Here is a 119,149-nt window from a genome sequence, read left to right as displayed (position 1 = left end):
TAAAAAACAAAGACACTAGAGTCTTTTGTCACTTAATGAATAAGGTGTTTTTGAAAATATCCCTTTAGTGATGGTAAAAATGAAAAGTGGTATCTTGAATGTGATAAACATAAAATTTCCCCATAAGTCATTGCAATTTTGTGATTGTATAATTTGGAAGACAATGAAATTGATCCGTGCTTAGCACGGGAGGTTATACTAGTATTTATATAAATCAGAAACCATCATTAATAAAATTTTAATTGGATAAGATGAAGAAGCATGGTTGTTTATATAATTTTCAATTTGTAATAATATTTCAAAAAATTATTTTAGTTTAGTGGTTAGTGTGCCACGAGATATGGGTTCAAGTTACGGAAATAATTTATTTTTTTAAAAAAATGACATTATTTTATGGAAAATTGCCACAAATAGCACATTCATAGTACCACTTTTCATGTTTACACTAACCACTTTTACCCTCATTTTTAATTAAGAGTAAAATACAATTATACCCTTAGGGTTAACTAATCTAGACTTAGGTTTTATAGTTGAGGGTGGGGTAGGGTTTTTGGAATTTGAAATTTAGATTCTAATAAATATATATATATATATATAAATATGTAAATAAATACTTAAAAAATATATAAAAATTTTAAAAAATAGTTTCAAACATAATTTTCGTTTTTCAAAAATAAATTTCAAAAAAAATAAAAAAAAATTTCAAAATTTTTTTTTTAAAAAATTTCGAATTTGAAAAAGTATAATTCGAAAACATAAATTTTTTTTTTTTTTTTATTTTATTTTTATTATTTTTTATTTTATTTTATCTTTTATTATTTTTTTATTTTTTTATTTGTTTTATTTTTTATTTAAATTATAATTTATTATATATATAAATAACAAGGGCATAAGAGTCTTTTGCCACTTAATGAAGAATGTATTTTTGAAAATGTTTCTTAGTGGTGGTAAAAATGAAAAGTGGTACCATGAAAGTGGTAAACATGTAATTCCCCTTATTTTATCTTGTTAACAGTTGATTAACTTCTGTTAGAGTTAATATTGTTTTAGGCACGTTTTAAGAAGTTTGGATATTTTTTTGGGAAAATTGCTAAAAGAGAACAAAAAAAACAAGGTTGTTGTTCCCTTGGTATAAAACCAACATGAAGTTGTCTCAATAGTATATTTTTTCTCATAATTCCAAAACTATCCATATATTTAATCTAATTAAACACAATTTAAAAGTTAATTTGAATTTAAAAAAAAAGGTAATGGAAAAAAGGAAAAAAAATTGAAAGGCAATCGAAAACAAAAAAAGAAAAAGGGTATAGATATGCATCATAGAGAACAAGAGTTCTTGAGAAGAATCAAAAGAAAAACTATGGAAAAACCATAGATTGATGAAGAAGAGAAGGGATAATCGTTTTTTCTTTAATTTTTTCAAGTAAAATCGACCATAACACGTTTTAGGAAGTTAGAATATTTTTAGGAGATTTTTAGAATATTTCCTTAACTGAAATTTCATTAATTTTCGCAAAAAATCAGGTATTCTTATCCATAGAAGATGACTTCTAAAAGTTTAGAAGAATGATAAAAGTTCTGAATACACTTTCTACTTTGAGTAGACGTAACAGTATATTATAGAAAACACATTCCCCGAAATGTAGAGTACTTTATAAACGTAGAAGATGCATTCGGAAGGAAAGTGGATACCTTTACGACTAGTAGAATGCGCATTCCTCTTTTTTAGAAATTTAGTAAATAGTAAAATGGGCGTTCTAAAAGAAGTAAATGAACGTGTTTATTTTAGTAATTGTTTACTACTATACAATTTTTCGTTGAAGACGCATTTTACTTTTAGTAGAACGTATTTTAAAAATCTTATTTACCAAGTTTTGAACAAAAGAAAATTACAAGCTTGTGTATATAGATGTTTTATTAATTGTTTATATTTTTAGTAATTTTTTTGATTCTCAAAATTAGTTATTTTATTAGTTTTCAGAAATACAAAGAGTAAAAAGGAGAAAAAATGGACAAAATTAGTTTATACCAAAGAGACAACAATCTGTTTTTTTGTTCTATTTTGGCAATTTTCTCTATTTTGTTTTTAATTATAATTGAGCTAAAATTGTAATTTGGGATGACTGAAATCGTAGGGGTTGAAATTGACACTTTTTTCGTTCTTCCTAGTGCTTCAAGAAAATAAAAAGGAATCATTTCCCCATATAGCGACGTCTCACAGCAAAGGGAACATTGAACTGACTGAAAAGAAATATGTAGGTCCTACATTTTGAATTATTATAGATTATATTTGATGTAAAAAAAAAATCAAATAAAATAAGAAAAGGCCACCGCGAGGAGCGACGATGATTATCAATCATTAATCATATCTTCTTTTGAAAATTCTTCGCGGAACAGAACTTGACGACCATTCGCCGCTTCGCTTTTCAAATCCATTTCTCTCTCACTCACCACTTTTCTGCGAAAATCTCCGAATCGGGTTTCGTGTATTGTTGAATCTTGGTTGGGGGGAGGGAGAACATGGAGAAGTACGAGCTGGTTAAAGACATAGGTTCAGGGAACTTTGGAGTGGCGAGGCTGATGAGGGTCAAAGACTCCAAGGAACTTGTTGCCATGAAGTACATCGAACGTGGCCCTAAGGTTTCTCCTTTTTGATTTTTTTTTTGTTTCTGAGCTGTGATTTCAGAGATGGGCAAAATAGCAATTTTGAATATTCTAACTTTTGTATCTGCTTAGTTCAGAATTGTTATATGTGTTTTGTCTTCCAAGTTCAAATATTGAATCTTTTTCTGTTTTTTTTTTTTTTTGGTACGTAGATCGATGAGAACGTGGCAAGGGAGATTATTAACCACAGATCACTTCGCCATCCCAATATAATCCGGTTTAAGGAGGTATGTGCATTTCCTACACTTGTTGAAAATTGAAAAGTCTCAGCTAACTGAAGTGTGTATCTTCACATCTCTCGCAAGTGCACTATGTGGTGGGTTAAACTTAAACCTTTTGGGTTTTTACAGGTGGTTTTGACTCCAACGCATATAGCTATTGTCATGGAATATGCTGCTGGAGGCGAGCTATTTGAGCGTATATGCAGCGCTGGAAGATTCAGTGAAGATGAGGTGAGCTTGCCATTTTAGAGATTTAAAAATTAAAAAAGTCCATTTTGTAAGAGATCAATTTGAGAGTTCTGTATTGTCTTAAAATAGATGGACCAGGAAGAAATGGGAAAATATGTAGATGTTCTGTCTGTACTATGTACGTTGAGCATGGGAAACTAATGTGATCTGTTTTAAAGATCATTTCTTGTAGCTTCTTTGATTATGACATTCGAGCTGTTTGTGCCCATCTTTTTTTTTTCTCAGGCAAGATACTTTTTCCAGCAGCTTATATCAGGAGTCAGCTACTGCCATGCTATGGTAATGAAGTTTTTTTCTTTTCAACTTTCAGAAATTGTTCTTTATCAATCCTGTAGTCATATTATTTTTCCTTATTGCCACAGCAAATATGCCACAGAGATCTGAAGCTCGAAAATACTCTCTTGGATGGAAGTCCTGCACCACGTCTGAAAATCTGTGATTTTGGTTATTCCAAGGTATGTCATATATCTGCGCTAGTGGTTCTTGTGTCATAACAAGCTCATTTTTGTTATTTACCTTCCATTTGCTAGGGTCTTGTCATTTTCATGTGATGTGGTTTTCTTCTTTTGTAGTCCTCACTTCTGCATTCTAGGCCCAAATCAACTGTTGGAACTCCAGCATACATTGCACCCGAGGTTCTTTCTCGTAGAGAATATGATGGCAAGGTAATCTTATGTATTCAAGTGTGCTTAGCCCCTTAATAGAGACAAAACAGTCTGAACATCTTCCTTTGTAGTTTTGTACGTCTTTCAGTTTTGCTCATGCATTATATACTGATACATTGTGACCCGTGCATGTTATGGTAGATTTGGGCAATCATTTGATAAGGGATCGAGAGAGACTTGTTTTTATAATTATCCAGGACCATATGTTTTCCCATGCTTATCATCTAATCCATCTGCCATCACCTTTTGCTTGCACTTTCTGACTCTTGTTTGTTATTGATAGTTGTAAGCTTTCTTACTTTGAACCATGCATAAAAAAATGGATCCCAAATATTTACCTTGACCTATGCAAAGGATCTATGAAATTTTGTTATGATGTGTTTTTTTGATCATCTTCACAGAATCATCAACGGTTTTTTTCTTATATTTTTCTACTCAGATGGCTGATGTATGGTCATGTGGCGTGACTCTTTATGTCATGCTTGTTGGAGCATACCCATTTGAAGACCCAGAGGATCCCAAAAACTTTAGAAAAACAATGCAAGTAAGTTTATCTTTTTTATTTACAGCCTTTCCTTTAAGAAACAATGTGACCCACTAGCTGTTGCACTACATTGTTTCAGAGAATATTGGCTGTTCAGTACAAGATCCCTGACTATGTCCATATCTCACAAGATTGCAAACATATCCTCTCCCGTATATTTGTCGCTAATCCACTCAAGGTATCATATCTCTCTCGAAAATGCTTAATCCATCCTTTGTGAGATTATAACTTGTTGTTCTTTGCAGAGGATTACAATAGCTGAAATCAAGAAACATCCATGGTTCCTAAAGAACCTGCCACGGGAGCTTACTGAGATAGCTCAAGCTGCTTACTACAGGAAAGAGAATCCGACGTTTTCTCTACAGAGCGTTGAAGAGATCATGAAGATTGTGGAAGAGGCAAAAACACCTCCTCCTGTTTCTCGATCTATAGGAGCATTTGGTTGGGGAGGAGAAGAAGACGCAGAGGAAGTATCTGAGGAAGTTGTAGAAGAAGACGAAGAAGATGAGTATGATAAGACGGTGAAGCAGGTGCATGCTAGTGGAGAAATCCGAATCAGTTAAAGAAAAAAAAGATTGGTTGTTTTGTTTTTGTAAAAGGAAAAGAAAAGGTTTTTTCGTTGGTCTGTCAAATTTATCTTTGGTGTTTTTTTTGTTTGGTTCTTAAATTTGAAGGTTTCTCTTCTGGTTTTTGCATTTGGAAGTCCTGTAAAATCTGCAGTAGAAGAGACAGTTTGGTGATGAGTTATGTTTGGGCATTGTGACCTTATATACAATATAGTCTCTTTGTTCCTCTGTTTATACAGAAAGGGGATACGTTAAACTGGAGATTTGGGTGGCGTAATCGTCCATAGAGTTTATGAAATAGGTTGCAACAGAAGAAACAATAAACTCCAACGATCACCACTTGCGATAGCAAAGGTGACTTATAATCAAGTATGCCCTTGTTCGTTTGTCAATCTAAATGTGCCATATCTGGATGAACTATGAGAATTGACATTTGTTTTGTGCTAAAATGGGCACCATTCAAATGATTTATGGGAAATTGGCACACATATACATAACCAACAACAAAATTAATTTTCTACACATAACAACTCTTAAGCTATGATATTTGTGTAATAACTGTCATATTACCCTTTACCACATTTACTTGAACATTTTTTTTTTTTGATTTTTCTTCTTCTTACAAATATGTTTATCCCTTCTCTTTTTAATTGATTTCAACTTCTGATATAACACTTATTAAACTTTGTATTTTTTATATTAAAAACATAGTTTTTTCACATAAAATGTTTTGAAACTTTCAAAACAGATTTATATTTTATAAATTTTATAAGATATTTCATTAATGCGGTTTTAATTCTATACTATCATAAACATATAGTATAGATTCATCTATCTCTCTCTATATCTCTCTCTCTCTCTCCGTCTCCCTCTCTCTGACTCTCTCTCTCTCTCTCTCCCTCTCCCCTCTCCATCTCTCTCCTTTCCTCTCTCCCTCCCTCCCTCCACTACACTACACTTTGTGTGAACATTGTTTATCTATTCTATATACACATCATAATAGATATACCTTCTCAGTCCTGGAATAGAGACCGTGTTCGTCAGTTTATTCATGAAGATGATGTTGAGATGGTGCTACAAACGAAGCTCTCTTTTTCCAGAGAGGACGTTATGGTCTGGAGCTTCTCAGCTAATGGAAGTTACAATACCCGGAGTGGCTACAAATTGCTGGAAACTCTCCAAGATAGACAATCTAATCAGAACACTCAGATACCTCCTCTGGAAAGGCAACTGTGGAATAGTCTTTGGAAAACTAAAGCTCCCCCAAAGCTCAAGCACTTTATGTGGAGAGCGTTATCTGGAGCATTAGCTGTCCGTCAACGACTTAGCACCCGAGGTATCGCTTTGGATAAGACGTGCACGAGATGTGGTTTGCAGGAGGAGAGTATTTGCCACGTCCTTTTCCATTGTAAACCGGCGCGAGAGACTTGGCAAAGATCTGGATTTCCACTCCCCTCTGCGGGTTTCTCCCATGATTCTGTTTTCCTTAACTTTCATCATTTGATTGCAGAAAGTCGAAAGCAGAACGTTTCTAACGATACTAAAAGAAGATTTCCGTGGATCTTATGGCAAATATGGAAAGCTAGAAATGCATTTTGCTTTGAGCGTACGAGCACGACGGCAGAGTCGATTGTCGGTAAAGCTGAAGAAGACTCGACTAGCTGGTTCGACGCTCAGACAGAACAGTCAGAAGATCAGACTGGCCTGCGACAAGGTCTGATATCGGTGGAAAGATGGAGACCTCCTCCCTGGAACATGATAAAGATCAATGTAGGTGCCTCTTGGGATGGAGATTCTAGGATTTAGGCCTGGGCATTTTACCCGGACCCGAAGACCCGACCCGAAACCGATCCAAAAAAACCCGGTTCGGGTAGGAACCGACCCGATCAAATTACCCTATCGGGTCTTGTTGTAGAGGACCCGCGGGTCTTGGACCCGACCCGACCCGAACCCGAAACCCGATGGGTACCCGAATTAATAATGTAAATTAAATAAAATGCATCAAGGGGGAATCGAAGACGGGTTATTTATCTAGAGAATATAAGGGTCAACCACTAGGAGACAACGAATTGTTGTTGTATTTCGCATAGTTTAGTATATATACACATTTTAATATAATAAAAACACAAATTTTGAATAAAATTTTGAATATTTTCGGATATATAAATATTTTCAGATATTTTTTTGTATTTTTAGGTCTTTTTTAGATCGAACCCGAACCGAACCCGACCCGAAACCGAACCGAATCCGAACCGATAAATTCTAATTACCCGAATGGGTCTAACTATCTAAGACCCGACCCGACCCGGACCCGGCACGACCCGAACCGACCCGGAACCGAAAATTTGAAATTACCCTATCGGGTCCTAAACTCTTAGACCCGAAAGATCCGGACCCGAAAGGACCCGATCCGAATCCGACCCGAAGACCCGAATGCCCAGGCCTACTAGGATTAGTGGAGCTGCATGGATTAATCGTAATGCCCAAGGCCAGGTCTTGTCTCACAGTAGGCGTTCGTACTCAGGAGTTCGATCCTTTCTAAAGGCTGAGCTTTTGGCAATGTCCTGGGCAGTGGAAGCGGTGAAAAATCTACGCTTGAATTGTGTGATTTTTGAGGTGTCCTCTAAAGAAGTTTATGAGCTGATCACTAAATCACTGAGAGGTCCTCGCGATTGCTTGGTTCTCAATAACTTACGTGCCCTCCTGCACACTGCAGGTAATTATCACATCACGTATGTTCATCATTCACTGAACAGAGTTGCCTCTGAAATAGCAGCTAGTGTAACACGCGATCTTCGTCTTCAATCCTATGTGGCGTCTGGTGGCCCCTGCTGGCTTATGGCACTTATCAATTTGGAGGCTGCAGCAAATGGCCTGTCCTCAGCTACTGACTAAGCCTCTGTTGCTTTCGTCTTCGCTTACTGTGGAATGACTCTCCGGAGTTTCAAATCCCTTCGAATGCTTTGTCCACTGTTTCTGGGGTTTTTTTTTTTAGCTCACCTACTGGTGCTTGCCTTTTTTATTGTTGTTTTTTAAATTTCCTTGACCGTTTTGGTCTAACGCTGGTGGTTTGTACCCTTTGATTAATCATTTGACAAAAAAAAAAATACAATAGTTTTTTTTATCCGGTATGTTGTGTTCATGTTCACGCGCTGGAAAGGAGAAAAATGTCTACTTATGTAATCAATTGACACAATTACCAAGAGATGGCTATATTCTTAATTCTTTTTTTTATTATGGTTATCTCACAAATTCACCCATGATTTATCCAAATGATTTTTAAAAATTTAGAATAAAATGACTCATCCAAATGACTCATTAAGTTTAATCAGTGCATTTGGATGCACATGAACAGATGAACTTGCCCAAAATAACAAATGACACGTTTATTCAGATTTTAATATATATTTAGGTACAAGTTTATACAAAAAAATAATTCCGATATACCAAAACCACAAAATTATGTTTTCTCGTCAAAACCGCAAAATCACATTTTGTCACCAAAACCGCAAAAAAAAATTATTCTGCCAAAACTATAAAATTATATATCCCTGCGAAAATCATATTTAAAAAAGCTATATTTAGATAATTAATAATAATACGACTAAATCAAAACAAAGGTAATTAGTCATTTGTTTACTAAGCTCATCCTGGAAAAATTGAGATAAGCAAACCATCTGAGAGTTATTATATAATCAAAAGTGTCAATATGTGATAGCGGGTTCAGTGTCGTCCTCAAGAATGTCAATATCCATATCAACAGTTTCGACCGTGACAGGAGCGATGATTTCTGCTTTCTCAAAAGCTAATACAATGCTTGGTTTCTCGATATTTTGGATCATACATATTTTTCCCGAGGAACCTTTGTGAGTTCGAAGAATTTGAAAATCCTTTGCAAATTCTTGGAGGCCTTTGAGGTAAACATTCGTCCATTTATTTTTAGCATAATGTCCAATATACTGGTTACAAGGAGTTATAAATCACAATAGGTTTGGATGTGTTTTTCCTTTACCACCTTTGCTAATCGAAGTCCGGCGATAAGAGATTCATATTCTGCCTCATTATTGGATGCTGCAAACCCCAAACGGAAGCACTATTGAATAAGTTTGCATGTAGGGTATTGAAGATGAACTCCAACTTCGGACGCTTTATTGGATGAAGACCCGTCGACATGTAGGATCCAGTGCTCGCTAGGAAAGATCATGTCCTTTTTGAGTTCAAGAGCCAATTCGATAATGAAGTCGACAAGGACTTGCAAATTTTCTACTGACAGGATTTTGTAGCTAATATCATGTTCGCCGAGTTTCGCCAATTTGCCGGACTGGTTAGTATTCTGAATTACAGTATGAAGATGTTGATAAGTAATAATGACATTAGAGTGAGATTGGAAATACGGCCTGAGTTTCTTCTCCGAGGTAACGACAAATAGAGCCATTTTTTGATCGTCGAATAGTGTGTTTTGGTATCAATCAATTGTTTACAGATGTAATAAATGGGGGTTTTTACTCCCCTTGGTCTTCCTTGATTAGTATACTGCTGACTACAAGAGAGGAAACCGCGATGTAGAGAGAGTGTATCCCTTTCATCGAGTTCGGCTAGCACTGATAGTGATAGAGTTGTCAGATACTGCTCGAGCTGTCATAATGCTTTCTCACATTTCTCGTCCTATATAAACTTCTTGTTTTCTCGAAGGGGTTGTAGAAAGGTAGGCATTTATCCATGGAATGCGAGATGAATTGGTTAAGGGTTGCTACTCGTCTCATCAAACATTGTACTTCATGGTTGGTCTTTGGGTTTGGAAGGTCGAGGATTTCTGATATATGTTTTGTATTTGCGCTAATATCTCTTTGCGTGACAATGTACCTTAAGAATTCCCTGAAGATGACTCCAAAATCACATTTCGTCGGGCTAAGCTTCATGCTGTAATCTTTCAGAATGTGGAAGCACGCTTTCAGGAGAGTGATGTGATCGGCAGTGATCAATGATTTCACAAGCATTTCATCAATATACTTCCATTGTGATGCCGAGTTTATCAACAAATATCTTGTTGACTAATCTTTGGTAAGTTATTCTTGCATTCTTCAGTCCAAAAGGCATGACCTTATATCAATAGGTCCGTAATTGGTGATGAATGCAATATTTTCTCTATCATTGGGATGTATCATGAAATGTCCATAAACGTCAACAGTTTGTTGCATGATGTTGATTTGACCATTCGATCGATGTGTGGGAGAAATCTATCTTTAATACATGCTTGTTGATGTTAAGTGATGCAAATTTTCCATTTGACGTTCTTATTTTTTACGACGACCGGACTGGCTAATCAGTCATGACATCTGGCTTCCATTATCGATTATGTTACCAGTAGTATGTCTATGATCCCAACTTTTTTTGACTGCCTTTGCTCTATATGATCCCAACTTTTTTTTCTTTTTGGTTGGCTTGAAAGTTAAGTCAGCATTCATTTCATGAGTTATAATTGAAGGATTGGTTCCTTTTATCTTGGCAGTAGACCAAGCGAAGGTTGAGACGTTGTCTTTGAATTTTTATGAACTTCTCCTTAATATCTTTGGCAAAGTGTGTGCCAACTTTGACAACTCAATATGGATTGTCTTTGTCGATGCTGATCTCCATGAGTTCTTTCTTTTGTGGATAAACTATCTCGACTGGATAACAAGTTTTTTGACAACGAAAGCTGCTTTCCGTAACTTCAACTTGGAAATCAGGAAGTTTCTAGCAACTTTCTGGTCTCCTTTGAGGGAGAATATTATTTTGTTTGCTTTTGGGAACTTAAAGCATCTATAGTAGTTTGAGAACGGCTCACATTGAGTGGATCCATAGCGTGTTCAGGGTCGCATTGTAGGGAGTTGGTGTAAAAATGACGAGAATTTGACGATCTTGGTTATCTCACCGACGAATACGCTGAATCGGATTGTTATGAGCATTTACTCGAAAGATACGTTTAACCCAGTGAGAGACCGGGTTGAAGGTTTCATCTCTCGAGAACCGATTCCCACTTTTCCCAAAGTTTCCTTGAAAATAAGGTCGACTCAACTTCCTATGTCGATGAGGACTTTGTGACTTTGTTGTTGCCGATAGTAAGTTCTGCTAGCAGAGGGTCATTATGAGGTGCAGCAACATCAACGACGTCCTCCTCCGAGAAAGTAAGATGAACGTCATTCTCCGGTTTGGCGGGCCCCAATTTTGCTCTTGTCAATTTTTGGAACTCTTTCACATACCAAACATAGTCTTTGCATGGCGATGATCCTCCAATAATGACATTTATACGGCATGGGGTCCAGCTGGTCATTGCGTTGATCGAGTCGTTGTTTCAAATCCCTTGACTTCGACTGATCATTCTTGCCAATTTCTGGCGAAACTCAGTTGTATTAAGGTGAGACAGATCATCGCCTTGAATCTTTGCGCCAATCTTCCGGCAAAGATCGAACGTGCTGGGTTGAAAAATTGTTGTATTCTGATCGTTCGTGCCAAGTTTTTGGCAAACATTAGCATCATCTAATCGTTTTAATTTGATGTTTTCAGTTCGTTGATTGGTAGATGTTGCTGAGCTACTGTGAATCTGATTTGGCTTTTTCTTGAGCGTGTCATGCATATCTTGGGTCTGTAAACTAACTTCGGCGAAGAAGACGGTCTTGCTATGATTGCGATGATATATATGTTAATGTGTGGCATTTCTTCCCCATAGATATCTGGACCATTACCATGCTGTGGTGCGACTTGTTCGTCTTCTACAAGCAATTCCTCTTGTTCTTCAGATTTTTGTAGTTTTTTATCTTTGTTTTCGCTCCAGTTTTTTTATTCTTGGCATGTTTTTCCTTTAGAAATTCAAGATTTACTTGTCCATTGGAGAATGCTACCATCAGTGCTTATTGAAGCTGTTTGCATTATTTGGTGTCGTATTCCTTTGCTTTGAGGTAAGATTAGAACTTACACCATCAAACGCGTGAGAAGAAAATCCTTGCAAAGTTGCACCATGGAAAATGCTGAATGTTTGAGGATCTTACCTTTAGAAAATCTTTCCATGAGGAATGTTGAATGCTTGAGGAGCTGATTTTTCTATCTCATTCTTCCAAACATTCCATGGTATGTTCGGTGCTATAGTGGCTAAATCAATTTTCTCATTTTCGACCATAGAATAGACTACATTTTTGTTATTATCGAGTTTGGAGTAAGATGTTGCCTCGGTTCTTGGTAAGTGTCCACCGATTTTTTTTCGCAAGTTGTTTCATCGCGTTGTGTTTGAGTAGTAGGGCCTTCCTATCCTCTTCCATCGTGATGAAACTGTTAGCACGATGGAGGATGTCTTGAAGGGTTATGTTTTTTTCACATAAAGGTCATCTCAAAAAAAAAAATTATCTTGAGTGTGTCCCCTAGAGATTACCACTGATGTGTCGTCTAGAACGTGCACTCTGGAGGTCAATCCCTTGAATATTTCTATGAATTCTCTGAGTCCTTCTCTAGGACCTTGAGACATCTTCCAAAGATTTGATACTGACGCTCTTTTCAGAGTAAACTTTATGTAATGGTTCAAGAACCGTGTAGAAAAGATCACATAAACTATCAATGAAATCTATTGTTAGTCTAGAGAACCAGGTTAGGGCATGTCCATTGAGGTTTTCCACAAACATCTGCCAATATTCGGTATCCTTCTCTTCATCGTTAAAGTGTGCTCGTCCATGACTATTGAAAGCGGTTATGTGATCCGTAAGATTGTATTCGCCTGAGAAAGATGAGACATGTAGCTTTTCTGTCTGATGAAATTTGATGTTGGTAATCATCTTTGTGAACGTGTTTGATCTCAGGAGTCGAACTCGTTACTTTATGGATCTTTGAGTTGATATCATGCATCCAACTCTGCAGGTCGACGAATTTTGGGGTTGTTTCTCGATCGGCTACTTATGGGGTTGTTTCTTGATCAGCTCCTTAAGCCGTATGTTTTCAGTACAAAAGATATGCCTTCTTGCTGTTGTGGGATGCTTGTCATCGGCGGCTAGTATCGTGATGATGGCAGTTATTTCAGCGAGACCCTTATTGGTTATTTTGTTAGCCTCGTTTTGTCGAGTGATAGGATCTATTATGTTTTTCATTATTTGCATCATGGGTGTGACGTTTGCAGCTTGCGGATTTGTATATGTGACAGATATTGTTGATGGTCTTTCTGATCTTTTCTTGGCGCTGCTTTCTAATTCTCCACAGACAATACCAATTGTTTAATCGAATTTTGCGCGTAATGGAAGTATGAACGAATTTGATGGTGAGCTATTTGAAAGAAGTTTATTGAATTAGATCAACAAATGATTACAAGGAGATTTGATCGAGTTTGTGTGAAAAGATGAAGAAAGAGAATAATGTAAACCCTATTTCTTTTACCGAATGTGTATGTTTGTGGATGTCCATCTCGGCTTTGATCCTTTCTTTATATACATGTCCTCTTTTCATTATGTTTCTAAGTCAATCTAACTTTATACTAATTTAATTTCTATCTCGGCTCTAGACTTTAGTTTGTAGTTTATTAGAATTAAAATTGTATTGACTAAAATATAATATATAAACATATATATATATATATATATATATATATAAATATGTTCGTCTCACTCCTGCTTTGCCACTTCATAAAGTCGGTTCTTGACAGGCCGACACGTGTCCGGGTTGGATGATACTCACCGTTTCACTTAATCACAATTATTAATGGGCTTTTTCTCTTTTTGTTAATAAATATTTCAGATCAGTGTTTTGGACTTAACATAATTGGGTTTCTAGGCTGTAAGGTAACACATGAGGGGGTCCCACATGAGACGGCTTCCTCTCCAAAAATAATGTCGACGAACGAAAGAAAGATCTGCTGCGTTTTAACAACTCCGGTTCAAACCTACGGCCAATGAAGATTTGCTGCACCGGCTACGCTGAATTCCGATCAAGGTCAGTTGGAAGGCGTCGTATTTGGCTGTTTGATTCCACTTCTTCTACCTTTGGTTGAATTTTGGAACCGTTTTGGAAGTCGGTTGGATTCATGCTTCCTCATTGACTATCACATTAAATCATTCAATGAACCCCCTTGTTAAAACATTTTAACTCAAATATAACTAATCTTAACATAAATAATCATTCGACACCCTAAAATTTTCAAAACTCATAAATCTTATTATATGCTTCTCTTAACAAAATTTTATAAAATATATATACAAAGGGAATGTACAATTACATCACAAAAAAAAACATGAATAATTTTAGGAATGACTTCAAGTTTTGAGTCTTATTCGCAAAAAAAACACCTTAAATAAGTTAGTTTAATTAAAAATATTATAAAACAAAAATTTTGAATTAAAATAAATATTAAAAATATAATGTTATTTATCAGAGAATAGTAAAATTTACAGTCATTATAATTCAAAACAAAAAAAATAATTATAATGATTCCATAAGTCTTTCATTATTTGTTCGTTTATTATATTTTTTAATCTATCATAATTTTAAATTACTTCATAAATTATTATAAAATCACTTTTATTATAACTTCCCGTCCGTAGGGCTGACCGGCCCTAGTATACATATACTAGGACCGGAGTATAATATATTATGAGTTTCCATACTTGTTGAAATAATTTTATAATATTTGAGTTGTTAATTTATATCAAAATAGTGTATATATCTAATCTTAGAAGATCATGCTGTATTTTATTGATTAGATTTTTCCATAAGTATCCGATATGGGGAATGACAATTTTCTTTATAAATGCTCATATATTACACTAGTACATTTTTTTGACATTTGGCAACGTTTTCATTTAAAAGCTCGTTTATTTAAAACGTGTCACAAAATACAAACGGCAACTTACAATTACTAGTTCCTGTTCTTTTGGGATTTTTTGTTCCATGCTTATCAGATAATATGTTTGTTTTTTGCCATTTGGCAAAGTTTTCTTTTATTTAAAGTTCTACTTCTATATACATATGCCACATATTATACATATTTTTCTTTACATTTACAAATACCATTCATGCATACTAAACCCAATCCAATTTATATTTTATTCTTTATATATGTCACATATTTTATTTGTTTTCTATTTGCCAAAGTTTTTTTCTTTATTAAAAACTCATTTAATTGGAAAGTGCTAGGATTACAAGAACTTCTATTCTTTTGGACACTGTTTGAAGATTATCATATAACACGTGTATAAATAGCTTCATGCATGACTAAACCATTATCCGTACACAGACTACATAACTCATCTCTCCACAGAACATATATAAGACCACTCCGCACATTCTCTTTCTTTATTTCCAATGGCATCAAAAGCCCTTACTGATGCGACCCTAGTGAACCACCAAGATGAGACCGAGAGAGAGTCAAGCGAGTTCGAGAAGAATCAGAAACGTTACCAAGACCTAATCGCCTCGTTTCCTCACGCCAATGGCTGGAGGCCAAAAGCTACGCTGATCCAGTACGGTGGTCACTGGATAGTACAGCCTCTCCTTGAAGGTTGGCTTCATGCACAAGACTTTTTCCAGGCACGACCCATTGACTTTTTCGTTTGTAGCTACCCAAAGTCAGGCACCACTTGGCTCAAAGCTCTAGCTTTCGCTATCGCCAATCGATCTTGCTCTGACCATTCCTCAAACCCTCTCTTAAAAAGCAACCCTCATGATCTTGTTCATTTCATTGAGGGCGAACTCTCTTTAGTCCCTCAAGTTGATGATGTTGCCAATGACAATGGGAACACTCTTTTCTCGACTCATATCCCGTATGGATTGTTACCCGAATCAATTTTGAAGTCGGGTTGTAAGATGGTTTACATCTGGAGAGACCCAAAGGACACATTTGTGTCCATGTGGAATATTTTCCAAAAGGAAAGGTCAGACAATGGCCCTCTCAATACCCTAGAAGAGTCTTTCGACAAGTTATGTCAAGGTCTTTCTTTGTACGGTCCTTATCTAGATCATGTCATGTCGTATTGGAACGCTTACCAAGAGAATCCTGATCAGATTTTGTTCCTCAAGTATGAGACAATCAGAGCTGATACTTTGCCTTACGTGAAGAGATTGGCTGAGTTTATGGGTTATGGATTCACAGCTGAAGAAGAGAAGAAAGGGGTTGTTGAGGAGGTAGTGAATCTTTGCAGCTTTGAGACGTTGAAAAATCTTGAAGCCAACAAAGGAGAGAAAGATAGAGAGGGTACCGAAGGAAGAGAATGTTGGGATAAACTTGAAGTTAGCTTGAGTTTCAAGCTATCCTAATCACATAAGGATATGATTTACTAAAGTGATTAGGAAATATATGATTTGTGTTTATCTTATAGGATTAGGAGTTTCCTAAGTTCTATATAAGGATACCGATGTGTGTGGTTAATCCTGTGAGTTTATGAGTGATTGTGATTGAAGGTTTTGAGTGACTTTTATCCTTTGATTGATTAATAAGAATTTGATACTTCTTATACGAGTTCCTGTGTGTGATCTTGCAAAACCCTGAGACAATATTTGGTATCAGAGCCTTACAGTGAAGTTTTGAAGTTGCAGCAATCATGAGCGATGTAAAGGAAGAGTCCGTAGTAGGCAAAGATGCTAGACCTTCCTCTGTTAAGTTTCCAATGCTAACTTCCTCAAATTACACAGTATGGTCCATGAGAATGAAGATAGCGCTTAAGGTATGCAAAGTGTGGGAGACAATCGATCCTGGAAACAAAGATGAAGAAAAAAACAATATGGCAATCGCGTTTCTGTTTCAATCTATACCTGAAGCATTGATCCTCCAAGTAGGCGACATAGACACGGCTAAAGGTGTGTGGGAAGCAATAAAAACGAGATATGTTGGGGCTGAGAGAGTAAAGGAAGCTAGGCTACAAACTCTAATGGCGGAATTTGATAGGCTCAAGATGAAAGATGAAGATACAATTGATACTTTTGTCGGGAAACTATCAGAGATCTCATCAAAGTCTGCTTCATTAGGGGAGATGATAGAAGAACCTAAACTGGTGAAAAAATTTCTAAAGAGCTTACCAAGGAAGAAGTACATTCACATTGTGGCTTCTCTTGAACAAGTTCTCGACCTAAACACCACAACGTTTGAAGATATCATTGGGAGATTGAAAGCCTATGAAGAAAGAATTAGTGAAGATGATGATGATCAGTCAGACGAGCAAGGCAAGCTGATGTATGCAAGTTCTGAACAACAACAATTTGGTAGCTCTAGTGGAGCTAGAGGCAGAGGACGAGGAGGACACTCTGCTTGGAGAGGAAGAGGTCGTGGCAGATATGGGAACTTTCACAGTCAAAGAGACACATATAAATCAGGACAAGGACGTGATCTTTCTCGTATTACTTGTTTCAACTGCGATAAACAAGGGCATTATGCATCTGAATGTCCAGACAAGCAAGGACTTAAACTTCAAGAGATAGTGGAAACGAAATCCGATGAAACACAAGAGGCTGATGAATTAATGATGCATGAGCTTGTATATTTGAACGAGCAGAGAGTCAGCCCAAGCGTGTTTGATACTAACCTTGATGCAAGAGACGTGTGGTATTTGGATAATGGAGCAAGCAACCATATGAGTGGTAACAGAATTTTCTTTTCTACACTTGATGAAACAATCACCGGAAAGGTGAGATTTGGAGATGACTCTCGCATCGACATTAAGGGAAAAGGATCAATTCAGTTTGTGTTTAGAGGAGGTGAGAAGAAAGTCTTGGGTAATGTATACTACATTCCAGGACTAAAAAAGTAACATAGTTAGCTTGGGTCAAGCCACCGAAGCAGGGTGTAAAGTTCAGATGAAAAACGATCAACTTATCTTGCTTGATCGATACGGAAAGATGATGGTAAAGATAACTCGAACGAAGAACCGGCTATACAAAGTCATACTTGAAGTAGATAGCCTTGACTGCCTTCAGATCACAGCAAAAGGCGAGTCATCAAGGTGGCACGCACGCCTTGGACACATCAATACCAATACAATGAAGGCAATGATCAATACAGAGCGGGTGATTGGCATACCAGCAATCAAAGTTGAAACAGAAACATGTACGTCCTGTCTTCTTGGAAAGCAAACGAGAAAGTCGTTTCCAAAAACGACTGCATATCGAGCTACTCGACCACTTGAGCTGGTCCACGGCGATCTCTGCGGCCCCATCACACCTCCAACTCCAGCTCACAAGAGATACGTGTTTGTATTAATCGATGACTACTCTTGGTACATGTGGACTATGTTGCTACAGGAGAAAAGCGAAGCACTCGAGAAGTTCAAGAAGTTCAAAGTACTAGCAAACTTGAAACAAAAACTAAGTTGGGAACGTTTCGGACAGATAGAGGTGGAGAGTTCTGTTCACATGATTTTGTTACGTACTGTGAAAGGAATGGCGTTAACAGACACTTGACGGGACCATATACGCCTCAGCAGAATGGAGTTGTAGAGAGACGAAACAGAACTCTCCTAGAGATGACAAGGAGTATACTAAAACACATGAAGGTACCAAATCATCTCTGGGGCGAGGCTGTTAGACATTCAACATATCTGATCAATCGTCTCTCAACAAAGACACTAAATGGCAAGACACCATATGAAGCTCTGAGAAGTAAACCACCTAATATTTCACACCTCAAGGTGTTTGGTTGCGTCTGCTTTGCTAGTACCAATACGGTAGGACGAAATAAGCTCGATGATAGGACCAGGATCCTTGTTCACTTGGGAACAGAACCAGGCTCTAAAGCCTTTCGACTGCTTGATCCTACTAATAAGAAGATAGTAGTTAGTCGAGATGTTGTATTTGATGAAGGTAAAGGGTGGAACTGGATTAACGACAAGACATCTCCAGATAACAGTGATGGAACTTTCACGTTTGAAGTGGAGGAAACAGCGGAGAACAAAGAGAATGATGAAATAACTCAACCAAATCGTGAGTTAGAGACTGCAGAGGCAGATGAAAGAGAGGATGAAGAAGAGAATGGTGATAATAGTGATGATGATCAAGATGAGCAACCGCGCCTAAGACGTTCCACAAGAACAAGCAACAAACCTACTTATCTTGAAGATTATGTCTTGCTAGCCGAAGCAGAGTGTGAGCGTCTCTTAACAATAGTGAATGATGAACCTTGGGACTTCAATGAAGCCAAGGAACTAAAAGTATGGATTGACGCCTGTGAAGATGAGATTTACAGCATTGAGAAGAATCATACGTGGGAGCTTGTTGATCTGCCTTTAGGAGTAAAACCTATTGGTCTCAAATGGGTGTTCAAGATTAAGAGGAGCGCTGATGGTACTATCATTAAGTACAAGGCACGACTGGTTGCTAAAGGCTACGTTCAAAAGCAAGGAATTGATTACGATGAGGTTTTCGCGCCAGTGGCTCGTATTGAAACCATTCGATTAGTGATAGCTCTCGCAGCGTCAAAGGGATGGGAAATACATCATCTTGACGTCAAAACTGCGTTTCTTCATGGAGAACTAAGAGAAGAAGTGTTTGTCACTCAACCAGAGGGCTTTGAAGTTGTAGGCAAGGAGAATAAAGTTTACAAGCTTAAGAAAGCTCTTTACAGTTTAAAACAAGCCCCCCGGGCTTGGAACATCAAACTTAACAAGATCTTGCGTGAGTTCAAACTGCAGAGGTGCTCAAAGGAGCCATCACTATATAGGAAAGAAGAAAAGAGTGGAACGCTTGTCGTTGTTGTCTATGTGGATGATCTGCTTGTAACAGGATCTTCAGCGAGTTCGATTCTGCAGTTTAAAAGGGAGATGGCGTCAAGATTTGAGATGAGTGATCTTGGAAGGCTAACATATTACTTGGGAATTGAAGTGTGTCAGGGCCAAGAAGGCATTACGTTGAAACAAGATCGTTATGCTCGGAAAATTCTTGAAGAATGTGGAATGGATACTTGCAACTCTGTTTCTATACCCATGGATTTTAATGTAAAGCTATCAAAATCAGTTGAGGAGAAGAGTATTAATGAGAGAGACTACAGAAGAAGCATTGGGTGTCTGCGTTACTTACTTCACACACGTCCAGACCTATCCTTCTCCGTTGGAGTACTAAGTAGGTATATGCATGATCCCAAGGAATCACACGGTGCTGCCCTGAAACAAGTAATGCGTTATCTACGCGGGACTGTCTCGCTTGGCCTCATGTTTGAGCGGTCTACGGGGTTAGAACTGATAGGCTTTAGTGATGCATCTCATAATGTTGACAATGACGACGGTAAAAGTACTACAGGGCATGTGTTTTATTTGAATACAAGTCCGATAACATGGTGCTCTTGTAAGCAAGAGATTGTAGCTCTATCTTCATATGAGGCTGAGTTTATGGCGGCAACAGAAGTAGCTAAACAAGGAATATGGCTTCAGGAACTATTGGGAGAAGTTGTCGGCCAGTCTAGTAAGAAGGTAGTCATAAAGGTTGACAACAAGTCTGCAATTGCTCTTACGAAAAATCCAGTATTTCATGGTCGCAGTAAGCATATACATAGAAGGTTTCACTTTATTAGAGAGTGTGTTGAGAAAGAGCAAGTTGAGGTGGAGCATGTTCCAGGTAGTGAACAACGAGCAGACATTTTGACAAAGTCTCTTGGAAGAATCAAGTTTGCTGAGATGAGGAAGATGATCGGTGTCCAAATGGTGAGTGAAGAGAACTTCAAGCTTAAGGGGGGGGAATGTTGGGATAAACTTGAAGTTAGCTTGAGTTTCAAGCTATCCTAATCACATAAGGATATGATTTACTAAAGTGATTAGGAAATATATGATTTGTGTTTATCTTATAGGATTAGAAGTTTCCTAAGTTCTATATAAGGATACCGATGTGTGTGGTTAATCCTGTGAGTTTATGAGTGATTGTGATTGAAGGTTTTGAGTGACTTTTATCCTTTGATTGATTAATAAGAATTTGTACTTCTTATACGAGTTCCTTTGTGTGATCTTGCAAAACCCTGAGACAATAGAGAAGACATTCCTTCTAATTTTTATCCAAAAAGCGCATATTTCAGAAAGGGAAAGGTTGGAGACTGGAGCAACTACTTGACTCCGGAAATGGCAGCTCGAATCGACGGATTAATGGAAGAGAGATTCAAGGGAACCGGTTTGCTAGAACATGATATCTGACCGGTTTGTATTCCCAGTTTACTTGCATGACAAGTTTTTTCCTATTTCAGTGTTATTCTAAAATGTAATGAGTGATCATTTGAAAGACCAAATCTTGTTTCTGATATAGTGTTAATGATTTGGGTTTGTAGCCCTTTCGCTTTGCCACGATTTATGCAAAGTCTTGATCCTATGCAAATCTTGTTTCCACACACATGATTTGGTCTGCAATTATTGATTCTATTTATTTTATTTCATAATTTCCATCATTCCATTAGTTGGATATGGGCGAATTGGTTTTACAAAACTAAACGCCAATTTCTTTATTTCTCCAGTTAAAACGGGCACATACCAATCAACTCCTTTCTACCATGGCAACCTTCCGAGCTGGGTTTAATCGGACTAATAACGCCCGCTTTAGGACAGAGGTTATAATTATCCAATACACCTTGGTTATTTATGTCTTCTTGACAGGTACTAAATTGATAATAATGTAGTACTATTCTAGACAAACAAGTATATCCATTAAGCAGAGAGACATAAGATTAACCCAAACAAAAGATCTTTTTTGCTAAGAGCCAAAGTAAACAAAGATCAGCCTTCGTAGTCGCCTTGTGCAAACTTGTTCTCGGGGTAATACACAGCAACCACTTGGTTTCCTCCAAATTTTCTTCCATTCATTCCCGATCTGGCCTTTGCTGCGCCATCTACATCCGCATACTCTAAGAAAACCTGCATTAATATAAATATCATTCAGAGGGATTCGTGATCATGAACTTAGTAAAAAGGAACACTGTTTCTCAGAGTAGAAAACGGACCTTTCCAACTCCTGGTGTTGGATCATGATCAGGATTGGGCCTCGGAATCACAACATTCACCAAGTTACCTGCACACAACAATGGATTTGGATTACCAAGAGTTTGGACAGTGTAACTGTTAGCAAATGGCAGTAACATTGCTTACCGAATTTTCCACCTTCTTGTCTCATGTCCTCCATTATGTCTTCATATTCTTCATCATCTCCAAGATCATCAGCTGTAACCACTTGAGTCAAACATACAATCTTGGTGGGCGTGCCTCCCGGTTGTAGCATAAGCCTCTGTTACACCAAGTTCAATACTTAATGAGTGATCTTCAGATATACAGTAGTAAAGGGCAGACGATTTATAGAGACAAAGCATGAAGCAAATCACTCACCTGCAAAGCAATCTGCTGTTGAGCATGAAGTAATACTTCTTCTTGCTCAGGTTTAGGTTGAATCACACCCTGGACTGCACGCCTCACTGTAAGTGTCTTATCACCCATCTTAATCCCGTTTAGAGCGGCACAAGCAATATCTGTCACTGAAGGATCTTGGAAAACACAAAACGCATATCCCTTGGAGTTTCCAGTTTCCCTGTCTTTAACCAAGTTAAAACCTCTCAGGGGCCCAAAAGACTCCAAGAGCTCCCTGATCTGTTCCTCTGTGAAGTAATAAGGAAGCCCACCAACAAAAATGCGGTCCGGACCCTCAAGCCCACCAGTAGACCCCGAAGACAATCCAACAGCCGCCAAATTGAGACTGGGATTAGGCTGGCTCGGGCCAAGAGCTGCAGCAAGCGACGGGTTATAGTCAGTTGGCCTTCTCACCTTTACAGGAACCCCCTGGAGATGTGAAAAGTACATATTTTAATTCATAAAGATGATAAAACTGAACATCTAAACTGAGAAAGAAGATTATAATCACCTCTAATATAATTCCGTCTAATGCCATTGCATTACTAGCCTCCTCAACGGATCTCATCTCCACAAAAGCGAACTTCTTTTCATGGTTTATGTAAACATTGACCACCGCATCACCTATGAATGAAAATCAAAGAGAGAGTGAGTAATTGTCTAGACCTGTCCAAAATCTAAAAACAAAAAGCAAAGAAACTATCATCACCTGGCCCAGCAGTGTTTCCCCCAATCGCCGACATCACTTGGCTAAAGAAAGTTGCAACCGACTAAAACATGAAAATCCATTCTCAGTAGTCATAAATGACATCGCCAAAATTTGTGGTTTTAAAAGCTATTATAGACAAAAAGTATAAAAAAACCTGTTCATTTGCAGTAGGTGGAAGGCCACCAACATAGACTCGTCGAGCATGCCTAGTTGCCTGTGACCATAACACAGTATTGTATGAGAATCTTGACAAATGATAGACAACAAGAAAATAAAGAAGACTGGTTAATCTTACCTGCTGAGTCATTGCCTGCATTGGCAGTAAAGGAAGCGCGCCCATTTGCTAGGTGAGAAAAAAAAAGAGAAGTTATCAGCATGTTTGCCAAAAAAAAAAGCAGGAGAAAAAAGGTAAAACATAGATAATACCTGACCAGGGACCATTGCAAGCATGTTAGGGAACATCCCTGGAATACCAGCAGTAGCTGGCACACTAGGAACCTGGCCTGCTATAACAAGTAGTAGACATCATAGAGTGTTAGTCAGAAATTATTATTTTCCGGATAAGCAGAGACCAGCCAACAAGTACAAAGCTACAACACCTTCCTACCAAGTAAATCCGCCAGTACAGAGTAAATCAGCGTCTTATGAATATTAAAATATGAAAATGTAATATCTGTTTCAAAATTGGCAAAACTTGTTAAGGCTAGAAAACAGGCATATAGTTGCCAGTCGAAGATAAAGAATACCAATGACAACCGTTGCACTGATTCCTCCTTGTACATAGCCTTCTTAGTTCTTACTACAAAGATAAGACACAAAAACAAACAAACACCACCAAAAAAAGACAAAAACAAAACTCTCTCAGTTCCAGAACCACTTCACCAGGGAACAAAAATAGTAAAACATCCTATGAAGAGAGCAAGGATTTAAAAGCCCTCTGCAATTAAAATGCAGCTTACCAAAGTTACACCGTGTAATTGATAATGATCTTTCCAAACTACGTAAAATCAAAAACAACAAGCAGTTAAGGAACAAAATAATGTTGGGTAGATGAAGAAGCATATACCTGCGGCAGCAACAGCAGTAGCAGCTAACATTGCAGAAGCAGGGGGCGCCATATCGAATCCACTTACCCTCTTGCTGAAAGGGCAATTATCAAGAGGTCAGACATCAGTACAAACAGCTAGGAAATAGAAATGGCTGCACTAAACCTAAGTAACACACAAATAAACATCCAAATAATACTACATCTTGGTTGTTCATGCATTCACAAATATGATAGTATCAACTGCCTATAAACCTCAAGATGCGTACACATATATATATATTTATATCATGTTTGAAGATAATAGAGACATCAAAAACTAAAAATAAGGGGTTTCTTTGACTTGACATCACAACACATTGCAATAACAGAGAAAGCAGGTACCTCTTAGACCGTGAGCGTGAGCGTGAACGTGATCTATGTTGAGACCTACGCCTATGCTCGGATCTTGACCTACGTTCAGAGCGGCTCCTGGAGCGAGAGCGTGACCGTCGCCTGTGTCTCTCCTCTCTATCTCGATCGCGAGAGCTTCTGTGGATAAGTGATGACACCGTCAACTTAAAGAAAAAGAATAGTAACAGACTATTAAGTACCTGTGACGGTGTCGACTTCTGTAATGATCATCGTCATCATCATCATCATCGAGATCATCTCTCTCACGTTCCCTTTTCTCACTACGTTCTCTGCTACGGTCCCTATGACGATCTCTACGATGGCGGTCGCGTTCCCTATCTCTGTCCCTGTCTTTATCAGGCCCCTTTTCCTTGTCCTTGTCCTTGTCCCTGCTTCTTGAAGAATCCTTATCCAGATCATGAGAATCCTGCAAAGCGAAACAAATGAATAAATGCAGACCATCTAATGGCAGAGGCTTCTACAATAGCATAATACACCCAAACCTAACTCTTTATATAGCTTAAACTATCAAACACATAACTGCTACTAAATGACAACAGGAAGAAGCCAATGAATCGAACAAAGATCAAGTGTACATACTCGAGACTTGAATGGCGAGCTCTTCCTAGCTATGTAGTTCTCCTTGTCGTTATTGTCATCGGTGGCGAGAGTGACACTATCTCCGTTACCTTCGTAATTCATCTTCCCCCTTTGTGATTGTGAAGAAAACCCTAGAAGCGATTTATCGAGAATGACATTATTACGAAGAGGAAGAAGGTCAAGGATATTATCGTAAATTGCTTCCTTACGTATAAGAGGGCCTACACCAACCGTGTATGGGCGTAAGTTGGTCGAATCACAAAACATGGGCTGCGTTTGACTAATGGGCCTATCAGTTACATCAACCAAACTTCCTATGGACCAACTCGTGCATAATCGTTATGCAATACACTAGAGATTTTTATTCAAGGAACGGAATGACTGAAAAGAGATACCCTCAATAATCTTTATCCATAACCCCTCATTTAGAGTTGGCTGTGTCAGCCAATCAAGCAGAGATGACATGTTTTTTAGGAGTTAACACAAAATGTAAAGAATATATAGTGAAATTAAGCTACTGGATGACAACGAATATTTTCTGTCGTGAACCTAAGGTATGGTAACTGAAACTAGTATCACAAAGCTTTTGTATAGAGAATCAATGTTCCATAGGAAATATGTTATCTCATATGGTAGATTATAACAAGATATTTCACGGTTAAGAGGAATCTGACACGTCATTGTATACGATGTGATAATCATTGTCTTTCGATGTAGGGAAGCTGATGAATCTGTAAATCAAGTTATTTTGAAGTGTCCACCTACTATACAGACCTGAGCATTATCATCGACTCCTTCATGCCCATCGATTTTTTTTTTAATTACCAATGTGTATTTTAAATTGAAAAATTGATATAAGAGAAAAATTGATATAATAGTCATAAATCATAGATAAATGTAAACACAAATCTACTGATTATATTTAAGTCCGCACAAACGTGCGGAGCCGTCCACCTAGTAATCTTTTATTTTCAAAAGAATGTTCTAACACAATTGTATATTGAATTAATAATTTTTAGCCCATATTATTTTATTTTAAAAATATTATATTAATATTTAGAAGTTAAATAATTATAAAAAATCAGTAAGACCATATACAATACTAGCTGCTGAATAAAAATTTCAACAGTTGAACTTTTATAATGAGCTTGTTTAAAATCCAAAAAAAATCTGATGTTAGATTAGTTCTTGTTGAATTTATTGAACATGTTGAAAGTGTATAATGAGGGATCCACCGTGTTGATTTTCTCTACTTTAAACCACACACATAAAAAAAATATGATAGAAAGTGACAATTTTTCTTTTTATTTAAAAAAAAGAGAAAAAAATTGTATCCGCACATGCCAAACAATATCACCGGTTGATGGAGTTTTATAATTTTTTGTTATACCCTGATTACTTTAGATCAATTATCTTGTATCAAATAAGATTTCTTATAAAAAAATTATATCAAAATTTATAAATTTTTGTGGTCTACAAAAAAAAAAGATTTTGTTCATTTGATTTGGATAAAATCAGTTATTTCCTACAATATTTTCAATATTTTTGAAGAAAAGATTATTTCAAGTTGATAAAAAATATTTTGTGTTAAAAAGATATTTAAAATTTATTTAGTTTTTAGTTTATTATGGTTTTTAGTTTATTATGGTTTTTAGATATGTTTTCATTTTTTTGCTATAAAATACAATTATAAAAGAAGAAAAATATGAGACAAAAATGGTGAGTAGAGTGTTAAATTTTGTTAAATGAAATTATTTAAGGTGTAAAAAATAAATGAATATTGAATTAATAGGTGGAAGATGATATGGAGTGTTAAAAGTGTTGATTAAGGTGTTAAATAATTTCAACCCATTGTAAGGATTGTTTGCAAAAAAAAAAATTACTTTACAAACTTTAGTGGCTGTAGACTTACAAAACAATTTCCTTTGCAAACTTTATAGTTTAATTAATAGGTAATAACATGCGTCTTGCAGGAGATGTGATTATTACCGTTGTTATTTTTTAGTAAAGAGATAATTAAATCTGTTTAATCTGAATATCGGTTCGGTTTTAAGTTATACATATTATTATACAGGACAATTTTTATATGCTATTGGCAGAAAAACAAGAGGCTATGACTATGATAGTGTTTTTTTTTATAACGAAGTTACTTGTTCATTGGGTTTTGGTATAACTTTTTAAAAATATAAAAATAGAAGAAAAACTATCTACCTGATAATCAATCTTAAATCCGAAGAAGCTAATTCTCTTGTAAAGGTAATTTAACTTTCAATATACAGTAATGTACTTTGAGAAATTCTAAAGAAATAAAAAAAAATAGCCGTTGTAATACACTCTAGTTGCGACAATTAAACCGGATGTATGTACAGCTGTACAAGTTATTGACCATTAGAGTTAAGTTAATAACGTCGTTTAAACGCCGCCTAACCAAATTCTTTATTTAAAAAAATTCTTCGTCTTATAGATCAAAATATTATTCACTCTCAACTCTCTTTTTTTTTCCAGAGACGATCACGAAATCATTCTTAACTCTGTTACGTTTGCTTATACGATCATACTTTTTTTTTCATTCGCCTTTTCTTATTTCAGAGTTTTTAATTTCAAAATTTTGGGGCCTATTTAGGGTTTTGAATCCGCATGTATCGCACTCACAATCTTGGTGAGAAACCCGCATATCTTATCCGAAGGATCTTCTTCAAGGTCGCACTCACAATCTTGGTGCCTATTCAGGGTTTTTGATTTCAACTTTCAGTGTCTATTTAGGGTTGTTGAATCCACACAAATCGCGATCCTTAATTTGAATTTTTTTTCGTGCAGAGTCGTGTTTAGGGTTCGTCTTCTTCAAGAGCAAACGCAGAAGAAGTGAGAAATCCGCATATCCAATCCGACGGATCTTCTTCAAGGGTTTGATTCTTGATTTTTTTGAATTTTATCTTTTATTGCTTTGTTTGTTTTATTCTAAGGATTCATGGGTTGTGTACAATACATATTTTCATTGTATAGTCGTAAAAGCTTGGATCTATCACCTTTTAGCCCTTTGTTCTATTACTAGTTGAGGACATTCTGTTGTTTTATATGAAATAACGCTTATGTGAGGTTGATTGGTGATCATTACAGGGCTTTTGCTTTGTCAGTTTCTGTTGTATCAAACCATTCATTGACGACACTTTTTTTCCCAGGTACTTCCTCTTTCTTTGACCTTAAAAAAACAATAATAACCGGTTTATTATAAGTAGTAATGCCTGAAAACAAGTAGTTCATATTATAGCTTTTGTCTTTCTAGTTATTCACCTGTTAATAGTTAAGCTGTATTCGTTATATGTCTTTCCTTTATCTTTATTAACTCTAGTCTTTACTCGTTTCTTTTTTTCTTTGTTTTCTTTAGCATGTACTGTAGTTTTCCTTTATCCGATCTATACTATAAACGAGGTAATCTTAATTACCTCTCTAGAGTGTCCCTGATGCCATTATGTGAGTGAGATTGTCCCATGGTTTCCTAGTTGCCCGAGCTATATAACAAAATGACTCATAACGAGGTAATCTTAATTACCTCTCTAAAATGTCCCTGATGCCACAAAACAGATGAAGTTGTCCTGCTACTTGTTTCATAGTCTCAGAGCTGTAATGAAAATGCTATGAACCAAGGTAATCTTAATTACCTTTCTAAAATGTCCCTGATGATATATAACACAGAGCTAGTCCCACGGTTTCTAGTCCCTGATGATATAGAACACAGTTTACCTGTAAACAAATGCCTCGTATTACAGGTAATATTAATTACCTCTTTAAAGTGTCTCTGATGACAGCAGAACACAGAGTTTGTCCCGCAGTTTCCAAGTCATAGTAGAATGGAGAATGTAAACACTAATGAGATTGTCCCTGGATAAGTGGGATATAAAACAAATGTCACATTAAGAGGTAATCTTAATTACCTTTCTGATTGTCCCTGATGATTGAACACATAGCTTGTCATGTGGTTTTCAATGCTCTGAAACAAGGTAATCTTAATTACCTTTCTGAAATGTCCCTGATGATAGAACACTAAGAGCTTGTCATAAGCGGTTTCTTACTCACAGTAGAATCGTGAGTGTCCCTAATGCTAAAAACACTAAGAGCTTGTCCCTGAATAAAGTCGGTTTTTCTAGTCACCCGAGCTATAAACAAATGAGGTAATCTTAATTACCTCTCTCTAAAATGTCCCTGATGCCATAAAGCAGATGAGTTTGCCCCGCTTGTTAAAAATGCTCTGAAACAAGGTAATCTTAATTACGTTTCCGAAATGTCCCTGATGATAAAACAAAGAGCGAGCTTGTCCCGCGGTTTTTTAGTCACAGTAGAATCGAGAATGTCCCTGATACTCTGTAACACAAACACGAGCTTGTCCCTGAAGAAGTCGGTTTTCCTAGTCACCACCGAGATGTTAACAAATGCCTCGTAACGAGGTAATCTTTGAAATGTTCCTGATGATAGAACATAAGTGAGCTTGGCATGTGGTGGAGTCGAGAATGTCCCTGCATAACTCGGTTTCCTAGTCACCCGAGCTCTAACCAAATGCCTCGTAAAGATAAATGTCCCTACTATGTCACTGATGCTAAATTGCAAATGAGGCTGTCCCTTTTGGCTACTTAGTATCCTTCAGAGTTACCTGAGTAAAAGGCCTTCAGAATTGCTTGAGATCCTAGTCACTCAAGTGAAATTTAAAGCCAGACGAAAGTCCCTTGATGCTAGAATGCTGCTAATAAGGCCGCCACACCTCATTAAACACACAAATGCCTCTGGAAATTGTTGCTTGAGATCTTAGCCACTCAAGCTAAATGAAAGCCAAGAGATTAGAGGATACAAATGATGAGGTTGTCTCACCTCTTTGGACTACTCGGGTGTCTGGTCACTCTAAGTTGAACATAAATGCCTCTGCCCAAATCTAATGAAAAGGCTCAAACTAAAAGAAAAGCGTAAAGAACGACCGAGTTTATAGAATGAAATGAGGCTGGGTTGCCTCTGTTCCTTGTCCACGGTTTACTAGTCTCAAAGCTATAATCAAAATGCTCTGAAACAAGGTAATCTTAATTACCATTCTAAAATGTCCCTGATGATAGAACACAGAGCTTGTCTCCTAGTAACAAATGCCTCGTACTGTAGGTAATTTTAATTACATCTTTGAAGTGTCACACGGTCCTATGAAAAAAATGCATTTTCTAGTCAACCGAGCTATTAAAAAATGCTTGGTAGCGAAAAATTTCAGTTACCTCTCTAAACTATCCCTGATGCCAGAACACAGATGAGGTTGTCCCATATGTTTATAAAACTCGTTTCATAGTCGTAGAATCAAAAAGCTATGAAACAAGGTAATTGTAATTACCTTTTGTGAAACGTCCCTACGATGTCACTAATGCTAGATTGCGAATGAGGCTCTATCCTTGTGGGTTACCTGAGTTAAATGCTTTTGGAGTTGCTTGAGATCCTAGTCACTCAAGTGAAATGTAAAGCCAAAAACAGAAGTCTCTGATGGTAGAATACAAATGAGGATGTCCCATCTCATTAAAGCCAAACGAAAGTCTCTGATGGTAGAATACAAACGAGAATGTCCCTGGTCACAGTAGAAACGAGAATGTCCCTGATGCTATTAAAAGAAACGAGAGACCGAGCTATTAACAAATGCCTTGTGACGAGGTAATCTTAATTACCTCTCTATAATGTCCCTGATACCAGAAACACAGATAAGGTTGCCATGCATGTTTATATAGATCGTTTCATAGTCTCAGAGCCAAATGCTATGAAACAACGTAATCTTAATTACCTTTCTGAAATGTTCATGATGATAGAACACAGAGCTTGTCCTGCTGTTTCCTAGTCACAGTACAATCGTGAATGTCCCTGATGCTGTTATACCACAAAAGAGCTTAGCTTGTCCCATAAACAAATGCCTCGTAGGGAGGTAATCTTAATTACCTCTTCTATTTAATGTTGATGATGCCAAAACGAAAATGAGGTTGTCCCGCCTGTTCATATAGCTCGTTTACTAGTCTCAAAACTATAATCAAAATGCTTAGAAACAAGGTAATCTTAATTACCTTTCTGAAACATCCTCAGCGATTTAACAAAGAGCTTGTCCCGTGGTTTCTTAGCCACAATAGAATCAAGAATGTCCCTGATGCTGCTATACCACAAACGGGCTTGTCACTGAATAAGTCGGTTTTCCAAGTCACCCGAGCTATTAACAAATGCCTCGGTAACAAGGTAATCTTAATTACCTTTCTGAAATGTTCCTGATAACAGAACATAAGTGAGCTTGGCCTGTGGTAAAGTCGAGAATGTCCCTGCATAACTCGGTTTCATAGTCTCCAGAGCTATTAAACAAATGCATGGTAACGAGGTAATCTTAATTACCTCTACGAGATGTCTCTGATCACAAAACATACGTGAGCTTGTCCTGCGGTAGAATCGAGAATCTGCATGGTAACGAGGTAATGTTAATTACCTCTCTAAAAATGTCCCTGATGACAAGACAGAACACAAGTAGTCTTGTCATGCGTTAGAATGTCCCTGCATAACCTAGTCACCCGAGCTCTAACCAAATGCCTCGTAATGAGTTAATCTTAATTACCTCTGTGTCACTGCAAATGAGGCTGTCCCTTTTGGCTACTTAGTATCCTTCAGAGTTACCTGAGTAAAAGGCCTCCTGAATTGCTTGAGAGTCACTCAAGTGAAATTTAAAGCCAGACGAAAGTTCCTTGATGCTAGAATGCCTGAGTTAAACACAAATGCCTCTGAAAATTATTGCTTGAGCTCCTAGCCACTCAAGCTAAATGAAAGCCAAGAGATTAAAGGATGCAGATGATGAGGTTGTCTCACCTCTTTGGACTACTCGGGTGTTTGGTCACTTAAGTTGAACACAAATGCCTTGGTCCAAATCTAATGAAAATGCTCAAACAAAAAGAACAACCGAGTTTCTAGAATGAAATGAGGCTGGGTTGCCTTTGTTCCTTGTCATCAACACAATCTTCGCCCGCTTCCAAGTGTATTAAAGAGATGAGGTAACTATTTTTCCTTCTTCTGTTTCAGGTATGTGTGTTTCTAATTGTCTGTGATGTTGTATTTGTTGATCAAGTTTAGAGATACATTTGATTCTTAAGCTTAATCTGTTTTTGTTTGTGTAGGTTTACCTCAGTAGTACAGTTTCATTATGTTTACTCACTATCGAGAGGCAGTGAACGAACTCAACACAAGAATTTCACGTTCTTTTTTCAATTGAACAAGCTTACGATGTCGTCTAACTCCACCTTTCTATCTTTCTTTGCATGTAGTTCTCCTCCGGGTTTCAAAGATCACGCCAAGAGTTTCAGGTTATTTTCTTTCCACTTTTTAATATTTTGGGTTTGTTCTTTCTTCTTCTCTGAGTTCTATTTCTGGAATCGTAATTGGTCTTCAATAGATGTGCATATGTCTTTTGCCTTCAGTTTCATAAGAAACTACGTATGTATTACTAATGTGTTAATCAATTTGCAAAAACTTGATATCCATGTTGCTTGAGTTAATGTTAAGTACCTTTAAAGTAAGTTTATGCATCTCTGTTTTTCCCAAATCTTTATTTAGATTCTACCTTAGTGTTTGTTTCTCTATGTTGAATCGATCTCTTGAACTTCGTACTCTTCTTTGGTACATAATTGTATCTCATAAGAAAATTTATTGTTGAGTGCTTATAAAAGCTATGATGACCGTTGCACTGCATCACTTTGTAATTCTTATATTGTATATAAAGGTATGAAAATTCTAACTTTTTTCTTTTGAAGTGTTTTAGTATATTGTTATATTGTATATAAAGGTATGAAAATTCTAACCTAAGTCAACATGTTTCAGCTTAAGTTTTTAATATATTTCATGGCTCTTGGGTGATACTCTTAGATATTGTGTTTATAATGCATAATCAGGTACTTTTTACAGGATTAATTGTTTTTGTTGGCATATGTTGTACAATATGTCTATGTTTCATATGCTTCTAGTTGTATCATTTGTTGGTTTGATTGCTATGTTTAAGTTTTACTTGCTATACTACATTTTTTGTTTGCAGATCTGAGTTGGTGAAAGTAGGAAGTATTGTTTTTAAGTGACTCGAGGTTAGTTGCCATTCAGCCATACTTAGATGTTGTTATTCCTGTTACTCCATACCATGTATTTTTCTTTAATCTTATATACCTATCTTTTTCATGTGTTTGTGTTGATACCATTTATACTTGATTCATAAGTCCAAATGATTTTTTTTCTTGCTAGACATGTTTCTTACGCATGTGATTCTTTATGGAAAAACAGTAGTCATATAACTCGCCAATATCAATATTTAATTTTGTTCATATGAATATGACTCGATATATTTTTCTTTTTAGAGTAGCCATGTTTGAGTTATGAAAGTTTGATTAGAAAATCATACTATCACATGCAGTGAACGTTGAGTTTTTTTTTGGTATAAATTGTAGGAAACTATATTACAGTAAAATTTGGTTTTGTCGATCGTATTGTTTGTATGTGATTGATTTTTCTTATTTGGTTAAATTATGTTGTTGGCATTTTTTGAGAAGTTGTGTCTTCTATGTCCTGTATGAATGATATCTTACTGTCGTATGGTATTAGTTTATATAAGATTCTTGACGTAAACTTATGTGTATTAACGTCTTGATGCCCCTCATTTGCTTATCATTAGTCTTTGATATTTTGCTTCCTCGACTCTCATCCTCTTTGAAACATTGTCAGTCTTTTCTTATCTTTTTGGTTTGTTATCTTGTTATATGCTTTGCTTTTATGTTCTTGGTCTGTTGGGGATTTTTCAGTGATGAAATGTTGTAAAAAAAAATCTTTTAGATCAATTATCTTGTATCAAATAATATTTCTTAAAAAAAATTATATCAGAATTTATAAATTTTTGTGGTCTACGAACAAAGATTTGGTTCATTCGATTTGGATATAGGAAAAATCAGTTATTTCCTACAATATTTTCAATATTTTTTAATAAAAAAGATTATTTCAAGTTGATCAAAAATATTTTATGTTAAAAAGATATTTAAAATTTATTTACTTTTTAGTTATTATGGTTTTTAGATATGTTTTCATTTTTTTTGCTCATAAAATACAATTATAAAAGAAGAAAAATATGAGATAAAAATGGTGAGTAGAGTGTTAAATTTTGTTAAATGAAATTATTTAACGTGTAAAAATTAAATGAATATTGAATTAATAGGTGAAAGATGATATCGAGTGTTAAAAGTGTAGATTAAGGTGTTGAATAATTTCAACCCATTGTAAGGATTGTTTGGAAAATAAAAAATTACTTTACAAACTTTAGTGGCTGGGGACTTACAAAACAATTTCCTTTGCAAATTTTATAATTTAATTATTAGGTAATAAACTGCGCCTTGCGGGAGATGTGATTATTAGCTTTGTTATTTTTTAATAAGAAGACATTAAATCTGTTTAATCTAGATATCGGTTCGGTTTTAGGTTGTTTTTTGTTTCAAATCTCCTACAATATAGCTATGATTCTAAATCAATATTTATTTTGGTTTGTTCAGTTCAGATTGTTGATATTTTGGTTTTTCCGGTGATACCCCAAAAATTATTATTATTTGTTTAGTTTCAGGTTATATGAATTTTATATAGTCATGATGTCGAACCAATGGTTTCATATTATAGTTTATAAACATATAAAAGCTAAAGAAAAGGAAAATAAAATTATTAAGACAAATCATTTCACTACAATTTGGTCGATAGTGAAATAAGTATTTGAAACAACTTCCAAGAAAATTATATACTTCAATTGTGGTGAATATTTAGTTATATAGGTGATCACGTCAATGTCCACATGTATGTCTAAGTAAAGTATATAAAAATGGTTGGTAAATATATAAACATACAGTTAATCAATATTATAAGACATTTTTATTCAAAATAACACAAGAAAGATAAAAAAAATAAAATAAAATTAGTTAAAAATAAAATAAACCTTGACATTAGAGAACTTTCTTTTATATAAAGAAAATCAAATTGTATTCGTAAATTGGGGTGGACACGGATCGAATATCCGGGTATTTGAAGGTATTAGTGTCCGATCCATAGCCACCCGGATATTCGGTGTCTCAGATATCCGGAAAATTTTAGAATTTTCACAGATATCTGATTTGATCCGTAAATAAAATATTTTAAAAAATGAAAAATCTAAAAATAATATAAAATAATAATATTTCATTACAAATTATTACTTAACTTTTTAAATTCTAATACCTAATATAATAAATTTAATACAGAAAAACATTGTAAAATCATATAAAAATAATATATATATAACTTATATATATATATATATAATTCTTTAAATATATGTATATATATGCATATAACGGACTGAATCGGATATCCGTTCCTAAAAATATTAGTATTTGTGATTTGTTTCATTTTTACAGATATTGTATTTTAGTATTTGATTTGCTTCGTAGGGTTACGAATATCCAAATTTTTTTTTTGGTTCGAATAAAAACGGATACCAAATCGATAAATACTTTACGAATAGCTTGCCCAACCTATCCGTAAATAATAAAAATGATATATGTATAATGGGACTTTCGATTCGTTATCCATTTTTGATTCGAATCGAAAAATCTGGATAGTGTGAGTTTTATTGGAATCTTACATATGGGTTTTATATTTAAAAACAAAACGTAAAGTACATAGTGTTAACACATTTATGTAGAAATTGGCTGAAAAGCTCTGTACACATGACATGTCCGCTTGCTCATTCTCAAATCAATGTAAGAATGCCAAAGATCTATTATTATGTGAACACATTTGTTACAATGTTTCTCCTTTAATATATAAGGGATGTAAACAAACAAATTCATTGATATTGTCCATATGGACGTAGCGTGGCATTGGTACATTGCAAGGCATGTCACTTCTATCAAGCTTACTAGAAACCGTAAGCATTACAAAAAGGATTATTTTTTGTCAATCATATTTGCTTAGCTACAAGACTTAATAACAAGGGAAATTAACTAAGGAGTAGTAGTCTAGTAATATTTTTTTGGGATTGGTGTGTATCCACATCAGTAATGGGTTTGATTTCTCCTGAGAAATAAATTATCACTGCTTGGCAATCTAGGCTCGGGCTTCGGAGTGTTTAACATGATGGGCTTTAATAGATGATTAGTCAATTCCCTGGCATTAGTCATAAGGTATTTCAAACTCGGGTTAGGCAGTGTGGTAGTCAGTCCACTCTATAGTATTAAATATGTTTCTCCGAAGCTGACCGGATCTGCCGATAGGGTATATCAGAAGAAAAAAAACAGGGGAATTCATTTTTATCATCTTGCCAGACAAAAAGCTTAACACCACACTGCAATTTTTGTCACTGATTTCATAAATATTATCATTGTTTTGAGTTCATCAATATATATCAGTATTTGGTTCCAATGCCATGAGTTTTCCACATTTTTCTTCATCGACAGCAAAGCTCCATCTATTATTGGTGCCCAATGTCCATTCACCTCAACTTACAAATACATGCAGCATACTAAGAACAAAGAATTTATATACTGATTTAGTTCATATTTTGTCCTTGAGAAGAAGAAAACATCAATGGAAGAACAAAGTATTTTGGAGGAATTTTTTTGGTGATGTCATCAAATTTAGATATCATTTAGAGATAAGATTTACTAACTGAATTTATTACATTTTAGGAATTTCATAACTGTTTTGGTAGACATGTTTTCTACCAAAGTAAATAAACCATCTATGAGTTAATAACAATTATTTTTACTATCGTACTAACCATCTATCAATTAGCAGCAACATGTTTGTAGCAGCTAACAAATCATGTACACCAAACATCAATAGAAAATTGAAATTTGCTAAAATTAATGTCAAGTAAAAAAGAAAATGTCCGCTAACATAATTATTATCCAGCTCGAAAACACTATTTTACAAACTTTCCTATTTTTTTCTCATTTAGGTTTGGACAAACTAGCCGATTTTGTTTTCTCACAAGAAGACTTTGAGAGAAATATGTCGAAACTCATATTGAAGCTGGTGGAATTCTATAAATCAAAACTTCTTTGGGCTCCACCTCAACAATGGCAATGGTCTAAGACCATCTATAATGGGAGTGTTTAATAAAATATTCAACTGTTAAATCGCTACAATGAGGGTGTTGAAAAATAAAATTTGACGATGTGTATTATTTGGGTAACGAAAATATTCAACATATTAAATAAGAAGAAAATGGAGTCCACCGACTGACGACACATGTTACTTTTTAAAAAAAAATTGATTTTTTCATATCCTTTTAGTTATTTACAACTAATATTCATATTATAAATTAAATATTTTATTTCATATCCTCTTATTGGAAGAAAGAGAAGATGAGGTGGAAAAAAAGATGAGATGAAATAATAAAAACTGAAGTGGAATGTATTAAATCTTGAAACCATTGCACATAGAGCTTGATTGGTTTTTCCGCTACCACCCGCAAACGCAGCTTTTGCGGTTGGTAGCGGTTGACAGCGTTTCGAAACAATCGTACAAACCGCTACAAATCGCTTCAAACCGCTCCGAACCTCTTAAAATCAAAAGCTGGTTCCATCTAGCGTTTGCGGTTGCGGGCGGTTGCGGAAGGATAATTTTTTTTTTTAAACCATATAAATACAAAAATAAAAATAAAAATAAATTTTTTAAAATAAAATTATGAAAATACTAAAATATATCTATTATATTTTAATTAATATTATAAAATTTTAAAATAAAAATATTTTCTATAATTTTAAAATTTTAAAACTATAACTTTGAAAATATAATTTACATATTTATTATAATATTATGATTTTTGATATTTTTATAATTATATAAAATATAAATATTGTTAATTTATTATTTAACCGCTGCTGTATTTGGTAGTTAACCAGTCATAAGTATCCCGCAAACGCACCAATTTCTAACCGCAGAACCAGTCGTACAAATCTCTTAAAACCGCTAGAAACCGCAACCACCCGCAACTGCAAACGTCCGCAACCGCAACCGCTGCGTTTGAACCAGTCAGACCCATAGTCTCAGATGCACTTAATGTAAAACATTTTTTTATCAATATAATAATTTAACACTCGTTTAAAAAATCACCCGCACGGCGGTTCTAGATGAGTGACAAAGACGATCGATTCTTTATTGCATCCCCGGTGTTGTGATTCAAAATCGAAGGCACTAATGGTGGGTAAGCTCTATGTAGCTAATATCTAATTATACATCCGCAAATATTCTTTGGATTCTTATTATTAATAAATAAATGGTGAATGCATAGCGCATAGTGGTGGATAATGGTTAGTGGTTTAGTGATAATTGAAAGATGAGCAACTAGTATACTTTTTAACTGGCACGTGCAAGCCTCCCGCATGCAACGACGGGCTTTCCTTTCAAAAAACTGTTCACTGTCTTTTCAGATCACAGCACGAGTAGCAATCACCTAAACAAAAAGCGTATAGGAAGAATTAAACTTTTTGAGAAAATCTCTTTCGAGATGTCATCCACGGCCATCGGTGTCAGCTTGTCAGTGAGTAGCCGCATAAGAAGAGGAGGAGGAGGAGAACTCGATGTTGAAAGAGTACTAGTGACGGCCTCACCGACGACTTTGAAGCTGAATCAGACCCGGAGAGTAGTCGCAGGCAGGTTTTTGAGGATGAAGAAAAGATTCCATGGTACCGTAGCAATCACTAAAGCAGAGGTGGACGACGGAGAGGAGAAGAGGACTAGTAGGAATATGAGAGTTGGACTCATTTGCGGAGGTCCGTCGGCAGAGCGTGGGATTTCTTTAAACTCTGTTAGATCAGTTCTTGATCATATTCAGGTTCTTGAAATCATTTAATTATTCTCTTTTTTTTTTTGTCCTCATCATTTATTTGATATTTGTTTTTTTTTTTCATTTTTGTGTTGGATGGTTTTGTTTCATCAGGGTAATGGTATAAGCGTCAGCTGCTATTACATAGATCCTAATCTCAACGCTTATGCAATATCCTCTGCTCAGGTTTTGCTTGAGTTACGTTGTAATTTAGTATTTTCCATAAGCACTTCATGGGAATGATTTTGTTTGCTGAAAACTTGCAGGTGTACTCAAATACTCCGGCAGATTTTGATTTCAAGCTTGAGAGGTGAAGGCATACGTAATAATATTACAAACTCGTTCGTGAAGTGACTTTGTTGTTGTTTTTTTTATTTTCATGGTTGTAGTCTTGCACAAGCATTTGCTTCGTTATCAGAATTGGCCGAGCATCTTGTTTCAGCTGTTGACATTGTCTTCCCAGTAATTCATGGTCGGTTCGGTGAAGATGGTGGCATTCAGGTTTGTTGTTTTGTTTTGGGGGTCCTCATAAATTTTATTTTCTATATTAGAACCTTAGATAACATTTTGATCAATGGCTAAGCAGGAGCTGTTGGAGAGTCATAACATTCCATTTGTCGGTACCGGATCCGTAGACTGTCGCCGAGCCTTTGACAAGGTAAAGAATATGAGTGTATTGATGAACGAGTTTCAGATTAAATTGTATATTTAAATTACTTAGCCTTGTTCTTTAATGTTGTGATTAAATTGTGTGAACTAATTACAGTATGAAGCCTCTTTGGCGCTCAAGGAGCATGGGTTCATGTCAGTACCGAACTACTTGGTTCAGGTAATATATTGGCTTCAAAACACGTCTATCAGGTTCTACTTTGGAAAATTCTATGCGTACGTGGTGATATCCTTCTCATATTAAGTATTAACATAAGAAGTTCACTCAGGGAACTGAAGTAGACGAAAGTGAAATAGCGCAATGGTTTACGGATAATCAGCTGGACCTCGAGGTTGGAAAAGTCGTGGTAAGCATCCGGCAATTTTTTCGGCCGGCTTGTAGAAAATGTTCATTTTCCTTCTTTTTTTTTAATGTCTCTTTTTGATCACTTCATTTTGTTACAGGTAAAACCAGCTAACTCAGGATCTAGCATTGGTGTCAAGGTTGCTTTTGGCGTAAAAGATTCAATTAAGAAGGCTACTGAACTTATTCTAGAGGTATCCTTTCTTTTGAAGCTTGGACAATTCGAGTAGGAACAAAGAAAACTCTCTTTCCGAAAATAGAAAAAAAAATATTTCCTTACAGGCAATGGTTTGTTTGTTTTCCCTTTGTTGTCTCAGGGAATTGACAAAAGGGTAGTTGTTGAGGCGTTTATTGAAAATGCATATGAGTTTACTGCCATCGTCTTGGATGTCGGTTCTGCCTCTGATTGCCATCCTGTTGTGCTGTTACCTTCTGAGGTATTATCACACATTCTCACTTCTTGTGTCTAAAACTTGGGGGCTCAGTGAATAGGATGGCTCTATATTACTATCAACTCTTACTAATCGAAATGCCTATGTGGATCAGGTAGAACTTAAGTTCCACGGCAGTGGTGATACGAAAGAAAACGCCATCTTCGACTACCGGAGGAAGTATCTGCCGACACAACAGGTAATCAAAGTAACATGATTCTTGCAATTTTTATCAGAAATATAAAAAAAGCTAAATGCTGGGCCTTTCATTTTATTAGCCGTTATTTGTCATGACTTTCAAATGTTAGCAGCTTGGTGCACCCTTACAATGTCTTTATTTTTTTTTAAAAACAGGTCACCTATCATACTCCTCCCCGGTTTCCTATCCATGTTATCAAAAGCATACGTGAAGAGGCATCTCTTCTATTCAAAAAGCTAAGTCTACGCGATTTTGCTCGCTTTGATGGATGGTATTTGACTTCCACTTCAAATTTAGCATCATCTGCAAGTCAAACGCTTACAAGATCAGGGGATATTATATTCACAGACATCAACCTGGTCAGCATATTGCAAATTTTTTTTTTTTTGCCTTGAGAATATAACAGGAGCTGCCATGTTGTTCTTAGAAGTAACACTCGGATGGATTTCTCAACTGCTTTAACAGATAAGTGGCATGGAACAAACTAGCTTGTTCTTCCAGCAGGCTTCTAAGGTAATCAAATATATATATATATATATATATATATATATTGTAACATTTCATGTGTTATGTTTTAGTGATTCTTGCTGCCTCTACTCCGTTAAACTTGTCGTTCTTGTACTTTGTTCCCTCCTAAAGTAAAGTTGCGTTGATGCAAAATTACATGAACGTTCCTGTCTTGTTACTCTTTACGTTCAGGTTGGATTTTCTCATTCAAACATTTTACGAACAATAATCTACCGTGCTAGCTCAAGGTATCCCAAGCTTTCTTGGTATAATTATGATGAGTCTAGCCAAGGTTCAACAACCATGGAAACCCCCGGGGACGTCCAGAAAGTGTTTGTCTTATTTGGAGGAGACACTTCAGAGCGGCAGGTCTCAGTCATCAGCGGAACAAATATATGGATGAATTTGCAAAGATTTGGAGATGTAAGCTGAAAATAAAATGAGCATTATGTCGTTTAATGTGCAACATCATTACCATGACTCAAGTAATCTTGTTGTTTGCAGCTCAAGGTAACTCCTTGCTTGCTATCTTCATCACTTAGCAACTCAATGGGCCCATTTCCGGACAAAACAGAATCAGATTTGGACAATAGAGAAGTTTGGTTATTACCGTAAGTATATATTTTGGTATCAACTAATCCATGTACAAATAAGATTTACAAAAGCAGTATGGATGCCCAACAAGACCAAGCTTGTACTGGAAGAAAAAAAACATGGCATTTCACATGCATGTATACAAGTATTTTAGTTTTTTTTTTCAGTTTAAAGTTATAAGTGGTTTTCTTTCTTGTCAGCTACTCCGTTGTGCTAAGGCACACTGTTGAGGAAGTTCTTGCAGCTTGCATGGAAGCTATTGACCCTGATCGGGCTCGTTTTACGTCTCTTCTGCAGCAGCAAGTGAAGGAGGAAATTATGGATGCTTTGAAGAATCAAAGCTGGTTTGCAGGGTTTGATATAACAGACGAAGTGCCCATGAGATTCTCGTTGAAAGATTGGGTCAAGCTTGCCAAGGAATCTGAAGCGATCGTGTTCCTTTCAGGTCGGTCTTATAACCGAGGGAGCTATGTTTTCCTATCTCTATGCAACTCGCACTTAGTCGTTATATGAAGTGTTTTTGTGGTTTTATTTATTTTGGAATCCTAGCGCATGGAGGAATTGGAGAAGATGGTACGATGCAGGCTTTATTGGAGGATGAAGAAGTGCCTTACACAGGTTCGTTGCAACTTATGATGCAGTCTTTGATTCTTCACATGTCATATGTTCACCCTATATATTGATTTACTTTTCCCGTTCTAATATAAAAGGTTCAGGAGTACATGCTTCAAGGATTTGCATGGACAAGGCTATGGCATCTAAGGCTCTTAGTCATGTATGCTAACCATCCGATATATTCTTTCTATATTGAAAAAATGTGACTAATATAGTAACAAATGATTTTATTTTGTTGTATGTGTGTGTTTTTTCATGTAATAAATAGCTTTCAGAGTTTGGAGTTCAAACAATAAGCAATGAAGTGAAGAGAACGGATGATATAATCCATGAGAGCATCCCTGCCATTTGGGATGAATTGATCACCAAGTTTAAGTGTCTGACACTATGTGTTAAACCGGCAAGGGATGGTTGCTCCACTGGTGTTGCAAGATTATGGTAAAACTAGTATTTAAAAGTGGTAAAACTAGTATTTAAAAGTCTTTAACCATGCGTAAACTTTTTTTTTTTTTTTTTGTCTTTATACCTTTAGTTTTTTTTTGTTCTGTAGTTCCTCTGAAGACCTTGCGGTATATGTACAAGCTTTAAGAGACTGTCTACCAAGGATTCAAGCAAACTCCTTTTCTAAGGTAAGAATATACAAATAGTCATTCTATTAGTATAACTTTGAGACTTGCACTGAACAAAGTAGGACTAATGCAGTTCCCTATCTTTACTTGTGTGTAGACACATGGAATGATTGAGATGCCAAATCCTACCCCAGAGCTCTTGATTTTTGAACCATTTATTGAGACAGATGAAGTCATAGTTTCATCTAAATCCAGTGAGAAGCTATCATGGAAAGGTAGTAGGCGGTGGGTAGAGATAACCGTGGGCGTAATAGGTAAGCATGGGTCAATGCGTTCGCTTAGTCCTAGTCTTACTGTCAAGGAAAGTGGCGATATATTGTCACTAGAGGAGAAGTTCCAAGGTATGTACTCCCACTTATTTTCTCTCTTCTTCTCTATAAAAATCATGAGAGTGTTAACTAGTCTTTATAATAGGCGGCACTGGCATAAATCTCACTCCACCTCCAACAACGATCATGAGGTTTGTCTACACACTCCGGTTTTGTCTAGAAATTCTTTTGTGATCTTATTAAGACATGGAGTAGATTGAGAAAACATATGAACATTGAAGATAGCATTTTACTGTATAGAAAAATGATACATGGTTTATATATATGTGATTTCAGTAAGGAAGCATTAGAGAGATGCAAACGAGGAATTGAGCTGATTGCGAAAACTCTCGGGTTAGAAGGGTTTTCACGTATTGATGCTTTCGTGCACGTTGAAACAGGAGACGTATGATCCGACCCGGCGAACTACTTTTGCATTATTCTACATAAATTGTAACCTTCATCTTTTTGACAGGGCACTAACAAGGACGTTATGCAGGTTATGGCAATAGAGGTGAATACAGTTCCCGGAATGACTCCTTCCACTGTTTTAATCCAACAGGTGACACTTTTTGTTATCCATCCTACAGTCAGTTCGGTTTCTATTTGTTTTAGAAAATATATCTACAAAATTGAAAAACGTGTGAAACGCTCACGAGACATTGAACTGATAAACACATTCTTTTCTCTTTTTTTAATGGGATTGGAAACAAATCCAGGCATTAGCAGAGCAGCCGCCAATGTACCCTCCTCAATTCTTTCGCACACTGCTCAATCTTGCTGCTCAAAGAGTCAAGTAAGCCTTTTTCTGTATATATCATTCCCAAGTGTATTAAATAAGAGTGTTGTAAATTTGATTTCGTTGTGTGCTATATTGAAAACAAAAGTTTGAATAATGTGAAAAACAATAATGTACTTCTGTTAACCTGGAATGTATTCATGTGGACATTCTACATTATTGTATTACGACTTCATATGGTAGTGGTAGGCTTTGCCATTGATACATCATACCTATCTATAATTTGGATTTTGCTTATTTATGTTTCGTTAGGCAGAATATAATGTTAACTTTACTCTTCCAAAGGATCGATGCCTCTCAGACTCAGTGTATAATTTATTCAGTCTATATCACTTGTTTTGTTTCTACATACGTTTAGTTACTTCTTTAGATTCCTTAGATGTCATCCCTTCGTATAACCTTGATTCTTTGTGTAATTAGATACTAGGTGGCCGGCCTGCACCCTGTGCAGACATAAACATATTCAAATTATTAACTAAGTAGTACATAGTTTTATAAGTAACGAATTTTATATCATAATACCACCGTCCTTGGGAGAAAGCATCAGGTACAAAAAAATGTTGGTACTCAATATTTTACATGGACGAGATGGAACAAAGTAATTTCAGTATCAAGGGGTATTTATTGTGTGTACGTATAATTGCAACGTTCCAAAATAATTTGTATGTTTAAGAAGATATTTTATTTTCAAAATCTGGAATAAATAGTGTATAGTTTCAGAGGTAACATATTTTATATTATCACTACATTCCCATTGAAACCCTCTTTTACCATTTCAGAATGTAATTAAGGACATAAAAAATTCAAAATATGGAATAAAAAGTTCAAAATATGTAATAAATATGGAATAAATAATGTTAGAAATGGGTTGAGCAGAGAGAAGATACGAATTGCAGTCGGTGATTTTCGAATCAGACTCTGTCAGCTTATCAAAACTATTAACTCGGCGATTAAATATCCAGCTCTCTATGGAGTGACTGCGGATATTGTATCGCATATGCGGATATTTTATCGCATATGCAGATATTAATATTATGATTAGTTTAATTTTACATGGTTAGTTAATTTTTACATACAATGACATGTATATGCATAATATATATTATATGTATAATAATCACATAGTTATGATTCATTATTTGTGGTTGAAAACTATAAATCTTCTTAACATTATTTAATTCAAGATATAATGAAATCTACTTTGCTGTTAGTTTTTATTTTTTATTGTAATATATACAAATTACATTCATTAATTTTTAAACTCTAAACTCTTGGTAAACCTTAAATCCTTAAGTATACTCTAACCCTTTGGCTTTACCGGATAAATCATAAACAATAAACTCAAAACTTTTGGATATACCGTAAACACTAATCTCTCTCTCTCTCTCTCTCTCTCTCTCTCCCTCTCTCCCTCTCTCTCCCCTCTCCTCTCTCTCCCTCTCTCCCACTCTCTCTCCCCTCTCCTCCTCCCTCCTCCCTCTCCCTCCCTCTCTCTCTCCGTCCCTCCCTCTCCCTCTCTCTCCCTCCCTCTCTCTCTCACCTATTAATAGTGAGAAAAATTTCTTTATTATTGATTTACAACATTACAATATCGCGAATTCCACAAAAGTAAAACAAAAAAAATTAATTAATAGAAAATCTAACAAAAGCCACATCTTAACCAATAGAAGAGTATACTATTGATAACACGTTTCAAAACTTAAACAATGTAAATGAGCTTCCGTTCAAACGCATGATTGATTCAATCTCCGCCAAAGATAAAGTCTTAATTTGATCTTCTGATAAACTCAAGCCTGAAAGAACATGTAAAAATTAATTTGATCTACTGACGTTTTTTTTTGATAAAAACATGATAAGCTAAAAAGTAGAATATTCTTTAATAAATTCTCAATAAATCTTATACTTATAAGGTAATATTATTTTTGGAATATCTTGTTAATAAAGCTAAATGAGAAAATCTCGTGAATAGATTGCACCAGAATTTTGGTTGACAAGTCTCACCATAAATATTAAGTTTTAAATGCATGTTTTTAAGAGAGAAAATATCTTGTCAATTAATTTCGTTTCTCTGGCATCTAAAATATTTAGTGAGTAATTAATGAATTAAACAGAGAAATGATCTCAAAAAGATGTTATTTGAATCGAGAAAACACAAAAGATAAGTAAAATGCTAGACTTTACCAAAATATTTAGCTTTCACAATAAGCTATGTAATAGAATGTTCTCAAATTAATTTTAAAAATGTATCTACCTATAAGTTAGGATTATTTATGGAATATATTGTTACTAAAATTACATTTTAAATATAAAAAACAGAATATCTCGGGAGTAGTTTACACTAATGATTTAATTAACAAATCTTGTCCTTAAAGTTTAAATATTAAAGCATGAGATTAGGAAATAAGATATTATTTCAGTAGAGAAAATACCATCCTACTATAGATATTTTAAAAATATAATTGATTATCCAATTTTGATGTACAGTAAAGAAAATACCATTCTAAGTGCATATCTTTTGCATGATCGGAATGGTGAACTCTTAGAGGTCTGAAATATGACCACTTCTCTCAAATCATCTCTGAAAAAATATAAAACAAAATCACAATCAGCAAACCAAAAAACAAATATGTGTATATATAAGCTTATAATTCTAAACAATAATATAAATCTACAAATAAAAAAAAAAAATATTCGCAGCACAAAAAGATGCTATTGAAATGATTTAGCTGAGAGATGTTATCAAATTGAGTAAAATTTTTTTACCAGATTGAAGAACAAAGATGTTATCGAAATGACATATCAAAGAGGTGTACAATCAAATCATATATAGCTTCAGTGGAGAAATCGTCATAATAGGGTATCTGCATATAAACCAAAAGAAAAATCAGCTCTCATGAAATATAAAAGCTTAATGTTCTAAAATAAGAAGAAAAAAAAGTTCAGAACGTTATTAACATTAAAAGTTCAGAATACAAAGTTCAATTATTTCGTTTCTTCTACCGTGAATGTCTTATTTATAGTAAATTGGTAGACGTTTCTCATTGATTTAGCTTGCATGATAAGCTAAGAAGTAGAATATTCTTTAATAAATTCTCAATAAATCTTATACTTATAAGGTAATATTATTTTTGGAATATCTTGTTAATAAAGCTAAAGAAGAACATCTCGTGAATAGATTGCACCAGAATTTTGGTTGACAAGTCTCACCATAAATATTAAGTTTTAAATGCATGATTTTATGAGAGAAAATATCTTGTCAATTAATTTCGTTTCTCTAACATCTAAAATATTTAGTGAGTATTTAATGAATTAAACAGAGAAATGATCGCAAAAAGATGTTCTTTGAATCGAGAAAACACAAAAGTTAAGTATTAAAGTGATTTCATTTTTAGTAGTGTCGATGATTAAAATAAATCGAAAAAGAAATTCTAAAAAATCAATCAACAAAATCAAGAGAATTCTTTCCATTTGTAATAAGGAAACTAATTATTACATGTATTAACTAATATTGTTGCGCAATTAATGTTAATAGAGGGATTAAATTATTTTTTCCTTTTCAATCAGTATTCAATGTTACTTTCCTTTTATAGGGGATCGATGAATTAAAATAAATTATTTGATTTGATAAAATGACTTTATATTCTAATATATCTATAGACTACATAAAATAATAAACCAAAATATTTACTTGAATTGATAAAATGACTTTATATACCATACTTTCGACAATTAGTTACCATAAATAGTTATTAATAATATAATGTAAGTCATTTGGAATCCAAAATATTTATTTGAATTAATAAAATGGATTTATATACCATACTTTCGACAATTAGTTACCATAAATAGTTATTAATAATATTATGTAAGTCATTTGGAAAGTGATGTTAATTGGTCATTAAATTATGTTTTCCCTTGCAATTAGTATTCAATGGTACTTTCCTATTATAGTGAGATCGATGAATTAAATGATATATCGAAATTACAAAATAAGGTAAGTATTTAGAGGGCTTTCCTTTTTAGTAGTGTCGATGGAAAAAATAAATCAAAAAGAAATTCTAAAAAATATTTAACAATAAACAAATATTCAATATAAAATAAATTTAATTTTATTAATAATTTATAACATTCTGTAAATTATTTTAAAATTATGATAAATTTATTCTTTAAACAACGATAAATAATATTAATAAACATGTTTGATTTTTTTAATATTTAAAATAATTATTATATAATTATATTCGAATACAATTCATCAAGTAGAGTATAAAACAATTATAATTATCTTATATAAAATTTCGTTCATTATATTTTATAGTTTATAAATATTAAAAGTAATAAATAAAACATTATTAATCTTTCTATAATTTCGAGAATCAGTTTCCATAAATTGTTATTCTGTAGATTATATGGCAAGTGATGTTAAATGATTTTAGACTTACCTTAAATTTTAGATCAAAATTAAATAAATAAAAATTAAAATCATCTACCAATCAAATTATAACAATTTTCTTGAAACTTCACCTATGAACGACACGTCACCAGAAATCACTAAAGTGACTTTTCTTTTAATATATAGGGGGATAAGTTCAGACCGACATAACCAGACTTGTAGACCTGATAATCTCGGTCCTCTCCCGAGTCTGTAATTTTAATCAAGATCACAAAACCATACTTGTTTTGTATAAAAGGAGAGAGATTCAAAAGAATTACCCACCCTTTTCTGTTGCTGGGATATATTTCCAAATACATTCTGAATTGAATCAAAAGATTACAAGTAGCACCAGTGGTCTAGTGGTAGAATAGTACCCTGCCACGGTACAGACCCGGGTTCGATTCCCGGCTGGTGCATTGAGAGCTATGAGGATTTGTGCAAAGCAAAGGTTGGGTCCTCTGCATTCTTCTGATTACCGGTTGATATAGGCCTTGTTACTGAGCTCTCATGTTTTTTTTTTTTCATTCTAAATACAGAAGGCATGAAAAAAACAACAACTTATATTATAAGAGAAATTATCTACAATAACGTTACATTTCTTGTGTAATGATGACTAGAATAACACACAAAAAGGAAGAAAGAAAAAATACCAGCAAAAGTCTAAAATACTCCAATCCAATAACTGAATTAAACAAAAAAAATTAAATAAAATTTTTATTTAATTTAAAACACTTGGAGTAGAAAATTTTTTTTCTTAAAAGTTCACTTCCCAGCCCCGTAAGTCGTAACCCATAAACTCTAAATCCCTCAATTTAACATGATTTCACCTTGATTCGTTCTTGTTTGCACCTTCTTGGCGCAACGTAAGCGTAGCTAAGCTAGTGACACTCTTCTTTGATTCATTGAATGGAAGAAGAAGGGAAGCAAATAACATATATCATGTATGTGATTGTTTGCGGCGAAAAGAGATCTCTGTTTGAGACTTCTTCTCTTCTATTCTCCAAGAAACTATAAGATGTAAAGGATGTTTTCTATTGATCAGAGTATACACATATTTATACATTGTACAAGAGTGATTATAGGAGGAAATCAAGATGATTGATACACAAGTATCACAAAGAATATACGATGGTTTATGATAGTATCTTCTTTCCTTAATACGCCCCTTCAAGATGGAGGTGCTTTAGCAACACCAATCTTGAAAGAGAAGTAGATAAAAGGAGCACGAGAGAGTGGCTTTGTCAAGGCATCAGCTAGCTGATCTTTGGAGGAGACATGTGCTACACGGAGTGCTCCAGCAGTTACTTGATTTCTGATGAAGTGGTAATCAAGCGCTAGATGCTTCATCCTAGAATTAAAAACAGGGTTTGCACATAGATGTGTGGCACCAACATTGTCACAGTAGATAACCGGAGGACCCTTAATATTTATCCCAAGCTCAACCAAGAGTGAACAGACCCAACGAAGTTCCGCAGAAGTATTTGCGACTGATCGATATTCATCTTCAGTGGAGGATCTAACTATTCCATTCTGTTTCTTTGATGACCAAGAGATGGGATGCTTACCAAGATAAACAATGTAGGCATTTGTGGAAACAAAATCATCAGTATCACCAGCCCAATCAACATCCGAGTAAGCATGAAGAGAGGAGATGTTGTTGTGACTGAAGAAAAGACCATGTGAAGCCGTTCCAGCAAGGTAACGCATGACTCGTTTGACCGCCTGCCAATGATTCAAAGTCGGAGCATGCATGTATTGAGATAACTTGTTGACAGCGTAAGAGATATCAGACCGCGTAAACGCAAGATATTGAAGGCTTCCTACGGCTGAGCGATATTATTTAGGATCCGACAGAGGAGCGCCCATGTTGATTGTAAGCTTTGGATGCGTGGCCATGGGTGTTGACACAGGATGTGCATTCATGAGCTTAAACCGAGAGAGAAGATCCAGAATATACCTTCGCTGTGTTAGGTGTAAGCCCGAAGGAGTTCTGATAGCTTCTATACCAAGGAAGTAATTAAGATCCTCTGGTTCTTTCACTGAGAAACGAGTTGCGAGAGAATCCAAGAACGTCTGGAGAAGAGATGTGTCATTACCAGTAACAATAATGTCGTCGACATATATCAACATGTAGAGAAGACTGGAGCCTCGGCGTAAGATGAACAATGATGTATCAGCGACAGAGTTGACGAAACCAGACTGAAGAAGATAGTTGCTTAGATCTTTGTACCAAGCCCTCGGCGCCTGTTTCAAACCATAGAGAGCTTTGTGCAATCGACAAACATGATTCAGAAGATCATCATCCACAAAGCCGGGAGGTTGAATTGTATAGACTTCTTCAGTTAATGTGCCCTGAAGAAAAGCGTTATTCACGTCTAGTTGCTTGATTGGCCAGGAGGGACTCACCGCAATGTTCAGGACCAGACGAATTATCGTTGATTTTATCACGGGACTAAACGTCTCGGTGTAGTCAATGCCAGGAAGCTGAGTGTAGCCCCTTGCGACTAAGCGAGCCTTGTACCTGCAAACAGAGCCATCGGGGTTGTATTTTATGGTGAAGATCCGTCGACAGCTAACCGGATTCTGATGTGGTGACGGAAGGACCAGAGAGAAAGTGTGATTCGCAACAATCGAGTTGAACTTATCAATGACGGCTTGTCTCCAATTTTGATCTGCTAGGGCTTGAGCAATAGTGGTAGGGATGAAGGGTTGGGATTGACTGAGGTTGGTGGCATAGGCATATTTGGAATTGGGTTTGGAGATGCCTTTCTTGGCACGGGTTGTCATCGGGTGTTGATTTGGCGGTGGTTCAACGACGGGTTGATGCGGAGGATTTACGCGATTTGGTTGGGAAGAGGATGAGAGATTATTGTTTACTGGGCTTGAGATATTTGGTTGGGCCTCAGGTAAAAGTGGTTGGGCGGTGGGGTTTCTGGTTTCTGATTGGGCTTCGTTAGGGAGATTGAGATTTAGGTGGGCTTTGGTGTTTGGTGTTGAATGGGCTTGGGTATTGTCATTCGGATTTAGGGTCGGTTGGGCAGGCTCGGGTGAGTTGAGAGGATCACTTTCAGTTATTGGAGAGGATGGCATTGGGGGAGGAGATGGCGATAGCGGTTATCGATCTGCACTCGGTGGCGGTTGAGGAGGAGCTGTCTCTGGCGGCACCGACGTCGTGGAAGTGACAGAGACGGAAAAAGTCCAGTCATTTACTTCAGCAGTAGGAAGAGAAGAATTTTTGGTGAGAGACGGAAAGGGGAATGTGTCTTCAACAAACCGTACATGGCGTGAGACATACAAGCGAGATGAGATCGTGTCATAGCATAGGTAAGCACTCTGTGTTAATGAATAGCCAAGAAAAACACATTTTGTTGAACGATTTTGAAGTTTATGATTTTGATAGGGACGTAACCAGGGAAAGCAAAGACAACCAAAAATCTTTAGCTTTAAGTAATTAGGCTGAGCTTTAAAGAGTAGAGAGTAGGGAGAGTTTAGAGATAGAACTGGGGTAGGCATGCGATTTGTTAGATACACAGCAATAGAAAAAGCATAAGACCAAAATGTGTTTGAAAGATTAGCTTTATGAAGAAGAAAAAGACCAGTTTCAACAATATGACGGTGTCGTCTTTCAGACAATCCGTTATGTTCTGGTGTGTGAGGAAGTGTGGTGCGATGAGAGATACCAGTTTCAGAGAGAAAGGAGCGTAAAGCAATAAACTCTCCTCCATTATCAGAGAAGAGAGTATCAATTTTGGTTTGAAATTTGTTTTCTGTAAGGGCTTTAAAACGAATAAAAGTTTCTTTGACATGGGATTTTAGTTGTAGAGGGTAGAGCCATGAATAGCGAGTAAAATAGTCAACAATTAGAAGATAATGTTTGTATTTGTCAACAGAGACCACTGGAGAAGTCCATAGATCAGTATAGAGGTATTCTAGTGGACGAATGGAGGAGATAGAGGTTTGAGCAAAAGAAAGCTTATGACTTTTATTAGATAAGCAATCAAAACAAGAAAAATTATGGGAAACAGAGTCTGAAATAGGTAAAGAGAACTTAGATAAGATAGATTCTAGAATTTGAGTGATGGGATGACCAAGCCTTGAATGCCAATCAGAAAAAGAAGTTTTGACAGTGGGAGTAGCAAAGAACGAAGCTGCTGAAGTATTTTGTGACAAAAACTTAAAAGAGCTATCCTATAGAACTTTTCTATTTATTTAATATTGCAGTGGCATGAGAAAATGTAAATATTTAGGAAAAGCTAGGGTCAATTCAGTTTTGTACTCCTGATTTAATTAATTAGATAAAAATTCACCCTATCTCTATTTATTTACCTTCAATCTCTTTAACATAATTTTTGTAAGTAAACAATTTTATTAAAGATATGTATACATTTTCACATATTATAACTTGTTTTTTAAAACGGATATATATTCTCAAAAATATGAATGTAATCAAAATTATTTTAAATCTTATACTATATGTTTTCTATATAAAAAGTCTATGCTGAAATTATTTAAAAGTATGTGCAAACTTTATCACGGTACTCGCGAAGAAGGTCAAAATATCATTTAAAAAAATAATTATCATGTTCCACCGTGTGATTATTACATGGTTATTCTTTTCATTTCTTATCTCAATATGTACATTTCACAAATTAACCTTTAATTAAAAGGTCAAAAAACTGAATTACTTTAAACTTTAAACAACATAACCGGCCGCTTGTGGTCTAGTGGTAAAGAGCTCACGACTGTGAATTCTGCCACCTAGGTTTGAATTCCAGCCACTGTCGACTAAAATGGGATGAAAAAGATGGTTCCTGCTGAATACTTTTATGGACTCCCCGGTTCAGCTCCGGTAGACAGTCTTTAGGCGCTAGTCGGGTCTCTTTCGAAAGCATCGAGAACCAGATCATCAAAAAAAATTAAACAATTATCTTAATCTTAATTTATAAATACTAAATCTTAAATCATAATCACTAAACAAAAAAAATAGTTTTAACTAATGCTATTTTGTGAATTTTTCTTGATTTGTTACTTTAAAAAAAAAAACAAGTTGTGCTATTGTAGGATATTACTCTATAATAGTCTCTCAAATTTTATATTATTTATCCTGGCTGAATCCATACTCAATATGGCTGTAATTTAAAAATCCAATAACACACTTTGTACATATATTTTTTTCAAAGTTGAACAATACATTAAATATTTCATCAAAAGAAAATTCTAAATGGGGCTCGGAACCCCTAAAAGCCTAAGCAAGTAACAACACCAATAGTACATTCTCTCTCTCGAGCGTGCAGACAACTATACTCCAACAACCCTAGCTCCGGCCGCCACTGCTAGGCGTCGCCGGAGGCATCCCCTCTCTCTCCCTTTCTCGTTTTTCTCTTTGCTTTCATCCTCCTCGGGCTTCACTTGGTCGATATGCTTGCGATTCTGTGCTGTTGAAGACCTCTCCTAGAGATCTCTTGTGTTCAACGGAGATGGTTTTTGGCTTCCAATGGAGTGGCGGCGAGATCAAGGCGAACCGACGGAGATGAAAGTCGGCTTTTAGGGTTGAAAATTTCACAGATCCAGTTTTCCCTTTTTGGGATCTACGGTGGAAGATTCACGACGTCGGCGCGTGACGAGGTGTGACATCTCCTTCATCACAGATCTACATGTCCCTGCGACGGTGAGACTGCTGGAGGAGTGCTGCGACGGGCGGTGGAAAGGGGCTCGTTCTTCGGTTCCCGGAGACGACGTGCGGCATGAACTCTCGACGAAGGACTTGTCAACCGGAGTGGAGGTTTCTGCTGATGAAGCACGGTGGAGCCGTACTTCCCAGCGTCGGTGACATCCCGGCGGTATGAGCTCTGCACCCTTTGAAGCCGCGATTTGGTGATCCTTGCTCGTTTTCCGACGTCAAACCCGCTTTTCATTCCGGGCACTCATGTCCGGTTTATGGCTTACGGTCGGGATGGTGATGCCAGAGGGACAAGAGCTTGGTCGGTATGCGCCAGTGGTGATGGTCCTGTTAGTACATGTGCTGAAGGCTTATCATTAGGAGACTATAGGCGGTTAAAAAATTAGAACCGGTTATGCTTCGAGTCTCTTTGTGTTATCACTGTCTTCGTACTTTGTGGTCAAATTTAGTAGGGTCTAAGGAACGGCCATCTCGTGTCGTGAGTTGGTGTCGTTTCCGAGTGGTGAAAAATGCAGCGACGTTTCAAATCGGGTAGCGTAAGATCCAACTTAGTGATCTTAGGTGTTACTAGATTTCGTCGTTTGTATGTTGGGTTTAACTTGTGTGGTTAAAATCCTGTATTCATCTTTGGTTAATGAAAGTTGATGTTGAGCCAAAAAAAAAAAAAAAAAAAAAAAAAAAAAAGCCTAAGCAAGTAACTCTTTTTAGTTTCTTGCATACTGCATTTTTGAATTATGTACTAATTAACTTGGAGTTCCACCTCTATTATGATCAGTTTATCACAATCACAAGTTCAGAGTCATTTCCGTGATGGGATTAAATTGAATGGAAATAAATATAAGAGAAGTTGACTCAGATATTATATATTTTAGGACTTATGACCAGAATCATACAAATCATTTTTTTATTACTGGCATTTTTGTCTTTTATCCACGTTATGAGAAAAAACGTATTTACGAGAATGCCATTACTTTTTAACGCCACGTAAGCAAAAATCTGGCGACACGTAGGAATACGCTTCCGTGTTTTCATTAAGTCAGCCGTATAAGAATACGTCTTTCGTTACGGCTGGTATATGTATAAGTGTTGGCTGACTTATAATAAAATAGTTGACTTAGTAAAAAAGGCTGATTTAAGACAATAAGTAAACCACGCGTAAGGGTTGAGTTATATGAATCTAGTTGAGTTATTGGACAACGGCTGACTTACGTACTGACGTTACGGCTGACTTAATCATCGATGGATTGATTTCTGAAAAATTTGGTTGAGTCGTAGTAAAGACACGACTCAGTTATATACCCACGGCTGAGTTAATGAACACCGAATGGCTGGGTTATGGGATGTTTGACGGCTGGGTTATCTTAAATCAGCCGAAACTGGATGGTTTAACATGAAACTCAGCTATATTGTGGTTGAGTTATTAGCGAAAGATTAATTACTAGAATAATATTGTTTTACGGCTGAATTGTTAAACGATATGGTTGGCTTATTGTATTTCATCATAATTACAGCTGGGTTATTGAAAAAGATTAATTACTAAACTAGTATCCACGTTTCGGCAGACTTACTTACTACATGTGGACTGACTTAGGGTGTCTGAGTTATATATTATTTTGGTGGCTGAAAAACCGAATTTCCATGTCAGCTGCCATGTCATCAATTCGGATTTGCCATGTCATCAATAACGAAAGAATTTCAAAACTAGGTTTTAATCAGCCTGTTCATATTCCTCTCCTCCCCTTTCATACCCGTTATTTCTCTTCTTCATCTATCTCAGTTGGTTATGGATCTGGTTATTATTGTTTCCGGTAACTGGATTAAGAAAAACAAATATGTATTCAACGCTGATAGTAGAGGGTGTAGAGTTCTCCATTTAGATGAGAACTCTACACATGAAGCTTTCGCAAAGTCTGTTCTCGATGATTACGGATTGAATGAAATGAGTGATCATATTCTGCTAAGCTACATGTTCTCGAATAAATCATTGAAAACAATGGCGCACGACACTCCACCAGTGTACGTGTCCAATACTCGGCAGTTGCAAGGTTTTGTAGCCCTAAAGAAAATCGAACAACTACGTCTTTGTGTTGAGATTACGGAGAACAAGGACGACAGAGCAAGAGAGAAGACTAAAACAAACTTCAGTTTTAGCTCAGAAGTAGAAGCGTCAGAAGTAGAAGCGTCAGAAGTTGAGTCCAGAGACGATAATTACAGTGGGAGTTACGATGGTTGCAGTTCGGAGAAGGAAGAAGAGAACAATGAGATTGATTGCTCTAGTATTGTGGAAAGAGAAAATCAGAACGTAGGCGGAGAAGATGAAACAGGCAGAGAAAACGAAGAAGACGATGAATTTGATAGCCGATTTGATATGTTCGACGACTCGGACGGTGCGTCATCTGAAGATGATAACTTCAGCTCATACGGTGAGTCTCCTTTAGAAGACGAAGAGTCACCAACGATACCTCCCAAGAAGATATATCAGAACTTCTCGATGAGCGGGTCTAAAGAGAGTGAGGAGGTTCTTCCAAGGTTGGAGATGTCGTCGTTAAATCTTGCGGTAGGGCAACGATACGAGAGTAAAGCCGATTTGGAGAGACAACTGAAACTTCTTATAGTGAAGGATCGATTTGATTATGATGTAGACATATCAACCCGAACATTATTCATTGTTAAGTATTGGGTTGATGGATGTATCTGGAGGGTTCGTGCTTCTACCAAAGGGGAATCCCCGGCGTTCTATGTTTGTATTTACGAATCGAATCATACATGTTCTACAACTGAGCGTTCTAATCGATGTCGAAATGCAACACCAGATATTTTAGAAGAGTTGTACAAGAACTTTCTCGGCGACGTTGGTCCGGCCGTTCGCCCTACGAGTGTTGGAATAGCTATCACTAAGCAGTTTGGTGTAAAGGTAATTACTTTGGTGTAACTGAGTTATGTTTACGAAACAGCTGAGTAATATGTGTTTCGTAGCGGCTGATATATTTACACAATGCGGCCGGGTTATATTAAAATAGTGTTGAATTAGTTTTAAGTTGTGACTGACTTAATTGTATGATGTGGCTGAGTTATGTGTATCGTTTTTCATGTGAACAGATGAAATATTGGAAATCTTACCGGACGCTGAAATTTGCAAGGGAAATCGTTCAGGGAACACCTGAGAGTGGGTTTGAACGCTTGGCTTCTTACTTATACATGATAATAAGGGAAAATCCGAGTACAGTTGCGCGTCTTCAAATCGATGAGAATGGAAAATTCATGTATGTGTTTCTTGCGTTTGGTGCGAGCGTAAATGGGTTTCCTTTCATGCGCAAAGTTGTGGTTATCGACGGTACGTTTCTTAATGGTAGATACAAAGGGACGCTTCTCACAGCACTAGCTCAGGATGGTAACTTTCAGATTTTTCCAATAGCCTTCGCAGTGGTTGACACTGAAAATGATGATTCCTGGCATTGGTTTTTTACGCAACTAAAAGTTTTGATTCCTGACGACGAGGGTCTTGCGATAATCTCGGATAGGCATAACTCGATTGGGAAAGCAATTATAAATGTGTATCCGCTTGCTTCTCGTGGAATTTGCACGTACCATCTATATAAGAATATACTGGGACGGTACAAAGGAAAAGATGCATTTCGTCTGGTGAAGAAAGCGGCGAGATGTTTTAGGATGTCTGACTTTACTCAGATTTTCGAGGAGATTGAAGCGATTAATCCAGCACTCCACGGCTACCTCCAAAGGGCTGATGTCCGACTGTGGACGCGTGTTCATTTCCCAGGCGAGAGGTACAATTTGATGACTACGAACATAGCGGAATCAATGAACAGAGCATTGTCGAATGCTAGAGGTCTTAACATTGTTCGGATATTAGAATCGATACGGGTTATGATGACCAGATGGTTTGCTGAACGAAGAGAGGATGCCAGATCGCAGCGAACCACTCTTACTCGTGGTGTGGAGAAACTACTATATGTAAGTAAGCCTTTAAAAAAATTAGTCAGCCTTTAAATTCATAAGTCAGTCTTTACAGCTCTTAAGTCAGCCCTTAAGATGTACTAAGTCAGTCGTTTCACATTAATTATATATTTTTTAATAGGGTCGTGTAACTGCCGCCAGAGATTTGACGGTACAGAGGATTGATGATCATCACACTGAAGTTAAATATGGATCTTCCGGCGAGTCTTTGCATGTTGTTAATTTGGTAGAGCGAAAGTGCACATGTCGCCGTTTTGGAACTCGAGAAATTACCATGTGTACACGCAATCGCAGCGGCGGAATCGGTCATGCCGGTTGATTCAGCGCAACCTGTTCCAGAACTCGTGGCTAACCAACGCTGCTTGCCCCCGACTGTACGTCAACCACCAGGCAGACCGAAGAAAAATTAGATGAAATCTGCTTTAGAAGTTGCACTATCAAACAAACGTCCTAGGAAAGAGCACACATGTTCTCGATGTAGACATAGTGGTCATAATGCGAAAACTTGTCCGATGTAAGCAAGTGTTGTAGGGATTTTCATGTTTTTGTATTACGGCTTAGTTTATGGTTTTAATGTTTTTGTAATACGGCTGATTTGTTGATTTTCATGTTTTTATTACGTCTGGGTTGTTGTAGGGATTTTCATGTTTTTGTATTACGGCTTAGTTTATGGTTTCAATGTTTTTGTATTACGGCTGATTTGTTGATTTTCATGTTTTTCTTACATCTGGGTTGTTGATTTTAATAGTTAATACTTATGGCCGGGCTGTTATTTTTCATGTCCTATGGAAAGCATCTCAACGACTCTGATATGCGTAACGGCTAGGTTAGTGTTAACATGGGCTGAGTTTTTGTTTACTAAGGCTGAGTTACCTTTTAACGGCTGAGTTATTTTTAATTAGTAGTATGAAATAGGATGATTTGATCCTATTTTTCTTATATCATTATGCAAAAACTTGTCCGATGTAAGCAAGTGTTGTAGGAATTTTCATGGTTTTAATGTTTTTGTACTACGGCGGATTTGTTGATTTTCATGTTTATTCTTTAAAAATTCCCGCCAAAAAAAGGAAAGGTCGTCAGACGACTGATTTCACACTGCCAATAAATAAGACTTTCAACTCTTTATTTTTACACATTTTCTCTGTCTATCTAAATCAATTTCACCCCTGAGAGAGTAAATGAAATTTTTCCCTCTTCTTGAATTGCCTGAAGAAATTCAGGCGGTAGTGGTTGAACGTGCGGCCCGTAACTCCATCCAAGATCTATTTGGCCTCAAAGCATCGTCGAGGTCGATGAAGGCGTTAGCAGAGCGGCGTGGGGTTTACCAATTCCTCGATGTTTTATCCGTTCCCTGGGAACTCAATATGCCTTCTGAGTTGTTGAAAGCTTGCTACAATGAGGGAAATCCAAGCACGCTTTATATAAAAGGTGTACAGTTTTTCTACTCCTTGGACCTTCATGAAGAAGGGCTTTCTCTCATGAAGCGTGCAGCAGATGCTGGATATGAGCGTGTTGTGTATACACACGCAATGACTCAAGTAATCTTTGAGGGTGAAGGGAAATATTTTCATGGTATTCCATTAGAAGTAAGGTTTTAAGTAACTGCAAGACAACATATACCTCAAGATCATGATCGATTCTAAACTCGTTAATTCAATAAATAAGAGACGTTCGGTTGATTATATATTCACTTATTAGGGAATGTTATAACATTTTTTAAGTATAAACATATCAATTATTTTAATTCAGGGTATGGTTTGAGGTATGGCTGACTTTTATCTACCTTATCGGCTGCTTTATGAAGACGAATCGGCTGACTTATTAAATATTTTCCTATCTTAGGGTATGGTTTGAGGTTTGGCTAAGCTATATCTACCTAAACGGCTGTTTTATGAAGACGAATCGGCTGACTTATTAAATATTTCCCTATTTTAGGGTATGGTTTGAGGTTTGGCTGAGCTATATCTAACGTAACGGCTGCGTAATTTAAACAAGGTGGCTGAGTTACGATAAACAAATCATAACTTTAAGTCAAGTACAAAATATCTAGGCATAAGTCATACAAAACTCATCTTCATTCATCGCACAGATAATATACGAAGCAATATGCTGCACAGATAATATATAACTCAGCTGTACCATACTTATAACTTAGCCGTAAAGTAAATATAACTCAGCTGCATACTTACATTTTGAACCAGCCATCCATATTCTTTGATGGGCCAAGGTCTTGGAGTGATGAGGATTCTGTAGAACTCAATATCCTCGTGAGCTTTTCCATGTGGAATTTTTCTGATAATTTAACACAACTTAGTCTCTGCAAAATCTTTTTATTAGCTAAAATCAACGAAATGGTGCAAAAGTCTTTACTCGTGTGGCTTTCGGTGTTGCAAAAGATTATCCTTTTTAACCGGATCAACAGGTCCTAGGGAATCATATATTGTAGGTGAAGGTTCAAAACCTTTTCTCATGCACGTCATTACATTGTCTCCGATGTGGGAAAATGGTACAGAAGGACCAAATTCCGCACTCATTTGAGACCCATCTGGAGATAATTGAACAGCTTTCAGCCGATACTCCTTTATTCTTCCACACCTTTTCCTTTCATCTTCCTCCACATCAGATTCCGGCCACAGTTCGTCTGAATACTTGGTGTTCTTAATTTGCTTAGTCGGAATGGGTATTCTTATTGTACCACTGCGAGTCCTTTTTGAAGCAGGAATATCTTTCTTTGAGTCAGCCTCTTCTTGCTTCTTCTTCTTCTTTAAATCAGCCTCTTCTTGCTTCTTTTTCTTCTTTAACTCAGCCTCTTCTTTCTTCTGCTTCTTCTTTAACTCAGCCTCTTCTTGCTTCTTCTTCCTCTTCAACTCAGCTTCTTCTTGCTTCTACTTCTTCTTTAACTCAGCTTCATTCCTCTCCAAATCAGCCGCTAAGTTATTTCTTTTCCCTAAGCCCCTGCAATAGCGTCCGAATGGTGGTTCCTTACCAGGAGAATCAGAGACCAAATCAGCATTTGTTGCATCGGCATTACCAAACGCCGAATCCAAGTTCTTTTTCACCCCAGCAGCCTTATCCCTGACAGCCTTCGAATTCAACTTTGCTCCCATACCTTTCGCATCAGCTTTAGCAATATCATCTGCCAGATTCTTCTCAGATTGGCCTTTATCAGGGGTCTTTTGCGGTTGGTTGTCTTCGAACTGTTTATCAATAGGGGTCTTAGATGCTGGTTGACCACTATTAGAGTCCGGCTGTCGGTTGTCTTCTGAGACCATCACGTTTTGACCATCAGGTTGACCACTATTGGACTCTGGCTGTTAGTTGTCTTCTGAGACCATCAGGTGTTGACCTTCAGGTTAACTACTATTGGACACCCCCAAAACTCTCAGACGCTCTTTAACTGTAGTTTTCACTGTATCTCCAATGGTATCCAAAAGACCTTGGGAAAAATCTCCAAACTTGGTGTCGTATTCTGTTAATCTCGAGTCAAATTTTTGGTCCAACTTCTCGAGATGAGCAACTATGTTCAGCAGAACCGCTTCGCTACGACCCTTCTCTTTTGCACTCTCCTTCTCCTCTACAACAGCAGTTTCACCCTCATTGATTTTCACCTCATTCTGTTTCTTACCTTTCTTCTGCTTCTTTGAGGGTGGCTCAGCCTCTGACGAAACTCCAGCCTTCATTTTTTTTGTTCTTCACATTCGATTGCACATAAAAATCTCTAACAAACCTATCTGCATGTATATCTTTAATTAGGTTATCAAGTTGTAGGTCATCTGCTTCATCCTTCCACTGAGGAAACAGCTCTTCTAGACCCTCCTTCATCACCATTTTCCTCACACGCACCTACAACACAAAAACATAAATCACTCATTAAAATTAACAACTCAACCATAAAATAATCCAATAACTCAGACATTACATTACAGGATTCATATGTCTGATTTAAACCTTACCGTTCCATGATCATTCATCTCCTTAGCTATTGTAGTAGCAAGACTTGCACGAGTACGACTTCCACCCCATTGCAAAAGCGGAATTTCGTCTGGATTCACTTTTCTGCCATAAAGCTCTCCGAACACTGTGACAGATTCATACGCCCAAACCAATAACACGTCCTTGAAGCCGCTAAGGGTGTACGACCCTCCTTGTGGATGCAACAACTTGATAGAATCAACAAGAAATTCATAGGCAGTCCGACCCCAAGGATAAGTCATCAGGGCGTCATCATCGAATACTCTTTTTGCACTTTCAAAGGGTATTCTACAATTATGATGCAAGCCATAAAGTCCAATGGCTATAAGAAACAACAGCCTACACCATTTCCGCTGATCAGCACTCCAGAATGGACACTCCGTTAAAGCTTCTATAAGCTCATCAAACTTGGGTCCGCACCCAAGCGTCACTTTCAACAACTCTCACAACGCTTTGTAATTCTCTGGATCAGGTTCAAAACTTTCTTCTGGCAGTGGATTTGTGTTTAAACCCGTGATCTCACCAAATTCTATTAAGCTAAACCTGAGAGGTTGATCAACAACGAGAGACCAAATCTCCTTCTTATAGACTCGCAGCTGTCTACAAGTAGATAATGTACGGTCTTACCAGACCACACCAATTTGCTCTCAGCCAGTTTAGCAATCAATCCAACAGGATACGTCTTCAGATTATCCCACACATGTATTCCAATTGCTTGTCTAAGTCGAGGGATCTCAGAAAAATGACTATTCGTATTAATGCTTTTGTTTTCAAAAATAGAAGCCCCTTCATGGTAAAGTCTTGGAGGGTAATCCCTTGCTAGATATTCGGAAACATCCATCTGATCAAAAAAGACATATATAACATATCAATGATAAATCAGAAGAAAGACATAAAATAAACAAGCCACAAAACATAACTCAGCCATCATTACATAAATAAATCAGTCTCAAAGAATACTAAATCAGTCACAATTACCTTCTATAAATCAGACGTTAAGGATCCTAAATCAGCCGTAACGAATACTAACTCAAACTCAGACAAAACATATATCTAACTCACAGCATTAATTATACTCACTCAAATACTCGAAAAAACTCAGAGCAAAACCTCGAAATATACCAGAGAATACGATTACGGAGATTTGAGGAGACAACCAATCTGAAGAAGAAGCTTACGGACACACGATTTCAGAGAAACGGAGACTAGAGAAGAATATTACGGAGATTATTTCAGAGAAGCCGTTTTGCCGAGAAGAGTTGTAGTGAACACGATTTTGAAAACAGTTAGGGTTTAGTGTGAGAACAGTCTCGGAGAAGTTAATGATCGTCGTTTGATTTTCCTTCATGTTAAGTGACGTGGTATAATTACTTCTGATGTGGATTTTCAAATTAAAATTAATCACAACTAAAAAAAATAATAAAGGACTTAAACAGTAATTTACTAGGGTTCTAAAAACACTCTAGTCATTTTCAAAAGATTTGTATTAGTCTAGTCATTACCTCACTTTTTTGTATTAATCTAGCCATTTTCTCTAAATATAATAAACAAAATTGCAGTTTGTCATACTGTATGGGGTGAAAACTTTGGTTTATGTTTATCTATCCAAGTAAGGTTCTCCCAAATATAAAAATAAACTTGCATTTTATTCTCTACATATTATAAATTGTTAAAGAGAATATTTGAGTTTCCCCGATGCAAAATATACCTTAAGCCTTCTCGATTCTTGGGATATTTCTCAATTATACTCACCATTGGAAGTATATTTCAATTAATTAAACTGGTGACCTAATGCGCCTTCGTCTTTTTTTTTTATACAACGCCTTCGTCTTATTCGCTTGTTTATTTGCGAATGCGCACTAGTTTATACTTCCTTTCATAAAGAACTAGATTTTTTAACCGCGCTACGCGCGGATAAGATATTATATATATATTTTAATTTCAAATAATTTAATGTATAATATTTTTTTACATTATTTAAATAATATCTAAAAGAAGACTATAAAGCACAAATATAGTTTGCAATTTTTCTTTGTAATTTCTTGGATATCATTATATTGTTTGATTGTTGTACTTGATTTACATATTTTCATGAATATTTGTGACAGATGAATATCTCTAATTTTTATGATCAGTAAATAATTATATACTTGTAATAAAATAATTAAAATTGAAAATTACTTACTTTTTAATCAAACTTGTTTTTAATTTGACTTATTAATACGAAAAATATGATATTAATTGGACTTATTTTATTACCGTTTAAATATTTTATTGATATTATCTAAGAAGCTTTCAAGTGATATTTTAATATCATATTTTATTTTTTCTTAGTTTGTTTTGTTAATTTTTCTATTTCTTTCAAAGAGTTAATATATATATATTATATATATATATGTCAAGTGAATTTCCATTAAATAATTTTGTTTATGAAAATACAGTTTTTAAATAATAAAATTTAAAATAAAATTATAATATTAATTTGCTGTATTTATTGGTATTTTTAATTATTATATTATATATAAGGGTCGCTGTGGTGTTCATATACCCATTCATTAATATTTGAATATTTGGGTTTTTCAATTTTTATTGATCTATAATCCGTTCATGTTTTTTTCTTATTAAGATTGGGTTAAATTCACATTCATATATTATTGGATATACCCAAACTGTGTATTAAATATTCAAAATATATAATATCGATATCTTGTTTTTCCATCAGCTTATATATATATTGGACTAACATATTTGTGCTCGAACTAACACAAATATCCAAAAATAAATTTATTTTCAAATTATCAAAACACTTAATATATCAACAAAAGACACATAATATCTGAAATTGAGGAAATAAATATATTCAAGGTTGGCACTTTAAATAATTTTGGATATGTTATGGATTAATTTTGGATATCGTGTATTATCTAATCGGGTTCAGTTATTTAATCTCTTTCAATTTAATATTTGTTGCAGTATTTTTTTAGATCTAACCAAATTTAAGTTCTAGTATTTTGAATCGCGGATTTGGAGCCGGATTTTATACCCAGTTCAAATATAGAAGACATGTTATTTTCTAACAATTTGATTGATTTAATAAAAATTTGCTTGGGTCGATAACTTAAAAAGTCTTCAAATGAATCGCGGGAAGCAAACTTATGTTGTTATATTATATATATTTACGTATATGTAATCTATATATAAAGCTAGTAAAAGTTATTGAATTGATATGTTTAATTATTGCATCTTTAAATAATATTCTTTTAAGGATTTTAGAGAACTATATCCTTGAGTTGTTTTGTCAAAATTTTAAACTTTAAATAGGAACTAAAATAATATATTAAACTTACTCTTACTTAACTCGAACACGTATGTGAAAATATTTTGTGCTCAGTTCAGGACGACCAAATTTAGTTCATATCTTAACTTTGTCATCGAAACAAAAATCTATGCTTTTGCATATTTTTCAATGTTCTCATAGACTTTCAAAGAGTATATTAGCTTCGACTAATCAGTTAATTGTTAGTTTTTTGCGAAAACAAAGTTTCCTAGACTTGAAAGTTGAACTCATATTATTGTAACCGTACATAAAAATTTGAATCTCCAATAGACACCAATAGATATTGATATCGACCTTCATAATTAGTTTGATCTAAAGAGGCTCTACCCAATCTATAGCAGAAGATTATAAAAACTCGAGAAAATTTTGATTTTCCTCTTCAGTGATATAAAACCTTCACAAGAATTGTCAAAACCAAGAAGGAGATTAGGCCTCTGAGCTGCAGCCTCAATAGCAGCAAAGAGGATGAGGGAACTTGTTGATCTGTTTTTAGGTTATGCTGTCTCCCTCAACCTCTCTTGATTCATATCCTGGAGATGGTGGAAGCGGTGGAGGATGAGGCCGCACCAGTCAGTTCAAACTCAAACTCAAATTCTCAGACTCATCCATTATCTGCTTTTTCATATTCCCACCAAGAACTTCAGCTTCACCAGATACAACCAAAAGATGGCACATAGATTCTACTGAAACTAACCCTCAAACTAAAGAGATACACCTAAGACTCTACTACAGAATTATCAACACGTCTACTCTTCCGATTTATCTTGTACGTTAAAACAACTATAAACTTAACCGTAGAAGAAAAAGGCAAGTAGCTGTAACTTCTAATTGTCATTTACTGATAATGCAAAACATTACAGCTACTGGTTCATATCCCACCCGCTCTGTATATGGCTATACGAAAAATCTCTCATCAGATCCACCACTGGCCTTGTTGTCCTCTGATTCCTTCTGTTACGCGTCAGGTTTCGTTGAGTGGAGATCAGGGAATAATACCTGAGATGAGATCCGCCCCATGGCTTATGATAACCTCTTTTGCATCATGTAAGTATCTCAGCCTCGAGTACCTAACTCCGTACTTCTCTACAATGTTTTTCTACATCTAATCAGAATCACTAACACAGCTCAATATTTGAATGTTGAAATCTTCCACGTAACCTTATGTTGTAGACTGGACCAAATATGAGGTATCACTTCGAAATGGCAGGTTCCATGTCACAACTTTGTCCTTTGGCTACAAATATGAATAAGCAAAAATGAGTTGGACAGTTAGTTCTTTTCACATACAGACGCAAAAACATATTATCTGCCACAAAAAATTACAGCTCAAGAGTCAAAAGGGATGTGTTGTAGTGTAAGGATCCTACCTGAGAAGTACGATCCCCATCCTCTAAATCTTCAACCACTGCAACCAATAAAAGTTAGCATAAGGCCCAAAACAATTCTAGAACGCTCAACAAAGAGAAGTTGAGTGACTGCAATGAGTGTACTCACGATCTGATAACACAACGCATCAAACGCTATGTCCTCTTACACAGAGGTCTGCATTCATCCATATCAGCTTAAAGTGATCAGTTTCCGTGGGTTTATGCTTCCATAGAAACCTGGTTTCTTGTTGATCAGCGTGGAAGAAGTTGAATGCCCATCTCCTTATATCTTTATGGATAGTCCCTGCTGATTCTGTCAACAACAAAATATTATCTTTGAGTAGAAAAGATGTATACACAGATAAAGAGTTTATGTATTCACCTCATCTGCTGCACATAAACTTCGAGATCAACGTTTGTTTTGGGCTTTCAGACGAATAGAAATCGAAGATTTCATCTGAAGACAAATCCAACTCATCAAAAGGGTCCATTACTGTAAACTGATTCCCCTCCCTCATTTCTAATATATATAGTCATATTTTCTCATCCCCTTCTAGTATTTGAGCACTACTTGTTAAACGAAATCTAAAGCAGAGTAATTCTGCCAGCTTTATGGCTAGGAGACAATAAGGGTTACCTTTCTTATGAGAATAACATGGAAGAGGAAAATCTGCCGCATGGATGTTTGAGCATAAGCCGTTAACAAAAACGATATAACCTGTAAGAAAACAAAACACTACAAACTTCATAAGTTAAGTGAAGTTGCATAAGATTTTATGAGAGATAAGCAAGTGTGAAGAGCATACTGTACATATATTGTAGCAAAAGCTCATTTAGGGAACTCTAGATAAAGCCTTCGACTTGAATGAGCTAAAGATTTCTGTTTCAAGTATTTGAGAGAGAGAGAGAGGCAATACACACCATGATCCTCTGATTATACCAAACACACAAAGAGAAAGCTTATGGCTAAACAAACAAACAAAATAACAGTTTTAGATTTAGGTGCTAAACCAACTAACCATTTAGTTTCTATTCAGGATCTAGATAACGGGACGATACCAAGGATGACTCATGTTGCGCTACATGTGATGGTGTTGACTCGCAGATTGAAGCAAAGGAAATATCTTGGAAATTCTCATAGCATAAGAAAAAGTGATGACCAAATGAAGTCGGGCCTGCTCGAACGTTGTTCTTGCGCTATACAGATCCTGAAAGTGAACATCAATTTGCCCATTTTCCGTTGGTCCCTGAAACACATAACAATAGAAAACGTAAGCGTAAGAGGAAGGAAAAAGAAACAATCGGTATGATTCTGATGAGTTTAGAGGTCAATAGTTTTGAAATTAGAGACCCAAAACTTTAAAGCTATAAGTATAACAAACTCTACAAAAGATCACAACTTTTGTAAAAGAAACAAAGCAAACAAACTGAACTGCTCAAATCATCAAAACAGAGATTGAGAATTACAAAACCTGAAAAAACAGATGACAAATCCTCTCCTGTAAAGCGTCATCTCCTCCTTTTAAATCTCCAACAACCTAATTAAACACCAGATCAAGAGCTTTCACCAGTTACAAAACCAAAGATCTGAAACAGAGGAAGTGAAATAATGAACTAAACTTTAACCGTAGGCTCCACCAGTGATGGAACTCGAAGTCCTCCATCTCTCTCACAATATGATAAAAATATCAAAAAAAAAAAAAGAAATCACAGACAACTCCGAAGAACACTTTTCAAAGAAAAGTGTACAAAAGTTAAGTAATGTTTTTTATGTACCAGGAGCAAGGCGTTCAGTGACTCACCAAATATGAAGGAATAATTTATTTTTACAGTAAACTGTATACAGAGGTAAAGTGATGGAACCAAAACCGAACGCCGTTACTAACTACTCGTTTTCCCCGGAAGCCATGAAGAGATCTGGTGGTTTTAGTGAGAGGAATCTTTCGTAAATCAACCACCGTCTTATATAGTGAGTAAGGAGAGAAGGAGGAAAGCTGAAAAAAATTGAGAAAAATTGTTTTTGCAGAGGTAGATGAATCGGGAGAAGACCAAAGAGATATTGGAAAATCGGCGTAATGTTGAAAAGGTTCGAGAAAAGAGTGATTTGGTGATGTGTTTTTTTTTTAATGACTTGTCAATTTAAAAGTCTCTCATTGGTCTATTTTTTTTTCCAACGTGGATACCCTCAACGATGAGGATATGTTACTTTTAGTATTGTATAGATATCAGTTTGATATTTTTCACGGATTAAAAAAATTACTGAAATGCATTAAAGTACTTATTTATTATACATATTCAATCAATAGTATTTGAGATAAATGAAATTATTTATAAAATCAATGTTAATTTTAAGTTGAAAATTGCATTAAAATTCTAAATGACGCTTTTTTGTAACAAAAAAAATGTTAAAATGACACTTAATATGAAACATATCTCTTATACTATATTTGCGAAGTGATTTTGCCAAATGTTCTATTTACAATCATTTTTACAAAAACAATGATGACACGACTAAGAAGATTGATGACATGACTTATAATTAATATGACATGGACAACCACATTTATTACTGACATATATTTTTGGTAAACTTTATAGAATATGACAATAACTAAAACATTACATTTAATGTTGATTTATATTTTTGGTAAACTTATTAAAATATGGTAATAATTCATAAATCATCACTAAAATAAATATATTAAAATATGCATTATAAATTTCGAAATACATTAGTTAATTGTATTTTTATAATTATACAATTTTTATTACTAATATTTTCACAATTTTTTACATTTTTTAAAAAATATTAATAAATTGTTAATCGTAATTTCATTAGTTTCTTTTAGATATCTACAAATTTTATAAATATTATTTAGTTATAATTTTTAATAGCTATACAATTTTTATATGATTTTTTAGTAATTTTATACAAATTTATTTATTACATTTAACCAAAATAAATAGATAAAAATTTTATCTAAGATTCGAATTTTAAATATATTACATATATATTATTAAATGTAACAAAAAATTTCTTAATTTTATGCTTAAATAATCAACTTTATATTAAATATTAGTCAATAATAATAAAATATATAATATTAATAAATTTTATTTTAAATATAATATAATTTTAAAAAATTTATCACTGTACATAGTGCACGAAAACACCTAATATAGTTTATACCATGCGTACTAGACTTCCCTAAACGTATCCGTTTCTTTATCTCTTTTTTGAGTTTTTCTCTACTCTCAAGTCTCAACCAATCAGTTATATTCTGCTGCTCGTTCAAAAAAAAAATCCATAGCATACTTATTTATTTGTCATTTGAAAACATTACAAAAAATAAAATAAAACTTGTCATTTTACCAAGAAACAAGACTTTATAAAAGGAATTTAAGAATTCCACATGTCGGCACGAATATAGTTACCCGTTTTAGCAGTAAAGAATCATAACTCATAAGGCATCCAATCCATATTACAAAAATTATTAGAAGATAGAAGGCAGTTGGGACAATTTTCTAATCTGAACATTGAAAATGCACTATTTTCATACAATTAGCAAATTTGGTGATGTACCTTTTTTGTATGGAAAATTGGTGTTCTACTTTTAATTGTATGTGACTACGCACTTACCGGCAACATTTAGTCTGTACGGGAGTGTTCGGCACATATTATAAATTATTAAAGAGAATATTTGAGTTTCCCTAAACATTTAGTCTGTGCGGGAGTGTTCCACAAATAATAGGTTTAGTCAACCATATGCATTTTATGTCTGAGGCTTCGAACATGGAACCTACAAAATATTCTGTTGTAAAAATGTATTGATGTTTAAGCCAAGAAAATTATTAATAAAGTTATTTTTGTTGAAAATGTATCACTAAATTATACATATTAAATTATTCAAACAATTTTAAAATAGATTAGAAAATATCATTGAATATACGTTTTGAACGGAAGAATTAACTTATAGTAATACTTTCCCTACGAAATCTTAAGTTATATAACGAGATTTTAAATAATAAATCTTAAGTTATAAATGAAAAGGAAAAACTCACAAATCAACTACAACAATCCTTAGTCATGCAGCTGAAAAGTATCTGTGTGTAGAGTTGGGCACAAATGTTTGATACTAGATTTGTACTCGCTACTTGATTCGGTTTGGTTTGAAAAAACAAGTAATTGCTCCAATTAAATAGAGTAACAAGTAAGCAGATTTTATTACTCGCAAGTACAATTCAAGTAAAAAGTTCATTTTAATTTTTAGCTATTTAGTTTGTTACTTGGTTTATTACTTGTTATCAATGTTTTTAAACCTGATCCGGACACTGAACCGGACGACTTACTGGGTTGCTGGGTCATTAGGTCTACCGCGGGTGAACCGCGAGTTAATAAATGAATTAATTTTATTATCTAATAATATATTAGCTATGTAAATAAAAATATAGAAACTAAAGTTTAATATTTTGTACATATTTTTCAAAAACATAAAATAATAGTTTGGATATGTATATATTTTATGTTTAAAAACATTTAGAAAATACTTAATTTTAATTTTTATATTTTTATTTTCATATGACATACAAAATATCCAAAAATAGTTTAAACTATTTAAAATTTTCTCTATCAAGGTAAGATGTATGACATCTAAAAAAATGAAGACATAAAATTTATAAATATTTAAATGTCTAATGTGAATAATAAATTAAACTTCAAATACAAAATAAACCAAAAGTAAAAGATCATTGTAATAAATTGTCAATAACGAAAATAAACTAACACCAAATCACATCAACTAATGTTGGTTCTCTCTACCATCGTTCATTTCATTTTCTTCAGGCGGCATAGTGAAATCTTCATCAAAATCTAAAAATCACAAATATAAAACTGAAAAAAGAAAATCTAACTTTTTTTTAATCACCACCTAATTTCTTAACTGGAAATTTATAATATAAAACATAATCTAAAAACATAATTAAAAACTAAAAAAAGATGTTAAAGTTATTTATTGGTTCAACCGATGGTTCGACCGGTATCGGGTTCCGGATTTTACTGGGTTTTTGCGGGTTTCTAAATATTGGGTTTTTCACAAAATTCAAACCGGATTTTTCTGGGTCACCGGATTTACCGGTTCAACCGCGGGTCCGGGTCGGGTTTCAAAACACTGCTTGTTATCCTTTACTTATTCAGTTATTTGTTATATATTATTTTGTTTATTAAATAATTAGTATATATTTCATTAGTTAATTAAAATTTATGTATGTGACAAAAAAATTAAAATTTATGTATTTTATAAATGGTTACAATTACTTGTTAGTTGCCTATGTTCACTAGTTGGTTGGTTGGTACTTGATCTTTAAAGTTGAATACTTGTTTTGACCAAGATGTGTATCAAGTAGTCTATTTAAACTACTTGCGAATACATAAAAATACAAAATCATAAAATAAAATTAATTATTTGGTTTATTATTCATTTTTATAGTTGAACAAAGATACATTTTTCTAAATTATAGTAAAAAAATTCGTTTATATTTCAATTTTTATAAGTGAATCAAACATAAATTATATATTTATATATATAAGAATTTTGGAATTTTTCTTTTTTTAATTTAATCTATTTACGAATGACTGAAAAACAGGAAAAACAATGACAAAATAAAAACAAAGACATATTATTTATATATAATAAATTTATTTACTTTTAAATTTCAACTAATTATCAAATAATTTACCAATAATTATCAAATAATTCGTAAATAATTTACAAGTAACAAGTAATAAAACAAGGCAAATAACTATCAAATCTATAAAAAATTTTGCAAGTACTTGAAACTATAAGTACTCGTTTTTTAACAAACCAAGTACAAGTCCAAAATTTTAATACTCATACAAGGCAAGTCGAACACTAAGTATACTGAAAATACCAAATACTCTGCTTGTACCCACCCCTATCTGTGTGTATGTACAACGAAAATGTACACCGAAGATTTTGTATACAATGCTTTGTACATCAAAACTCGTATTAAGAGTGAATAATTGGAACCTTAAAAGAAAAAAGAGATTGTGAATAACTGGTGTAGAAAAGGAGGTTATCTTTTTATATATAAATAAATAAATAAATAAATAAATATATATATATGTTATTTTGGTGTGATAAAAACTGAAAAAGGGATAAAAATAATTGAAGCTAGAAAAAGCCAACAAGATAAGAGACAAGCCATGAACGTGATCTGCCCAACAAAAAGGACTTCTTATTTTTTCTTTTCTTTTCACTCCGTAACTTTTCTAAAAAGCAGATAAAAATCTTATGTTTAAGTTTTTCTTTTGATCTTTCTTTCTTTCTTTGTGACCCATCCTTTCAGTCCAATCAGATCATTGTATATTAAAGTGTGTCCTTGAAAAATCTGTCCGAAAGCAAAAGTGCAAAGAATTCAAACTGAAATCATGAAACATAAAATTACACTATTTTTTCTTCCTGCTAATATAATTTTCAAAAAGAGTGTAGACTTAAAAAGGGGAGAGAAACAGAGAGTCTCTTCTTTTCTTGTTATTCTGTCAGTATCTTTCTGTGTGTGTTTTTTGGCATTTTCATTTGGGTTTTTGCTTGTTTGGTCCCTTTTAGTGAATTTTTAATTCCGTTTTTTCTTTCTGTCATTTTTAATTTGGTGGGTTGCAGTGAGAGAAGGCAAATGAGATTAGGTGATTAGGTAATAGTGGTGTTGAATAACAAGGAGACTAACTTTAAAATTAGAATGTTGTAGTCTTGTAGAGATTAACTACTCAATAATTACCCAAGAAAGAAACGATTAAAATAATAAAACCAAAACAGTATCAGTCAAGTGCTTTTTTTTGTGCATTCCTTTTCTCAGATCTCTAGAAAAAAATTCTCAGACTTTCAGGGCATTTTGGTGGTTTTGTTTGCTTTGTTTCTCGGGATAATTCTCTCCACACTTTTTTATACTTACTCTTTCTCTTCCTCTCTCTTCTTTCTACGAGCACTCATTCTCTTAATGCTTCATCCAAAAACTCTCTTTCTGAGCTGGGTATCTTAACAAGGCGTCATTTTTCTTCTTCTTCTTGTGGGTCTTCTCCTTTCACTCCATTCGATTTGTATTTAGAAAGAAAGAGGTCCATTGCTTGAAAAAGATTGCTCAAGGTAGTGTCTGTGTCTGAAAAAGACAGGGGAAGTAGAAGATAGAAAGATAGGAGACACAAAGGCAAAGTCTTTCATTCACATTTGGGAGAGAGAGAGAGAGAAATGAGTTTGTGGGTTTTGTAAGAACTTCTTTTACAGATAGAAAAGTTGATTTGCTGTAAGAGGGAATATTGCCATGGTAGGTGCAAGATTGGTGTTTTGGAGATTAGGGTTTCTGGTTTTGGTATGGTTCCATGATGTCACTACCGCTACACTTTCTCCTACTGGTGTTAACTATGAAGGTCAGTCGTCTTCTTCTTCTTCTTTGGAGCCATCTCTGTTTCTGAAATAAAAGGAAAAAAAAGTTAAATTTTTAATTTGTCTAAAACATAGTACTTCAGATTGGAGTTTCTCTGAGCAATTTATCATGTTTCTTTGTTTTTGCGAAAATTGTGGCGAATGTTTTGTGTGGATTGTGTTATTTTTGTATTTACTGGATAATAAATAACAGCTTTAAATGCTCTCACCAATACCAGCTCAAGTTTTACTTATTTTTTGGATGAAAGATTTCTGGTTTTTTTTCTTCCTGTTTCAATATAAAAATGCAGCTTTTAGCAAAAGAGAGAATTCACAAGAGTTTTGAGGCTACATTTTGTTATCTTAATCTGAATTTTCCTGTTTTTTTTGTTGTTGTTTGGTCTGAAATGAGCAGTGACGGCTTTGGTGGCTATAAAGAGTGAATTGAATGATCCGTACAATGTTCTGGAGAATTGGGATGTGAATTCAGTTGATCCATGTAGCTGGAGAATGGTCACTTGCACTGATGGCTATGTCTCTACACTGTGAGTCTTCTCTTTTCTCTAAGTACACACCAGACAAAGAAACCAAATAGATTTTTGAGACTTATGTCTCGTTTGCTTAATGAAACAGGGGACTTCCTAGCCAAAGCTTGTCTGGTACATTGTCTCCTAGAATCGGAAACCTCACCTATCTACAATCTGTGTAAGATTCTTCACTATCTTTAATTCTTGTTTTGTAATTTTTTTAAAAAAATTTTGTTGTTGAGTTTAATAAGATTTGTGATGTAGGTTGTTGCAAAACAACGCAATCTCTGGTCCAATTCCTGATACGATTGGGAGGTTGGAGAAGCTTCAGACACTTGATCTTTCCAACAATTCATTCACCGGGGAGATACCGACCTCACTTGGAGAACTCAACAACTTAAATTACTTGTGAGTGTTTCTTTTTGGGATTCAAACTCAAGTTCAAGTCTCAGTGTCTTATTTCATTTTGTCTTTTTTTTCCAGGCGGTTGAACAATAACAGTCTTTCAGGAACTTGCCCCCAGTCTCTGTCCAAGATCGAGGGACTTACTCTAGTGTATGTCCCCTACACTTTGTTTTCTATTGCCTCAATACAATCTTACCAACTTATTTGTTATTTTGATTCTTTAATGTGCAGCGACATTTCGTATAACAATCTTAGCGGCTCGCTGCCAAAAGTGTCTGCCAGAACTTTCAAGTAAACTTTACCAGACTTTATCCAACTACTTTAATTTTTTTTTTCCGTTGAGGCGAAACTAAGTTTGTTCTTGTTCTTGGACACTTTAAGGGTGATCGGAAACGCGTTAATCTGTGGTCCAAAAGCTTCTGCAAATAACTGTTCTGCTGTCCTCCCCGAGCCTCTCACGCTTCCACAAGATGTTCCATCAGGTATTAACCATCTTTGCTTTTCATTGTCTCTTTTTTAGCTTAACTTATTGTTCTTTTTCCTATTTTAGATCAATCAGGAACTCATTCCAATGGCCATCATGTAGCTGTTGCATTCGCCGCGAGCTTCAGCGCTGCATTTTTTGTTATCTTCACCAGTGGAATGTTTCTCTGGTGGAGATATCGACGCACCAAGCAAATATTTTTCGACGTTAATGGTTTAGTCTCTTGAAAATTTATCTGCTTTTGCATCATCTTTTGCTTCCCTTTTTGTTTTTTTACAACAGTCTTTATCTTTATTCAGCAGAACAATATGATCTAGAGGTGAGCTTAGGACACTTGAAGAGGTACACATTCAAGGAGCTTAGATCCGCAACGAATCATTTCCACTCGAAGAACATTCTCGGGAGAGGCGGATACGGGATTGTGTACAAAGGACACTTAAGCGACGGATCTTTGGTGGCTGTAAAGCGTCTCAAAGACTGTAACATAGCTGGCGGAGAAGTCCAGTTTCAGACGGAGGTAGAGACTATAAGTCTGGCTCTTCATCGCAACCTCCTCAGGCTTCGAGGTTTCTGTAGTAGCAACAACGAGAGAATCTTGGTCTACCCTTACATGCCTAATGGAAGCGTGGCCTCACGCTTAAAAGGTAAATGCAGTTTCCAAAACCATTTTTTTGGTATTTTTTCCGCTCTTAAGTTTGCTGCAATTTTTGTTAGATCATATCCGGGGAGAACCAGCGTTAGACTGGTCGAGAAGGAAGAAGATAGCGGTTGGTACTGCGAGGGGATTAGTGTATCTCCATGAGCAGTGTGACCCGAAGATTATACACCGAGATGTGAAGGCAGCTAACATTCTTTTGGATGAGGACTTTGAGGCGGTCGTTGGTGATTTCGGGTTAGCCAAGCTTTTGGACCATAGGGACTCACATGTCACGACCGCGGTCCGTGGAACCGTTGGCCACATTGCACCTGAGTACTTGTCCACTGGTCAGTCCTCGGAGAAGACTGATGTCTTTGGCTTTGGTATACTACTTCTTGAGCTCATTACGGGTCAGAAAGCTCTTGACTTTGGCCGTTCCTCGCACCAGAAAGGGGTCATGCTCGATTGGGTTAGTCTTCTTTTATCTGTTTCTTGCTTCACTTTTTGGAGGTATTGGTCGCAATTCTGGTTTGGCTCGGTTCTGTCTTTGTTTGAGAGGAAACTTAAACCAAAATAAATCGAAACTAACCATGATTGGGATTCAGAACCGGTCTAGAATTAACCCGCGAGATTGGTTAAATTTCGGTTGTGCGTTTGTGCTTGGTTTCAATTAATATAAGTTGATTAAACTACTTAATGCCGTTATTTGTTTGGTAATCTTTGATTTGATTTCGGTTTACCTGGGATTGTAAGCTGAAGAAGACTAAACCATGATTTGGATTCGGTTTAGATTTAATTTCTGTTTTAGGATAGGCTTTGGTTCCAGTTCATTAACATAATCTTGAAAATTTGGTTCGGTCTAGATTGGGTTGCTAGTCAATATCGAAGAAAGACTACATTTTAATTTGGTTTGGTTCGGTTTTGGTTTATTGGCCTGAGAAATGTGACTTGTTTAACATGGCAGGTGAAGAAGCTGCATCAAGAAGGGAAACTAAAACAGTTAATAGACAAAGATCTGAACGACAAGTACGATAGAGTGGAGCTCGAAGAAATCGTTCAAGTTGCTCTTCTTTGCACTCAGTTCAATCCATCTAATCGACCTAAAATGTCCGAAGTTATGAAAATGCTTGAAGGCGATGGCTTGGCTGATAGATGGGAAGCGTCGCAGAGCGGTGGGGCGAAGTCGCTGCCTCCTCCGTTGCCGTCGGGGATGGTGAGTTCATCGCCGCGTGTAAGATATTACTCTGATTATATCCAGGAATCGTCACTTGTGGTGGAAGCCATTGAGCTCTCTGGTCCTCGATGAAGGACTAATGATCATTCACTTTTTTTTTCTTGGGCTTGTTTTTGTTTGGTTTTACTTTTTCTTTTTCTTGAAAATGTTTATATAGTTGTGGAGTTGAGTGTAATTTACAAGTTTTCTGTAAAAATAATATTTTTTCTTCCGTAATACTCCTTCCATTCTTAAAAGATTTATATTCTAGAAAAAAATTTTGTTTCAAAAAGATACATAATGCAACTTTTGTCGACTAATAATGAAAAATTGTGAAGTTCAAAAAAATTAAATGTATTTTTTAAAAAAAATATTGGTTTAAAAATATAAGAAATATAAAATTATAAAAAATTATGCATTTATAGCTAAATTTTAATATGTTTTACTAAAAAGTGTGAAAATTGTAAAACATGGATCTTTTATGAATGGATGGAGTATATTGTAATTGTTTAAGTTAAAAATTTGGAGACCGAAAATCATTGTGTTAAAAAATACTACAGTATTTTTAAATATAACTAAAATATAATTTAACTTATCATAAAAAAATGGAAAATTGTCACAAATAGCACATTCATAGTACCACTTTTCATGTTTACACTAACCATTTTTACCCTCAATTTTAATGAAGGGTAAAATACAATTATACTCTTAGGATTAACTAATGTAGACTTAGGGTTTAGAGTTGAGGGGGTGGCAGTGCCGTCCCGGTAAATTTGGTGGCCTAAAGCATATTTATATACAATAGCATATATTTATAAAATATAGTATTATATTTTCTATTTGAAATATAAAATGATATAGTAGGTTGGTTACATCAGACTAATACAGATAATTAGTAGATATTTTAGTAAAATAAAAATCACTAATTTGTTTGAACTATTATTATTTGTAATCCAAGTAACACAGAAAAATAAAAACACAGATAACAAATAAATTATTTCAATTAAAAGAAGTTGTTTCAAAAAAATCAAAATAAGAGAAGAACGCACATGTAAAAAAACAAGGAAACATTACAAGTCAACATACACCATAACATTGAATGTGCAAACTCCAACTCAAACAAAAAGTGAAAATAATGTTTTTAACCACTTGACCATAACTATTTTTCAAAAAATGTGGCCTCTAAAATTGTAAGAAAATTTGTGGCCTAAAACTCTTGATTCGCTGGCCTTATGGCAGGGACGGCCCTGGAGGGTGGGGTACGGTTTTTGGAATGTGAAATTTATGATTATAATAAATATATAAATAAATACTTAAAAAATATATAAAAATTTTGAAAAAATAGTTTCAAACATAATTTTCGTTTTTCAAAAAGAAATTTGAAAAAAAATTTTAAAAAATAATTTCAAAAAAATAATTTCAAAAAAAAGTTTATAAAAATTTCGAAATTGAAAAAGTATAATTCGAAAACATTTTATTTTTTTATTTTTTTTTATTTATTTATTTTTTAATTTAAATAAGAATTTATATATAAATAACAAGAACATAAGAGTCTTTTGCCACTTAATGAAGAATGTATTTTTGATAATGTCTTCTTAGTGATGGTAAAAATGAAAGGTGGTACCATAAAAATAGTAAACATATAATTTCCCCCAAAAAAATCTAGAATTTAATTGGCTGTTCAATATATAATAAAGGTATCAAAATTTGAAACAGCTTATACACTTTTTTTTATTAAAAAAATCATTTTCTATCTATATTAATAAAGTAAATAAACTCTCCTCTAATTAAACAACCAATGCACCAAAATTTGAAAACTAATCATTTCTAATATTTTAGTATTTCACATCTTTTTATTTTCATCTTTACTCCAAATATATTAACACATAATCTAAGAGTCCGTACATAATTTTTCTGATAATCATGCTTGAACTCGACCAATATTTTTAACATCACTTATATCATAAAAATCATAATTTTAGTGAAAAATACATAATTTAATTTATAATTAAATCATACAAATAAATAATGTTAGGGTAAAATTAAGCATAGCTAAGTATGGTAAAATATTTGAATCGAACTATGTTGTAAAATGGAATGATGCTGTATAATGGAAAGCTAGAAGGTTCACCAACATTTTTGGCTTGTGTTTATTAGTTTTAGAGTTTTTTGTTTTATGTATATAGTGTTTTGAATAAGAGGTATATGCTAGATCATTTAGAATAATCCAGGATCTATTTTCGGTGGTTCAAGTGCAAGCGTATTCATCTCCCGTTGTGAAGAATAAGAAGGAAAAAGTTTTTAATTTAGTGGTACATGTTTTTGGCCAAGTAAAAATTTGTAGAGAATTTAAATAAAATTCAATAATACATATCACCTTGACTTTTAGGACCGATTTTAAAAAAATCGGATACTTACTTTGCATACCCCAAATCCAGTGTGCATGTTAAAAATATAATTATTAAATGTTAAAAATTCAAATTAGCTTCATGTCATAAAACTAAAATGATATTAAATTAAATTAAACGCTGAATAAAATTTAAATTGTATCACAGACAGTTAATTATAACTTAGTTGAGAATCTTTATTTTGCAATGAGATCTTTCAAATGTACAACATTCACAATTTCGCCAATAATATGTCTAAAGCACAAAACATTAGAATGAAATGGTGAACAAATAGATCATAAATAGGACACATCAATAAAAACACAATATAATATAGAAAATTCACAGACTAAGACTTCTTTTCATATTGACGTCCCAGTATTTCTTTAAATTTTTTGAAATAATGATTTGTCAACTCTTTCGGATAACTATTCTATAGAAATTTATTTTAAAAGACAGAGGATTCGTTCAGTATTTTGTGGTATAATCACCGAAGATAAAACTACTAAAAATAAAAGAGCCCTCTTAAGAAAGCTTATATCAGGAATTGTCAAAATAACATTTATCAATAGAGCATGAATCATAGTTCTCTAAAATTAAAATGCAAAATAAGTGACTAACACCAAATTGTATAATTAACGTTAATCAATAATGAAAGAAAATTACTATACTTACAAACGTATAAACCAGTATCAATTCAATTGAATTGATATTTGAATTTTTTTAATGATTTTAAAGATTCAACACCTTTACTTTATGAGGACCAAAAGCCAAACTATCTCTATTGCAAAAATATCCAGCTAGTAAATCCCCCCCAAACACTTTCATTCCTTGGATTTGCTAGTTCTTTGATCCATAATTAGTTTTGGAAAGAAAAAAACTTAAGCTGGATATTGCCAGCTCTGGGAAGCACTTGCAGGTCTGTGCAGAATGTCAACTTTGCTTTTGCACTAGCATGAATATTAACCAGCTCAAGACATGGCAATTTCTCGAGGAATTTTTTCATTTGCCCCATCTCTCCTTTAGTTCCGCAGTAGTCGATTATCTCTAGGATTTTCACGTGACATGAGGATAGGAATGAATATTCCGACAAGCATTCACAAATTAGAGGTTCAGATTCTTCTCCATATTCATCATAGAAGTGCAAGGGACCCTAAAACAGAAACATGGATGATCAATTATAGATTCTTCATTCAACATTTGGTTTTGAGATATCAAGAGCTTTCATATACCTTGATGACAAGAGTCTTCAGATTTGGAGACTTTTTAAGCAGTAGTGGCAGAAATTTCCAACTCCAACACGCGTGTTGGACCTCAGTTGCAATAGATACACGAGATAGTTTTTCGAACAGTGGGATTAATTCGGAAAATGAAAATAATAACTGAAAAGGAAAAACAAACTAGTCATCAACTCCAATCTTTAATCAGATAATCGAAACCTCAAGAAATATTTTCATTTTATAAGAAAAAAGACAGGAAAGTTAAAAAACGAATGCCTTTCCATGTTCTCAAGATGAAAGTAAAAGTACCTTTGAGGTTTCAAGAGACGACAGGTCGAGGACCTCAACATTTCTTAACCCATTAATCAGATTCATTGGATTGCTTTCATTAGGAGATCCCCTGAACTCAAGAGAAAGCTTAGCTTCAACAAGGGAGTGGAGATTAACAATCGGATACTCATCTCCAATATAACCACGGTAGTTTAAGTAGGCAAGTCTTGGAGTATCAAAAGAAAAGCTCCAAGGAAGACTACATGCGATTGTACCTTTACATGAAAGAGTGAGTCTCTCAAGAGTAGTACACGAAATGGTTAGACACTGTTTCGGATCCCAAGGGCAACCAAGCAAGGTTAATTCCTCAAGCACAGGACAAGCTGAAAGAAGAGCTTCAAACTCGCAACCAGAGAACCGAACATGAACAAGAAACAGAGTCTTAAGAGAAGGAAGATAAGCATTCTCAGGAACCATAGCAAATTTAACGAGGCTTCCTAGTTTCAGTTTAACAATTGTCTTGCAAGTGAATATCTCTAAAGGCATTGTAATCACATCTTTAGTGAGTGTGTCCAGACCAAGATCCAAGATGCCACGGCTCAGCACATTAATCATCCAACGATTGATATGAGCTGGTTCAACACTCCGTCGGATTATCATAGAGAATCTCCTAATGGTAGAATCACTGGACACAGCCAATACTCTGTCGACGAAGTCTATGAAACTCATGTTACTTTTGGCCTTGGGTTTCCAAAAGTCAACTTCAACAAAACGAATATGAAGATTCGGACTCATGGCAAACAGATTCCTCCATCTCTTTGAGAAGACAGAAGTTAATGCAGCTTCCTTTGTCGGAAGAAAAGATAAAATTTGGCAAACAGTCTCATCAGGTAAATCGCTGATCCTATCCATCTTTTTCGCCTAGAAAGCCTAGAGTCCCCGACAAGGCTGAGGAGAAACTAAGAAAAGAAAACTAACACTTAAAAAAAAACTATGATTTAGGGTTGTCGGGTTTTATTGTATAATTTGGGGTTTGGTCTGGTTTTGAAAACTAAATCGAACCAAATTCTAAACCAAACAAATAACTATCCCCTAAACATAAAAGCCCTTTTGTCAAAAAAAAAAACTATCCCCTAAACATCTAATTATATAAAAAAGAGTTTCTCTCACTCCTGGACGTGCCACGTAGGAATCCACGTAGGAAATTTGCTTCATAAGGTCGTGCCACGTGTCTACCCTTTGCTCCGCTCCGTTTCATTAAAAGGAGTAGTCTTGGACTTTCTTTTTTGTTATCTAATTATTTCGTCGATACGGCCCAGTATGGTGGTAATGTCAATTGCGCAGACCCTAATAATGATTAGGCAAAAAAAAAACCAAATCTGATCTTCTTCTTCTATGCGGCGGTGATGCGGATCTTCTGCAATTCTTCATTGGATCTGAAACGGTTTATTAATGGCTGTGTGGTAAATCGCATTGATCATCCCTCCATGATTCATCTTCAATGTTTTGTGAAAAGCGGTCTCTAAACAGTATAAATAGAGGTGAGTACTGCTCTGCTAGAACTCATACTCTTTTCATATCTCTCAGCTCTCTCATCTCTATCTAATTCACTCATAATCGTATTGATCCCCTGATCTATTTTCTGATTTGGAGGTCTGGCTGCTCAGATTCTAGGACCCCAGAAACGTTAGACGCGGTGGCGAGTTGATGATGGGTGTCTACATGCTCTTTGTCGATTCTCAGGTTTCCCTTTCTGAAACTCATAATAATCTTAGTTTTTAAACAAACTCTGCTTTGTTCTGACTTTTTAGGAGTTAATTTCAATACCGTTTATTAATTATGTTTTCTTTTTGTAGATGTGTTTCAGGCGACTTCCATTCCAGCCACCAATGAAAAGGAGGTAGCACTCAAGATTCAAGAGGCAGATGGTTCATGGTGCATATGATCCCTTAAAACTTAAAGATTGTACAACTAAGGTAGAGAATGGTCAGGAGAAGTTACTGATGTATAAGAAGTGTTTCTTTATGATTGGCAGGTATTGAAGTTGGGTAGTTTGCTACACGTATGCAACGTGGTTTTCTCTTGGAGGCTTGGCACGAACTGGTAAAACATATGAAAACTATTTGGTTATGCGTGAAGGTGTTGACTTCCTTCGAGAAACTAAACAACAATGGAGGTTGGGAAGAAAGGTATTTGTCTTGCTCTGAAAAGTTAATGTCTGTTCTATAATCAGTGGTCTGGGATATGCAGAGATATATAGAATTAGGAGGAAGATCAAACCTGGTCCAAACATATGTTACATATCCCATTTCTCAACATTTTCCTTAAAAAGGTATATTGTGTTTAAGTAGTATATTATTTGTTTTAACAGGGCGAGAGAGACCTACTGCCTCTTCACCGTGTTGGGAAACTGATCATCAATTCACATTTAGAAAACAGAGACTACCCTCAACAGGTGCTACACCTTGCCTTCTTTGTATCAGAGAGATGTTTTATACTTAGACTATCATAAAAACATATGCTTTTGGTGCTGGTTGTGTGCAGGAAATGACAGGAGTGTTAATGAAGAGTTGTATTCTAAACAATGTCACCTACAAGCAAAGAATTGTATTTGCAGAAACTAAGAATTTTGTACTGAGAACCCCATTCTCTTTTTTTCCTAACTATTACTGTCACACAAACAAGTAGTTACAGTTAGTCAAACAATAACAATCTACTTACTTATGCCAGTTCCAAATATTGAGGTTTATTAGAAAATAGCGTAACACGTGTTATATTTCAAATAATTATGAAAGCCAATGTATTATCCTCTCACCTCACATTAGAAACGGAGATGAAGAATGTTGCACATCAGACATATCTTTTAGAGCTTCGACATGAACTATCAACTTCAGTCATTAAAGATTTGTATGATGTAATCACCTTAGCACTTGCCTGAGCTCCAACAACACAGTTTTTGCAAGCATACCGTATCCTGGTTATTGAAATCATAGGGTTCACAGTGAATATAACCATCACCAGATTTCTCAAAATTCATCCCTCATGGTTTCTGTTATTCTATTAGTTATAATAAGAACACACCTTAAATGAATTATTGGGGGTGCATAGAGTTGTACATACACTTCCCATATCCTTTTTATTAGAAAAACATTCAGTCAATCAAAACCAGCTTTAATCATATCAATTAAAACCTGAGCCTCTTCGTTATATTCTAACAATATGATACACTATTTCAAAATTTACAGTGGACGAGAAGTACGTAACCACAAATGAATGCACTAAACCAGTTTCAAAAGTAAAACAGTATTAAATAGTCTAATTTCTGGAACTCAAAAAAGGCTTAGTGCATAATAAAATAACATCGTACATGTACTCTAATTGTAACATTGCATGACAAGCAACAAATGGGTTTTTTAAATAAATTAAAGCATCTAATCTAAGTCCATTGATCCTTTGACAAACAAGTAATCAATCAAACCACCGAACAAGGGGTACATAGTAATATTCTTTATAGAAGTTTTAGTGAATTTAACTCATGTACAATGTTCATTGTTAAAAAAAAAAACTCCTATGCAGTGTTTTAGAAAAAAAATTTTATTTGGTATGAAATATACTTTTTAAATAAGAGATAATTTAGTTTTATTTAAAACAGTGAATATTTGATATTAGCTTTACCTTTTATAATTTTAATAAACTATATTATATAAAATATATTATAAACATTAAATAACATATAAAAAAGAAAAATTCTGTAAGATAATTTTTTTCTTAAAGTTTTTGTCACAAAAATAACTCTCGGTGAAGAAAATGACCAAAACTGTTATTATTAAAGGGAAAATATACATTTATACCTTAGGATTAACTAATCTAGACTTAGTGTTAGAGTTAAGGAGTGAGATTTTGAGGATATGATTTCAAATTAAAAAAAAAATATATAGATTAAAATTTCAAAATAAAAAGAGCTATTTTGATCATTTTCTTTATTAAATGCTATTTTGTGATAAAAAAAATTAAAAAGAGATATTTAAGAGAATTGCCCTATAAAAAAAAGTAATAAACAAAAACATGATATAAATAATATATATAGCAAACTGAAATATCATATAAACAACTATCGTAAACAAGCAAAATATATTTTATCACATATAATTCCTCCTCACATAAAACTTTCTAAAAAAACAAAAATCATTATCATATACATCGTTCGCAAATGCAAACTTGAAACTCAAACCACAAAATCGAAAACTTAATAACCTAGATCATAACTAAAGTATATCCCGCCCGTAGGGCGGGGCGACCCTAGTTATTTAGAAAATGATTTTTTAAATTTTGTGTGTCCTGCATTCATTTTGAAAAAAAAATGTGATATAGTTTACTTAAAGAGATAATATGTCTTCCTTCTAATTATTACATGAAAAAATTTAATAAATGTAGATTATATATATAATTATTATTAAAATTCTAAAAAAATAATATAACTTTAAATATGTATTTTTTAATAAAGTGAATTTATAATAAAAGAAGTAAGTAATTTCGTATAATTATTTGTATTCATGAAATTATTAAATAATTTTAACAAATAAACTATGACAATTTTAATTTTATGGATAATTAAATATTTACATTATATTTGGATCCAAAGGTATTAATGAGTTTTTAATATATTAAATTTAGTTGGATTTAAATGTTATATAATAATTGTTGTGTGGTGATTATTTATTTATTGAGATAAATAAAATAAATAATTTTTTTAGATGTGATAGAATTTAAACAAAAAAATATGCTCAGAGCTATAGTCTTAAATATATAAACTAAGATAGATGAAATTTTCATTTTAATTAAATTTTACTTCACTACACCAAAAATTAAACTAAATATTGTTAAGTCAAATGGAAAAATAAATAATAACTAACTATTTATGATTTTATTCTTTATTTTTAAACGGAAAATTGTTACAAATATCATATTCATAGTACCACTTTTCATGTTTACACTAACCATTTTTATCCCTACTTTTAATGAAGGGTAAAAGACATATATACCTCTAGGTAGTGTTTTTAAAACCAGACCGGATGACGAACCGAATTTTTTTGGGTCATGGATCATTGTGGTTCGACCGGATTCGATCGGGTTTACTTAGATTAAACTAAATTTGAATGATATTTTATAAATAATATGCACATGTTTTTAAAAAAAAAATAGATCTTATCAAATAAAATGTTTAAATAGCCATAATGTGTAGCCAAACTTAAAACAACAATTAAAATCTAAAATTAACATGAAAAGCACATTTAAACTTTATTCGCAGATCTTATCACTCTAAATCTTCATCACCTTTAAAAAAAATTATATACACATTAGGTAAAAGTTATATTTTGAAATACAAATTTCAGAAACGTAAATGTTTTAATTATTTAACATCTTCAGAACAAGTGATCATGAAATAAAAATTTAAACAAAGTAAGAAAGTAGACAAAAAAATATCATGACCTGAATATTTAACTTTGTGAATCTTGTAATTTATGAGTTGTAGAGACGCCAAAAAAAAAAGACGAGAGACGATACTTTATTAATCTTAGATAAATTTTATTTTTAATCAAAAAAGAATAAAAATTAATTGTTTCATTAACGTAATTTTGGGTTATATACGAACCGAGGTTTGGCCAGTTCATTGGGTCGCCGGTTCCCGGGTTTTTGACGGTTCGATATGAGTTTTTAACTGATTCGATTTTAGTTGGGTTTTAGCATTACCCAACCCAGATTATTTTTGGTTCATGGTTCAACCCGCTCTGACTGTCGGTTCGGTCCGGGTTCAAAAAACATTGCTCTAGGTTAACAAATATAGACTTATAATTTAGAGCTGGGGTGTGGTAGGGCTTTTGAAATGTGAAATATATGATTCTAATAAATATATAAATAAATACTTAAAAACATATAATTTAAAAAAAATAGTTTCAAACATAATTTTTTATTTTCAAAAATTATAAAGAAGTTTAAATTTGAAAAAATATAATACGAAAAAACATAAAAAAATTATTTTATTTATTTATTTAAATAATTATTTATATATATATATATATATATATATAGAACAAGATTATAAGATTTTTTTGCTACTAAATGAATAAGGTATTTTTGAAAATGTCCTTTTAGTGGTGGTAAAGATGAATAATAGACCATGAAAGTGGTAAACATGAAATTCTCATTTTTTAAATTAATAAAATGAAATTATATTTATATATATAATTATTTTGAAAGATTTATTTCTGTGTTCGGCGCATGAAACCACCTAGTGTAACATTAATTATGAAAATGAATTTAAAGTCATATGTATGTATCAAACTTTTTGGGTCTAAAAAAAAAATCCTCAATATAATTTCTTTTTGCGACTTAATCTGTGAAATCAAAAACTGGTCAATACAAGAAGTAAAATTCATAGGACATCTGTCTATTGATGACAAAACTATATCGTTTGTTGTTTTTTTTTTTTGGTCAAGACAAAACTATATCGTTTTAAAAGCTATCTTTAAACAAAAGTATGTAACTTAGAGATTTTAAACCGTCACCTCCATGACATCTAACTAGAGATATCAAAGCAGACCGCAACCCGCAAATTACGTTCAAGTAGCCCATTAGCGGAGCGGTTTGGACATGTATATGCAAATTGCAACTCGCGGGCAGATCAATACGCACGGACTAAAATAAAATCGAATCCGTTGCGGGTTAGACTACTTGGACCCTAGTTCGTCCACTTAATATTATTAAAATTTAAAGTTTGGTAGAATATAAAGATTATGAATAACTTGAAACACAATTTTGTTCCTAAATATTTTATTCTCTATTACAAAAAACTTTGACCCATTTTAAATATAAATGAACACAAATAGAAAAAACAAGAACAGACAAACAATTAAAGAAAATCGCATTTTACATTTGCACAACATTAATTAGGTTTAGGTTTATGTTAGCAACTTTAGAATCTAATTTTTACAACAAACACAAAAAGTGAATCTTTTAATCAACTATCTCAACACTTTAACCTTCACTTGCTTTGTATTAACATATATAAACAGGATTATAAATGATCTTTGGCTTTTATATCTCAATTCATTATATATTGTTTATTCTCAATTGTTTTGATTCCTAGACACAAATGTTGGATGATAATTAAAAAGAACATACTATATGTAAATAATTCAAAGAATAGGGGTACTGTAAAAATATTTTTTATAATCTCTCGTTTTTCTTTAATTTCTATAATTTTTCTTGAAGAAAAACTCCATGGTTTATTTTTTTATAAATCACACTCATTCGAAAACAACATTTATAGCACGAAAACTACATAGCATACTTTAAATATCATTATTAGTTTTACAATTTTATAGATTACTAGTATTTTAAATTGTTTCAGCGAAGTACACAAAAATGTGTGTTTACGTGTGTCATGCAATTTTAAATTGATTAAATATTAAATGTATTTTATATATTTTTGTTCTTATTTAAAAATATTTTTTTATATTTTTTAAATTATTTTAAAAATATTTATAATTTTCTCATTCCAAGTAACACAGTAATTGTCATCTAATTTTAAAATTAGATGATAGTTTTTGAAATTAAAAAAAAAATATTTGGAAGTTTAGACAAAGACCAAAATATGCATTCAAAATGTTGACCTTTATAGGAAGAGAAAATTAGACCTAAAGATATATTTTGTCTTATCAATTATACTTATAGATACATTGTACTTGTAAGACACTTTATTAAATTAAAATGTCTAAACTTAATCTCTATTTAAGAGACATATAATCTAATGAGTAAGGAAAAAATCAATAATAAAGATATACTAAAAAACTGTAACCACTTATTCTATTTCTTTGCTTCACGTGAAATAACTGTAATCTTGATGAAAGGAGGGTTCAACAGGCTGGTGCAATGGTTCTTCCGTCAATCCCAGGAAGATGGTGTTTTACGGATGGTTCCTGGAAAGACAACGATATTTTCTCAGGACAAGGATGGTATAGTACTCTAGAGGGTTTTGCGGATTTGATGGGTGCAAGGAATGTCCGGGCGTCCCTTTCTCCACTTCATGCAGAAATGGAAGCTTTGTTATGGGCAATGGAATGTATGAAGAACTTACGACAATTTCAGGTTACGTTTGCAACGGATTGTTCTCAATTGGTGAAGATGGTTTCAACACCAGAGGACTGGCCAGCATTTGCAAGTTATTTGGAGGATATAAACAGCTTGAAAGAGAGTTTTTCCTATGCAGAGATTATCTATGTTCCAAGAACGCAGAACAAGCAGGCGGATAGCTTAGCCCGTAGCGCTAGGAAGGAAACGTCTTTTGTTGTTCACATGGATCAAGATCTCCCAGTTTGGTTCACAGAGTCTATATGAGTATGTAAAGTAGATGACAAAAAAAAAAAAACTGTAATCTTGTAATCCCTTCTTCATCTTCTAGATCACGTTTTGCCTCATTAAGAGCATCTGAGCATTTCTCTCCATCACAAGATAGTTCATCTGTTAAAGAAAGGAATAGCTTTTTATTATGATTTTATAATATTTGACAAAATAAATATAAACATTGAGTCTTTGAGAAATTAGTTAAAGTTTTAAAATCAAGAAGGGGAAGAAAAGCAAAGAAAAATATGAGGATAAATAAAGAGAAAAAGAAGATGAAGAAGGGATTACAAGATTATAGTTATTTCAGAGAGAAATGCTTAGATGCTCTTAATGAAGCAAAAAGTGATCTAGCATACTCTTACGAAATCTTGCATACTCTCTACTCTTAGTGAAATAAGAGATTTCCAATTTTGCCCTTACGTTTTCCCTCCTCAATTGAAAATTTAAATTTTGAATTTTGGGTATCAAATTCAAAATTTGAATTTTGAATTTTAGTAAAACTAAAAACCATGTTGAACCAAGTTACACCACTGCCGAAGTACAAACTTGGTATAACTATGTCATAGTTTTACCAAGTTATACCTCGAAGATGGTATAACTAGGTTTTAGTTTTACCAAGTTGTACATTTGTCAAGGTACAACTTGGTAAAATTATAACCTAGTTATACAGTTTTACCAACGATTGCACGAGTTGATAAAACTAGTACAGAGTTTTACTAAGTTGTACCGTTGTCGAAGTACAACTTTGTAATACTTTGAACCTAGTTTAACCAAGTTCTACAGTTTTACAAAGTTGTACTTTAACGATTGTATAACTTGGTAAAATTTTGTTTATGGGTTGAAGTTTTACTTTCACATTTCTCATATATTCTTGCAGCAAGCCAGATCTGTAGTGCGAGAGAGAGAAAGAGAGAGACAAAGAGAGAAGAAAGAGGAAAACATGTGAGATTCGAAGAAGAAGAATCCTAAAATTGCAAACAAAGAACAACAAATCAAAAAAAGAGGAAAAACATATAATATTCGAAGAAGAATGGATTCGAAGAAGAAGAGATTCGAAGAAGAAGAGATTCAAAGAAAAACAAAAGGAAAAGCAGAACACCCGAAGAAGAAGAAAACTAAAGACAAAAAAGTTTGGATCGAAGAATGAAAGAGAAGAGAGAAAAAGAGAAGAGAGAAAGAAGATGAAGAATGTAAATGAAATCTAGATCTGTAGAGATAAGAGATAAAATTAGGTTTAATGGCATGTTGTGTAAATAAGTTGATTCATATTGGGTATATTAGATTTTTTATCAGATTTCGAATTAAAAATAAATGAAAATGAAATGAATTATAGATGAGGAGTATCTGAGATTTTTTTTTAAAAGAGAGAAGTATTGGAGCAATTGATTCCTTGTGATGACCGAGAATTTTCTCACCAGGATATGATTCCTTGCAGCAAAAGCACGAACGATGATGCTAGTGTGTGTTATCTCGGATATAAGGAAGCTCATCAAAACCAAAAAACTTCAACATCTGTATTTTAAAGATTTTTGAGAATTGTGCTGGCAGGTTACAACAAAACAAATTATCCAGGATTGCTCCATCTATGAGGAATATGCTCCATTTTGCAGGGTTTGTCCATCCACGCATTTCTCATCCCCAATTCCATCCGCATAAAAAACTCGTCCATAAAAAAATATCCACACTTCCTTTTTCTGTTCGAATTTGATAAACGGGATATACATTTAACATATAGAAGAACTGTGTTGATGGACAAATCCTGCCAAATGGAACGTCCCTACAAATCACAATGTCTCCCAAAGTGTAATTCTCTCTATTGATAGACATAAGAGCATCAACATTAATAGAACCCTTGTATGTCTCTCAAATAATATTTTTTTTTTATTATTGATTGAGTGACAAATCTAAAAAAATAGTTGACAAAATTCTTAGGCCAGCTCTTTGCATAGAACATGTTCTTTCCATCTTCTTCCTTCTCTCTTACTCTATTCATTTATGAAAATATTACATTGTAAGACAGTTTCAAGTTTTTAATATCACTATAAGGTAGTATGACTACTAAGGTAGTTTTTGTTAACTAAAATCACTCATCTAACTAAAATGGTCCCACATTTTTTGGAAACTAGTTACTTTTCTCTTTCTCTCGGGACTAAACATTTAAACCTAAAAACATATTAAAAAAATCAGAAATTAGCAAAGCTTCTTCTTCACACTCCCCCTTCTCCGCTGCTGTAACTCTTCTTTCTCTGTCGCATCTCTTATTTTCCGCCGCAACTTGTCCTTCTCATCTTAGGATGTGTTTTGCAACTCAACTATGCTGTCACCGTGACCTAAGCTCTCGCCATCGTTGAGTGTCCTCGTAGCCGTGACCTAAGCTCTCGTCCTCGACGTTTCGTGACATAAGCTCTCGCCGTCGAAACGTGATGTTTCATCGTCGAAACGTGATGTTTCATCGTCGCCGTGACCTACATGTCTCTCCGGCGCGCTCTGATACTGGCAAAATAAGTGAAAATTGCATATTTGGTCCCTAAACTTATTTGTTATTTATTTTGTAACCCCAATATTTTTTAAATGTGAAAGTTGGTCCTTAATTTTGTCTCAAACTTCAGAAACTATATTTTAACCCCTTTTAGTAAGAATACATCTATGAAATAGAATAAAAACAACTAATGACACACCTAAATTTCGGAATTTGCATTACTAGCCCATGTGATATGCCAAAAATAAACAAATGCAATAAACAAATACTAGTATGATCAAAATGAACTTTTTTTTTTTTGATCAAATCAAAATGAACTATAACAAGATACTTAAAATCATTAGAATCATCAGATATCATAACTTGTGCACTGTACAAAGAACCAACGTACATGTGACTTTTTATAAACTATTGTACATGTGGATAGTGAAAAACATGTGTACACGTTGACGATATTTGCGGTGCTAATATTTTACTCCATCTTGATTCAAATAAAAGTCTAGAGTTGAGTATTGTTAGGTTCTAATGTTACATATATTTCTGGCGTCTAAGATATCTTGGTCCAATGCGACTTTTCAGGTGTTCCATAGAATACTTACCCAAGTTTTTATCCCATTATGTACAAAGATAATGAAGAAAACAAATAAATAAATCAGGGAGAAATTTCTCAAATGATGTGTCTAATTTTGAGCTCAAATGATGTATCCCAAAAGACAAACAAAAGAATTCATGGACACAATGGTACACCTTTGAGCAACTATAGTGTATGCTACCATGTGCACCTTAGTGTACAATATGGTGTACATTCTGGTGTACGTGTACCCATAGATGTACGCTTACGTGTACGTAACCCATAAGTATACGTGTACGTAACCCATAAGTATACGCTCACGTGTACACCCAGGAGTACACTCTTGTGTACGCCCCTATGTACGCTTTAGTGTACGCTACAGTGTACACCTTAATGTATGCTACGGTGTTCACCCTACGGTGTACACCCTAGTGTACGCTATGGTGTACACCCTAGTGTACGCTATGGTGTACACCCAAGTATACGCTACAGTGTACATCGTAGGATACACCATATAGTGCATACTATATGTTTTAGTGTACAATATGGTGTACGCCCGGTGTACACTCCAATGTACGCTCTCGTATATGCCCCCGTATACGCTTGTTGTACGCCCCAGTGTACGCTCGGTGTTCAATTCATGACAATAGGTGTACACACCAAGATGTATCATTCATGCCAATAGGTGTACACGCCAAAGATGGTGTAGATAATGAGATGTACACATGCTTTTGTGTGTTATTGATATCTAATGATTTTTAGCTTTAATTTTTTCATTTAATTTATTTTTCCAATACATTTATTTATGTGCATATATGTGATCATTTTATTAACATAGGGTTGTAGTACAAAATTGGTTAATTTTGAGCTAAATCAAAGAGACAATTGTTTATTTTGAAAGTTTGTAGGTAAAAATGAAAGTAATAAAAACCAAAGATCATATGTGCTATAATGAAGATGTACTGGAATGAATAATCAAGAAATTTGTTGGGTTTTGAGGTTTTATTTTTTGACCATTCGTGAAATTATGAAAATGTACTAGAATGAACAATCAAGAAGTTTATGGTTTAATTTGAGTAGACATATGCACAATTAATATGTTTTGTGTTAAAAACAAAATTATACAAAACGTGAAGGACTAAATGTGCAAAAAACCCAAGAGTAGCCATTGATGTTATCGAGCTTCTACAGAGCCGTGATGGCGAGAGAGATGAGGTCACGGCGCCGGGAATGTTGCTTAAACGCAACATAAGAGATGACAAGATGAATCAAAACGCGTTGGAGGAGATGACAAAGAACATTATGATAGATCTGAACCTTCGACGAAGTTGGAGAAGACGAGAAGCGTCTGCGGCAAGAGCTTTGTTCATATCAACATTGTTTTTTCAGGTGACGACCGCTCAACTTCTTTATCTTTATCATCTTTTTCCAATAAAATTAAGAATCATGGATTTTCAGATTTTTTCTATCGTGAAAAAGCTGTTTTTGTGTTAGAGAGAAAGAAGGAAAATAAAATTAAATATTGTGGGATCCATTTAGTTTCAAGAATGGACTTAGTTAGCTTGTAGTTTTAAAAAACTACTTTAGGAACAAAAACTACCTTATATTGTAATAAAAACTCAAAAACTGCCTTGTAGTGTAAAAAATTCTTCATTTATTTCCTTAAATAATTGGTAGAGCAGCTCCGGTTTACAACAAATGTAGATGCTCTAATGATTTTTAAGCTATTACTAGATTTTGACCCGTGTTTAGAAAGCGCGAGTTTGTTTTCAAAATTAAATATATATATTTTTTAATATGAATTTCTATATAAAATAGTGTAAAATTCTAGACACATTTACGTGGAATCGTGAACCGAACCATATCAAACTGAAACACACACAAAACCCAAATTAAAATGAATTTTATAAATAACCGAGTTGATTCCATATCTGGGGAGCCGAATAACTGAAACCAAATAGAAAATCAAATGGACGCCTGAATTTTAAAATACAAATTATATATCTAAAAATAATAAATTATATTTAATTTCTAAATAAACAAATATCCTAAAATTACTATTTATAAACCAAATTACCTGTAAAGCTTAATAACCCAAATTTTTATTCAAAATATTTAAAATTATCCAAATTATCTGATATTTTTATTCGAACAAACCGAATTACCCTATATTTAAACTGAAAACTCTAAATTATCCAGCAATTTTTATCTACAAACCTGAAATTACTTGAAAGCCAAAATTAAACCAGAACAGAATTGGGCCCATTTTGGAGATATTAGCCGGATTCAAACCATGCTACCGAACCAAAGAAAAACCTAAATAACCCAACTAAAACCAAACCGAACTTTGTAAATACATGAACGGTTCCCAAAATTCTAAAACCAAACATTAAAAACCAACTGATATGTTTCCACAAAATTTGGATTTAATGAAAACCTATTAATTAAAAATCAGATAAAATTCAAAAACTCGCCATTAACATATGAACCGACACATGTTGTCCAGATTAAAACCCATAGAACATTAAAACACTTTTTAAATTGACTAAACTTCTCATGTATTTTATAATAATACATAAAACTAAATAAAATATTCGATTTGCTCAGGTAAAAACGCAGAAAAATCTGATAACACCTTTTAAAAAATTTATTAGACTTTTTATATATTTTATAATAATACATAATACTAAATAAACTATTTGATTTGTCATATGAAGTACATGTATATGAAATCAGATTATAGTTTAGAAATATATGAAATAGGGTTTAGGATATATGGCTTATAAGTTTATGGAAATATGGTTTAGGGTATATGGTTTGATTTATACTGAAAATATGATAAAAAATCTCTAGAAAATATGTATGACAAATACATAGATTCAAGAAAATACATGAAAAATGGTAAGAGTCCAATGAGTAAATAATATATGGTTTATGGTATAGGGATTTGGTTTGTATTGGAAATATGCTTACTACCTTTGAACATATTTTGTAAGTTCATACACACATTTTTTTTTAAATAGCCTACCAACGAATTTCATCACGACGGGTAGTATTTTGATTTTTTATATATGTTTGGTTATATAAGGTCGAAAATATGTATATTCCATATTATTAATTTGTTTTGACTTTTTCCTCACGTAATGAAGTGAATATTAGTGCACTTAAAATATTGAGATGTGTAAAAGGATATGTTAGATGCAAAAATATCGGGTGATGGCAGTTGGAGTTTCCCTTTTAACAAAATTGATAATTTTGATTAACTAAAGTAAATATAAAATAAGACATATTAAGATTCTATTGAATAGGTCCAACAATTTTTTTAAGTAGATTTTTTTTTCAGAATGTTTCTCTTTTAATAGTATAAACTAGATTTTGACTCGCGCTTAAAAAGCGCGGGTTTGTTTTTTCATTTATTAGAAAACAAATAATTTAAAAGTTGTTCTATAATAAAGTTTGAGTTTCAAGAAGTGTTTTCATATCCGACCCATATCCGTTGTCAAATTGTACACCCAGTACCTTGTATATAATCCGGTTCGGAATTAATGAAAAATTCGTTAATTAAAATTTTGATAAAATCCGGTAAAAACCTAAAAATTTGCTATTAACCGACGATCTGATACCATTGATCCGATAAAAACACCAATTATTATGCCATTTAATAAAAAATAATAATGTAGAAAACCTTATTGATATGACATTATTAGTTTATTTTTGCTGTTAATAACCTATTATAAGTTTATATTTTTATTTTAGATTTCAAATTTAATTTTTGGTAATTTTGTAAAATATTCTTAAACACTCGTAATTGTCATTATGAATCTACCATGATTCTTCAATAATACATAATAATTTATATATCTTATAAATTTTAAAAAAGGAAGGTCTATTTATAATATTAGGGTGAGATGGCCATCAAAATTAGGGTATAAATTTTTAAATATCTTGGTTGTTACTAATAAGAGATCTTAAAAGAATCTTTAGATTACATTCTATAAAATTTAACGATAATTATGTAAAGCTATTAAGATACGAATATATCAGCATCAATTATTTTCAAAATCGTGTATAATACACAATCTAAGAACGTGGATATATTTAAGATTCCAAAAATCTCAATATTAAAGTATAAAATATTTGTTTATTATTTCTGTTATAGGGTTTGGTTTTGTATTTGTAATTCAACAAATGTGACGGAAAACACAATCTTAATTTTTATAACTAAGTTTTTGATATGAATTGAATAAGATGATAATGAAATGATTGTATAAAATTGTTTTGATATATTAAATTGGGCACTGATGCATCTCTGCTAAAAACTTGATGCTCTAATGAAAGAGATGAAACATAAGATTGCTTTATTCATGCCCCCTCTGAAAATCATTTGATCTCATTGAATAAAAATGTATGTATAGAATAAACGTTTGATCAAAAAATATATTAAACATCACATTGATGCTTCTCTGCAAAGAACTTGATGCGTTAGTGGAGGAGGATGAGACAGATATGATGGACACATGACCTCTTTGTATTGGAACATTTGATCTTGTTTGATAAAATGTGTGTATAAAATATCAATCGCATAGGTTTGATAAAAGTAATTGTTTATACTTAATTTTTGGTTAATATAAACCGGTGGATGTTGAAAATTATGTCGGGTAATATAAGTTATGCATTTTGGTTGTATATAAAAGGTTAAGCTAAAAATAAATAGGTCCAATAGGTCCAAACAACTTTTATAGGTAGATTTTTTTAGATTATTTTTATTTTTTCAAAACGTAAAAGCTATAAGTGGTGCATTCTATCACACGTTGTCAATCTACAAAATATGCTTTTTAATGAATGATGGGCGCTTGCCTGATGGATTAGTGGGAGGGATTGTGTTATGTGAAATCCTATGTACATCCATATGTCATGCAATAGTAGATGAATATACTGAAAACACTTATATCCCTAAGCTAACTAATATAGATTTAAGATTTAGAGTTAAGAGGTGGAATAATATAAGGAAAATTGTCATAAATACCACATTCATAATACCACATTCATAATACCACTTTTCATGTATATACTATTCAATTTTACACTCACTTTTAATGAAGATAGAAAACACTTATACCTTAGGGTTTAGAGTTGAGAGGTAGGGTAGTGTTTTTGAAATATGAAATTTAGGATTCTAATAAATATATAAATAAATATTTTAAAAATAAAGAAAAATAGTTTCAAACGTAATTTTTAATTTTCAAAAAGAAAATTTGAAAAAATTAAAAAAAGAATTCAAAAAAATAAAAAATAAGTTTATAAAAAGTTAAAATTTGAAAACATAAAAGTATATATTTTATTTATTTATTTAAATAATAATTTATTATATATAGAGAACAATGGTATAAGAGTCTTTTACCATTTAACGAAGAAAATATTTTTGAAAATGTCCAAAGTTGTAATCATGAAATTTCCTTTTGATAAAACCCATGTTCGAAAACGCGGGCTAGGCGGCCGAGTAATCGCGGAAACACGCAAATCGGGCTGCATCCGTGGCGAATTGATGTTATACGGCCAATAAATCGGAACTTGAAAAAAACTCAAAGTTTTCATGGTTTTCTTGTTTGATATCGCAAGCGTGTCTTAGATTTGATGTATTTTCACTAAAACATACAAGAATAGTGAGAAAGATCTGTGAAATCGAGAGAAAAAAAATTAAAAAGCGGCCAGAGGTTGCAGAGATATCACATTGAAAGGTAGAAGATAAGGTTAATTTCGTCATTTCCAAATCATTTAACCTCATTTTTAAAAAAAGAGACAAAACAAGCGCCTACTCTACTCGAACCCAGGTCCAGGCGTTTTAAACTAGAGCCTCTCATCACTAGACCACGTCACAATAACACTAATGGCGCACATAATTAATATATATACCGAATTACAGAATTAAATGCTCAAAATAACGCTCCGATTAATCCCTGTATAATCTCCGATTAATTGATTCGGCGCTAGGCGTTACCTGACCGCACGCATTGCGCCCAGCGAGTTCTCGAACATGGGATAAAACCACAAATGACGTCGTTTTAAATTCGAGAGTAGCTATTTCTTTTCTCAGAATATTTGGTAAATTCTTCCAATTTAATTTTACGGTTCCACATGATGAACCCAAAAGAACAATAACAAGATCATCAGATCGATGAGAAGTTGATTGCGAAAATGGAAAATCTCAGCAGTGAAAGATCCACCTCATTCCCCTTCTAGATTCAGCTCCATCGAAGCATAATTTCATCAGATCTCATTTGAATCAGATTCACATGGCAGGAGCTGCTTCTGCGCTGTTTCTGCTCGATATCAAAGGTCGCGTTCTCGTCTGGCGTGACTACCGCGGCGATGTCTCCGCCGCTCAAGCCGAACGCTTCTTCTCTAAGCTCATCGAGAAAGAGGTTTCGTTTTCTTGATTCTTTAGATCAATAGGTTTGTTCATAGGATTAGAGTATTCATTTCTCAATTATGTTGTGTGTCTGATTGGTCACAGGGTGATTCACAGTCAAATGATCCAGTCGCTTACGATAATGGGGTCACTTACATGTTTGTCCAACACAGTAACGTTTACCTTATGATAGCCTCCAGGCAGAACTGTAATGCTGCCAGTCTTCTCTCCTTCCTTCACCGCGTCATCGATGTAAGTTAATTCTTCTGCTGCTTTTAAGGCGTAAATACACATAAGTGTATTGCTGTTACATATGATTGAAGTGGTGATGTGATCTATATAGGTCTTTAAGCACTACTTTGAGGAGTTAGAGGAAGAATCACTCAGGGATAACTTTGTCGTTGTGGTATGTTTACTTCTTCCATAGTTCTTATCAATGTTCAAGAAATCGCTAGGCGCAGTAGCGACTAAGCGAATAATTCGGGGCCTACGGTAGGCCTAGACATTAACGAAATATTGATTTATTTTATATATTTCTATGTTTATATGAGATATTTTAGTTTTTGAGTTTAGTTGCAAAAGTATTATGATGAATTATCAAAACTAGATGCACAAAACAAAAGAAATTAGATAAATTTGTAGATTTATAGTAACATTAGTGCTTAATTTTACATATTTAGACTGATTTTAACTGATTTAGAACCGTTTAAATCGATTTGAATCGTATAAATCGAAGTTTAGGAAAATGTTTTCGGCTAAGACTATGCTCCGCCTAGACCGATTTTTAAAACATTGGTTCTTAGACTACTATTTGGCTATTTATTGAAATTGATTTATGGTGATTGGCAGTATGAGTTACTTGATGAGATGATGGACTTTGGGTACCCTCAGTATACCGAAGCAAGAATCCTCAGTGAGTTCATCAAGACTGATGCATATAGAATGGAAGTCACACAGAGACCTCCAATGGCTGTCACTAATGCTGTCTCCTGGAGGAGTGAGGGATTACAGTACAAGAAGAACGAAGTGAGTGCTTTTGTTTTCAAGAGAGGAACATTTTGTTATCCATCTGCTGTGTTTTTTTTGGTTTTGCAAATGATTACAGCCTCTCTGCTCTTGTTTCTCCAGGTTTTCTTGGATGTAATTGAGAATGTAAATATTCTTGTCAACAGTAATGGGCAAATTATCAGGTCTGATGTTGTTGGAGCCCTCAAGATGCGAACTTACTTGACGTATGTTCCTAAATCATTTGAGATGTCATCCCCCTTTTGCTTTGATCTTTGTCTTGCCATTTTATCTGACTCTTTTTCTCTTTGATCCATTCCATTGCAGTGGAATGCCAGAGTGTAAGTTAGGACTGAATGATAGAGTATTGTTGGAAGCGCAGGGGCGAACAACAAAGGGAAAAGCCATTGATTTGGAGGACATCAAATTCCATCAGTATGTTTTTTAAGCTCCAGTGATCATTACCCTTGTAAACGATTCTATATGTATTCGTTTTCTTCTACGCAGGTGTGTTCGATTGGCCCGTTTTGAAAATGATAGGACGATATCTTTCATACCACCTGATGGTGCTTTTGATCTGATGACATATAGACTCAGTACTCAGGTTTGAACTATGGAATATAGCATGGATAGGATTTTTTTCCTCCTCCTCAACAAATTTTATCTCATGATATTATCTTTTTTCATACTCCTTGGTTCAGGTGAAACCGCTTATATGGGTGGAAGCGCAAATAGAAAGGCATTCCAAAAGTCGTGTTGAGATGCTCGTAAAAGCTAGAAGTCAGTTCAAGGAACGGAGGTAAATATATTTTATGGCACTATGTCACTTTTGATTGTCTCTTTCACTTTAATGCACATATCTTGATGATCAGATTCTTTGAACATTTGATTTGAGAATTTTCTATTATTTTGCAGCACCGCAACGAATGTTGAGATTGAGTTGCCTGTACCAGCCGATGCATCTAACCCCACCGTTAGGACATCTCTGGGGTCTGCTGCTTATGCTCCTGAAAAAGATGCATTGGTCTGGAAAATCAAATCTTTCCCCGGGAACAAGGTACATGCTTTTTTCCTTGATACAGTTGAAACCATCAGCCATCTAGTCTCAATGTTAACCTCTAGAAAAACAATTATAGGAGTATATGTTGAGGGCAGAGTTCCATCTTCCCAGTATAACTGCAGAAGAAGCAACACCTGAGCGAAAAGCTCCTATCCGTGTCAAATTCGAGATCCCTTATTTCACTGTCTCAGGGATTCAGGTAAGCTAGTTTGTTTCCACATCTTCTGCATTTTAAGCACACACCCCAATGCGTAAACTGCCCTTCCATAAGTGATTAAACTTCCATGTACTAAATAATGCTGGTGTGTGGTGTAGGTTCGGTACCTGAAGATAATCGAGAAGAGCGGGTACCAAGCACTTCCATGGGTGAGATACATAACCATGGCTGGTGAGTATGAACTAAGACTCGTCTAAGGCTCATTCGGCTTTTATCCTTTTATGCCAATTGTGATTCCCACATTCCTCCGGGAATCAATGAAACGAAACAAAACAGGACACAAGTAGAGCAAAATAAACGTTTTGAAACTTTTTTTTAGCCGATCAAATCTGCCTTTTAAGTTTTTTTTTTTTAATTTGACTTTTGTAGTCGTATCCTTGTTAATTATCTTTATGGTGATTTTATTTATTTTACATATGGCCCTTTGTAACCTTTCACGACATGGTTCCTTCTTTTTTAACTCCAGCTACATTCTGTCTGTGTTCTGTTCTTCGATCAAAATTGTTAAATGATGATATTTTGGTTCTTGTCTTTAGGGTGCATATGTTACTGTAATATATAGCTCTACTAAGAGCACAGCTTTTAGAGCTTTTACAAATATTAAACAAAGAGCCAATTGAATTAATCAATACAAGCGGGCATTGGAGATATATGTGAACTTCTGAGTTCGATCCATTCCGCCTAGGTTGGTACCGAAGAATGCGGTTGATTGTCTTGATTCTGCGTTTCAGATACGTGTAGGCATGAACGTAAGAAGCGGGTTTTTGTAGCTTCGTCTATCCATTCCACAGTTTCAATCCATTCTTTAACTGTGTATCTTATGATTACTCCATTTCCACCATGCTTGCCGCTTTGGGAATCCAGTGGAAGCTTTTTCAGATTCGGGCATCTGATTATATCCATTCTCTTTAGACATGGAAAAGGTAGAGAATTCCAGTAGATATTCTTCAGCTCTGGTAGATCACCCAACAAAAGAAATTCCAGCCTTCGAAAAGGAACAATCCCTGATTTTTCACCGTGACGACTTTTCTCTTTGTTTATTACATCTTCTAATTTTTTTGCAGATTTAACTGAGAGATCTCTAAGATTTGGAGCGAACATCAGTAACGTCAACTCCATCACGCATTTGCAATCTAGTATAATCACTTTAGAGAGGCTCAAGAAGCATGAGGTCCTCGGATTGTCTAGAGGAGAAACCGTTTTGCTCTCCAAGCATATCGTTCCCATCTTTATCTCAGAGATACTGCACCATACAATGTTGAATTCACGTAGATTCTCCATAGATATTGGAAGTGAGATACCAGATGATTCAAGTTGCATACCCCTGATCGTTAGATTTCTTGTTGCACGTGTCAACTTATGAGAGCTCAAAAATTGTTCCAAACCTTGTTGAAGATCGATCTCTATGGTTAAAATTTCTAAATGTTCTAAGGTTTGCAACTCCTCCAGTATGTTGCAATCCAATGAAAAACCAGCACGAGATAAATTCAATATCTTCAAGTTGTGCAGACTTGATAATATCCCATCAATATTTGAAAGGTTATCTGTCTCCTCCAAATCCAAGTGAATTAGCTTTTTCAACTCTTGCACACCCCTAGGCAAATGACGTATACTTGTATATGACAAGTTGAGATATTGCAAGGAAACTAGTTGTGATATTCCATACGGCAGTTCAAACAGATTTCCATTATATGATAGATCCAAAACAGCTAGTCTTGGCATGGACTTGAAGAATTCACTCGAGATATTTGTCAAATTTGCTTTTTGTAGAAGCAAAGTTGTGAGCTCGAGATATTCATGACTGCTAGAGAGATGGTGAATCTTGTTCTTTATGAGTGCCATCCTTCTCACAACATTACAGTTCTCAACCTTTGGCATTTCACTTAACCCAGCACCTGCACGCACAATGAAAGCCTCTTTTTGTGCTCCTAAATCAGATGCAATCCATAAGGCCATCTCACGAACTACATCATGCATACATACATTCTTTGTTCCATACCATTTGACCTCCATTAACAGTGATGCACGAACAAGATTACCAATTATATCATAACCCTTGTTCTCAGCTCTTGACTTCCATTGGTTCTTCAACGCCCATGTGCGCACATATAGCCTTGGAACGGGTAGTGAATGCCACTTTGCATCGGTTTTGTGTTGTTGGAAACGGGATTCCAATCTCAACTAAATCCACCTTCTCCCATATGTCATCTAAAAACAACATGAATCTCTTTTTCCTTAAGAAATTGTATATAACATCAGCTTTTTGGCTTTTTGGCTTTTCTCTTTTTGTTTCCATTCATCTCCATCAAGACCAACCTTTCGAGCGATCTCACTTTGAATCTTCTCTACTTGTAACTCTTTAGACACCACAACCCAAATCACAAAATCAAATCCACATGTCATGCCACTGAACTTATTGTTGAGTTGTGTGATAAGAGTTGTTTTCCCTACTCCCCCCATACCGTAAAAACCCATAATACCAACTCGATCTTCCATGAGATGATTCCATGCGTTCTCCAACATTTCTTTCAGACCAACAATTGTTGACTGAAGCTGTCTTTCCTCCACCTCAAATGTGTGAGCTTGCTCAACGATCACTTCGAAAACTTTACTATTCAGTTTTTCAACTTCCCTTAAAGTCATGGAAACACTTTTGCCATAACGATAACTCAATATTAAACTCTTAGAGCAAAAACCAAGAAGACAAAGCCTTTGAAGTTGACCATTTCCAGCAATAAGAAGATTGTTGGCTTCGTTTTCAAAAGTCTCAACTCTAGTAAGCCATACCTGGAATTCAGAAAGCCTTTGTAAACCTCTATCCTCCTCTCTTGTTACCCTTCTTGATAAATCATCAAGTTTAGCCCTGAGCTCTTCCATGGTTTTCTCTAAAGCCGACAGATTCTTCTCGAGGTTGTGAACATAACCTACTTGGATGTCTAGCCATTGACATATCTTTTTCATCGATTGATCAGAAGATATTGAGAGGGAGACACAATTGTCCATTATAGAAGAACATAAAAAGGCAGATGCCTGAAATTTTACTGATCCGAGAAAATCAGATATGATGCCGAGAGCAATTGAAGATAGAGTGGATGCAGATTGGAGTTGAAGATAGACTTTTCTCTTGGTCCACACGAAACAAGATATTTTGATATAGTGCTCATTTGATTTTAACAATGATTGATTCACATTCACACTTGTTTCCAGTTAGTAGATTCACATATCTTTTTCTTATATATCTAAATCCACGCTTATTGTAAGATGTTCAGACATCATTTCTAATGTATCTTGTTATTTTCCTTTAAAATAGAAAATATTGAAGTGAATTTTTTTTCCAATGTATTCTTATAAACGGTATTGTTGCACATTTAAATTAAAAATAGAGAAAATAATATTTCTTCCTTTAATAGAGAGAAAAAATAGCAATTTATATTTTATAGGAAGATGTTTTAATAACATCACGATCTGATCTTCTTGATTTTATTATCTGTGTCAACAAATTTTGTTATAAGTTTTTATTTGATTTTTGGTAGTAAAGCAGAGTTTGTGATATGCAAACTAAAGAAGATGAAAATAATGGATAAGGATGTTAATCCAATCGCTAATCAGTTTGCCAAGCTTGATCCAACCTATAGTGGAAGGATTACTCTTAAATCTCTTGGAAACCAAATGGAGCAATTCTTTTATAATATTTTCATTATTGATCGAACAAGCTTGTTTAGAGAAGTTTCAGATGGCACTTCAATCGAACATATATTTGTAGTATATGTAAATTGATTTTCATTTAATGATTGGGAGTTGGTATGAAATATGTCTTGATACTTTTTTTTTTTTTTTGCTAAATAATGTCTTGAGACTTAGGTCTCTATGTAGATAGATGTTAATTAGAATATGTGGATTAAAAAAAAGAAACGTTATTTAAAGTATGTCTTTCGTATCTATATCCATATAAAATAAACTATTGTGCAATACATTTATAACACTTGTTTTTTTTGAAACTTTAACTCGTCGCCATTTATAACACTTGTTTTCATGAGAATTCATTCACGACATAGATAAATGCAGTTCTTTACTTTATAATGAAAAATTGATAAACAAAGGGACAAGGTTAAAAACAGTTTTCAACTAACAGAGCAAGTTAGATTTCTCCAAACACTCATTTTTATCTTTAACCTCCTCTGCTCCACTGAACAGAGTCTCCACAAAAGCCTCCATGTTCTTATCTGATGACCCTTTTTCTCTACCCGCTTCAACCGCTAAACGCTTCCATGCCTCACCGTTTTCCCTCAGCTCCACCGACTTCTCCTCCATCACTGCTTCCAAACACCGTCTTATCTCTCCTCTCACCACCAATCCATCCTCGTTCTCTCTCACCCTCACACCTGTCCTCCACAAATCCTCCAGAAGCTTGGCGTTTGTCGGTTGATCCGACCACATAGGAAACGCCACCACAGGAACGCCGAGAACCAAACTCTCAAGTGTTGAACTCCACCCACAATGAGTCAAAAAGCAACCTACAGCTCTATGTCTTAAAACCTCCACCTGTGAACACCAAGACACAATCATACCAACCTCTTCGAGCTCGTGTCTTAAACCAGCTATCTTCTCAATCTCTGTCTCGTTCTCTCCTTTTATTTTCGCTTCTCTGTTTACTTTATCAGTTATAACCCACAAAAACGGCCTTTTACATTCAATGAGAGCTCTAGCTAGTTCCTCTATCTGTTTCTTGGACAACTCAACCATTGTTCCAAAAGAAACGTAAATAACAGAGGACTCTGTTTTCGAGTCTAGCCAAAGTGTATACTGGTTCGCTTCTTGTGAACATATCTGGTGGAAGTAATGGCCCAACCGCCACCATTTCGATATCCCGGACAGCGGTTAAGGCCTCTGCCTCGAGAGAATCGAATGTGTTGACGAGAACTTTCACGTTGGGTTCTTCTTTGAGAAACTCCATCAACTCTAGATACACTTCTTGTGCGATGTTGTTGCTAGTGTTGGATTCTTGGACAACTCAACCATTGTTCCAAAAGAAACGTAAATAACAGAGGACTCTGTTTTCGAGTCTAGCCAAAGTGTATAACTACTTTGATCTTTAACTGGTTCGCTTCTTGTGAACATATCTGGTGGAAGTAATGGCCCAACCGCCACCATTTCGATATCCCGGACAGCGGTTAAGGCCTCTGCCTCGAGAGAATCGAATGTGTTGACGAGAACTTTCACGTTGGGTTCTTCTTTGAGAAACTCCATCAACTCTAGATACACTTCTTGTGCGATGTTGTTGCTAGTGTTGGAAGGTGAGAGGAAAGAAGGAAGATCGCGGGTTTCGAGAGTGGGGAGATTCGGGAACTCAAAACCGGAGTTATGTCCCGTTGAGTGATTGTAATAAACGTTGAACGCCAAAGCGGGTTGGATCCATAGGAGAACAGAAGGAAGGTGAAACCTACGTGCTAATCTTGGAACCCAACTAGGAAGAATCGTGTAGATCACGCAAGCCACGGGAGAGTATCCGTTTTTATTAGCTTCTATGAACTCCGACAGCGTTTTATCGCCGTTACGTTCGAGATTCAGCAGCCTGTTTTGGACGTCTTCGGTGTTGGAGATGACCCCGTCGTCGAACCCATCGGAGAAGGTAAGGAGAGAGAGATTGTACACGTTGTCGTGGCTTTGGATATTAGAGCAATGGAAGACGGAGTGACATGTGGCCAAAGTGACACGTGCACCGGTGGTTCTGATGAGTCGATGAGCAAAACGGAGGGATGGGTTCACGTGACCTTGCGCTGGAAGCGTTACAAGTAGAAAATGCGGTGGTGCCATTTTTTGCTCCGCCGAAGTGACTTCGAGAACTTGTGTTGTGTCACTTTTGTGAATTTGTGGTGTTGTATTTATAAACAAAAATACGGATGAGCAATGAGATTTGATTTTGGGTTATGTAACAAAACATAGCATAACATGTACCGGTTACCGCTTTTACGTAATCCACGATGACGCCATGATTGATATCATAACTTGTCGTCCGCCTGAAATTTCCAGTCTTTTTTTTTACAACAATTACCAAAGTCAAGTCCATTTTCTATTAAAGTCAATGCGATGATTCCTTATATTATACTATTTAACTTATATATACATTTATACATTATAGTTGATGGGATGTTAATATCAATAATTTAGTGTCTAATAATTAACAATTTTAAGTCAATGCAACGATTCTTTATATTATAACATATATACTAGATTTTGATCCGCGCGCCCTCGCGGATGTATTTAAGAAAAATATGATGCTATTTGTTTTTTATGTCACTATTTAAAGTTGAGCAAAAAATTTGAATTCGAAGAACCGAACCGATCTCAATCCGAATAAGTAGTACCAAATCGGAACCCAAATTGATTAAATATCCGAATTATTCAAAATTTAGGTATTTGAAGAACTGAAACCTAATCCGATCCGAACCGAAGTATTTTTGAGTATCTAAAATATATTTATATATATTAATTATTTTTAGATTTAATATTTTTCATTTTTTAATCCATGTTATAAATATAGCCATAAGTTGGGCATGGACACGCACTAGAGAGATGATCTCCTTGTTTTCTTAGTTTAGTTTGGAACTAAAATAAGATTAGAGCTAACTGATAGGTCACACTTTGCCTGTAAGGTTGTCAAATGGGTAGGCTAACCATGGATCGTCCATGTCCAAATATAAAATAAACCTAATCAGATCTAAAACGTAAACAAACCCTTCAACACACCTCAATTACTCATCTTGGTTAAGCTTTGGAGTGTAAAAACAAGAGGAACCATGGCCAATGCCGACAGTCCTAAATCCACTTAAATCTTAAAACACCGAATGAAAGAAGATGTTTTCTTTTACTAAGAAGAGGTTTACATTGAAGAAATTTTTTTGAAAATAGAGTAACTACAAAACTCACCAAAATATATTATATTGAATATCAAATCAGATGACCAAATTTTGACAACCGCGGTTTTTATTATAACAATTCCCTATATATTAATTGAGAAACATTACAACTTATTTTGTAGCTACGTGTCATCACTACGATGATTCCTAGAATCCTTAGAGAAATAGGTTGGTCCATCTAATTATATAATAAACTTTATTATTAAACTAACCATAAATTCATTATTAATGTTTTCTATTATTTCCTTAAATAAAAGTTACGGAATTACCTAATATGACTAAAGTATATATGACAATTAATGATTTTGAATAACAAAGATTTGATAAAAATTAATGTATCTTCTATCATATTTGTTTAATTTTGAACTATTAAAATAAATTAAACAATCATATTAACTATAAAATAAAAATTTAGATTTTTTGGTATATGTTATATTTTGAATTTTTAAAAACGAATAGAAATTATTAAAATTGTTAAAACTACGTTCAAATTTTGTGATCCATAGTTTATATATATCATTTAAATTAAACTATATAGCATATAAAATACATAAATATTTCAATCTTGAAAATTTAATTTGAACAAGTTCTTTTGATAAAAGCTTTGAACAAACATTAACAACTTAATAATTATGACTATTAATCCCACAATAAAAAAATTGTTATCAGTAATTTATTTTTTTTTGCTATAAAATATATAAATGATAAAAAAACATATGACTAGAAAGCATCATTTCATAGATATTAATATTAAAAATACACTATATATGTTAATATTGTTTAAATTTAACTATATATCCTATCAAATAGAAAAACAATTGTTTGGATTAATAAAATTTATATGTCTGTACCAATTTAATTATATAGTAATAATTAATTTTTAATTATTCAATATATATTTATTTTCCATAATATGTAAAAAACATATAATACCTAAAATAATGTATATATATAATGTTTATACCGCGCAAGGCGCGGGTCTTAACCTAGTTTATAGTTAAAAAGAGAAACTTAGCTAATTTAAATATCCACACAAAGAACAAAATGCTCGAATAAACATTTTTCATGACTACAAAGGTCTTTAGCTCAACTAGAAAAGACTCTGACCACTGTGCCAAAAGTTAACTGCTGGGACAAAACTAATATTACTTGTTGTGGTTTCGAGTCTAGAGAAATTATGAGCTTCGGGCCAAACCACATGGTATTGTAAGTATTATTTAGGCCAAATTTTGGTTGACAAATCGGTTACATATCTTTAAAGTTATATTTTGTTGGATAAATTAATAGGTGTACACATCCCCTATATATTATTTGAGAAGCATTGCAATATTTTTTTGTAGCCACATGTCATCACTAGAATGATTCTTAGAATCTTTAGAGAAATAGGTTGGTCCATCTAAATATATAATAAGCTTTTTATTAAACCACAATACATACATTATTAATGTGCTTCATTATTTCCTTAAACAAAATTACAGAATTACCTAATGTGGCTAAAATATATATGACAATTAATAATTTTGAATAATAAAGATTTGACAAAAATAAGTGTGTATTATAATTATATTTGCTTAATTTTAAGCTATTAAAATAAATTAAACAATCATAGTAACCATATAATAAAAATTTTAAAAAATTACTTATATATTATATTTTGAATTTTTAAAAACGAGTATAAATTACTAAAACTGTTAAAACTTTCACATTCAAATTTTGTGATCGATAGTTAAAATTTTTTTATAACATGATACAATAATTAAAAAAAATATAAGTTAAAAGTCTCATTTAATAAGTATCAAAAATAAAAGATATATAATATATGTATCATTTTAAATTAAACTATATGCCATATAAATACATAAATATCTTAATTTGAAATTTACTTTGAACATTTTTTTGATAAAAAAATTGAAAAAATATTGACAACTTAATTTTTTTAAATATTATAAATTACTTAAACCATTGATCCCACAGTGAAAATTTTGTTATCACTAATTTAAACTTTTTGCTATAACAGATACAAATGATAAAAAACAATATGAGCAAAAAACATCATCTAATAGATATTAATATTAAAATATACCATATATATGTTATTATCATTTAAATTTAATTATATATCATATCAAATAGAAAAAATATTTTTTCGATTTATAAAATTTATTTATATGTTCGCACCAATTTAATTATATAAGTAGTAGATAATGACTTTTTAATTATTCAATATATATTTATTATTTCATAATATGTTATCAACATATAATATATAAAATAATTTATATATATAATGATCATTCCGCGCAAGGCGCGGATCTTAACCTAGTAGATTATTTATTATACAAAATTAGGTTCTTCACCAACAATTTAAAATCAGTTTGTTTTTTTCCGGATAAAACCACACAATTATGTTCTTCTATCAAAACCACAAGTTTCGGTCAAAACCATAAAAATTTGTTTTCAGTAAAAATGAATGTTCTCACCAAAATGAATTTTTGAGAAAAAACAAAGTTTTTGCCAAAAAGGAATTTCCCACCAAAATTAATTTTTCTTTCACATAACCGCAAAAATCAAAATTTTCACATAATTGCACAATCATGTTTTCTGACTAAAACCGTAAAATCCTCCTTCAAAAATCACAAAGTTTTGTTTTCCATCGTAATATTATTTTTTTTGTCAAAATTGTAAAAAAAAAAAAAAATTGAAGTGACCCTAATACAAAAATAATTTTTGAGACCTTAGCAAGAATTCAAATTCATTTTGGGTATTGATAATAAATGAGGAATGGGTTACTTATCAACGAATTCCAGAAGAAATAACTGAATCAAAGTGCAGATTATTTGATTTTATTTTTAAAGATAAACTTGATTATAGAATTAATGGATGATCAGCTAGATGGCTAACAAAAGGTGTAAAGAAAATCCTACTATATAAAAGGGACTAAATTCAAGGCTTTTGGGACTATCCACCTCAGCCAAAATATTCTCATCAATAAAGAATTAGAAATAGATGTCATTTAGAAGATAATTAACTAACATATGACTTTTAATATTTCTAGAAATTTCATATTTGTAACTGTTAATTTATTAATAGAATCATATATCTATATTGAATTATGTTCTATTTTTAATCATTAGATTTCAAGGGTAAATAAAATATTAATTTATAATATATATATAGTTTATAACTTTATATTGTAGTTATAAATAAAGAGAAATAACCAGGGAGGATGAAAAATCTCATGTAAAATTATATAATTAAAATGGTAAAATGGTGAGTATGATGAGGTGAATCTAAGAAAATTTGTTGTACAAATTATGATGTTTTCTTCGTCCCTAAAATGATTTAAAATAAAATATATATTCACATAAATAAGTCATATTTGTTTTTTTGGTAAGATGTTAAGATTATCATTTTCTGAAAGGTTACACTGTTGTTTTTAACAACCTATTATACAAGGAAACAAAAACAACCACCAACAACTCAAGGTAAAAAAGCCTTAAAGAGGTTTTATACAAGAAATATAAAAAAGAAGTAGAGAAGAGGAGAAAGAAGAACTTGCCGGGTAAGAGAGGAGACGGTCACGCATTATACGGTCGAGAGAGGCAAGGATGACTGATAAAGGTGAAGAGACAGCTGTGAACACACGAGCATTACGCTCTTTCCACAGCAGGTAGATAGATGACTGAAAGTAGAGCTTGATAACTGAAGTAGCATGCGCATCTGCGTTGACGCGAAGTTGATTGATCCAGACTGCAACATACTGTAGATCAGCCGGAGGAGAAATTCAAACTTCAGCAGCAAAAGGCTCCCATATCAAACGAGATAAAGAGCACTCAAAGAAGAGATGATGGTGAGTCTCTATTTCTAGATTACAAAGGACGCACGTTCCTGAGACATTTAACCCCCAACGCCTCAAGCGATCCTTGGTTGGTAGTCTTCTCCGCAAAACCAGCCATGATATAAACACATTACGTGAATATGTTCCTTGAACCAAATAGTTTTATGCCAATATTTGTTGTTGATAGTGTTTATATTCTTTTCTGACATTAGTATCCATATTTTTTAGTAAACTGATCCAAAGAGATTAGTTTGTGGAGCTAACCAAACGAGGATTATAGTGTTTACTTTGGAAAAAGTAATAGGTTGAATGATAAATGGCGTGCATGCTTTTTCACATGGAAATCTGCACATATATTAAAATTGTAAGATTTGAATCATAGAGAAAATATAGTGCATATGACTGAAGTTGGTCCATTCTGAAACTAAAGATGGCTAAAATTCTTCTTTGTCAAAATGCATAGATGTGAATCTTATATGAATAGAGTTCTCTATTGCTTATAGCAGTGTAATAAACTCCGTGTGTAAAGGATAAAAATGTTATATAAGTGAAAACAAAAAATATGATTTTTTTTCTTGTGCCTATAGGCTCTTCGTAATTTAAAGAAGAAAGAACATATTGTGTCAAAATCTTTGGCTCAGTCAAATTTTATCCAGTTGTTTATAAAACTGTTGTTATCTGATTCATGTAATTTTTCAGTGTTGATTTAAAAGCCCAAAGACCCATCTATACTGACTTTTTGATATATTTTTTCTGTGATTTGAATTTAAAATAGATAAAACTTTCGATAAGTTATGTAAACTCAGAACAAGTATTAGCTTTAGAAAGCATTTACATGTTTCAAACTTATAATATATACATAATGTTTAAAATTATGCATATAAAATCAGTGTAAAATGTGCTTGAATATGTTTCTCTTCTTTAATGTGTTAATTGTACTATATATAACATTATTTAAAATTTCAAAAAGTTTATGTCACATACAAAAAACCATCAATAAATAAATTACAACAAATTAAGAAAAACTAACATTGAAAAAACAATATATACATAATGTTTAAAATTATGCATATAAAATCAGTGTAAAATGTGCTTGAATATGTTTCTTCTTTAATGTGTTAATGTACTCATATATAACATTATTTTAAAATTTCAAAAAGTTTATGTACATACAAAAAACCATCAATAAAATTACATTACAACAAAAAAATGAAAAATTATAAACATATAAATTTAAATTAAGAAAAACTAACATTGAAAAAACAAGAAGTTAATGTAAAAAAAAAAACTGACAAATAATATCATAAATAATATAAATTTATAAGACACAATCTGCGCGAAGCGCGGAAAAAATCTCTAGTCTATAATATAATAGTACAATGCCCTCTTTCATGAGGCGACACGTCAATATTTTGGTGGGTCACTCTTTTAAAAAATGTGAAAAAGTGTCAAGCCTATGACTCGAACCCGGGTTATTGAAATATAAACACTAACATTTATACCACTACACTAAATGATACTTTGTACATTTTTGGCCGAAACTAAGGTCACTGCCGGACTAATATTTTCCACTGCCCCAACCAAAATTTAAAATTATGCCTTTGTACATATTTTATCAAAATCATAAAACAGAAGAGCCGTTTGCTGTCAAAAAAAAAAATCAAAATCATAAAACAGTATAAAACAACTTTAATTTTTATTAAATAGAAATGGAAGTCTATAGTTTGTTTAGGAAATAAAACTGTGATAAAATATTTATTGGTAAAATTAATTTTGTTTTTCATTTTTTATGCAAAATTATCCACTAGATTTCTACAGTCATTTTTTTCAACCATCCATTATATGTCTATCATAAAAATCAGTAAACACAATCCAAAAATATTATCGTAATAAAGTATAACTATCAAGCTTTTATCACATTTCAAAAACTATGAACTAACAAACATATCTCCTTAGTACGTAAAGGATTAGTTGAAAAAACTGAAACATTAAAACTAAACTATATATTAAGAGCTAAGAGAATAGAGGACAAACATAAAAATTAGAATAAAATAAAAATTATGCAAAACGATGCAAAAGAATAAATTTAAACCAAAAGAAAATCTGTTTTGTTACTAATTTTAATTAGAGTTTGAATTATCATCTAAATAGAAATTTACTAATATATTTAATTTTATAACAAATTATATAAATATAGTTGAAGTTTGTTATATAAAATGCCTTATAAGTAATATTTTAACAAAAAAATTTAAAAACTTATTTGTTTTAGGTAATAATACGAATATTTTTTTTTAAAAAAATATGCCCTATTATTTTGGATGCCCTAATCCACGGCTTGGGTGGCTTGCCCTCCGGGCCGGCCCTGACTAAGGTTTAAAAGAACCTTTTGTTTTTTTGATAAACCTTATCGGCTGATCCAGCCGATTTCAGGAAGAATGCACTTAGTGCTACAAAGTGGACTGACTATCACATTGTCTGGTCCGAGTTTGGAGTACCTTCCGATTAATGCTAAAGGATAAATTAATTATCTGTTACGATCTATCGTGCAAACCATTTGGACCAAAACTCAAACCCAGACTTGTCAAGTAATGATAAGTAATGATAATTTAGTTAGAAAGAACCTACTTATCAAAGTTTTATCTATTATTTATCTATTATTAATAATAGTTTATCTATTATTAATAATAATTTATCTATTATTTATTTTGAGACGCAAACGTTTTGTTATAACCTATCCTAGGTAGATAGGGTTTAGGTAAATAACCAAAATTAACGGAAATATTGCATGCAAATTATACAAATTCGGATTTATACCATAGATTGATAGGGCATATATGATCGATTGAAATGTTCGATGATAGTTTCCAGCATATTTTAAATAGACATCATTGTATATATACTTAAGGGGTTAATAGATAGATTAGGATTTGAGCTATGACCATCACTAGTTTCCGGCCGATTATCCGTCGATCACTTCAAGCTCTACGTGCAGCGTGCTATTAGTTTGTTATGACAAACCATAAACAAAAGAGAGAGAGAGAAAGAGAAAAATTAGATAATTTCTAATTATCTGGATGAGGGCATTGGATGTTTCAAGATTCCCAAAAAGGAGATTACACAGAGCGAGTTTTGTTGTCTCTAACTGTAAATGGAAGCTAGGCTCGAAACAATTCACAGAAAACACATGAAACAAACGGTCGCATGTGAATGTAAAACAGACCCATAAGATTGATTTGCGTATTCGCTATCACCTATTCTTATTACAAATAAGAAACAGAGCTGTAAGAATGCAAGTACCCTCCCTAAAGGAAAAAATATGAAGGAGAAGAGAGATGAACAGAGACCTTACTCACTCTTGGCGACATAATGCATCAAGAAGCTTCTGCGTCGCTTCATTAACCTCAACCTTTTCCATCTTCAGACGCTGGCGCATAGCAGGATGACTCTTCCCTGCTGCTGCATATGTTCTTACCAACGATTCAAAGATCTCTGCGCCTATACTATCATCAGTTCCCTTCTTAAAAATCTCCAACAAATTCTCAGCTCCATTAACATCTTTCTTTACCTCGAACTGGCTCATTAAAGTACTGATTGCTTCCTGTGACGGTAACCACTTACCACCATCTCCTTTGCCGATAGAAACTGCCTTAGATATACACTCAAGTGCTTGAGCCGTATCACCGCTCTTGACATAGTAATCCATGAAGATCTCCCACGTTTTAGCATTGGGCTTTCCTCCTCTTCTCGGAGCTTTCTCCTTGAGCTCTTTTGCTTTTTCGATGAGACCTTCTTTTGCATAAGCTCCAATCATCACATTCACAACCCTTATGTCATAAGTAGTACAGTTAGCTTGCCATTCCTTGAACAGTGTCTCCGCACCAGTTACATCTTTCAAGTTCACCAGCACTTGTATCATGTTCAAATAAGCTACATTGGAGGTTTTCGGTATAGCCAGCCTCAACGAACGCCAAATCCTATAAACTTCAGACAGTTTCCCAAGCCGTCCATACAATGTAACAAGAAACTGATACGCCTTAAAATCCCTGTCCGTGTTTTTCATCTCAAGTTCTTGAAGAGCCTTCTCAGCCTTCTCAGACAGTCTCGCATCAACGTATATAGACGCCATATTGCTGTATGTAGTCCAATCTGGAGCAACTCTACCATCTCTATTCATTTGAGCTCTTTCATCTTGTTGAGAAGACCCTCTGCTTTCTCAGTCATCAACTCCTTGCAGTAGCAGTTCAAAAGAGACGCGTAGGTGAGCTCGGTTTTAGACGTTTCCGGAAGATTGACGAAGTAAGTCTCCCCAGCAGCGATTCCACGAGCTTTGGCGACGAGATCGAGATGGATTGCTTGATCACTCACCGTCTTGTTCATACCTCTATGTTCCATAACTTGAGATAGCTTCGACGCACAATGAAAATGAAGATGACAACTAAATCAAGAAAAGCGAATCCCTAATAAAACGAAAATGCGATACCTTGAGAGCTGGGTAATAGAGGCCGCGGCTTCGGAGCTTCTTGATGGTATCTCCGACTTCCCATTTGAAGACGTGCTTAGTGCCCTTTAGGAACTGATTCAGCTGCTGGCGAACGCTTACCTCTGATCCGCCGTCTTTGAAGAGACGGTGGTATAGAGGTTCGTCGAGGTACTTCTTCGTCGATCTCTTTACGATGTCTCTCGGTCGACTCAGATGTCGCAACGCCATCTGATAGACTGTCGAGCTTGAGAGAAATGGTGGAGATGAAGACAGACTTATGGATCTTTTAATGGGCTTCATTTGGCCCATAGTAGCAACTATACCTATTTGGACCAAGTTGTTTTTTTTATCAACGCCTTCAAAGAAGCTAGTGAAATCTCGAGCTGGGAGGAAAAACAAAGAAGAAAACTAAAACGAAATAAGGTTGACAAAAGAAACCATTAATAAATTTGATATTTACTCATTAACCAGATATAACATAATATATTTTTGAATAATACTAAACCATAATACTACTTTAAACCTTAGTCATTTTTAGTCTTTTTAATCGAAATTTGAATCATATTGGAACCAAAATAAACATAGAATTTTAACCAAAAAAATTGTATTCTATTTAAGATTTATTTTCTAAGCTCCAGAAGTTATAAGTTTAGATAAAAATATATCAAATAATAATTTTCCAGGCTTCATTTTTACCAAAATTTTTTTTTCCAGGCTTCATAAAATAATAATTAGACTTCTAAGGTCCTTTTCTAATAATATCAATGAACAAATAGAATATGTAACGAAATTTTGTTGCTTACTAATAGAGTTAACATACAGTAAAATTACGATCCTAGTCCACAAAAAATCCAGCCTATTTTAAGTTCAATTCGCAAAAAAAAACCTAAAACAATAAACCACGTGAAACTTAGAATCTCAATATCTTTTTGTATTTTCAAAATTATGGTTTCGGCGCTTTTAGATCGTTGGCTGGAAAATACAATCCTCTGGTTTTTGGCAGAAAAAGCTTGTTTTGACGGAAAAAAATGCTTATACGATTTTGATAAGAAAACATGATTTTATGGTGTAGTGGAAAACAAGATTTTGTGATTTTGGAAAAATATATATATATGTATAGTTTTGCCGAAAAATATCGTGATATTTATTCGTTACAAGAAATTTAATATGCCGTTATATGTGATATGATAATCATTACTTGAGATGTGGAGAACCTAACGAATCGGTTAACATGCGATCTTTGAATGTCCAACATCCATACAAACTTGGGCCCACACTATCTGAACATTTTTCCAATATCAAGTATCTACTTGAATTTGGATTATTTGTTCCGAAGGAAAAATCAAATAGTATATATGGGATTAGACAAAGACCAATATTTTTGGATTATTTGATATTTCTAGAAAGCCCAAAATAATAAAATGTTCAGAGAAATGACAAGTGATCCGCTGGAGCTAATTAGATATACCCCCTGTTCTAAAACGCGGACGCCCAGCCGCCTAGGCGTCCGCATAAGCGTTCGACGGTGGTGCACCGCCGCGGTTTTAGCCAAATCGTTACAATAAGTCGGATAAGCAATAAATCACTTAAAACCCGACTAATCGCCGCCTAATTGCCCAGAAATCGGACAAAAAGACCAATTTGAACATAAAAATTTTGGACTTTGAAAACAAATGTTTGGGCTATAAGACAGCCCATTTGCTTGAGAAGAGCTGAGATCTCCTCTATGTATTTATAGAAGACTTTGAGGCTCCTCTTCAAAGGAATTAGTCTCGATGTGGGACAAATGCCATTGGTTTCTAATTTTTTTTTTTCTGACTTGCGCTATTTATAATAAAAGAAAAGTTGCATCAGAGTAGAATCGAACACAATACCTGTTACTGCAACAATTGCTAAGCAAACCACTGAGCTATGTTGATTATTCGTTAAACATTCACATGTATTGGTATATATACATATATTTATAATTTAAAACATATAAAAACTAATCCCCGCGTATACCCCGCTTAATCCCCGATTTTCGGTAACTCGCTAGGCCCAGGATTACCGCCCGACTAGCGCCTAGCGTAGTTTCGAACAGGGATATACCAAAGGTAAATGTCATGCATGGTTTGATGCTAACTCATGGGCTTCAGAAAATGCACAGCCACTACAGCAGATACATAATGCACAAGTTTATGCTTGCAGAGTATTTATTTAGTAGATGGATTATGGAATTTAGAATCAAAATATAGTGAGTATGATTGGATATGGCTAGAAGAATTTGGAAAACAACAACTCGTAAAGTTGCGAAACAAAAAGAGACGATTATCATCTAAGTTGCATGCAGAAATTATATTCTCTTATAACCAGAGCCGGCCTTTGCCATAAGCTAATGAAACATGGGCTTCCGGCCTTATTGTTATTAAGTATAATATCAGCCACAAAATCCACAAAAGTTTTTAGTCCATTGGTTAAATGGCTCTATCCTCTGTAAGCAGGGCCGGCTCAACATTGTCAGGGGCTATA

At 34.2% G+C, this 119,149-nt stretch overlaps 11 protein-coding genes, 2 long non-coding RNA genes and 1 other non-coding gene across 28 annotated transcripts; 7 read left to right on the top strand and 7 right to left on the bottom strand.

Moving 5' to 3' along the window:
* The first annotated feature begins 2,327 nt into the window (after positions 1 to 2,327).
* Positions 2,328 to 5,167, top strand: LOC103830167 (serine/threonine-protein kinase SRK2A). Its single transcript, XM_009105906.2, has 9 exons — positions 2,328 to 2,640; positions 2,817 to 2,891; positions 3,015 to 3,116; positions 3,360 to 3,413; positions 3,497 to 3,589; positions 3,707 to 3,799; positions 4,239 to 4,343; positions 4,423 to 4,521; positions 4,589 to 5,167. Exons 1-9 carry the CDS (start codon positions 2,521 to 2,523, stop codon positions 4,904 to 4,906), a joined length of 1,059 nt encoding a protein of 352 aa, XP_009104154.1. The 5' UTR covers positions 2,328 to 2,520; the 3' UTR covers positions 4,907 to 5,167.
* A 10,053-nt stretch (positions 5,168 to 15,220) lies between these two features.
* LOC103831395 (cytosolic sulfotransferase 18-like) lies at positions 15,221 to 16,171 on the top strand. The gene has a single exon (XM_009107296.1). The coding sequence runs from the start codon at positions 15,221 to 15,223 to the stop codon at positions 16,169 to 16,171; it is 951 nt and encodes a 316-aa protein (XP_009105544.1).
* A 5,218-nt stretch (positions 16,172 to 21,389) lies between these two features.
* On the bottom strand, positions 21,390 to 25,162 carry LOC103830142 (splicing factor U2af large subunit B). Of its 5 annotated transcripts, none has more exons than XM_009105871.3 (13): positions 24,960 to 25,162; positions 24,560 to 24,786; positions 24,351 to 24,497; positions 23,988 to 24,061; positions 23,348 to 23,427; positions 23,217 to 23,264; positions 23,076 to 23,135; positions 22,922 to 22,982; positions 22,724 to 22,836; positions 22,195 to 22,641; positions 21,961 to 22,096; positions 21,816 to 21,883; positions 21,390 to 21,729 (listed from the first exon to the last, which is right to left on the bottom strand). In XM_009105871.3, exons 1-13 carry the CDS (start codon positions 25,059 to 25,061, stop codon positions 21,592 to 21,594), a joined length of 1,701 nt encoding a protein of 566 aa, XP_009104119.1. In that variant the 5' UTR covers positions 25,062 to 25,162; the 3' UTR covers positions 21,390 to 21,591. The 5 variants fall into 5 exon arrangements, with proteins under 5 accessions (XP_009104119.1, XP_009104127.1, XP_009104134.1 ...); XM_009105879.3 differs by having other exon boundaries at positions 23,348 to 23,424; XM_009105886.2 differs by lacking the exons at positions 24,560 to 24,786; positions 24,960 to 25,162 and adding exons at positions 23,668 to 23,720; positions 23,881 to 23,918 and having other exon boundaries at positions 24,351 to 24,376.
* Positions 25,163 to 25,409: 247 nt separating this feature from the next.
* On the top strand, positions 25,410 to 44,126 carry LOC103830077. Of its 10 annotated transcripts, none has more exons than XM_033277510.1 (29): positions 25,410 to 27,492; positions 27,583 to 27,659; positions 27,777 to 27,863; positions 28,077 to 32,302; positions 33,028 to 33,073; positions 38,429 to 38,832; positions 38,938 to 39,009; positions 39,090 to 39,133; positions 39,213 to 39,324; positions 39,410 to 39,481; positions 39,590 to 39,652; positions 39,762 to 39,839; positions 39,937 to 40,029; positions 40,153 to 40,272; positions 40,382 to 40,465; positions 40,621 to 40,824; positions 40,931 to 40,978; positions 41,165 to 41,395; positions 41,477 to 41,583; positions 41,767 to 42,011; positions 42,116 to 42,184; positions 42,277 to 42,341; positions 42,450 to 42,619; positions 42,732 to 42,810; positions 42,908 to 43,151; positions 43,225 to 43,270; positions 43,416 to 43,524; positions 43,618 to 43,680; positions 43,838 to 44,126. In XM_033277510.1, the coding sequence occupies exons 6-29, from the start codon at positions 38,506 to 38,508 to the stop codon at positions 43,916 to 43,918; spliced, it is 2,826 nt and encodes a 941-aa protein (XP_033133401.1). In that variant the 5' UTR covers positions 25,410 to 27,492; positions 27,583 to 27,659; positions 27,777 to 27,863; positions 28,077 to 32,302; positions 33,028 to 33,073; positions 38,429 to 38,505; the 3' UTR covers positions 43,919 to 44,126. The 10 variants fall into 10 exon arrangements, with proteins under 10 accessions (XP_033133401.1, XP_033133406.1, XP_033133403.1 ...); XM_033277515.1 differs by having other exon boundaries at positions 27,583 to 27,677; XM_033277512.1 differs by having other exon boundaries at positions 27,583 to 27,690.
* A 4,571-nt stretch (positions 44,127 to 48,697) lies between these two features.
* Positions 48,698 to 48,768, top strand: TRNAG-GCC. The gene has a single exon. It is a non-coding gene; the product is annotated as a tRNA-Gly (tRNA).
* Positions 48,769 to 60,892: 12,124 nt separating this feature from the next.
* Positions 60,893 to 62,820, bottom strand: LOC117126857. Its single transcript, XM_033276030.1, has 5 exons — positions 62,523 to 62,820; positions 61,961 to 62,409; positions 61,731 to 61,850; positions 61,418 to 61,681; positions 60,893 to 61,318 (listed from the first exon to the last, which is right to left on the bottom strand). Exons 1-5 carry the CDS (start codon positions 62,818 to 62,820, stop codon positions 60,893 to 60,895), a joined length of 1,557 nt encoding a protein of 518 aa, XP_033131921.1.
* Positions 62,821 to 72,916: 10,096 nt separating this feature from the next.
* On the top strand, positions 72,917 to 77,655 carry LRRII1 (protein NSP-INTERACTING KINASE 3). 2 transcript variants are annotated; one of them, XM_009105770.3, is made up of 11 exons: positions 72,917 to 74,124; positions 74,535 to 74,664; positions 74,753 to 74,824; positions 74,911 to 75,054; positions 75,130 to 75,201; positions 75,283 to 75,342; positions 75,433 to 75,533; positions 75,602 to 75,748; positions 75,835 to 76,179; positions 76,250 to 76,641; positions 77,137 to 77,655. In XM_009105770.3, the coding sequence occupies exons 1-11, from the start codon at positions 74,019 to 74,021 to the stop codon at positions 77,476 to 77,478; spliced, it is 1,911 nt and encodes a 636-aa protein (XP_009104018.1). In that variant the 5' UTR covers positions 72,917 to 74,018; the 3' UTR covers positions 77,479 to 77,655. The 2 variants fall into 2 exon arrangements, with proteins under 2 accessions (XP_009104018.1, XP_009104025.1); XM_009105777.3 differs by having other exon boundaries at positions 72,927 to 74,124; positions 75,838 to 76,179.
* Positions 77,540 to 82,293, bottom strand: LOC103830054 (F-box/LRR-repeat protein At3g58980). Its single transcript, XM_009105758.3, has 3 exons — positions 81,302 to 82,293; positions 81,005 to 81,154; positions 77,540 to 80,925 (listed from the first exon to the last, which is right to left on the bottom strand). The coding sequence occupies exons 1-3, from the start codon at positions 82,172 to 82,174 to the stop codon at positions 80,632 to 80,634; spliced, it is 1,317 nt and encodes a 438-aa protein (XP_009104006.1). The 5' UTR covers positions 82,175 to 82,293; the 3' UTR covers positions 77,540 to 80,631.
* A 274-nt stretch (positions 82,294 to 82,567) lies between these two features.
* Positions 82,568 to 83,613, top strand: LOC117127752. The gene is made up of 5 exons (XR_004450731.1): positions 82,568 to 82,803; positions 82,916 to 83,005; positions 83,119 to 83,197; positions 83,298 to 83,451; positions 83,513 to 83,613. It is a non-coding gene; the product is annotated as an uncharacterized LOC117127752 (long non-coding RNA).
* Positions 83,614 to 87,601: 3,988 nt separating this feature from the next.
* On the bottom strand, positions 87,602 to 98,540 carry LOC117127807. The gene is made up of 2 exons (XR_004450755.1): positions 90,291 to 98,540; positions 87,602 to 90,247 (listed from the first exon to the last, which is right to left on the bottom strand). It is a non-coding gene; the product is annotated as an uncharacterized LOC117127807 (long non-coding RNA).
* A 246-nt stretch (positions 98,541 to 98,786) lies between these two features.
* LOC103830024 (AP-1 complex subunit mu-2) lies at positions 98,787 to 101,859 on the top strand. The gene is made up of 11 exons (XM_009105725.3): positions 98,787 to 99,137; positions 99,230 to 99,376; positions 99,468 to 99,530; positions 99,974 to 100,150; positions 100,253 to 100,356; positions 100,457 to 100,564; positions 100,637 to 100,733; positions 100,831 to 100,928; positions 101,045 to 101,186; positions 101,266 to 101,388; positions 101,505 to 101,859. The coding sequence occupies exons 1-11, from the start codon at positions 99,009 to 99,011 to the stop codon at positions 101,601 to 101,603; spliced, it is 1,287 nt and encodes a 428-aa protein (XP_009103973.1). The 5' UTR covers positions 98,787 to 99,008; the 3' UTR covers positions 101,604 to 101,859.
* LOC103830034 (putative disease resistance protein At1g63350) lies at positions 101,748 to 104,460 on the bottom strand. The gene is given in 3 exon segments (XM_009105735.3): positions 101,748 to 103,473; positions 103,475 to 103,684; positions 103,687 to 104,460. Coding segments are annotated over 3 exon segments (2,319 nt in total). The 5' UTR covers positions 104,410 to 104,460; the 3' UTR covers positions 101,748 to 102,087.
* Positions 104,461 to 105,477: 1,017 nt separating this feature from the next.
* On the bottom strand, positions 105,478 to 108,167 carry LOC103831358 (UDP-glycosyltransferase 75B2). Its single transcript, XM_033278387.1, has 2 exons — positions 106,488 to 108,167; positions 105,478 to 106,220 (listed from the first exon to the last, which is right to left on the bottom strand). The coding sequence occupies exons 1-2, from the start codon at positions 107,218 to 107,220 to the stop codon at positions 105,532 to 105,534; spliced, it is 1,422 nt and encodes a 473-aa protein (XP_033134278.1). The 5' UTR covers positions 107,221 to 108,167; the 3' UTR covers positions 105,478 to 105,531.
* Positions 108,168 to 115,204: 7,037 nt separating this feature from the next.
* LOC103830017 (pentatricopeptide repeat-containing protein At1g60770) lies at positions 115,205 to 116,902 on the bottom strand. Its single transcript, XM_009105714.3, is given in 3 exon segments — positions 115,205 to 116,337; positions 116,340 to 116,565; positions 116,642 to 116,902. Coding segments are annotated over 3 exon segments (1,281 nt in total). The 5' UTR covers positions 116,870 to 116,902; the 3' UTR covers positions 115,205 to 115,510.
* Positions 116,903 to 119,149: the final 2,247 nt, after the last annotated feature.

This window comes from Brassica rapa, chromosome A01, assembly GCF_000309985.2.
Source record: "Brassica rapa cultivar Chiifu-401-42 chromosome A01, CAAS_Brap_v3.01, whole genome shotgun sequence".
NCBI lineage: Eukaryota > Viridiplantae > Streptophyta > Magnoliopsida > Brassicales > Brassicaceae > Brassica > Brassica rapa.
This window is presented reverse-complemented; position numbering and strand designations above follow the sequence as displayed.

What these genes read in the sequence shown, in the direction of transcription:
- LOC103830024 (XM_009105725.3), top strand. Translation starts at nt 99,009, where the DNA reads ATGGCAGGAGCTGCTTCTGCGCTGTTTCTGCTCGATATCAAAGGTCGC. An exon ending in CTAAGCTCATCGAGAAAGAG is followed by an intron (nt 99,138 to 99,229) that starts GTTTCGTTTTCT and finishes GATTGGTCACAG; the next exon opens with GGTGATTCACAGTCAAATGA. An exon ending in CATATAGACTCAGTACTCAG is followed by an intron (nt 100,734 to 100,830) that starts GTTTGAACTATG and finishes TCCTTGGTTCAG; the next exon opens with GTGAAACCGCTTATATGGGT.
- LOC117126857 (XM_033276030.1), bottom strand. Translation starts at nt 62,820, where the DNA reads ATGGATGTTTCCGAATATCTAGCAAGGGATTACCCTCCAAGACTTTAC. An exon ending in AGATGAATGATCATGGAACG is followed by an intron (nt 61,851 to 61,960) that starts GTAAGGTTTAAA and finishes TTTGTGTTGTAG; the next exon opens with GTGCGTGTGAGGAAAATGGT. An exon ending in ATATACATGCAGATAGGTTT is followed by an intron (nt 61,682 to 61,730) that starts GTTAGAGATTTT and finishes AAAAAAATGAAG; the next exon opens with GCTGGAGTTTCGTCAGAGGC.
- LOC103831395 (XM_009107296.1), top strand. Translation starts at nt 15,221, where the DNA reads ATGGCATCAAAAGCCCTTACTGATGCGACCCTAGTGAACCACCAAGAT.
- LRRII1 (XM_009105770.3), top strand. Translation starts at nt 74,019, where the DNA reads ATGGTAGGTGCAAGATTGGTGTTTTGGAGATTAGGGTTTCTGGTTTTG. An exon ending in AATATTTTTCGACGTTAATG is followed by an intron (nt 75,749 to 75,834) that starts GTTTAGTCTCTT and finishes ATCTTTATTCAG; the next exon opens with CAGAACAATATGATCTAGAG. An exon ending in CGTGGCCTCACGCTTAAAAG is followed by an intron (nt 76,180 to 76,249) that starts GTAAATGCAGTT and finishes AATTTTTGTTAG; the next exon opens with ATCATATCCGGGGAGAACCA.
- LOC103830167 (XM_009105906.2), top strand. Translation starts at nt 2,521, where the DNA reads ATGGAGAAGTACGAGCTGGTTAAAGACATAGGTTCAGGGAACTTTGGA. An exon ending in ACATCGAACGTGGCCCTAAG is followed by an intron (nt 2,641 to 2,816) that starts GTTTCTCCTTTT and finishes TTTGGTACGTAG; the next exon opens with ATCGATGAGAACGTGGCAAG. An exon ending in GTAGAGAATATGATGGCAAG is followed by an intron (nt 3,800 to 4,238) that starts GTAATCTTATGT and finishes TTTTCTACTCAG; the next exon opens with ATGGCTGATGTATGGTCATG.
- LOC103830077 (XM_033277510.1), top strand. Translation starts at nt 38,506, where the DNA reads ATGTCATCCACGGCCATCGGTGTCAGCTTGTCAGTGAGTAGCCGCATA. An exon ending in CATCTAAGGCTCTTAGTCAT is followed by an intron (nt 42,342 to 42,449) that starts GTATGCTAACCA and finishes TGTAATAAATAG; the next exon opens with CTTTCAGAGTTTGGAGTTCA. An exon ending in ACTAGAGGAGAAGTTCCAAG is followed by an intron (nt 43,152 to 43,224) that starts GTATGTACTCCC and finishes TCTTTATAATAG; the next exon opens with GCGGCACTGGCATAAATCTC.
- LOC103830142 (XM_009105871.3), bottom strand. Translation starts at nt 25,061, where the DNA reads ATGAATTACGAAGGTAACGGAGATAGTGTCACTCTCGCCACCGATGAC. An exon ending in TACTGCTGTTGCTGCCGCAG is followed by an intron (nt 23,428 to 23,987) that starts GTATATGCTTCT and finishes TACTTGTTATAG; the next exon opens with CAGGCCAGGTTCCTAGTGTG. An exon ending in CACCTACTGCAAATGAACAG is followed by an intron (nt 22,983 to 23,075) that starts GTTTTTTTATAC and finishes TTCATGTTTTAG; the next exon opens with TCGGTTGCAACTTTCTTTAG.
- LOC103831358 (XM_033278387.1), bottom strand. Translation starts at nt 107,220, where the DNA reads ATGGCACCACCGCATTTTCTACTTGTAACGCTTCCAGCGCAAGGTCAC. An exon ending in ACCAGTTAAAGATCAAAGTA is followed by an intron (nt 106,221 to 106,487) that starts GTTATACACTTT and finishes TATGTTCACAAG; the next exon opens with AAGCGAACCAGTATACACTT.
- LOC103830054 (XM_009105758.3), bottom strand. Translation starts at nt 82,174, where the DNA reads ATGGATAGGATCAGCGATTTACCTGATGAGACTGTTTGCCAAATTTTA. An exon ending in CGTCTCTTGAAACCTCAAAG is followed by an intron (nt 81,155 to 81,301) that starts GTACTTTTACTT and finishes TTTCCTTTTCAG; the next exon opens with TTATTATTTTCATTTTCCGA. An exon ending in TGAAGACTCTTGTCATCAAG is followed by an intron (nt 80,926 to 81,004) that starts GTATATGAAAGC and finishes TTTCTGTTTTAG; the next exon opens with GGTCCCTTGCACTTCTATGA.